The sequence below is a fragment of the Cavia porcellus genome, unplaced genomic scaffold (genome assembly GCF_034190915.1).
Source record: "Cavia porcellus strain 051 isolate PalLab524CR breed Dunkin Hartley unplaced genomic scaffold, mCavPor4.1 scaffold_23, whole genome shotgun sequence".
NCBI lineage: Eukaryota > Metazoa > Chordata > Mammalia > Rodentia > Caviidae > Cavia > Cavia porcellus.
Window position 1 is genome coordinate 14,004,246 of NW_026947506.1, and position 131,330 is coordinate 14,135,575.

General features: G+C 37.4%; 1 protein-coding gene and 1 long non-coding RNA gene across 2 annotated transcripts; one reads left to right on the forward strand and one right to left on the reverse strand.

Moving 5' to 3' along the window:
* Positions 1-40,707: 40,707 nt before the first annotated feature.
* Positions 40,708-82,933, reverse strand: LOC100725614 (zinc finger protein 709-like). The gene is made up of 4 exons (XM_063233829.1): positions 82,790-82,933; positions 44,118-44,244; positions 43,856-43,916; positions 40,708-43,212 (listed from the first exon to the last, which is right to left on the reverse strand). Exons 1-4 carry the CDS (start codon positions 82,790-82,792, stop codon positions 40,881-40,883), a joined length of 2,523 nt encoding a protein of 840 aa, XP_063089899.1. The 5' UTR covers positions 82,793-82,933; the 3' UTR covers positions 40,708-40,880.
* A 93-nt stretch (positions 82,934-83,026) lies between these two features.
* Positions 83,027-114,847, forward strand: LOC134472444 (uncharacterized). The gene is made up of 3 exons (XR_010042267.1): positions 83,027-83,100; positions 105,954-106,000; positions 107,858-114,847. It is a non-coding gene; the product is annotated as an uncharacterized LOC134472444 (long non-coding RNA).
* Positions 114,848-131,330: the final 16,483 nt, after the last annotated feature.

Sequence of the window (131,330 nt, forward strand, 5' to 3'; positions counted from 1 at the left end):
CTTGAAGGTCTTCAAGGGTCTTTCCTATACAGACTGTAGCTTGTAGAAGTCACAGAAAAGGCCCATCCAGCTGGGGCCCTTGCCACTACATGCTACAGGCAAGTACTTTGGTGCCTAGACACTGGAAGAGCCCTCCCTTTTGGCCTCCTCTGATTGGATAGTTTATACAGTTTTCACCTTTTTCATTGACTGACTTCCACTCTATTGCCCTCCTTCTGAGCCAAGCCAGATAAGAGAAACAAAGTGGGACCCAGGTGCAGGATGTCAGTGCAGAGATTTGTGGACCAGTTCTCTTACAAAATGTTAATCTCATCTCACCTGACCAATAACACATGCATTTAAAGGCTTTACCCTGTGGTCTCCGAGCTGACCCTATTTTCTTATAGGGCTCAGTGGAGACTCTTCTTGAACATGGCTCACAAATGTGTCAAAAACTTCTGATATAGGGGAGTGAAACTTCTGACATACTGTCCATTGAGTATGAGTTAATGTTGCCTAAAATGGAAGAATGAATTTTAGGAACAACAGTGGGTAAGAGTTGAATATGTTTATTGAGAGAAAGAAACTTTTCATCTGAGACATAGAGAAGGTGTTCTGAACAGTTTGCCAAAGACTGTCTTTTCTAGGGAATTTTATGGGGTAAAATCATGAGGTTAAATGGGTCCAAAGTGGGGAAAAATGGAAACTCAGAACGTGGGCATAAGGTGGGACAAAACTGTGGCCAACCAGTAAGATTAATAGCTCAGGTAAAATTGATTAAATTAGGAACAAATGGGGGAGTGAGTCACTTAGTAAGTGGGGGCCTGTAGCAGCAGTGGCTCTTCTTGTAGGGGTTGGGATGCTGACTTCCTCAGGGTGATAGAGCCCTATTTGGACTGTTGATTCTTATGATGTGGTTGTATTTGCTTTGTCTTTTTTTTCTTGATATCTGGCCCACAGCAAGAGGCACTTGCCTTTTCCAAGGCTGCAAGGTATCTGAATTTCTGCTCTGGTTCCTTTGAGGGTTCAGTGCTGTCTGACTGCCTATACTATTTCTATCTAACTCACCTTCCTGTAACAGTTTTAGGCCAATAGTCTAGTAAAAACTCAATCCACTTATGTCAGAAAACAACCTGAGTCCAGACCAGCCCAAGACACAGTACAATAGAGGGAGAAATGGTTGTTTGAGAGGTCAGTATTTGGGAATGACATAAGTGGCTTTATTTGGAAGGTTTTCACAATAATTCTATCTATTAATTTTCAGCTAAGAAAATGAGTATCTGCCATATAAGAGAAAAACAAAACATTAGGATTAAATCACAGCAAAATTCTGCAAAACACCAAAAGTGAAAAAAATTTCACCTCTTCCACAGAAGATTGCTACTCATCTGAGGGTCAAATCCTACACCACTCCCTTCTGAAAATAAGCATATTGGAAACATGAGGGTTAGAAGTGCAGCCCCATTGCTCATCACTGAATCAAGTCCTTGTGCCAAGCAGGAAAGTATAAGTATATTTGACTGTAATTTTCTCATGCCCTGTAATTCTTTCCTCATAAATTGAAATTTTACCTCTTTCATAACATTAATATTCCTAGAAGAAACATATTGCCTGGAGTTATGTGATACTTACGTTAACTCCTTTAGCTTAAGTGATGCATAGGACATTAAAAAAGCACACTTATAGGTGTGTCTGGTGAGTTAATGTGAGTTTGATCTGACACAGTAAATCCAGTCCCTGGATCCTTTCTCTTTGGCTCTTTATATTCTTTGGCTCCTGAGGATCATAAAGTATTTACCAATTTTTTTTTGTCTTTTTATTTTTTATCGGTACGGGGGATTGAACTCAAAACTGCCTGCTTCAAGGCAGGCACTTATGCCGCTGAGCTAAATCCCCAGCCCCCAATTTTTAAAAAAATTCTATTTGCCAAGATATTTCTACATTGCAAACAGCCAAAAGCAAACTACAACCTGAAACAAGGAGACAATATGAACCAATTTTTCTTAAATTCTGTATCTCAGGTAGTTCATCCCTGTAGCTAAGTATCTAAGTACATAAATAAATATAGGAAAATCTAATAAAATTCAGTTAGGTGTCTCTCCTGAATAAACTTCCAAATGCATCAATTACTTTAATCACTTAATTGAGTGACTGATGACTTCTAATATATCATATATATATAAAGGAGGTCACAGGACATATGCTGTAGCACAGTGGTGCCACTCATAACCCTGTGCTTGTCACTACTTCCCATTTGTCATGAGGTGACTAGCTTTCTTCAAGCATGCCGTTCTGTAATTCCAATTTTAGGTAAACCACTTTTAATTTAGTTCAAATACTTTCAGTTACTTCAATCTTTTTTTTCTTAATGCTTTTTGGGTTTTGGGACATGTACTCAGACACCATTAAGTTTCCCTATATCCTACTTTGTAGATTCTTCTACACAATATTCAGGAATAGAAAAAATATTCACAAAACATTCTAATGCACAATAATGCTAGTAAATAGAATTCTAGAAGATGACCTAAATACAGAATGAATAAATACCCTTGAATATGATGAAATATGAAATAATATGAATTCTTCAATATATATATATATATATATATATATATATATATATATATAATTTTTTTTTTTTTTGTCTTTTTGAGACAGGGTCTTGCTATGCAGTTCAGGCTGCCCTTGAGCTCACTTTGTAGCCCAGGCTGGTCTCAAACTCACAACAATTCTTCTGTCTCAACTTCCCGAGTGCTGGAATTACAGCCATGAGCCACCACGCTCAGCAATTTATATCTTCAGTACACACATCTATTTTGAAGAGAATAAGACATTACGGTAGTCATTGTTGATTTTCCTATTGTCTGGTCTTAAAGGCCTGTAGTGCTTTCATTCTTCCATTTTGATCAGTTTTATACTATTTTTTGTTTGAATCCATTGTGTGTGAAGATATAGACAACTATTTTGAAGAAAACAAGAGTCATTATGGTAGCCACTATTGATCACCTGTTGTCTTGCTTTGAAATCTTGTGACACTTTTATTGTTTTCTTCTGACCTTCTTTGTTCTGCTTTATTATGTTCTATTTTCCCTGTTAAGATAAAAATTATATTTTCAGTATAATTGTATTTATAATATCAGTGAAAATTGGGCAAAAATTCTTCTAAGTTCTGAGTGATAAAGGATAATATTACATCAGAGAAATTTTGGCTAAAATAAGTAAAGAGAGGAGACATTCCCTTTGCCTAATTCCTGGGTCACATTAAGCTCAATTATTTAAACTGTAACCTGGAGCAACAGGCACATACATTAAACTTACAAGAAGAGTTGAGAAATACATCTGCTGTATTTAAAACCAAACCTTGATAAGACTGCCAGTGCAGATGCAAAGAAAGAGGCTATTAATTATTTCATTGTGGGTAAAAAGAACTACTTATTTTTAGACCAAGTATATCTCATTTCTATTGAGCACACAAGAAAATGTTCAGTCCAGGCAGATTCAGCACAAAATATGAAATACAAATCTTCTGGCTATACAAAATGTATGGGGGAAAAATGTTGTAATCTAGAATTGAGCAACATTTCAAATATAAGATTGCAAATCTACAAAAGATAAAGTTATTTTAAATATATATATATATATATGCTTTATGCACAACAAACACTATAATGATTAAAATTTGCTTCAATTGGAAAGGTGTCCTGGAGTAAGCATGGAATGTCTGGAGTAGGCCAAAAAAATCAGTTTTATCAAAAATAAAATCTTCACAAAAATGTACAGACGATATGAGCAAATGTTTTTGAAATGTTCATGCAAAATAACAGGCACAAAATTAAGGAAGATAGGCAAATGAATATGAGCAATGGAATTTAGTTTTCTATTTAAAGAGTTCATCAGATGAGAAAATGGCTAGTGTTTGTAGCCTAGAAGTAGATATTATCAGTCTCTACTAGCAGAGGGTATGTGGTGTGAATTAAAAATAGCATGGTAGATGCAGTACCATGCACCTGTAATGTGAGCTGTTTAGAAAGCTGGGGCAAGGGGGTCACATGTTTCAGTCTAGTGTGAGCCTTGTAGTGACACCTTGTTTTGAAAAAAATACATATGTATTTTTCAAGTCCTCAACTGCATATACTCTAAGATGTCTATGAAACTTTGTCAAATCCTCTATGTCACCCAAAACAAGATGTTTGCAGAATTCATCTGAATGAGAAAAATGGAAAGATAACAGGCACAAAATTAAGGAAGATAGGTGAATGAAGATGAGCAATGAAATTTAGTTTTCTATTTAGAGAATAGAAATTCCCATTGCTGGGGAAGATGGATATAAGATGTTGTGAAGACAACATGTAGTGACCGTGGCAGGAGTGAGGTGTACATAGAGTAATGCAAATGCAGAGGGAAATGATTCTATGTGAATTGAAGTGAACTCTTAACTACATCAATTAGGTCAGATTAAAACTTTGAATCTGGATTTCTCAGTAAAACTCATGTATAGTGCTCTGAATTCTCTAGGTTCAGTAGGCAACATGATAAAGATGTACATGAAGCAGTGGCCTACAATCAATAATGATGAGGAGGGATTGAGGGCAGAATGAAGTCTCACATGGAACTGTGTTCCTAGTGACATGGGGGCAAATATTTTCTTTGGAGTGAGGTATCTCATCTGTTGTGCAATACTGAGCATTACACATAAAGCTACCATCACCACAAGATGCTATGTGGAACCATACATAGGGTCCCCAGTGTAAATATTGGAAAGCAGGCCAAGACTCCCAATTGTCAGTCTCAAGAATGCAGTGAGGAAAGTAAAAAACAGAGAAAAGAATAATACTCAAACAGTGGCTGGGAAGTCAGTATCTCTGGATCTGATCTCCTCACTCCCAAAGCAGCCACTCTGTATTTAGTGTATAACTTAGACTCAAGATGGTGTAGATAACCTTATGCTCAGAAGTATCTTGACCATAAGAATAACCCTGAGATGACTCATGAAGTTGTAGATGATCTATGCTGAGAAGAGTCAATGGGAAAACTCAGATGTGTGATACCAATAATCTCAATTGTTCTGTTTATCCCATAGGGAAATATGTAAAATTAGCCATTCTGAATTTGTGATCGCTAACAAGATGCCAGTAAAATTCACTCATAATCTGACATGACAGCAAAAATTATTGAAAATTTCACGTTTTGAAGACTATGACTAGTCACTGAAGTCTACTGATTTAGCATTGTTTTTGGACTCCTACACTGTCTGTATGAATAGATAGTTGAAAGGGGAAAACTAACCCACCTGAGAATTGCCAGCCTGGGAGATGCTTCCATATCTCTAGCTCTGCAACTGAATCACAAGGTGTGGGAGTCTTTCACCTTCTCTTGCAGCCTCTCTTTCCTAGCTGCTCACAATCTGGGCTTCCCTACACTAACAAGGCAAAAGAGGCTTCACTGAGTAATGCTGAGAGTTGAGACAGGCTGAAAGGTGTGCAGAAATTTTCAAGAGATTCCTTAAATTGAAGACTCATCATTTATTCCTACTGTGCCTTTCTGTATAAGCCATTGCCACTGGCCTAACAAGATACCAACAGGGAAGGGTTCTCCTTAGGCTAAGGTAAATCTAGGAGGTATCTAAGGTGATTCCAGATACTACAGTCTCTAAGTCATTATATAACACATTGAAAAGCTTTATACACAACTCTTGACTGTACTATCTTAGATACTATTCTCTCATTGGTGGGACAAAATACATGATGTGCAAAATTGAAGAAGAAAAGGTTTACTTAGCCCAGAATTTGTGGATATTTCAGTCCATAATGTGTTGGCTCTCATGCAGGATGGAATGGCACAGAGGAAAGAGCTCAAGGTGGCAGAAGACAGCAAAAGCAACAAGAGCAAAAAGTGGGTTGAGGGATTCAAACTTCATTTTCTCCCTTATGTGGTAAGCAGGCCAGGCCTTCCCATGGCAACTGTAGCACTCACACAGTGTCCATGCTCTTCTGTTAAACAGGAAAGGATGTTTACATACTAAGGACAACAACTCCCTGAGTGGCTTTGCTAAACTTCTAAACTTATCAAGTTGACACAGTGTATCAAAAATTAAAGCAATTCTCAAGCAGAAAATTTAGACCAGTCCTAATACTTTACACTACTGTAAGTGCTGATGACTGTTCAAAGCATGGGCTGTTGTCATTCATCATGAGTCACCATCCTAATGTTCTCCATGAGTGGTGCACCAAATCCTCCAATTAATAATAATATATGTGCTGCCTCCAAGTAGCTGATGATGAGAAGGAATGGTCTTTCCTGATGCTGAGGAAATTAAGATCATCTGAGAGAATGTTCAAAACCTGAGGGGAAAGAAGTATATTTCAAAAACTATAACCGCAAAATCAATAAGAGCAAACTGTGGGGTGGGGATTCAAAGTTGATTTCCTCTCTTATATGGTAAGCAAACCAGCCCTTCCTATGGTGAGTGCAGCATTCACACAATCTCCATGTGCTCCTGCTGCACACAATCAGAATGCTTACAAAATAAGGACAAGAGCTCCACGCTGAGTGGCTTATTAAATATCTAAACTTCTCAAGTTGACACAGTGTATCAACAATTATAGCAATTATTCAGCAGAAAATTGTAGGCCAGCATTTTAATACATACACATGAGTTATCACAATACTGGACACTTCAGAGCCCTGTCCTAGTACTGTACACTACTGCAGGTGCAGATGACTGTTCAAAGCATGGGCTGTTGTATTTCATCATGAGACACCATCCTAATGTTCTCAAAGGGTGGCACACCAAATCACCCAATTAACAATAGTAAATGTGCTACTTCCAAGTAGTGTATGATGAGTAGGAATTGTCTTTCCTGATACTGAGGAAGTTAAGACCATCTGACAGTCTCTATTCAAAACATAAGGGGAAAGAAATACATTTCAAAAACTGTAACCTACAAATAACTAATTTCAAATTTATAAACACTTAGCTAATACACAAGAATCCAAGTGTGTCTTTCAGGCTTGCCCTCATGCATTCTCAATGGACACAGATTTACAAATTTCTTGACATGTGAGCGGGTGTTGACTTTGTGAACTTTGAGTATAGGGATGGGTATAAATCCCTCACCCTATCTTGGATTGGGGTTCTACAACTTTAGTCCCATCACTCTGAGAGGCAGAGGTAAGAGGCTCTCAATTTCAGTCTTAGAATAGGTAACATAGTGAGACCCAGTGTTAACATTTAAAATAACCAAAGTGAATGTCCCAGTTTCATCCCCAGTACAAGAAATACACAGGATTTCAAAACAAGGGAATATGAAGTCATTAGTGGCTACCATAATGTCTCTTGTTTTCTTCAAAATAGTTGTGCATATCTTTACACACAATGAATTCAAAGAAAACTAAATAATGTAAAATGGATCAAAACAGAAGAATGAAATCATTCCAGGCCTTCAAAACAAGACAATAGGAAAAAACAATGGCAACTGTTATGTCTCTTGTTCTCTTCAAAATAGCAGTTCATATCCTCACAGATATTAAAATCAAATGATAGAAAACAGAATAAAACAAATCACAAGAAAGAATAAAAGCATTATAGGACTTCAAAATAAGATGATAAAAAAATCAGCAATGGCTGCCATAAGGTCTCCTTTTCTTCATAATATTTATTCATACAATCACATATAATACAGTCAGTTCCAGTAAACAGTTTAGGAGAAATTCTAGACATCTATAAACCTATATATGTACATCTATCCTTTATGTATTGGAGGGAATAACAAAACAAAACAAAAATTACAAAGACAACCATGAAACAAAATAGACGAATAAATAACAATAACAAAGAACCCAAAGCAAAAACAATAAAGGCTTTCAAAATAAGGTGGTAGGAACTTAACAAAGGTTGTTATTTTGCATAGTTATCTTCAAATGTGTTACTCATGTCACAAGATATGGACATGAAAAACTGATCTACTCCTATGAATGTTACCTTTTTAGTTCCAAGAATTAATAGAATTACTAGTACTATGATCTTACCCATCTTAAGTGTATATGTTCTACTTAATATCTTTTTTCTTTCCCCTTTGTTCTTTCACCTTTTCCCTGAGTTATTTTTCTCACTTCACCAGTTTCTTACATTTTTGCAATGTTTATTGAGTTTTTTTATTTAGTGAAAAAAAGCAAAACAGAAAAAGTTTATAAATAGTACAAAATTTCACACACACAGAGTAAGAAATCACTAGTTGATAAAGTACATATTGTTATTTTAGAAGTAGTAGTTCAACTTATGAAATCAAAGAATAAAAAGTGAATGAAAAATCAAACAGTGACAGTATAAGCTATTCTGTTTGATGAATGAACAAAACTTAGTAGTATGGTTATCTATCTTTCATACTTAAACATACATATAGTTATATCCTTCAGAATACTTTTTTTTTTTTTGGTCTTTTTCATTTTTATCGGTACCAGGGATCAAACTCACGACTGCCTGCTTGCAAGGCAGGCGCTTATGCCGCTGAGTTAAGTCCCCAGCCCCTAGAACACTTTCTTTTCCTATCATTATTACAGTATCTGTTATACATTTTGGATCTCATTACTCTTTCAACTTTTTAGTATTATTTTTATACTAGACATACAATATATTTACAAATGTGAGTCTGATTTATTTCACTTATATGGATAACCTCAAGTTGCCTCCATTTACCTATAAATGCCTCAAGATCATCCTTTTATAGCTGAGTAATATTGCATTGTATAAAAATACTAAATCTTTGTCATCCATTCTGTGATGATGCCCATTTTTTGAGAGGGTCTTTGAGTTTGAGGGCTTGGTGTTTAATTCTTTGTGTTCTGGATATAAGTCCTTTGTCTGAGGTACTGCTGGCTGAAATTCCTTCCTATTCTATGAGCTTTCTTTTTCATTTTGTTGGTCATTTCTTTTGAAGTGAAAAGACTTTTGAGTAACATTAGATCTGAGTTGTTGATTTTTGAAGTATTTCCTGTGTGGTTTTTCATTTTGTTCATGAATTCTTTGCCTACCACTTTATCTCCAAGATTTTTACCTACCTTGTATTCCAGTAGATTTAATTTTTCTGTTTGAATATTTAGATCTGTGATCCAGCTTGACTTTAGTTTAGTGCATAGTGATGGACATGATTCGAGTTTCAGTCTTCAGCATGGGGAAATCCAGTTTTCCCAACACCATTTATTAAAGGGGTTATCCTTCTTCCAATACACATGTTTAGCCCCTTTGTCAAATATAAGGTGGCTGAGTGTTTTTGTAGTTGTCTTTGGACCCTCTGATCTGTTTCATTGATCTTCAGGTCTATTTCTTTGCCAGTATCATGCTAATTTTATGACTGTAGCTTTATAGTGTACTTCCATTTGCCTTGAGTTTGTTGCCTAAAATTGTCTTTGCTGTTTTATGTTTCTTCTGTTTCCAAATGAATTTTAGGAATGTTTTCCTTATATTTGTAAGGTATGTTGATGGCATTTTGATCGGGATTTCATTAAATCTGTATAACAATTTTGGGAGCATGGCTATTTTCACAGTGTTGGTTCTTCCTAACAAAGAGCAAGCAATATTCTACCATTTTCTAATATCTTCTTTAGTCTCCTAAACCCAGTCAGCCTCAGTGTCCCCACTGCACATTGCAGCACCACTGCTGCAGCTGCTAAGGAAGAGTGCTGGCCTTCCAAACTTCTCATCACCCCTACAGCCAGAACCAGTGCTGCAGTCACTGCAAATAGGATACAGACATCATGACTGGAACTGCCACTGCCACCCCTCCTCCCAGAATCTTTAATGCCACTGTTGCCATCATAAAGTCATGTCTCAGAGCTCACATTAATTTTCACCTGCTCTAAATGTATCTTCTAGAGTTCCCTCAAATTCATCAGTTATCCCTGACTCCACGGGACTCATGACACTTGACCAAGCCTCTGTGCAAAATTTCTCCCATTGTCTGGATGTGGCTGCACCAGTCACCCTTCCAATCTATTGCCCAGACTATGTAACCTGCCACCCACCTGGAGCCTCTGGCTGCTACTCCATACTCCACAATTCCAATGGCTCTAAATACTGCAACACCTTCTAAACCTCAGATTGATTCTTTTCAGAAGCTTTCATTATAAACAAAAGCACTGAGAATCCATTCAATGATTGCCTCCACTCTTCCACTCAGCTCATAACTCCAATTCATCTCCAACTGCCAATTTGTGTCTACTCTGCGGCCAAGGGAGGTGCACTCAACCAACCCCTCCCCTTTATTTATCAACAGTCATTATGTTAAATGAGCCTCATGAATAGGAAACACCTGCCACATCCTTACTGGGCTTGATTGATCTCCTTACATCCATTTTCCTGAGCCACCCGCCAATTTGGAATGATGGTCCGCAAATTCTTTTGACCCTATTTAATACTGAACAACATCTCCACATTCTAGACATGATTGAAGCCTAACTAAAATCAAAAGACTCCTCTAAAATAGTCCCCACCACTATGCTTGATCCTGATACTGGAATGAATATCACCTTCTCCTTGGCATGTCCACATGAGGACTGCAATATAACACCAGATCATGAGGCACTGAACCAAAACAGTAGTGATGTTCTGGTAGGACTCAATGTAGCAGTGAAAAAAATATAAGAAACATGTCAAAACTTATAGTTACTCAACATCCCACTGAGAGCTTTGCAAACTTTAGAAGAGACAGTGTGGCCTACAAGGGTCTATACACTTTTGATCCAGAGGCACCTCAAAATCAGCAAATGGTCAGTGATCCTCATTGCCCTATTTTCCTCTGATATTGGGGGAAAATGCAGAAGGTTGATGACATTTCTGGTATGAGCACCACCTAGTTACTTCAGAATGCTCAGAAGGTTTTCATGCACTGAAAGAAAAGAAAAAGTGGTACAATGGTGTGAGTCAGACTGCAGAACCCAACAGAATGCTATTTTCCTGGCTGCAATGTTAAGAAAGTCTGTTCCTGAAATGGCCAATTCTAACACAGCAACAATATGAAAGAGCACATTTGTATGTGAGGCTCATAGCATAAAACTGGTGGCAGATCTTATATAACCTGGCACCTGGTAGCATGCTCAGAACAAATTGGACACTGGAAAGTAAATCCTTTTACCGTCTGTGGGGCACAAAAGTTCTTATTTTCTGGAATTTCCCTAGCCTGTGCCTCTGCTAAATTTCTTTGATGATAGTGAATAGGACAAAACATGCCATTAGTATGGGACCCCCTCAGCCCATAGGCATTGCTAGAATTAGGTGAAAACCTATGAACTTTATGGTGAACAGTTTGGCTGAACACTCAGATGTAACTCAGTCTGTTGCTCCTTTGTCTTCCATGTGAGTCCAACTTATCACAGCCTCAGGAATTCTCTCAGAAAAGAAATTCTGCCAGAGCAGGTCATGTGAGATTGGGTGACACGTTATCAAACAGGAATTCCTAAGCATGCCGAGTGCTCTATTTCAGTTCTGGGACAGCACCTCCTATCCAAAGTAGGAGTTTTCTCTAAATTCATCATGTTTCCTCATGTTGAAGCCCACTGCTACAAACATGATGTTGATTCTGACTGTATCATGAGAGAAAGAGTGGTGTTTGCATCAACCTGAAGTGCCTACCAATCATGACCCAGATGGTTTTAGACTTGTTTACAGAGGTATTGACCAAGGAGTCACTTCCGGAGATTGCAATCAATCATGACCTGTTGGTGATTGGTCTCTGTTCCACTGCAATCCCTGTTGTTGTTAAACTATACCTAATGTCAAAAGAAGCTTGACTTGGCATCCAGCCCCACTCCTCTCATCTGAAGCAGTTTACAAACTGAGTGGACTGCCAGTCCCCTTGAGACACTCCACTAGTCCTGGTGGAAAAGCCAAAGGAAGAATACAACCAGTGCTCCATCTCTGCATTATCAATGCACCCATCACAAATCTTCACTCAGCACTCTGCAAAGCTTATACCGTCCTGGGCCTTCTTTCCTCTGATGTTGGCACATTTACCTGTCAAGTCTTGAAGAACACTTTCTTCTGTTTATGAGCTGCACCTGTCTGTCAGCCCATATTTGACTTTGAATGGCAGGACCCAGAGATGCAATGAAAATGCCAACCTTTCTGGACTTCTTCACAAGAATTTAGGAACTAGTGCACACTTTTTTGGGGAAGCACTGGCTCAGTTTCAACCTGGGGACTTCAATTATACCATTATACAGTAAATCTCAGTCTGTAGCTGAAGCAAGACAGATTGCTGGAAGGGAACACAGACCATTGCCCATTTCTACTCACCATTGCCTCTAAGATCTCCTGAAAATGGTACAAATATGTGGACAGAAGGTACATTAGTTTTGATTTGACTTAGAGAAATGGTTCAGGCACTGGGGCTCCAGTAGAAAGAAGTCATCTGTTCATTCAAGGGTCTGAAAATAAAAGACAGTTTACAGAATTCCTGAGTGCCACAGGTTTCTGTCCAATTCAGATACCAGAGATTTTAGAAAAGTCTAAGCCTTTTTATGATGTAGTGACAGGAAAAGAAAATGAAAGATAACTATTAAACTTGTATATAGAACAGAACAAGTCCTTCTTGACCATTAAGAGGACACTCTTGGCTGCCCTAGCATTGGATATCCTGGATATGACAAGCACATTCAATTATTAATGAATGGAACCCTGTTGCTTTTTGTATACTTACTCAAAAGTCAGCATTGGTAAAGACCCATCACTTACTTGGCAAAAAGTTTACAGAATGCAACAAAAGCCTGGCCTTCTTGTCCAAAAGCATTGGCAGCTATAATGCTCTTGGCTGGAGAAGCCAACAAACTGACTCTGAGACAAAACTGAACTTTCCACATGCTTTTCACACATGTTGTTCAGGCATGCTGTTAAAGCTGCTAAAGAGGCAGGTACACTGCTGGCTTCAAACAGCTACTTTACCCAGTAATAGGGGTTGCTTGCTGAAAATCCTCAAGATACTTTTTATTTAGTCAAGTGCCTAACTCCAACCACCTTCCAAACCTCTAAGCTTGGTTCTCCAGACTATGACTGTCTCACTTTGCCCAAAGAGCTGTTTACTAGCCACACAGATCTGCAGATGTAAACCTTTTCTGATACTGAGTGCACCATGTTCACAGGGGGAAGTAGCTCCATTAAAAGTGGAAAACGTCATCCTGGATATGCTTTCCATACTACGGAGGAAGTGCTCTTAACCAGGTTTACCCACAAAAACTGGTGTGTTCTGTAGGCTGAACTGTAGGCCCTAGTACAAGTTCTCAGTGGGAAAAGGAATAAAAAGTAGACATATACACTGACTCAAAGTGTGTTTTGACATGAATGAAAGTATTCCATGGACATGAATGGTGTAAAAGTATTCCATTTCTGTGGAATACTTTAAAAGAAGTGTAAACTCACAGCACAAAGAAAGCAAACTAGCAGCAAAGATGAGATTACTCAACAGCTTATGGCCATCTGGAAACTTAAGAAGGTCATTATTATCCATTGTAAAGAGCAAAAATTTTTTTTTGTCTTTTTTGTTTTTATTGGTACCAGGGATCAAACTCATGACTGCCTGCTTGCAAGGCAGGCGCTTTCGCCACTGAGCTAAATCTCCAGCCCATAAGGAGCAAAATTAACTAAAGGGCATGGTCACTCTTGGAAATCACAAATCACATGAAGCTGACAAATTGGCAATAGAAGGCTTCACTTAACAAATGACTTAGTACAAAATAGGAAATACCCCTAAAATACTTAGTCTCTGCAGGGTGCCCTTCATATAATTAAAGGAAAACCCCCAAATGGGGACAAAAGGAAGGTACCTTATGTACCAAAGGTGCTTGGATTTTACTAAAGTATCAGATGGTACTTCCACAGACCATGGGCAATGCTTGGGTAAAGCACTGACATGATATTACACATGGTGGAAAAACAGGTATGAATCAGCTTCGCAGCTGAAGCAATTTTATTTCAAATTTAGTCTCAACCTGTGGCTCTATTAGTCAGAGATGTCAAATATGAGCCAGGACTGGACCCTCATTTGGGGCTAAACCTCCAGGTGGTATCCAACAATCTGGACTTTCCCCTTTTAAAGAATTACAAATACAGTTTACAAAGCTGAAGCCAAATAGAAGCTTCAAATACATCCTGGTACTTGCCGTCCTTAAACTGGCTTGCCAAAGGCAATTTTCTCTAAAAGAGAAACAGCCACAGAAGCTTGTACAGTATTACTAAGAGAGATTATCCCCAGATATGGGCTGCCCTTAATCATGGGCTGTGGCAATGGGCCTGCATTTGTGGAGGAGACAACCCAGAAGCTGACTAAAGAATTAAAAATTGTATGGAATTTACAAACAGCATCCAGGCCACAAAGCTCTGGAAAAGTGCAAAGGATGAATAGGACTGTAAAGTCAGTGTTTACTAAGTACTCTGATCTGTCTTTCTTAAGGTTAAAATGACTGTCCCCTTTATCCTGTGCCTGTTCTTGCTCAGGCTGCTCTGCACTCGTGTTTGCCAAACACTCACAGACCACTTGAGTGCTCCAAACCTGACTTTAAGGCTCTAAGGCCATAATAGTTCTCAACCAGACAAGATGAAACACCTCTCCATTTGAAGTGAATCTTTATTTTGATGCATCCCAATTTAAGCCAACAACCCAGGTCAGGATACTCATGACTATTTTACAGAATGTAGAGCTTTAAATTGAGAAAAACAGTATCGAGGCAATAACAAATATGTCTATCCTGACTGGTGTCCAGAAAAGAGCTACTGCAAGACCAAAACTGCTGTTATGTTCAGCTCTACATGAGACTGTACCATAGACTGTGTGGTGTGTGTGTCTCTGAGTAGCCTTCTGACTCATCTCCTATCAGATCTAAACTGCTCATAAGGAGCCTGTAATCCCATAAAACATATGTTATGTACCCCACTCATCGTAAATGGACATGTCATAGCCAGATGAGTGTCTGGGTAGATGGGAAGAGATTGGATCTATATAATGCCCTGAAACTCACAAAAGTCTGATTTTCCCTACCCTGCTTCCAAATCTCTACCTTGAAATCACCATTTTTATCATTGGTCCTTGAACCTGCAACTCAGGACACAGGCACTCCAACACTTGCCCTTTGTCATCTAGTCAATGGTAACCCTCAAGTCTGGTATGCTATGGTTTTAACAAATTCTCCCATACTAAATAATCAAAGTCCTATATCTTTACTTTATCATCAGGTAACTCCAAACCTATCCAAACTCTACCCACTAGTCATTCTCAAAGACTCCTAAACAATATTTTTAGCTATACTCATAGCAATTATGTCACATCTTTGGAAACAAAATCTTAGTTAGATTTTTGTACTTCCTGAGAAAAAAATACTCAATAATCAATGTTTAAGGGGTAAAGGTTGGGGCTAGGGAGTTAGCTTAGTGGCAAAAGTACCTGCCTGGCATTTGTGAGGTTTTAAGTTTGATCCTTGGTACTAGAAAAAAGATAAGGAATGAGAAATCAAGGTCTTTGCAAATTGCTTAGTGACACTGTGTCTCAAAAAGACAAAAATAAATAAATGGGTAAATTTTATTTATTTCCACTTTGTAGAGGTTTCATTCCATGATTTCCTGGCTCTAAGGAAAGGTAGCTTGGCAGAGGGCAAATTTTATGGTGGCAGAAAATAGCAAAAACAACAAGAAAAGAGGGGGAAACCAGTCTCATTCTGCTCCTTTTATCTTATCCAGACCATAGGGATTAGGGCAATGCCAATCCAAACAGGAAATTGATAGCACAATTACACACACTTAACCCCTTAACACTTAATCTCATCATTGAACCATGAATCAATGACAAAATTCTGAAAACTCCCAATATGCAATGGCATGAGGCTTTGGGGGGACATTAAAACACAAATCATAACACCAAGTTAAAACTAGATTTCATAAAAAGATTCATTTTTCAGCACTTTCTACATTTATCCTGTCATTGATATTAAACACAGCAAGGCCCTGGAAAGGGTTATATATACTACCCTGGCCTAAACAGCTCTCCTGTGAACCATCAAGGGCCATATGTGACTGCACAGGGAGTGCAGCATACATAGGAAGCCATTGAACCAGCAAGGCCCCAGAAGAGGCACACATGATGGACATGCGTGCATCTTGATACTTGAGAGAAGTATCATGGAAAAGTCTGAAACACAGTGAGAATGTGAGTCAGCAGGTAGTTAATTGAATAAATCAGCACTGAACTGTGGCACAGAGACATGTGAATGAATGGGCAGGTGTGATGCAAATTTTTTTAAACAAAGGGCTTGGCGAGTACTTTAGCAACAGAAAAGCACTTCCAGGACCACAGCCAGAAGTCAAGATGAGCCCCTTCCTCAGCACAAATCCCACTGCAAACTTTTTAGGAGTAAAAAACATATTTCTAGTATCTGACTTGGACCTGCCACATTGGATGCTGGCATCCAACTGTGGATGCCAGACGAGCACTACTTCTTCTGTTTTTCTTGGTTGGATTGATTTTCCTTTCTCTTTCTGATTAGAGTATTTTTGTGTTTGTTTTGTCTGGTTTTGGTTTTGTAATTTAATTCTAAAGAGAACAGAACAGAACAATAGAACAAACAGAAACAGTGATAAGACTGTGAAATCTACCACAGTTACTAAATTGCTTATTGTTGTCCTCTAAATAGTTGTTGAGACTACATTTAGTCTTCCAAAGAAAACTGAACAATACACTTCCTCTGAATTGCTGGCTTGCTCAGATAATACAGAGGGCTGTTCTTCTCCCAGCCTGCATGCTGGCTGGCATACAGGTAGGGCCCTGGCTTCTTTCCTGCTTCTGTGCAGGCTGCACTGGCTGGCTTATAGGCAGATGCTTAGTTTTCTTTCTGCTTTTTCCTGGGTTGTGGTCCACCACCTGGCCCATAGGTGGAGGCTTACCTTCCTTCTTGGTTCTCACCATTCCTTGCTCTGACTGTCTCACAGGTGGGGACTTAGTATCTTTCCTGGTTCTGCCCAGTCTGCATTCAAAGTGGCTCAACTAGCTTTTGTGTTTGACATTATATTTTCAGTGTTTGTCTTATTTTCTTTACTTTTTTCAAGACGTATTTCTTACTATTTTTGGTTTCTTACTAATCATCCACTTTATCTCAATCCAAAAAAGGCTAACTTGATTTTATGATTCTTTCATGTGGGTAAACAGTTTCTCTTCTCTTTCTGGTTCACTTGGAAAATTCCTTTGCTTTTGCTTCCATTCTTTCTTTCTAGTATACTCTGTTCAATCTCCCAAAACTTGGTGATGATATTTGGCCTTCCCACCTTGCTCCTACTCTATTTGAAATTATTCATCTTTCTGTCTTGTCCCCTATTAAACCATCCACAACAGAGTAAAATTAATCCACTTAGGAAAAATTCATTGTATATAATTTCCTTGTATATGTTGAATTTTGTTACAAAAGTGTAGTGTTTGCTCCTGTGCTTACTGGTATAAAAGTAATAGCAGAGTTTGTCAGAAGCCAGACATTATCCTGTGCCTCATACATAGTATAGTAAGTTTTTATCTCTTGAATGACAATATTGTGATTGTATAGAGTCAAAACCATCACTGTAGTCCAACACCTAAGGACTAGGTGGTTGCTAGGCTAAATTGGCAACGTGTCATTTTCAGTATGTTGAGAAAGTGGATTATTCGAATAAACACAAAAGCCATGTATCACATAATCTGGAAAATATCTCTGAGGAACAAATGTTTCTTAGAGAAACTTTGATACTAGAAATAAGATTATCTACTATAAGAAACCTACAAGCCACCAAAGCAGGAAACAAAAGAAAATAGAAAATGAGAAAATACAGAAATGCAACCAAACACCACAAGCACATTCATGATAAATTCAGAGCACCATGAAGCAAAGGAAATTTGAAGCAAACAACTGGAAATTTCTAAAATGATAGTCACAGAACTTAAAAACAAATGAAAGATGTTACAGAAAAACTAATCACTAAGGTGACATAAACGACAAAGTGAAAGATGTTAAGTATGGAATGAATAATGAAGCAGAGAACTCAGCAAAATGACTGAGCCACCAATGTCCAACATATGAAAGAAACAAAACCCTTGAGAAAGATCTAAACAAAAATTCAGGAGATCAAAATTTCATTGAAAGTATAGGCAACAGACTGAATTAAGTTGATACCAGATCTAGAATACAGAATTGTGGCTAGAGGCTATGAAATTAAGCACATCTTTTTTAAAAATTTTATTTTAAATGGGTAAAACTAAACATAATGAAACAGAACAAAGCAGAGCAGAAGAAAACAGTATGTGTGACACAGATTTCAAAGCAAGACAACAGGAGCTCACCACTGGTTATCATATTGTCTCTTGTTTTCTTCTAAGTAGCGGTCCATATCTTCACACACAATGATTTCATACAAAAGAAAATAGTACTATACTGATCAGAACAAATTATGAAGGCATGATAAGTTTTTAAAATCAGGTAATAGGGAAATCAACAATGGCTGCCATAATGACTCTTGTTATCTTCAAAATAGCTGTCCATGCCCTCATATCTGTTGAAATTAAACAATTTAAAAACAGACTAAAATCACTCTGAACAATGAATAATAATGTTGCTGAATTTCATAGCATGATGCTGTATGAATCAGCAATGGATATCATGGTGTCTTGTTTTCTTCAAAGTAGCTGCTCATTTCATCATGCATTATATAATTGGTTTCCATAAACTGTTTAGGAGAAGTCCTATGCATGTATGAGTGTCTACATGTATACATATCCTTTCTGTATTAGATGCAAAAAAACAAAAAATTCTTTGAAAACTAGGAAACAAAAAAGACAAATAAATAATAGCAAAGAGCCCAAAATGCTGACACTATACACCTTCAAAACAAGGTGGTATTATCATAAATAGGGTTGCTATTTTACATAATGATCTTCAAAAGTTGCTTAAATCACCATACAATAATATGCAGAATTGTTCCAATCCTATGAATGTTAAGTTTTTGTTTCAAGAACTTAGAGAATTTGTAGCACAATCATTTTAGATATCCTGTGTGTTTATATAATTTTAGATATTTTTTCTTTTCCCTTTCTTTTTCTTTTTCCTAATTTTCCCTGAGATATTATTTTTTCAACTTTGAGAAGACACTTATCCTTTCACAATATGTATTGAGTTTTTTGTACCTTATGTACACTTACCATTTCTTACAGTAGGGAGACTATATGGTATTTACTCATGTGAGTTAGATTTATTTCACTTATGAGTATACTCTCAAGTTGCATCCACTTACTCACAATTAGGTCACTGTGATCATTCTTTATAGCTGAGTAGTTCTCCATTGTATAAAAGTACCACATCTTTTTTACCCACTTCTCAGTTGATGGACACTTAGGTTATTTCCAAGAATGGGCTATTTCAAATTGTGCTGCTATAAACACGGGTGCACATATATCACTGTGGTATGATGCTTTCAGTTCTTCTGGGAATATGCCTAGAAGTGGAATAGCTGGGTCAAATGGGGCTTCCAGTCCCAGCTTTCTGAGAAATCTCCAGACTGACCTCCACAATGGTTGCACTAGTCTACGCTCCCACCAACAGTGCAGGAGAGTTCCTTTTCCCCCACAGCCTCTCAAGCATTTGTTGTAGTTGGTTTTCTTGATCTTGGCCACTGAAGTACTCTTAGGTAAATAAAAAATTTCAGCAATGTAGCTGGATACAAAATCAATTCTCAAAATTGGATAGCATTCCTACACTACTAATAACAAAATCACTGACAGAGAAATAAGAGAAGCCACACCCTTCACACTAGCAACCAAAAAAAAAAAAAAAAAAAAAAAAGAGAAATATTTAGGAATTACTCTCATGAAAGAAGTGAAAGACCTATACATGGAAAATTTAATACACTGAAAAAACAAATTGAAGATGATCTCAGAAAATGGAAAGATATCCCTTGCTCATGGCTAGAAAGAATAAATATTGTGAAAATGGCTATTCTCCTAAAAGTGTTATACAGATTTAATGCAATCCCAATAAAAAATACCATCAACATATCTCATAGTTCTAGGGAAATTATTCCTAAAATTCATCTGGAACCAGAAGAGACCTAGAATAGCAAATACAGTTCTAAGCAGCAAAGGCACGACAGGAGGCATCACATTCCCTGATTGAAGTTATACTACAAAGTACCTGTAGGAAAATCAAAAAGGTACTGGAATCAAAACAGAGCTGAAGATCAATGGAATAGATTAGAAGATACAACCACAACTACAAACACACTCAACCACCTTATCTTTGATAAAAGGCTAAGCAGGTTCACTGTAAGAACACAGTCTCCTTAATAAATGGCATTAGAAGAAATGACCTCCCCTTGCTGAAAACTAAAACTAGAACCATGACTGTCACCATGTAATAAAATAAAATCTAAATGGATCAAGCTTGATGAGTTCATCCTAGTGATTAAGCAGCACAATACAGAGTTTTACATAAAGATAGATAAGAGGGACCACTTATCCTAAAATGATTTTGCTATTAAATCAGCAACAGACATTTGTAACAAAAAAAAAAAAAAAGGAACATATATAGGGATCTCCCATACCTCTAAAAACATTAGGGCTGCCACAGCAGCAGGAACAAGTGTGAATACTAGCCAGCCTAAGACAGTGGGGACAAGCAGGTTGGACAGGAATATGTTGGGGTATAGGCTTAGACCCTGTGACAGAACTTGTCCTGCACATCCTCTGTGTTTGGGTATATGGAGAATGAAGGGTTGAGTATGGTTTGGAAAATGCAAATAAGGGGCTGATTTTAGGGATTTTAGATCTCAAAGGAAAGGTCTCATGACCTAAGGGCTCAGCAGTACATGCCTTCCTAATATAAGGCCTTCATGAGAAGGGTAATTCTGGGAATCCACAAGAAAAAATATTCTATTGTATAGAGAAAGAAGAGAAGCAGTTGTCTCATGTTACAGCTGCAATTTGTAAGAAAATTCAAAAAGTTCAGATGTTTGTTTCGAGTATGTTTGTGGAGAATGATGCACAAATAAGTGACTGACAGGGAAGAGACTTAGGCCTTAGGAAGAGAGATTTGATATCCTTTGGAATTTAGATGCTGCTGTAGTAAGAGGTTGTCCTTACAATATGACTAATAGGAAAGCGTACGGAGAAGGAGCTCATCTACACACTGTAAAAGGTGAGAACAGAGAAGATGAAAGTGAAATAAATCACAGATTGGACCTGACTGAAGCAGTATGAGGCTGTCCCAGAAGCCCTGAGACAAGACAGTCCTGGGTAACTGCTAGGCAGGTGAATGTCTGTATCTGTTCAGGCGAAGGTAAAGAGAAGCTGTGAGAAGGAATGAAAAGGAATATTAAACTATCATGTTTCAAATATGAAGTGGAGTAATAATTGGTAGATCAGGGATATAAAATAACAGGGTATAGGGATTTGGCACATAGCAGGTATAGGAAAGTCAATCTGGTGGTGTGGAGATTTTGTATTAGCCTGTAAGAGCCATGTAACTATCACACTGGGAGAATTGTAGTGTTAAAAGAGAGTTGAGAGGAATTAAAAGACCATGAGGTAGTAAGAAAGAAAAAGCAGTCTGTAGTATCACAGACCTGGGTCAGAAATGTGGTACTGCTTTTGAGCAGGAGACAGCAGCTGGACTTGAGAGAGACACTAAGTGGCCATTGGAATGAACCCAAGGTAGGGAGGGAGTATGTCAGGGTCTGGAGCTGAGATTAGGGGAGATGATGGCAGTCTCAAGGGTGGGAGGGAAGCAGAAATTTGGGTGGTATTGGGGTTGGTTTTGTCCCAGTAATGGCCAGAGTACCTGCCAACTTAGTTAAGATCTTTTACCCTAAAAGCAGAATGGGACCATTAGGCATGAGTAAAAATGAGTGCAGGAAAATGTGTTGACACAAATAACACACATTAAGTGAGTTTTTTATAGGTTATGAATCTTTAACATCAAAATCCACAACAGTAATTGGGGTGTGGGAAGTTAGTCCTCGTAAGGAAGGCAAAGTGAAATGATAAGGACCTGTACTGATTAAGAATGAGATAAAATTACGGTCTTCAATAAGAGTCAACTGCAGTTTGACATTTGAATTGTTCCAGGCAACTCCATAAGTTTGGGGGCTATTTAGTCTTCAGAGGATGTTATAGATTAAAAACTGTTAGTCAATTTAATGCCAGCAGAATTAAATCACCATGGTGCTAAGCATAGATATTTCACCTGAGGATGGTTGCCAGCATAAATAGGGATGTGGAGAAGGGAAACAGTGGCATTGAGATGTTGAAACATTGTGGCTTCTCATACCTGTTGCTGTTTGAGCCTTTGGTTCTCCTAGAGTTCTGGTCCTTATGTCCAACAATGCTTCCTATTTCCAGAGGAGGAAGATGTGTGCTGCCTTATCACTAGGATGAACTCATCAAGCTTGCTTTGTGGCATGTACCCTTCTGTACTTATTGTCAGGGGAGCTCGGGATCTCCATGCTGCTGAGGATTCATTTCAGGACAGCCCTGGTATTTGTTTTGAGTGTGACTTTTCGGCTCCAGCATAGAACCCTCAACCTACCATCACAGCTCTTTCACTCTGCTAGCATGCACTTTGTAGCCTCTACCACTTACCTCTGGGCCTTATCAGCGAGGATCCACAAAAAAGACTGGGTAGAGTCCTTCTTTTTGGCTCTAGCCCTCCAGTTGGACTTCTGGGAGTCATTGTCATGAGTCCTGGGTCTTCCTCTGGACTCATGTAGGATCTTAATGTGGGATTAAGGCCTTGGACAAATATTTTACATCATTAATGTTGTGGATAGATTTCCTGCACTTTCTTGTATTAACTCTGGGTGACCATGATAAAATACTATTATAAATTTCATGTGTTCTCTTCCCAACACTTGACTACAACATGGGCCAAGCCAAGAAGTTCTGGGCACTGGTTGGAGGAAAACAGTCCTGGGGCCATTATCCAGAGACAGCAGGGGAGCTGCCAGCATTTGAAAATCTGACATTCAGAGGGTATACCCACAGAAAGGACACATCTTAGGGGAAATCCTAGACTATAGGCACGTTCTAGCCTAGTCACCATTCTTGCAGAATGTAAAACATGGCTCTGGGGGTCCAAAAGTTCTTAGAAACACTTTTAGCTCTGGGCTGTGGTTCTGGCCCAATCTGAGGGTTTCTTACACTGGAGGCTAACATCAACAGCTCAGAAATGCATACTTTGAGCACTTTCATCTCTATTATTAAAAACTTTGAAAGCCAAATTAATAACTTCCTGTTGGAGAGTCTCATGCCGAGATCTCACTTTCTGTATCATTGTATTTTTTTTTGTTACAAATGTCTGTTGCTGATTTAATAGCAAAATCATTTTAGGATAAGTGGTCCCTCTTATCTATCTTTATGTAAAACTCTGTATTGTGCTGCTTAATCACTAGGATGAACTCATCAAGCTTGCTTCTTGGCATGTGTCTAGGGGCAGTGACCAATCCAGTTTTAAGCTGAGCTGTGTAGTTGTCTTTGTTTTAAGTGGTTTTGTTTAGTTTATTAAAATTACCTTCCTGATCAATCACCTTGTGAAGTCCTTCTTCTAAGGAAAAAACCATGTGACTTTGGATGGATATGACATGAGGTTCTAACTCATAGTTTGACTCAAGGTTTTACAATGTACAACTATAGGAAGATGGGCCTGAAGAAGGTCATTGATCCAAATGGGACTGAACCATGATCACTCATTTCTACTCTTCTAAAGAGTATAAACAAGAATGTGATTTAAATCACTCCAGATTAGATTATATGATTGAGTTAGGTATTTACACTCTTGAATCTATTACATGGAATCTGAGGAGAAGAAGTTCATATGCTTTTTCTAATCCTAAGGCCAAAAAGGGGATAGATGTCTGAATTTGTCAGTGTGGTGGATACTGGGAGCTCCTTGTAGCACCAGAGCAATGTCTGGAATCAAGATCACCACATGGGGTCATGGGAAAACGTTCTAGACAGGGTGTAGTACCCTCACCAGAGGGACGCTATATCTCATGTTTGCATCTAAAGTTAATTAATGGCATGTGAAGAAACACTCTGACTGAGATTATGGTAAACACTGAATTGAATTCTGAGTGCAGACGACTGAAATCAGAGTGATATTAGCGAGTATTATATGGAGGCTGCATATCGTAGCATTTGTGTTTGGGGTGATACTCCCAAAGAATATGGGTGGAATGTTTGAGACCAAACCTGACAGGATGATTAGCATAGGTTTGTGTATAACCCTGGATCATTCATCATTAGGAAGACTGCAGGTCCACTCCTAAATTTCTTCATGGTCACCAATTCTTATTTGTGGATGGAAGCCTGGTTTCCATTTGCTTGTAGAAGGCACTATGAAGGTCTTTGTCCTGTCAGGGCTAACAAAAACAGCAAAAGCAAGCAAGTGAAGACTGAAACTCTTCTTATCCCTTACATCTCATTAGCCTACATACTACAGGTAATACTGCCTTAGTCCTAGTATCCTTGTGACTAGCATGAATCAATCCCAGATGCAATCAATCTAAAGCCACCCACCTCCAAAAAGGCTTCACTTATGGCCAATTGAGGCTCTGAGAGAACATTTAGACACAAACCATAACATGATGCATGAAATGGTTTTCAACTTTTAATTTTTAGTCTATGAATATGTCTTTGAATTGGGTGAGGTTCTGAATGCAACACATTTCTTTATTCTGTTTTTTCTTTCAGTTCAGTCTGTCATTTTCAGTAGGGTTCAGGGTTCAGATATTTTTGTTTTTTACTATCATTGAATTCTTTATCTGTTAGTTTGTGTTTTGGAAAGTTTTTTTCGTGATTTTTTGTTGCTGTATATCTATTTACTTACTAGTATCCTGTGTGTGTTTTAGTTAGTTTAGTTCTGATTTACTCTTTCTCTAAACACTATGCTTATTTTATCTACAGCTGGTTTAGCACTCACATATCTTGTGAGCTGAACTTTTTCATGAAAATACCTTATTCCTCTATTTGTTTTAAAAGTTAGCTTTTATTGAAAAGCTAACCTGGGTGGGTTTGGGAAAAAATGGTGGCTTGATAGGAGGCTGGATAGAGAACCTCTGTAGGGAAAACAGCTCAGATGCTAGAATTTGACAACATGGAGAGGATCAGATGATTGGAGAATGATTTTTATTAAGCCAGGAGGAAACCGAAGGGAAAAATAAAATTAAGAAGAGGAAGGAAAAGCACGGGTGGAGGGCTGAACCTGGACACACTCACTGAGACCCATTCCACGCTGTGCTGGGCATGCCATGGAGTCAGATGATCCAAAGTCACACTGAAACCATAGCTGCCAATAAATTAATGTTGATGAGTCATGGTTCCTTGACTGGAAGACATGGCACAGTCTATAGTGGAGCCAAGGAGAAGTGCTTTATTGGCTCTTGGTGAGTACTGGAAATTGGGTCCCAGGGCCCCACGCCAGAGAAGGCCACAGAGAGGATCATGTACCTGAGTGCCAAAGCCAGGCACTGCATAGTTTTCTGAAGAAGCAGGGTGCTGATCTAGATTTGGAAAAACCACATCAAGCTAGAATCTACTGCTGCAGAGGAAGGAAAAATGCAAATGGAGGACTGGAGCCCTGCACGCAAATTGAGACCGGTCCTTGCTGTACTAGAAGCATGATGGAGTCAGGCAATTCAAGGTCGAGCTAAAGCCACAACTGCAGATAACAGGAATTGTTGAGTCCTGAGCTCTTTGCAGGAGGACATGGCACAGAGTGGAGTGGATCCAAGAGGAAAAACTGCATTGATTCCCAGTGAATGCTAGGGATTGTATCCTGTGGCCGCTGTCACTGGCTGGAGGACATCTTGGGGTTGGGCACAGCCCAGAACCACTGCAGTATCAGTCAGCCACCAGTTTCACAGAGAGGACTGGTGGGCTCTGCTGGGGCTGAGCTACGCCTCTGGTTGAGACCCAATAGCCAGGGACAAAAAGGTCACGACTCTGTGATGTCCACAAGGTACAGCCTAAGTTGCTGAAGGAAAACCCAGAAATATAATAATCAAGATTTCAGAAATCCACCAGAAGAACAAAACATTAAAAGTTGCCATAGAAAAGAAGCAGATCACCTACAAAGGACAAATCATCAAAACAATGACAGACTTATCAACACAAACTCTCAAATTGAGAAGAGACTGGGGGAAAATATTCCAAGCCCTGAAGGAAAATAACCTGCAGCCAAAACTGATGTACCCAGAAAAACTCTCTCAAATTTAATGGAGAAACAAGATATTTCCAAGACAAGGAGGAACTATGGGAATTCATAGTCATCCACCCAACCCTACAAAAAATACTGAAGGACATTCCAGAGAGAGAGAGAGGAAAAAATACCAGGATTCCAGCAATAGTGGCAGAGGGGCCTCAATGAATGGGGCAGACAGTGGAATGAAGGAGTAAAGTGGACAAATAATAGCAGAAGAATAGAATAGCCTTGATGAGGCAGATACGGTAAGCTATAATCTTTAATATAGATAGCTTAGATACACTAACAAAAAAGAAACACAGACAAAGTAGATTAGGAGGTAGGATCCATTGAGATGCTCTGAATAGTAAGTACTCTCAACTTGAAAAAGGGTTAACAAACTTTGAGTCAAAGATGAGAAAACAATGCTACATGTGACAGAAAACCAGAGAGAAACAGAGAAAACTTGTCTGGCAGCTGCAGATAGGTTGGAAAGTTATGACACTTCTGTAAAGTGTGGATGTACACAGCGGGAAGGAAGGAAAACCTTTGTGGCTTTAGTAAGAAAATGAGTACAGCTCAAGATTAAGCTCAGGGGTAAAAAGGTTCAGCAACACTCAGATAGATAACAGGTTGACCCCCCAGTCTAAAAACTAAAGGAGCTAATGGGAGCCAAGTTATATAAAGCATCCAAAGTAGGGGAAAGGTGAAGAATTGCCTAAAAAAGGAAGGCAGAGGACATTGTTAAAAGTGTATCAGGATTAAAAAGCCACAGTAGTCTTATTGCTCTGTTTAGTTTGATTATATTTTATTCCAGTCTATCTACTCATATGAGATTTGAGGGCACAGACAGCTAACTCAAAAATAACAGGTTATACCACAGTAACTATCCTTATTAACTTAAACTGAAACCCTGCATTACTTACATTATGTTACTATGACTGATCTTATTTGAAGCTGGATTATTAGACTGGTATTTTGCCTTGAGTGATTTTATTCAAATTTGTTATGCTTGATAGTATCAAGTCTAAGATTAGAGGCAACTACTGTGATAATGACAAGATGTAAAAGATATCCATTCTGGTTTTGATTATTAACTGCTTTCAAGTCCTACAAATATATTCTAAGTTGTGTTTTTATAAAAATAAATATGTGATGCTATTCTTCATTTTATAATGCATTATGATGTGGACAGTTCTATTGAAAATAACAAGAGAAAGCATAGTAACTACTGTAGATTACCTAATATTGTGGTTTTATATGTCTTTGTCATTTCATGTTTTTCTAGGAATATGTTTTGTTGTCTTGTTGTGATCTGTTTTTCCTAAAATACAGAAAGGAGAGATACACATGTAGAGGTTCACACATGGGAAGAATTTCTAAACTATTTATGGGAACAGATTATATAATACACGATGTAATGAACAGATCCTCTGAAGAAGAAGAGACACTAAGAAACCCAATGCTAATTCTGTAGCATTATGATATAAAATCTAGCAATACTATTATTCATTGTTCAGAGTGATATTAGTCTAGTTTCTTCTGTTCAATTTCATCATGCATAAAGATAAATAGAGCTACTATGATGAGAATGAGAGACATTATGGTAGTCATTATTGACTTCCCCAAAATCCGGTCTTGAAGACCGAACAAGCCTTCATCATCCTGTACTGATTTGATTAGTTCTATAATGTTCAGTATATATCCAATGTGTGTGAAGACGGGCACAACTATTTGGAAGAAATCTAGAGACAATAAGATAGACAGTGAAGATCCCCAGTGGACTTGCTTTGAAATCCGTGTTTCTTTATATTGTTTCCCTCTGAACTGTTTTGACATGTTTAATCTTACCCTCTTTAAGATAAAAAACAAGTGTGTATTTTGTTGGATATTTGAGCAGATCGGTTTGCAGTGTCATTATTTGAATGTCACTTTGTATGTTTTAATTTTGTAACTTGAACTATTTCTAAGATGACAATATGTAACTTTTCAACTAGTGATTTCTTACTGTTTGTTTTTCTGAAATTCTGTATAATTTCTACTCTTTTTTATTTAAAGAGAAAAAAAAGAAGAAAAGCCCACCAGAACTGGAAGTTTTTTGGTATTTTGCCTTGAAATAACTCACACTAGGTTCTTCTCAATTTTATGGTTTGTGGTACACATTCTGCTGTACTTCTATTTAGTTGACATTTATAGATAAGTTTTTGTTTTTCCCTGACTGCTTTTCAAATTCTGTCTTTTGTCTAAATATCTGATTATCTAAAAATCATATGCCTTGGTGAGATGCTTTTCCCATCATAATTTGTTAGTGTCCTTCTAGATTTGCTTCATTGGATATTAAACTCATTTCTTGTTTTGAAATATTCCTTTTAGGATTACTATAAGCATGTTAGTGGATTGAACTGTGCTACCTTCTAATGTTTCATGTGCCTGCAATTTCTGTAAAATTTGTATTCCTTTCATCTAGTAGCTACTGAGTAGTGTTATCATCTTTGCTTATTCAAGCATCTAAGAATAACCTGATACATGTTTTCAAACCAGAAAATCTGCTTTCACATTGGTTTTTCTGCAATGTATAAATTTTGTATAACTTTTATTTTCAGGTATTTCTCTTAGTAAAGTAAGATTGTTGGTAAAATTTAGTGACATGGAGTGATCACATTCTTAAATGGCTTCATAAGGAATATCAGAATTCAAGCAGCCAAGTTGATGTTAGATATTTAATTAGCTGAGATCACTGACCATCCACATGGACCCATTTCTAAGCATCATCAAATGGCCCTGAAGTGGAAAATTACAAAGCTCTTAAACAGAGAAACAAAAAATAAACATCCTGTTGGAAACAATTTAGCTAGAACCTCACATTAACATTTGGCTGACACCTGTATCCTGCTTCTTTTGCTGAGCAGGTTAATTGTTTTCTTATGGGGACAACTCATTTTCCTTTTCTCATGGGACTTACAGCCTGAGTAATTGTCCATTTTCCTGGTTCAAAAACAGGCACTAGATAAATGCAAGGCTCAAAATGGCATCAGTTATGCCAAGATACAACAATTCATCATAGGCAATGTCTACCTGCATATTATATATTTGAGTTCCTCTTTTTTCCTTTTTCTTTCTCTTTTCTTCAACACTTCTCATTATGTACACAGATGTTTCCATTTTCTCATTTTCTCATTTATTCTTTTGCTTCCATAATCCTCCAATTTAATTCGCACATTTTTACCTATTTCACAATATCTATAATGTATTTTGGTTTTTATTGACATTTTCAATTTCTCATAGCATAAAAAGTTTGAAGTTAACACATAAGTGTCTGATTTGTTTAATTAAGAATATGGTTTGAAAGTGCATCCATTTACCTGGAAATGTCTCAAGATTTTCCTTCTTTATGGCCAAGTAATACTGCATCATGAAAGAAACCTTTTTTATTCATGTCTTAATGGACATTTGGGTTGTTTTCAATATTTCACTATTACAAAATGTGCTGATATATTTTATGTGGTATGTAGTTTTTAATTCTCCACACTAGGGACTCAGAAAGGAAAGAGCTTTGTTAAAAAAGACCTTTAATCCTAGACCTTTGAGGAATCTTCATGCAGATTTCCAAAATTGCTGCCCTAGTCTACACTTCCACCAGCATTGGAGAAGGGTTCAATTTTCCTCACAGTGCCAAAAGCTCTTATTATTGGTTGATAGGTGATAATAGCTTTGTTTTTGTAGATGAAATGTCAGTGTTTTAATGTGCATCTGTTTAATGATCAGGGAGTGAACATTTTTTCACATCTTAGTTTGTATTTGTGTTTGTTTTCAGAAGTGTGTACTCATTGCAGATGCCCATTTCTTTGTTGAGTCTTTAAATTTGAGAGCATCTGATTTTTATTGATTCTTTATGTGTGCTATGTATTACTCCTTCAGCTGCGTCTCAACTGGCTATGACTTTTTCCCACTCCGGAGCATGTTCTCACCCTGTTGATGACTTCTTTTCTGTACAGAAGCTTTTAATTAAGGCAAGATCCCACCTGTTCTTTGTATTTTCCATGTAGTCAGGGTAGTTTTCTTGAAGTGTTTGTCTACAAATATATCTTCAAAGATTCTACCTATTCTTTCTCCCAGCAGATTAGGTGTTTGTGCCTTAACATAACATTTAGATCATTTAACATTTAGATCATTGACCTACTATAAATTTGTTTCAGTCCATCGTGATCAACTTGGGTTTGGGTTTAGCCTTTGATATGTGGAAAGGTGAGTTTTACTGATCTATTTATTAAAGAGGATTTCTTTCCTCCAGTAAGTATTATTAGTTTCTTTGTCAAAGAAAAAAAAGCTGAATGCATTTGAAATAGCTTTTGCTTCTTTTTATTATCCTCATGTTTGCTGCTTTATGGCACTTTCCTGCTTTTATCTGTAGTATACTTTTAAATGTGGTAATTTGATGCCCTTCTCTTTACTTTTGTTGCCTAGAACTGTTTTTGGTATTCTAAGGTCTCTTCTGATTCCCAAAGAATTTAAGGAATGTTTTTATTGTCTGATTCTGTGAGGTATTCTAATGGTCTTGGCTTTGGGATTCACTTAACAGTGTACAACAACTTTTGGACTATACCAATTTTTACCAAGTTAGTCCTTCCTATAAAAATGCAAAAGTTATCTTTGCATTTCCCCATATCTTGTTCAAACTTCTTTTTCAGAGTACTGTAGTTCAAATGGAGAGATCATTTACTTTCCTTGTTAGATTGAGCCCCAAGTACTTCATTTTTGGGGAGAGCTATAGTGAGGGTGTGCTTTCCCCAATTTCTGTCCTTGGGAGTTGTAGTTAGTTTTATACTGGTATGATATTGATGTCTGAGTATTGGCCAGGTATCCAGGCATTCAGTTGAATCTGGTTATGAAATGTAGAATCTTTTCATAAAGGTCTTGTGATCATCTATGTATATTACCACTTGCAAATAATTTAATTTTCTGTTTTTCTAGTTTATTCATTTTACTTTTATCTAATTTCTCTAGCTACTGTTTTCAGATCTGTATTGAATAGGAATTTTGATAGTGAATATCCTTGTCTTGTTCTTGGTGTAAAGAGAAAGCTTTCAATCTTCCACCATTTAATATTGGCTATTGGTTTTGCATAGATGGTATTTTGGGTAATTTTGGTTTTTGGTCATTTTGGGGAAAAAACACATGGAACTGAAAATGAAGGAGTTTATTTAGCTCACGGTTTGTAGAGGTTTCAGCCCATAATCAACTGGCTTGAAGGCAGTGTGGCATGTCACAGGAATACTTTAAGGCAGCTGCCAGAACAAAAGCATAGCTGGAGCAGAAAGTGAGGAAAAGAAAGGCTCTTTTCCTCTCTTAGATTGTATATACACCACACTTCCTCTCCATGAGCAGGCATAGGTACTCACAAAATCTCTATGCCCTCCTCTTGCACAGGAAGAGAATATTTACAAAGAGAACCCTGGTTCCCTGCTGAATGCTCAGTTAGACTTCTCAGCTTCTCAATTTGACAGAACAAAGGTTTCATCTCACTCCAGAAAGAATGGCCAGGATTATGAAAACTACCAACAACAAATGCTGGAGGGGCTGCACGGAGAAAGGAAGTCTTCTCCACTGTCGGTGGGAGTGTAGACTGGTGCAACTACTGTGGAGGTCAGTCTGGAGATTCTTCAAAAAGCTGGGATTGGAAGTCCCATTTGTTCCAGCTATCCTACTTCTGGGCATATTCCCAGAACAGCTGACAACATCATACCACAGTGGTATATGTGCATCCATGTTTATAGCAGCACAGTTTGTAATAGCCAGGTCTTGGAAACAATCTAAATGGCCATCAACTGAGGAATGGATAAAAGTTTTGGTATTTTTATATAATGGAGTACTACTCTGCTATAAAGAATGATCTCACTGAGATATTTACAAGTAAATGGGTGCAACTAGAAACCATATGCATAAGTGAAATAAATCAAACACACATGTGTAAATACCATATACCTTCCCTACTGTAAGAAATGGTAAGAGTACATAAGATACAAAAATGCAATGATTACAGTGAATGGATAATAATCTGCTTAAAAGGGGAAAATAATATTTCAGGGAAAAGCAGGAAAAAGAAAAAGGAAGGGAAAAGAAACAATGTCTAAAATTATATAAACACACTTAGGATAGCTAAGATGATTTCACTACAAAGTATTGGAACAAAATAGTTAGGTTCTTGGAACAAAATAGTTAACATTCATAGGATTGGAACAGTTAAGCATATTATTGTATAGTGATCTGAGGAACTCTTGAAGATCATTATGTAAAATAAAAACCCTAGTTGTGCCCATACCACCTTGTTTTTAAGGCCTAAACTGTCAGTGTTTTGGACTCTTTGTTACTGTTGTTTACATGTCTTTGTTTCGTATTTGTCTAGGAATTTGTTTTGTTGTGTTTTGGTTTGTTTTTTTCTTCCCTCTAATACAGAAAGGATAGGTATACATGTATACCTATGCATCCCTAGAACTTCTGAAAAGTTTATGAGAAGTGATAATACAGTGCACGATGAAATGAACAGCTACTTTGAAGAAAAGAGACACTAAGGTACCCAGTGCAGATTCCATAGTGTCATAATGTGAAATCAAGCAATACTATTATCCTGTGTTTAGTGATTTTAGTCTGTTTTATGTTGTTTAATTTCAACATACATGAAGGTTTGTACAGCCATTTTAAAAAGAATGAGAGACATGAGGGCAGCTATCGTTGAATTCTTTATTATCTGGTCTTGAAGACCTAAAATGCCTTCATCATCCAGTTCTGATCAGGTCTATACTATTTTGTTTTGCATGAATTCATTATATGTGATGATATGGACACTATTTTGGAAGAAAACAAGAGACAGTGATAGACAGTGAAGATCTCCAGTTTTCTTGCTTTAAAATCTGTGTCTTTTACATTGTTGTCTTATGATCTGCTTTGTTATGTTTAATTTTACCCTCTTTAAAAAAAAACAAAAAAACCACTACAGGATTGACCTTACAATCAATTAAAAATACTGTCATAGAAATGTATCTAAAAATTGGCAACACAGTATAAATAACAATTTTAGGTATTTCTGTTTTCAATGAGTTGATTGACATATGTGAGGACTTTAGTTTTCCTTCATGTCAATATTATAGCTTCCTTGTAACAACAATTATTACCAAAGATATTGTGGCATCAAAGCATCATGGAATAGAACAAAGGCATTATCTCATAACATTCAGTATCAAACATGCTCCAGAGAAAAGTTCCAAGAAGATGAACATTCCATTGAAAGTGTTGTTATGGATGTTATACCATAATTTATATATTCTAGACAGATTACTGTAAATAATGATTTCCTGTAAAGACAAGTTATAGTCATGTGTTGAAGTGGGATTTAGAGATAAATCTCCCCCAAAGTTGCCCCTCTTCCAGTTATCTATATGTTGTTTTTCTGTTAGAGGCAAGATTGAAAGCTATGTACTGTGAAGAGTTTATGTCATCTTGCTCTTACTGGGTTCCTAAGTTCTGTCTTTTTTCAACACTGTTATAATTTGCCTATTGTTTCCATGCCCTTGATTGCCCCCAGCCAGGTTCTGAAGTACAATCTCTGAGGTCTGATATCTTGAATTCTACAATAGTGGGATTCTGGCAATGAAAAACACTGAGCAATATAGTCTATGTTCAGTATCTGTGTTTAAAAATGCAAATTAAGGCATTGCAATGTAAACATAAAAAATTTATGAGAAAAAATAAAACTATGGAAATGAATGTATTGAAAGAAAAGGATGCAACATATGTACATGACACAATATACACTTCTGTTGGTGTAAAAGCAGGAATCTTGTCATGTCATATGAAAAACAAAATTTGCTAATCTACAAGTTGTGTAACACAATTGTCAAAAACTCATGTTGACATGTCTTTGAAAATAGGTATCAGTAGAAAATATAGCATCAAATTAAAAATATTCCTTGTTACACAGAATATAGAAAACCAAAACACACACACACAAAAACAAAATAGTGCAAAATTCTAATAACAAAAATTACAAAAGTAAGATTTTTAAAGGCCTATTTTTCCCAATATTAAGGATAAAATAAAAACAGCATGAAACATAAATGATACTTGAAAGTAAAAAATATATTTGGGTCAGCCATGCTTCATTAAGATATTATGGACTTATTACTGAACTTTTGTTGGATCATTGATCAGCACTGTCTGCAAATCTCATTGTATGAATGTTCACTTTACATGCTTTAATTTTATAATTTGGACAACTATTTCAAAGATGACAACATGTAACCTATTAACTAGTGATATCTTACTGTATTTTTTCCTTGAAATTCTGTATTATTTGTACCCTTTTACTGCTTTGTTTTTTTAAATTTTATTTCTTCTTTTTTTCTCTTTAAATAAAAAAATAAAGATTTTAAAAATAGAAAGACATTATGGACTAAGCTCAGACACTCAGATAAAAACACCTCATTTTGGGAACTCAATATTTTTAAACGCTGCACATAGATAATCTATATATGTGATGTATTAAAAACCACACAATGTATATTCTCATATCTTCATCTCGGATTTGTTTTCTTTGGGATATCTGTGAGGGAACACTGACATAAAATGCTTTATCTTATTTCTGCAGAATTTCACTAAATGAAACATCTTTATGGAGTTTTCCAAATTGGCTTAAATAAATATTTTCTTCTCATGATGCTTTGTGATTTGATATAAAATATTTATAGTCATGTACTTAACTTGTGTGCACTGAACCTTCTTCCACATTGTTTATGGACATAGGGCTTCTCTTCAATTAGCTTCATAACGTGCATGTAATTAAGACTTAGAAAATCTCTTTCTACATTGCTTGTATATATAGGGTTTGTTTTTAATTTTTATTTAAAAAAGATTAAGATAAAAGAGGACATAACAACACAGGTCAGAACAGAACAATTTAAGCAACATAGTGCTTCATCACAAGACAACCCAACATAACAGTGGCTACCATAGTGTCTGTTTCCTTGAAATATTTGAGTATACCTTCATATACTATAGTATCAAATATACAAAGACAGTGTAAAATCACTCAAGAGAATGAAAATATTACAGGGTATTAAGAACCAACAGAAAATGAACAATGGTTTCCATATTATCTCCTTGTCTATAAAAATTTTGTTTATACTATCACATATAATGAAATCCAGTAAGATACAACATGATAAAACTGATGGAGTCAGAAGAACAAAAGCTTGGAGAGACTTCAAAACTAGATGATATTAAATCATCACTAGCTATTGTAATGTGTTGTTTTCTTCAAAATAACTGTTCATACAATCACAGGCAATAAAATCAAACAACCCAGAATGAAACCATTCCAATTAATGAATGAAAACATTATAAAGCTACAAAGCAATATAATGGGGAAGCATCATTACCACATACATTTGTGTATTCTTACCATTTCTTACACTAGGGAAACTATTTGGTATTTATACATGTGAATTTGACTTACTTTGCTTATGAAAATAGTCTCAAGCTGTGTCATTTATAAATATCTAAATGTGGAACATGGCGGATAGATAGCAGATACTATGGAGGCTCTCTGAAAGGCTTGGTTCAGAAGTCAGGAATGGTGTGGACTAAGGAGACATAAGTCGGTGGAGATATGCTCTGCTGACTCAGGAATGAACTGGGCTGAGAGAAACCAACTTGGAATGCAGTCCTGGCGCTAAAACAGGAACAGAAAAGCCTTGGTGTGGAGGCTGGACCCCGTGCCATTGGAAGCCGCAATTTGGGTTTCTCGCCGCGCGGCGGCTGGCTGCCTCTACATCAGCTCAGCAAGGAGAGAGACGTACGGGAGCTCTGAGAATGGGAGTCTGCGAACGGAGTCGAAAACAGGACGGGCAGGGAGGCGTACACTGACTTGTGGTGAGGTGAGTGAGAGAAACTGACACTCTACCACAGTGTGACTCCAGCGGAGGACTTTCTGGGCCGGGGCAGTCCTGCGGGAGCAGGGCGCGGTGGCGACTCCAGCCACACATCCCCCTCTCAGATGGGATTGGTGAAAAGTGCCTGGCCTGCGTGAGGCTGCTGGCGGACCCGGTAGGCTGGCCCAACCCAGATCCCAGAGCCTGAGGGTGGCTGGGAGGGGCGGGCCCCACGTAGGCTGCCTGATCTGCAACTTCCTGGTGTGCTGAGGTGGGTGGGAACACCTAACCAGAGCAATTCGATCAGGCTGTGGCTGACAGGGAGAGAAGCTGGGTCTCCTATGTAAGCTTGCATATATAAGGAACGGAGAATATGGGAAGAGGCAGCAACAAGAAGGGCTCCTCGGCCCCCAATTCTGAGAATCAGGCAATAGCGGACACCGCACCAATAGACATAAAGCGCCATATAGAGAGCCTCATAGACCAATTCAGGAATGAAGCTAGAACGACCTGAAGCTAGAAGTATGCAGAATAGTTAGAGAAATGCTAAGCACCACCCAGGAAAAAATAGATAGTGGAATGGAAGAACAGAAAAAGAGGGGAGAATTGTTTGATGGAGAAAACAGAGAAAGCATAGAGTACGTGAAGCAGGTTCAAAGGGACTACCAAGAAACTAAGAAGTCTATCCAAGACTGGCATAACAGCTTGAAAGAAACTAAGGACAGACTATCTGAACTGGAGGGCAGACTTGTAATATGGGAGAATGAAATGAAAAACTTCTTAAAAATAACAAAGAAACAAACAGCAATAATACAAAGACAAGAAGATGATAAGAGGAGCCATAATTTAAGGATTAAGAACATAAAAGAAGTAGGGACACAAACAAGTGAACTACAAAAGCTACTCACAGAAATAATCCAGGAGAATTTTCCTAATTTAGCAAAAGGTAAAGATACTCAGATGTATGAGGCATACAGGACCCCAGCTACCTACAACCCAAACAGAGCAACACCCAGGCATATAATAATAAAAATTCCAGAAATTTAATACAAGAACAGAATATTAAAAGCTGTCAGAGACAAGAAACAGACCACTTACAAGGGAACACCCATCAGAATTACAGCAGATTTCTCTGCACAAACCATCAAATCACGAAGAGCGTGGGGGGAAATAATTCAAGCTTTGAAAGATAATAATCTCCAGCCAAGATTGAGATATACTGCACAACTGTCCCTGGAAATTGATGGAAAAACAAGGTGCTTCCAGATAAAGAGGAACTGGGGGAATTTGCAACCACCAATTCAACTCTACAGAAAGTATTGCAGGATATTCTAAAAAAAGAAAAATACAAAGAACCCAGAAATAGTGGCGGGGAGGCCACAATGAATGGAGCAGAGAACAAAATGAAGAAGACAAACTGACAGCTACTGACAGAAAAAGAGCTCAACAGAAATGAGACAGAGGAGATTGGATGATGGGAACAGCTATTTTGGAGAAAATGACATCTTAATAGGTAATACTGATTTAGTATCATCTTGTTTTGAAGTCTCATCTAGCTTTTGTTCTTCTGTCTCCAATGGTCTAAATAGGTTGTATCTTATTGGATCTTATTATGTATGATAGTATAAGCAAAAACCTTTTAAAGACAAGGAGATTATACAGAAACCATTGTTCATTTTCTGTTAGTCGATTCTAAACACTCTGTAATGCTGTCATTCTCTTAAATAGTTTTACATTGTTTTGATATACTCAATGCTACAGTATTCGAAGTTGTACTCAAGGATTTCAAGGAAAGAGTCAATATGGTAATTACTTTTGGGTCGGGATTATCTGGTGGTGGAACACTATTCTGCTTAAATGGTTATGTTTTGATCTGCGCTGTTTTGCTGTTATGCCCTCTTTTATCTCAATCTCCACTCCATTATTTACTTTTTTATTTTTATCCGTTTAATTAAAGGGAAAAAATAGCAGGATATATTATAGTAACCCACTTTGACTTTCTATTATCTCGATTTGAAGCCCTGTATTACTCTCACCATCTTGTTCTTGACTGATGTTTTGCTGGATAGTATCAGGTTCGAAAGTTTAGGCATCAGCTGTGAAGATAATGAGATTCATTATAACGCCCATTCTCATTGACTTTTATCTACTTCTGAAGACCTACAATGTCTCCAATGTTTTGGTTTTGTCGGTTTTGTTCAATTGTATTATAACTAATGATATAGGCAATTCTATTAGAGATAGCGGGAGGCATTATGGTAACCATTGTTGACCACCTTGTATTATGTTTTTACATTATTATTTCTACCCTTTTGACTTGACCGATTCTGTTGTTATGTCACATTTGGTTTTAATCTCTTCCAAAAAAGCAATAAGAACCGTGGGAGCAATGAAACCCAAACTGTGTAATAGTCATTGTACAAAAGAGAGGGAAAGAAAGTGCTCAAACTATATAACTGCATGTATATTTAAGTGTATAAGATAGAAAATGATATCACAGAGTTTTATTGGATCATTGAACAGAACTGTTTGCAGTATCATTGTTGGAATGTCCACTCTACAAGCTTTAATTTTGTGACTTGAACAATTATTTTTAAGATGGCAATATGTAATCCATTAACTAGTGATTTCCTACTGTTCATTTTTTTCTGTAAATCTGTATAACTTGTACCCTTTCACTGTTTTTTTTCTTTTCTCCTTAAATAAAATTTAAAAAAAATCTAAATGTAATCGTTCTTTATAGCTGAGTAGTACTCCATTTGTCATGGTTTATGTCTGTGTCCCCCAGGCCTCACAAGTTTGCATTGTGCATTCTTGATTGGTTCATTGTCTATCTGGATTGATAGTGTCAGTGCTACACCCACATAGGGGTGGAGCAGGATGTGATGCAATGGTAGAAAGAAAGGGTGTCTGGCTCTTTTGCCAGTTTCAGCCTTGCTGTTTGCAGCCACCAGGAACTGTGGCCCAGCTATGCCCATCTGCCTTGGAGCCAACTGAGTATGGATTGAAATCTCCCAAAACTGTAAGAAATAAACCTTTCCTTTCCCAACTTTGGGCTTCAGGTATTGTCTCAGTGATGAGTAAAAAGTAACTAAGACAAAATTGTAAAAAATACCACAATTTTTTTATCCATTCTCAGTTGATGGACATTTATGTTGTGTCCAAGATCTGGCTATTACAAATTATACTGCTATAAACATGGGTGCACAAATGTCACTATGGTATGATGTTTTCAGTTCTTCTGGGAATATGCCTAAAAGTGGAATAGCTGGAACAAATGGGACTTCCAATCCTAGTTTTCTGAGAAATCTCCAGACTGACCTCCACAATGTTTGCACCAGTCTACACTCCCACCAACAGTGCAGGAGAATTCCTTTTACACCACAGCCTCTCCAGCATTTGTTGTTGTAGTTTTCTTGATCCTGGCCATTCTTTCTGGAGTGAGATGAAATCTCAGTGTGGTATGAATTTGCATTTCTTTAATGAGTAATGATGATAAACATTTTTTCATGTATTTATTTGCCATTTGTATTTCTTCATCTGAGAATTGTGTATTCATATCAGATGCCCATTTTTGGATTGGAGCTTTGAATTTTGGGGGTCTGACTTTTTTTAGTTCTTTATATGTTTTAGACAGAAGTCCTTTGTCTGAGGAGCAGTTCACTAAGATTGTTTCCCAGTTTGAACACTTTCTCTTCACTATTCTAGAGATTTCTTTTGATATGCAGAAACTTTTTAATAAGACATGATCCCAGTTGTTGACTATGGGAAATATTTCCCGTGCAGTTTGATTCCTGTTCTTGAATTCTCTATCTACCCCTATGTCTTCAAATTTTTACCCAATTTGTCTTCCAATAGATTTAGTGTTTCTGTTTTTTTATATTCAGATCTTTGATCCATTTAGCTTTTAATTTAGTACATGGTGATAGGCATGGGTCTAGTTTTAGTTTTCAGTATATGGAGAGCCAGTTTTCCCAACACCATTTATTAAAGAGACTGTTGTTTTTCAAGTTGACATGTTTGGCCCCTTTATCAAAGATAAGGTGGTTGAGTGTGTTATTTTAATCTATTCCATTGATCTTTTGCTCTGTTTTGATTCCAGTACCATGTTGGTTTTACTACAGTTGCTTTGTAGTATAACTTCAAGTCAGGGATTGTGATGCCTTCTGCCTTGTCTTTGCTGCTTAGAATTGTCTTTGTTATTCTAGGTCTCTTCTGGTTCTAGATGAATTTTAGGAGTGATTTCTCTAGATGTATGATGTATGTTCATTGTATTTTTACTGAGATCACATTGAATCTGTATAACAGTTTTGGGAGATTGGCCACTTTCACACTATTTATTCTTCCTATCTATAAACAAGGGATGTCTTTCCATTTTCTGAGATTCTCTTCGATTTCTCTTTTTAGTTTATTATAATTTTCCCTATATAGATGTTTCACTGTTTTCATGAGAACAATTCTTAATATTTCATTTTTTGGTTGTTTGTGTGAAGGGTGTGGCTTATCTTATCTCTCTCTCTGTGGTTTTGTTGTTAGTGTACAGAAATGCTATCCATTTTTGAGTACTGATTTTATATCCAAATACATTGCTGAATTTGTTTATTATACATAAGGTTTTTACAGTGTGGATTCTTTCACGTATTTAACAATAACTTTGTGTACTAAAAGCTTTACCAACTTACACACATGTATAGTTTCCCTCCATTATGAGACTTTTCATGTCTTTGACAATTACTGTTACTGCTGAAAGCTGTCTCAATATTCCTTACATTCACAGGGTTTCTCTCCAGTGTGATTTCTTTCATGTATTTCACAATCCTGGCTTGTGTTAAACCCTTTCCCACATTGCTTACATTTATAAGACTTCTCATGAGTATGAGATTTTTCATGGAGTTTACAATAGTCCTGTGTACTGAAATTTTTCCCACAATGCTTACATACATAAGGTTTCTCACCAGTGTGAGAACTTTCATGTACTTTAAAATAACTCTGTGTGCTGAAAACTTTCCCACAATGCTTACACACATAAGGCTTCTCACCAGTGTGAGATCTTTCATGTACTTTACAATAATTCTTTGTGGTGAAAGCTTTCCCACACTGCTTACATACATAAGGTTTCTCACCAGTGTGAGATCTTTCATGTACATTACAGTAACTCTGTGTCGTGAAAGCTTTCCCACACTGCTTACATACATAAGGTTTCTCACCAGTGTGAGATGTTTCATGTACTTTACAATTCTTCTTTGTAATGAAAGCTTTTCCACATTGCTTACATACAAAAGGTTTTTCACCAGTGTGAATTCTTTCATGTCTTTTACAATTCCTCTGTATACTGAAAGCCTTCCCACATTGCTTACATGCATAAGGTTTCTCACCAGTGTGAGATCTTTCATGTCTTTTATAACATACCTGTGTACTAAAAGCTTTCCCACACTGCTTACATACATAAGGTTTCTCACCGGTGTGAGCTCTTTCATGTCTTTTACAACACACCTGTGTACTAAAAGCTTTCCCACACTGCTTACATACATAAGGTTTCTCACCAGTGTGAGATCTTTCATGTACTTTACAATAACTCTGTGTGGTGAAAGCTTTCCCACATTGCTTACATACATAAGGTTTCTCACCAGTGTGAGACCTTTCATGTACTTTACAATATCTCTGTTCGATGAAAGCTTTCCCACAATGCTTACACACATAAGGTTTCTCACCAGTGTGAGACCTTTCATGTACTTTACAATATCTCTGTTCAATGAAAGCTTTCCCACACTGCTTACATGCATATGTTTTCTCACCAGTGTGAGATTTTTCATGTAGTTTACAATAACTCTGTGTGCTGAAAGCTTTCCCACATTGCTTACATACATAAGGTTTCTCAACACTGTGAGACCTTTCATGTAGTTTACAATAACTCTGTGTGCTGAAAGCTTTCCCACAATGCTTACATACATAACGATTCTCACCAGTGTGAGAACTTTCATGTCGTTTACCATAACTCTGTGTGCTGAAAGCTTTTCCACATTGCTTACATACATAAGGTTTCCCACCAGTGTGTGATCTTTCATGTAGTTTACCATAACTCTGTGTGCTGAAAGCTTTCCCACACTGCTTACATACATAAGGTTTCTCACCAGTGTGAGATCTTTCATGTAATTTACAAGAACTTTGTGTGGTGAAAGCTTTCCCACATTGCCTACATACATAAGGTTTTTCACCAGTGTGAGATCTTTCATGTATTTTACAATAACTCTGTGTGGTGAAAGCTTTTCCACATTGTTTACATACATAAGGTTTCTCGCCAGTGTGAGTTCTTTCATGTCTTTTACAATGGTCCTGTTTACTAAAAGCTTTTCCACATTGCTTACATACATAAGGTTTCTCACCAGTGTGAGCTCTTTCATGTCTTTTACAATTCCTCTGTATACTAAAAGTTTTCCCACATTGCTTACATACATAAGGTTTCTCACCAATGTGAGTTCTTTCATGTCTCTTACAATGCTCCTGTGTACTGAAACCTTTCCCACATTCCTTACTTACATACTTTTTCTCCTCCATGTGAACTGTTTCATCTTGTTGAGAAATACTATTTGTGCTAAAAGCTTTCCCACATTGCTTACATGCAGAGGGTATATCCTCACTGCGGTTTGTCTGATAGATCTGAACATCACTGGGTTTGCTGGAGACATTAAAGTTTTTTGGACATACAAACATGTTGTCTCTAAGATGAGTTCTTTCACTAAGACCAGAGCAGGATTTCTCACACTGATCATGTTCACATGGTTTCTTGCCAGCCTCTGTCCTTGCATGATTCTGAAAGCATTGCAAATCATCACAGTTTTTTCTATTTTCATTACATTTAAACAGCTTCCCTTTAAGTTCAAAATATTCATCTGGCTTTACCCCACTGTGAGCTCTGATTGGCATGTTTATTGAAAAAGGCCCAATCTGAAGCTTTCTAAAAGAAAGACTTTCAATTGGTTTTAAACCACATGATTTCTTATAGACATTAGCATCTAGATTGCAGAGGAAGCATTCTTTATGCTGATTCCAACCTTTATATTGATGGCATTTCTCAATGTTTTCATTTCTGTAAAAGATAAAGAGGACAATATAAAATGGCTCTCCATATCAATGATTTAATAGAGCACAAGCTTTTTAAATACATGCTAAGAAATTTGATAATAAGTTAAAAGAATACAAAATGGGATCTTTGGAGAAAGCTTTTCCTTAAAAAGTGGTATGTTTTTCAGATATTTTCAGTTGGTACATTTTATAATACGCTAATTGTAGTTTTATTTTGAGTAACTTATGTATAATAAATATTGATTAATTTTAATACCATTTCGTATTCAACCTTCATGTTCTTCTCTTATGCCATTTATCTTCCCCATCTCTAAAATATCACTTTCCTTTATCTATTACCTCTCAACTACAGATATACAAAATACCTAAAGGCAATGTCATACATATTTATGACGTTGACGATAAAGGAACATTTTTTATATTACAAATCTGATAGTGTCATTTGTATGATTTTACTTGTATTTGCATTTGTTATGTTGGAATATTTTTGTGTTTGGTTTTCAGACTGTACAACTCAAGTTGCATATAGTTTTGGAGAGTATTGGTGAAATTAATTAAATTTAAAGATGTATTGGTTTTTTGATTTTTGTGTGTCTCCTACTGTGTTGTGTTAAGGAGTATATATTTTTCTAGAAAGTGCAAATTACCTTATATTTCTGCAATAGTTATTGCAGTCTTCTTCCACTTTCCGGTTTTCCCAGAGTCTCTCTGGATTATAGACACAGAAGTAAAAGTAGTCACTACATTATTACATAAAAATTAACACATGCCAATTGGATTCTTGATATAATATAAGCAGGCCAGATTAATTTTTATAATTGTTTGCACATTCTATTTAATGAAACTGCACTGAAGAGCACAAAACAATCTCTTCTGAATGTATCAATAAGAAAGAGATTTTATTCTTACCTATAATCACAATGTTCTGAAAGGTTTCCTCCATCACATCTCTGTAAAGCTTCTTTTGCAATGCATTTAGCAAAGTCCATTCCTCACTGGTGAAGCTCACAGTCACATCCTCAAAGGTCACTGACTCCTAGAGGATCATACATATATTTCTTAAAAGAAAATCGAGACTAACAACCTGGACTATGTGAACCCATCTCACAAAAAATTGTAACTGAAAGCAAAGTGTGGAGGTGCATGTCTGTAATCCCAGTACTCAGGAGGCTGAGACAAGAAGATCATCATGACTTCAGGACCATTGTGAGCTACAGAGTGAGTTCAAGGTCAGCGTGATCTACATCATGAGATTCTGGCTAAAAAAATGAAACAGAACAACAAAAAAACCTGCTTCATGGTGGCTTATTTCAAAAAGCAATGGACATACCTGCAGCTTGAAAAATTATCAGCGTTAGATTCTGCAGTCCAATAAAAGTTATACAACACACAACTAATCTCTAATTCAGAAACTTACGGAGAGAAAGAAGCCACCAAGAATGCTTTTCAAAATGGTCACTGCAACTACCACCACTGGGGACTGGAAGGTGCTCATCCAGCCGAGCGGAGGCCGGCCCTGCTGCCGCCTCTCCTACCTGGGGCCCATACTATCACCTCTGGGGACCAGAAGGTGCGTGTCCAGCTGAGTGGAGGCGATTCTGGTCCAGCCCTGCTGCCGCCTTTCTCACCCGGGGCCCATACTACCACTGCTGGGGACCGGAAGGTGAGCGTCCATCCGAGCGGAGGCCGGCCCTGCTGCCGCCTGTCCCACCTGGGGCCCATACTACCAGCTACAGACCAGAAGGTGTGTGTCCAGCTGAGCGGAGGCGACTCTGGTCCAGCCCTGCTGCCGCCTCTCCCACCCGGGGCCTATACTACCACTGCTGGGGACCGGAAGGTGAGCGCCCAGCCCAGCGGCGGGGACTCAGGTCTGCCTGCAGCCTCCTCTGGCCAAGGAGCACACCACAGCTGCTGGCCGGAAGGAGGGAGCTGGGCTGAGCTGCTGAAAACTGCTCTGACCTCGCCTGTGACCTTCTTATGATCCGGAGAAAACCAGCACTACAGCCACTGCCTGGAGGAAGGAGCAGTCCCGCTGAGGAGGGGAGCTTTGCTACCAGAAGGGGAAACTGCAAATTGAGGAAGCTTTAGGTTTACCTGAGAGGAGCCTGGCAAGCCTCTTTTAATCCAGGGGCTCCACTGCCCAAGGAGGGAGTTACTACAAGAGGAGTCCTAAGAGTCCAGGACATAATTTACAACACGACCAGGGGAAACTCTGGAATAACACTTGAAACACAGTAATATAGGAAAATGACAAAACGAAAGACCAAAATGCAATCTCAAACATCCAACCCATCCCAAGAAAGCCTAGGAGCCATATACATAGAAGAAAATACATGCCATATACTTGAAACACCTCAAACAATAGTAACAGAAATAAAGAAGCAGCTCCAGGAAGCTTTGAAGGAATTCAAACTAGAAATAATCTATCAGATTAAAAGAAGAAATAATGAAAGAAATGAAGGAGATGCTGAACATATCTAAAGAAGACACAGCTAAAAAATTGGAGGAACTAAACAAAAGGATAGAATCTCTGGATGAACAATATAAGAAACAAACAGAATATATAAAACAGATGCAAAGAGATATACAGAAAATCAAAAGCAACATTGAAAGTTGTAATAACTGCCTGAATGAATACGAAGATAGAATTTCAGACCTCAAAGACAAGATTGCAGCCAGTGAACAGGAAAGGAAAGATCTTTTAAAAATAACAAGAAATCAAGAAATAACAATACAACACCTGCAAGATGACGCAAAGAAAAACAACATATGGTTGATAGGGATAAATGAAAAAGAAGAAGACAATGCAAAGGATGTCAAGGATATGTAGAGAATTAATTGCTGAAAACTTCCCAAACATGAAATTGGAAACTGATATCAGGATCAATGAGGCATATAGAACTCCAAATAGTCATAACCAAAATAAAACTACACCCAGACATATAATAATCACCATTCCAGAAATTGAACAAATACAATATTAAAAGCTGTCAAAGAGAAAATAGAATATTAAAAGCTGTCAAAGAGAAAAGACAGATCACCTATAAAGGAAAACCTATCAGAATCACAGCAGACTTCTCAACACAAACAATAAAGGCAAGAAGAGCATGGAGTGAAGTATTTCAGACCCTAAAGGAAAATGATTTCCAACCTAGACTGATGTACCCTGCAAAACTGTCCTTCAAAATTGGTGGAGAAATAAGATACGTCCTTGACAAAGAACAGCTGAAGAAATTCATGATCACCAAGCCAATCCTGCAAAGAATACTGAAAGACAGTCTAGATACACTTAAGAAAAAATCACTTAACAAAGACAATTAAATATAACAGAAAGATAAAGATGCAACAGCAGAAATATAACATGTCACTAATAAACCAATAGATAACAGTTATAGCCATTAATGTAAATGGTCTCAATGCACTAATTAAAAGAAATAGACTGGCAGAATGGATCAAGAAACAAAATCCAACCATATGCTGTTTACAATAAACCCATCTAACCCAAAAGGATACTCACAGACTGAAAGTCAAAGGATGGAAAACAATACTTCATAAAATAGGAACCCCCCAAAAAGCAGGGGTAGCTATTCTGTTTGCAGACAATGTGAACTTCAAACCAATAATGATCAGAAGAGACAAAGCAGGTCACTACATACTGGTTACGGGAAAACTTCAAGAGGAGGAGATAACTATCTTAAATATATATGCACCAAATTCCAAAGCAACCAGTTATATAAAACAAGTAATATCAGAAATGAAAACACACCATTGACATCAATGGACAGATCAACAGGACAGAAAATCAGCAAAGAGACAAAAGAACTGAATCACACCTGTGAACAAATGGAATTCATAGACATACACAGAGTATTCCACCCAACAACAACAGAATCCACATTTTTCTCAGCAGTACATGGGTCATTCTCTAAAATAGACCATATATTAACTCACAGAACATATTTAAAGAAATGCAAAAGTGTTGAAATCATCCCCTGCATGTTATCAGATCATAGCACTATGAAATTAGTAATTAATGATAAAAGATACTGCAAAAATCCCATAAACACATGGAAAGTGAATAACACACTCTTGAGTAATCAGTGGGTCACAGAGGAAATTAAAGAAGAAATTAAACAATACCTACAAACAAATGAAAACACAAATACAACTTACTGGAATCTGTGGGATGCAATGAAAGCTGTCCTCACAGGGAAATTTATTGCACTGAGTTCCCACATCAGGAAAACAGAACAAATACAAACAAGTAACTTGATGCTACACCTCAAACAGCTAGAAAAAGAAGAGCAAGTCAAGCCCAAAGCCAAAAGAAGAGAGGAAATAATAAAAATCAGAGCAGAAATCAATGCAATAGAGACTAAGAAAACAATACAAAGAATCAATGAATCAAAGAGTTGGTTCTTTAAAAGAATAAATAAAATTCATAAGCCCCTAGCCAACCTTATTAAAAAAAGGGAAGAAAAAGCTCAAATTCATGCAATAAGGAATGAAAAAGGTGAAATCACTACAGACCCAATAGAAATACAGAAGATCATCAACACATATCAAAAACCTCTACTCTCAAAGGTTTGATAACACAGAAGAAATAGACAGATTTCTAGAAGCATATGAAGTACCAAAGCTAGGTCAAGAAGAAGTAAAACTGCTGAATAATCCAATTTCTATTCATGAAATCGAAAATGTAATTAAGTCATTACCTACAAAGAAGAGCCCAGGCCCAGATGGATTCACTGCAGAATTCTACAAGAAATACAAAGAGGACCTAATGCCAACACTCCTCAAACTCTTCAATGAAATTGAAAGGGAAGCAATCCTTCCTAAGTAATTCCTGGAAGCAAATATTACTCTAGTACCAAAACCTGAGAAAGACCCAACTGAAAAAGAGAACTACAGACCAATCTCCCTAATGAACACAGATGCAAAGATCCTCAATAAAATATTGGCAAATAGGATGCAGCAAGTTATCAAGAAGATTATACACCATGACCAAGTGGGATTCATCCCAGGTATGCAGGGATGGGTCAATATACGTAAATCCATAAATGTAATCCACTATATCAATAGAGTCAAAGGTAAGAATCACATGATCATTTCTATAGATGCAGAAAAAGCTTTTGATAAGGTACAACATTCATTTATGATAAGAACCTTACAGAAAATTGGAATAGATGGTCTTTACCTCAACATAATAAAGGCCATTTAGGACAAACCAACAGCCAGTATTATACTAAACGGCCAAAAATTGAAAGCCTTTACTTTAAAATCAGGCACAAGACAAGGATGTCTCCTGTCACTGCTCCTATTTAATATAGTACTGGATATACTAGCCAGAGCAATTAGACATGAAAAGAAAAATAAAAGGCGTAAAGATAGGAAAAGAAGTTAAATTATCACTATTTGCAGATGATATGATACTGTACATAGAAGACCCCCAAAACTCCATTGAAAGACTCCTAGATATAATAAATAAATTCAGCAATGTGGCTGGATACAAAATCAATACTCAAAAATCAATAGCATTCTTATAACAACAAAATCACAGAGAGAGAAATAAGAGAAGCCACACCCTTCACACTAGCAACCAAGAAAATGAAATATTTAGGAATTACTCTCACGAAAGAAGTGAAAGACCTATACAGGGAAAATTATAATACATTGAAAAATGAAATTGAAGATGATCTCAGGAAATGGAAAGACATCCCTTGCTCATGGATAGGAAGAATAAATATTGTGAAAATGGCCATTCTCCCAAAACTTTTATACAGATTCAATGCAATCCCGATAAAAATACCATCAACATACCTCATAGATCTCAAGAAATCAATCCTAAAATTCATCTGGAACCAGAAGAGACCTAGAATAGCAAGGACAGTTCTAAGCAGCAGAGGCAAGGCAGGAGGCATCACAATCCCTGACTTGAAGTTATACTACAAAGCAACTGTAGTAAAATCAACATGGTACTGGAATCAAAACAGAGCCGAAGACCAATGGAATAGATTAGAAGATACAACTACAACTACAAACACACTCAACCACCTCATCTTTGAGAAAGGGGCCAAACAGGTTCACTGGAAGAATGACAGTCTCTTTAATAAATGGTGTTGGAAAAACTGGCTCTCTACATGCCGAAAACTAAAACTAGACCCATGCCTGTCACCATATACTAAAATAAAATCTAAATGGATCAAAGATCTAAATATTAAAACAGAAACACTAAATCTATTGGAAGACAAATTGGGTAAAAACCTTGAAGACATACATAGGGGTAGGTAGAGAATTCATGAACAAGACTCAAACTGCACAGGAAATACTTCCCAGAGTCAAAAACTGGGATCACATCTTTATTAAAAAGTTTCTGCACATCAAAAGAAATCTCTAGCATAGTGAAAAGAAAACCCACAAACTGGGAAAAAATCCTAGTGAACAGTCCCTCAGACAAAGGACTTCTGTGTAAAATATACAAAGAATCAAAAAAAAAATCAGACCCCCAAAATCCAAAGACCCCATCCAAAAATGGGCATCGGAGATGAATAAACAATTTTCAGATGAAAAAATACAAATGGAAAATAAATATATGAAAAAATGTTTAGCATCACTAGTCATTAGAGAAATGCAAATTAAAACCACACTGAGATTTCATCTCACTCCTTAAAGAATGGCCAAGATCAAGAAAACCATCAACAACAAATGCTTTAGAGGCTGTGGGGAAAAAGGAACTCTCCTGCACTGTTGGTGGGAGTGTAGACTGGTGCAACCATTGTGGAGGTCAGTCTGGAGATTTCTCAGAAAGCTGGGACTGGAAGCCCCATTTGACCCAGCTATTCCACTCCTAGGTATATTCCCAGAAGAACTGAAAGCATCATACCACAGTGATATATGTGCACCCAAGTTTATAGCAGCACAATTTGTAATAGCCAGATCTTGGAAACAACCTAAGGGTCCATCAACTGAGGAATGGATAAAAAAGTTGTGGTATTTTTATACAATGGAGTACTACTCAGCTATAAAGAATGATCACATTGAGACATTTATAAATAAATGGACGCAGCTCGAGACCATACTTATAAGTGAAATCAATCAAAGTCACCTGTATAAATACCAAATAGTTTCCCTAGTGTAAGAAATGAGAAGAATACATGAAAGTATGTGGTAATCATGATTCCCAGTCACACTGGTTTGAAGCCATATAATGTTTTCACTCATTACTTGGAATGGTTTTAATTTGGGTGGTTTTATTTTACTGTTTGTGATACTACAAATAACAATTTTGAAGAGAATAAGAGCGTAATAGCTAGCACTGATTTAATATCATCCTGTTTTGAAGCCCCATCAAGTTGTTGTTCATTTGTTTCCATTGGTTCTAACATGTAGTACCTTATTATATCTTAATGTATGTGATAGTATAAGCAAGTTTTTTATAGACAAAGAGATAATATAGAAATTGATGTTTGGTTTCTGCTAGCTGGTTCTAAATACCCTGCAATAATTTCATTCTCTTGAATGGTCTCACACTATCTTGATAAATTTGATGCTATAGTATACGAAGTTAGACTCAAATATTTCAAGGAAAGAGTGACTATGGTAACTACTAGTAATGTCAAGCTATCTGGGGGTGAAACACAATGATGGTTAAATTTTTCGATTCTGACCGGTGTTGTTATATTTATATGTTCTTTTTTTTTTTTTATCTCAGTCTCCCCCCTTTTTCTTTTCCTTTTTTTAAAAAATTAATTTATTTCTTAGTATCTTTTAACTAAGGGAAAACTAAATTAAAAATAGTGTGATAGATTATAGTAATTGTTTTTGTTGCCCTATTAACCTGATTTGAACCCCTGTAGTGTTCCCCGTATCTTGTTCTGACTGATTTTATTATATTCTGTTTCGCTTAATAATATCAAGTTTGAGGGTATAGGCAACCATTTGGAAGGCAACCAGATATTCTATGATGCCCGTTATTATTTGACTATTATCTTCTTTGGAATCCTGTAAGCTCTTCAATGTGGTTTTATTGGTCTTATGTACAGTTTTGTTCAATTCTTTTATACTAGCTAATATAGGCTACTCTTTTTAGGATAACAAGAGGCATAATGGTAACCATTGTTGATCACCTAGTAATCCACCCCCCCTTTTTTTTCATTTTATGCTATGTCCATCCTCCTGATCTAAATGACTCTGTTTTGCTTTGTCACATTGGGTTTTTCTTTGGTCCATCTTGTTTTGCTTTTTGGCCTTTTTTTTTTTCAATCTTTTTTCTTTTCCTCTTCAAAGAAAAAGTTAAAAAAAACTGTGGAAGTAATGGAAACTAAAATGCGTGATTGTTAGTGTAAAAAAAGAAAGGAAGGAAAGTGATCTAAAGGATATAACTGCAAGTTTATTTAAATGTGTAGGATAGAGAACCATATTGCTGAGTTTTTGTTGGATCACTGAACAGAATTGACTGCAATCTCACTGTATTAATCTCCACTTTGTATGCTTTAATTTTGTAATCTGAACAGCTGTTTATAAGATGACAATGTGTGATCTATTAATCGGTGAACTCTTACTGTATGCTTTTTCTCTTGAAATTCTGTGTTGCTTCTAGCCTTTTACTGTCTTGCTTCGTTTAGTTTTGTTTTTCTCTTTAAATAAAACAAAACAAAACAACAACAACAAAAAACAAAATGGTCACTGCGTATTCCCAACAACAAAACTTACATTTTGCACTAAAATTATAATATATTATGCTGATTTTAACTGAGCACTATTATAATGATATATTTTTATTCACAATTGTGATCATTTTATCCTGCGAGGCTGTGACAGGAGTAGGCCTTCAAGCTCAGATTGGGCCATATACTGAGAATAAGTGATAAAATTCCAAATAATGACAAGTCAAAATGTAAAAGGTCAAATGATTCCCTAGAAGAAATTCCTGAGCTCAATTCCTACCAACACAACAAATACCTTTTAATTTTTCCTGTTTTTGTGAAAAACTATCCCCATTACACAGAGATAATGTTGCCCAAGGAATTTTAAGCTAACAAAAGAAAACAATTTACTAGTAACATAAAATTGATTAGGTGAATGTAGTAATAAGGTAATTATGTATATAATGATTTAAAGTTATAACTTTCTTTTAGCCTATATGTCTGAATCACTTTCCAAGTTCACTAGCATAGAACTCATAGTTCAGTTCCACACTAGGCAGTTTTCAGAGGGAAATTCCTTGTTCAGGAGCTGATTTTGCCTGCCTCCATCATTCACTGCTTTCCCATGTTGTATGTCCTCTCCTGTGCTCTTCTATAGACAGAACATCATTCTCCACTTAATTACGGACATGTCTGCAGACCTACACTTAGCACTTTTCATCTGCTGTAAGACTGCTTCTACACTTTGTCCTACTTCCTGCAGTATGTCAGGTTTTGGTTTCAAGACAGGTTATTTCTTTGTGGGTAAGACTGGTTTTGAATTTATTGTATAGCTGAGGGTGAAATTGAACACCCAAGAATCCTCCCACATCAGCCTCCTGAATACTAACATGGCAATCATGTGGCACCACACCCAGCTAAATTTTCATTTTTGAAATAATATCTACAACCTATCCATGCACCATAGCAATTATGTGAGACAACTTGTTTTTGCTACTTTTTCAAGGCATATACAAAGCATATGTAGATGCCCTACCTCAAGGGGATTCAGTTTGTGTTTATTATTCAAGCCCCTACGAAAGTTGTTCTTTAGACATTATTTTCATCCTTCATTTTTCCAGTGAAAATTTGTTGTTGAAATTGATGTTAGATTCCAGGGTGAAAATATGAGATAACATCTCAGATGATCTATGAGACTCAAAAAGAATTATACCTTTGGGGCAGTAAAAGTGCCAGTGTTTCCCAAGAGATCAAGTTATCTCTTGCACCACTAATTGAGGAGCCTCTGTGTTTGGTAAAGGTTTCCTTCCATGCACTCTGCCATAACCCATGTCTACCTCCCCAATTAGTACTCATAAAACTCTTGGACACTCTGATTCATGGTCCCCTTTCCAGTAAGAACAACTGACAATCCCAGATCCCTGGGAACTACTGATTTTTCCTTCTTTTTTTTTTTTTTTTTTTTTTAATATCTGGGCCGCGTTGCTGAATGGGGGAGAGAACGCTATTCACAGTATTCATTTGGAACCGCTATCTAAACTTTTAACAAATTCAGCATATTGTAATTAGGTGTCATAGTTCCTATCCTTTTACTGAGACAAAGTATAAAATACACTCAAAGGAATTTATTTTGCTCTACAAGTTCAAAAACTTGTCTATTGGATCCAAAGCCCAAAGTAGCTGAAAAAATAGGAAGGTGAAGGAAGGATGTTTAAGTCACAGCAGTATGGATGGAGGGAAAGTTGGTAGGATCTGCAAACAAGAATACACTTTTCCAGGTCCTGTCCTTAGTGATATGCCTCCCCAAATTCCCCACCTCCTAATCCCACATTCTGACACTGAAATTAACTGTGAATGAATACACTGAAGAGGAGAGGGCTCATTGAAACCCACCAACTTGCAAGGTCGTGTGACATTTAGAAGACACTGTAGATATAAAATAAAATAGCTGATCTGCTGCTGGGAGAGAAATAAGCACACAACACAGCAGTCTCACCCTCATTGAAACTTCACACACCTGTCATGAGTCTCTCATCAACCCTCCCACTCACTGCATGGTGAGGAATGGAATTTTACATGCACATCTCATGTTTATTGTGTCCCATTTGCTTGCATTATCTGTCCCTTGTAAAACTCTCACATGCATTTACAGTGTGTTTGAGACCTAAATGAGCTTTTTTGCTCTGCAGAAACAAAGGCTAAGAGCCTGACTGGCCTGGAATTGTACCAGCCAGCAAATGTTATATTTTTTAAACTAGATTACCCAAATGACTATATCAGAAACCAATTTGGCCATGAGACAAACATCCTTTGTCTTACAGTCTAGCCTGTAGCTAAGACAGCATTTGCCATACAATAAAGAAACCTTGACACTCATAACTTCAACCCTAACTTTCTGATTTTCTTCCAGATACATTGGTTTTGAGACAAGGGCAGTGCTTTTGCCTCATTTCCTCATTTCTTAACTGTAAAGAGAACAAAAGATCCAGAGAAAGTCATGAGAAACAACAATAGTACAGCAAGATGAACTAGATTCTGTGTCCCTTGGATTTCTACCTGAGTTAGAAGGAAAAATTGAATGGCCCTGATTCATGCAGCATTACTCTTCCCTGTCTTATCAGACTATTGGTGCTGCATAGCCTGTATTTCAACACTCCAAGTTAATTATAGCCTTTTCATCAGAGAAGGCTTCATAACTGTTCTGCACTTGGCCATTTAATTCGTTCTTAACCTTCTTAACAAGAAAGTACACCAGGAACATTTTTATTATCAGCAGTGGTTTAAGCAGGTTTTTCAGATACACACGAAAGTGTGTATTACCATGGCCACTAATGGGCAACAGTTTAGCATCTATGCCTAAGCCTGTTTACTGGTTCCAATGGTAGAGCTTTTATGGTAAAGATCTCTCAGTTCAGGGGATAGGGGACATATCATATCATGGATGCTTTACCTTCTATTTATAAATTGCTGATCTTGAAAATCTTCATTTTTGTGTCTGGGGATTATCTATTAATTTCTGAATTTGGTACTGTTTATTAGCTTCTCTTGTTATTTACTCCCATGACATTCACTAACATATTTATGGGATTCTCAGGACATTCCTTAGAACACTTCTGTAAACATATGGCCTATTTTTTGTGTTGAAGTACATTTCAGCCACACATTTCTTAGAATTCCTGAGACCCCCCACTGTACTTCTGTGGAGACAATTCTTGTGCAAGCCATGGTTAACTCTTGTTCTCACTAGGACAGATGCTATCTAATGTTTCTCTTGCTAGGATACTGAATGGTCCCTTCCATGTGGAGAGACAATGGGAACAGGACTGTCATTCGTATCTGGATTTATGGAAAGATCCTTCCTAATTGTTATCATCAAGAGCTTCAGGTGGCCTAAAAAATGTTTCCCAGTGACCTGTAATAGTGAGGCCTCTTAGAGAAAAAATCAGCTTTTATTAAAATCATATTATTGGGGTAAAAAAAGGTCCAAACCTAAGGAGATAGATACAAGACCTCCATCTCATTAATGTAATGTTATACCTTATTCACCCTAATCCCAGCTTCATGCAAATGTTTTTCTGTCATAGATATTAAAGATGTCTTCTTTATATCCCTTTGGAACCAAGGACACAAAATTTATTTGTCTGAGAAAATTTCCTTACTAACTTTGGACAACAAATTTCAGCAGTCCTTCTCCTGTTTTCATAAGAGCTCACACCAGTTTGGGTTGAGGTACAAGAAATATCAATGACCCAAAGTGGTTTTAAATTCAGGGAAAGTAAATTGTATTCTTGGAGGATATCTGCTGTCCTTCAGCAGTTCACTCTTCAGACGGGGCCAATAAAGACACAGGAAAACACAAGGACAATTAAAGAGTGAGGAAATCTGATACACAGTGTGAAATATTTCTTTTCATTGCAATTCAACCTTAATTTCAAAATGTGGCAGAGACACAATTTTCAGCTGCATGTAAACTCACGTAAGTCCAGAAGGACAACTACTAGTGTCATCAAGATGCTATAACTGAAAAAATGGTCTTAGTAGCAGTTGGTAGCCAGAAGTGTAGCTGGTTTCATTCAGCTACTCCTAACTCTGAGAGGACTGGTAGAAATTGCTTGGAAGAGTCCTGCTCCTGTACACAACTGGCACCAAGCAACTGGTAGACAATTCACAATACCCACAATTCAAAAGGCATTAATGTGTTTTTGCTTCAAATTTTGTAGAATTTTCAGTCCAGAGGGTTTGGGAAGATCGAGGAACAGTAAGCAGCAGAGTACACAGCCTCTCTGAGAAAAACAGTCCATATGCCTGAATACAGCATTGTTGCGGAAGACAAGAAAGAAGGAAGTGGATCCCCACAGCCCTGGATGACTGTAAAGTTAAAACTGAAGCTCACAGAGAGAATAAAAACAGAAAAACTTGAAGAGAAGTGGGCCACAGATGGTAGCACACTCACCTGGAGCCAGAACATTGTGTTAGAAAAGCTGTTAAAACCAGGAGATACACAGTGACAGTGAATGTGATGGCTGGCAAGCCCAAATGCCTCTACAGGGAAATGTGACTGCAGATGGGAGCAGCAGCCTGCAGAACTGCACTGGCTGGCTCTGAGTATGGGGGACTCAGTCCTCCTGCAGGAGTGGACAATTGGCCAGGGACCATTTTGGACTTGGGCAGGGAAAGCCTGGAGCCAGAACTGCAGCTGGCTTCATTCAGCCACTCCCAGCTCTGAGCAGACTGGAAGAAATTGCTTAGAATGAGTCTTGCTCCTGTACACATTCCAACAGCCATCACCGAGGTTTCCCTAAAGCTATCCCCAACCAGCTTCTGTCCCCTATGTGTACTACATGTAGTGAGTGCTTCCTGTTTGTTAACCAGCTTGGGAGGGAGGCAGGAGCCTGCCCCACCTTGTTTGTACTTCAGCAGCCACAGGTAAGCCACAGCACTCTGGGAAAATCAGCAAACAGATCTATACCAGCACAACCAATGCTCACCATGAAATATCCCTTAGCAAGCATGGGCTTCAAAAAGCAAATTACCTTGCTTCAGAGAAATGGTAGCCAATACAGGAAGAGCTGAGGACCTTACTATCTAGTTGTCTAGAAGAAACCAGGTACATGAGAAAAGGAAGAAGCAAAAGGCAGTCTCTGGCCTCCAACCCAAGCAGTACTGGTCAAGGAGATGTAAACACATCTCCTGAGAGAGTCAGCACACTTCAGACAAACTGAAACCAACAAAGAAAGAAATTGGCCCTCTTATGTACATCTATATGGAAAAAACAAAAAGTATGAGAAGAGCAGGCAATAAGAAAGGGTGCTCAATTCCCAATACTGAGAACACTGATCAAGGAAAGGTAAATGTAAAGGAGAATGAGGGCAGAAAACATGCAATATCATGCATGGCACCAATAGACATAAAACGTTATCTTCAGAACCTCCTATGAGTTCAAAAGTGAAGTATTTAACCAAGTAAAGCAAGATATAAGTAGAATAGTAAAACAAATGCTAAGCACTTCCCAGGAAAAAACAGATGGTAGAATGGAAGAACAAAGAAAAGGGGGGGGGTTGTTTGATGGAGAAAATAGAGAAAACATAGAATACATGAAGCAGGTTCAATGAGATTAACAGGAAGCAGGTTCAAAGAGATTACCAGGAAACTAAAAACTCTATTGAAAGCTGGCATAACAGCTTGAAAGAAACTAAGAATAGATTATTTACAATGGAGAACAGGTTTGTAATGTGGGAACATGAAAGGAAAAACTTATTAAAAATAACAAGGAAACAAGCAGTAACAATACAAAGGCTAGAAGATAACAAGAGGATCTATAACTTAAGAATAAAGAATGTAAATGAAGAAGCAGGGGTACAAACAAAGGAACTGCAAAGAAATATTCACATAAATAACCAAGGAAAACTTCCCAAACATAGGAAAAGGTAAAGCTGCTCAGATGAATGAGGCATACAGAACTTCAGCCACCTACAATCAAAACATAATGACACCCAGGCATATAATAATCAAGATTCCAGAAATCCAATATAAGAACAGAATATTAAAAGCTGTCAGAGGCAAGAAACAGATCACTTACATGGGAACACCCATCAGAATTACAGCAGTCTTGGCACAAACCATCAAATCTCGAAGAGCGTGGGGTGAAATAATCCAAGCTTTGAAAGACAATAACCTCCAGCCAAAATTGATTTTTCCTGCACAACTCTCCCTAGAAATTAATGGAGAAACAAGGAGCTTCCAAGATAAAGAGGAACTGGGGGAATTCACAACCACCACTCCAACTCTACAGACAATACTGCAGGACATTCTAAAGAGAGGATTCCAGAAACAGTGACAGAGAGGCCACAATGAATGGAGTAGAAAGTGAAATGAAGAAGACAAATAGACAACTAATTACAGAAAAAGAGCTGAACAGAAATGAGGCAAAGAAAATTGGATATAATTTCTAATATACATGGCCTAGATATACTAACTTAAGTGAAAAAACAGAATCACAGGTGAGTAGATCAAGAGGTAGGGTCCACCGAGAGGCTCTTTATATAGGAAATATAATTAGCCTGAAGAAGGTTATACGGACCAAAATCAAACATGAGAAAATGAACTCAATGTGATAGGGAACCAGAAAGTAATAGGGGTAACAAGACCAGTATTTATGGATAGGTTGAACAGACAGGCTTTAATAAATGAAGAAATATAACTAGAACTCCAGCCCAGGAGTGAGAAAGTTTGGAAACACTTAGGCAAATAGCAGGTTGCTCCCCCAATACAAAACAATAAGTGTTGGGGATAGTCAAAAATACACAGTTCATTCTGGGGAAGGAAAGGGGAAGAATAGTCTAAAAAAAAAAAAAAAAAACAGGGGCTGGGGATTTAGCTCAGCGGCATAAGCACCTGCCTTGAAAGCAGGCAGTCGTGAGTTCAATCCCTGGTACCGATAAAAAGGAAAAAGACCAAAAAAAAAAAAAAAAAAAAAAACAAAAAAAAAAACACACACACACACACACACAAAACAAAAAACCAAAAAACCAGCAGAAGGTATAACTAGTAAGTGTATCAGTAATTAAAACCCCTATTACTCGCACCATTCTGCTCGGTTGGAACTTGTTCCGTCCTAGTTCATATACAAGCACTGGATCTGAGGACATAGACAGCTGTCCCAAAGATAGCAGGCCATAGCACAGTGGACATCTTTAATTTCTGATTAACTCAATGAGGATCTCTGTATGACTTATACTGTTGTATCATGACTGATCTTAGTTAAATCTGACTTGTTTGATTGCTGCTTATTATTGACAGATTTTATTCAAAAATGTTATGCTGCTGGTATCAAGTTGAGGAGTATAGACAACTATACTGAAAATGACAATGATTTACCATGATATCCATTCTGATTTGATTACTACCTGTTTTGTAGTTCTATACTATCTACAAAGTTGCATTTCTGTCAATCCTGTTATGTATTGATATGTTCAATTATACTTTATCTGATGATATAGCCAATTCTGTTGATGATAACAAGAAACAGCAGAGTGACCATGGTAGAACTCCTTATACAGCAGATTTATGTTTTTTTAGTTTTATGTGTCTGTAGGAAAAAGTTCAGCTCTGTCCTGCTTTGTTCTGTTTCTCCCTCTAATATAGAAAGGATAGAAATACACGTTAAGAATCATAGCTGTGTAAAACCTATAAACAGTTTATGAGAACTGATCTTATGACACATGATGAAATAAACAAATACTTTGAAGGAAAGAAAGGGGCTCTGCAGTACCCAGTGCTGATTCCAAAGTGTTATGAAGTGAAATCCAGAAATATTATTAATCTTTGTTCAGAAGGATTTTAATCTAATAAGTTTTGTTAGGTCTCAACATAAATAAAGATATGGATAAATGCGTACATGTCTAATTGTATAGGATTGATAGCCATAAAACTTAGTTTTTGTTGGATAGTTGAACAGAACTGTTTGCATTCTCCCTGGTTGAATTTCCCTTTATATGTTCCACTTATATATCTTGAACAACTATGTGTGGGGAGACAACATGTATACATCAACTAGTGATTTATGACTGTTTATTTCTTTTCTTTGAAAGTATGTATTATTTCTGCCCATTTTCTATTTTGTTTTGTCTTTCTTTAAATAAAAAAATGAGAAACATAATGAAAGAAATGCTAAGCATCCCTAAAAAAGAAACAGATGCAAGAGTAAAGGAACACAGGAAAATGAGGAAAACTTTCAATGACAAATATAAATAACACTTAGACTACATGAAACAGATTTGAAGAGATTAGCAGGAAATTAAAAGCTGGCAAAACTGCTTGAAAGAAACTAAAAACAGACTATTGAACCTTGAAGACAGGTTTACAGCTTGCAATCATGAAAGGAAATATTTCTTAAGAATAACAAAGAACCAGGAAATAACAATACAAAGGCTACAAGACGACAGGAAGATATATGATTTAAGAATAAAAATAAGAGGACAAAAACAGGGATAAATACAAATGAAATACAAAGCCTATTTACAGAAATAATTAAAGAAATCTCCCCAAGCACAGGAAAAGAAAATGATATTTACATAAACGAGACATACAACACTCCAGCCAGCTATAACCAAATTAATCTTCACCCAGATATGTAATAATCAAGATCCCAGAAACTCACCACAAGAACAGAACACTAAAAGCTGTCAGAGGAAAAACAGATTATCTATAAAGAAAACCCATCAAAATCATTACAGAGTTCTCGACAAAAACTATCAAATCAAGAAAACCTGGGAGTGAAGTATTCCAAATCCTGAAAGAAAATAACCTCCAACCAGATTGATGCACCCTGAAAAACAATCTTTTAAAATTAATGGAGAAACAGGATACTCCCATGACAAGGAACAACTGATGGAATTCATGACCATATAACCAACCCTACTAAAAACACTGAAGGACATTTGTTCTAGAGAGAGAAAACAAAAACCAGGGATTCAGGAACAGGAAAGCAGGTGTTCACTGAATGGGGCAGACTGTGGAATGAATGGGAAAATAGACAAACAATGGCATAAAAATAGCAGGCAAGAGATGAGGCAGAGGAGGTTGGTCATAATTACTAATACAGTTGGCCTCACTTCACCAATAAAAAGAAACACAGGCAGAGTGGATGAGGAGACAGGGCCCATCAGTATGCTTTATATAAGAAATACATTGAAGTAAAAAATGGAGTTTATAGACTGAAAGTCTAAGATGAACAAACAATCTCTCTATGTGATTGGGAACCAGAAAAAGGTGATTTTTCCATCAGCCACAGAAAGGCTAGAAAGCCATGACACTTTTATACAATAGTAAACTACTCAGCTATAAAGAAAGATAACCTTCAGGCTCTTGTAGGTAAATGGATAGAACTTGAGATCATGCTCAGGAGTAAAAGGGTTTGTAGTCACTTAGGTCAATAGTGGCTTTCCTCCTTAATATCAAAACTAAAGGAGATAGTGGGATCCAAACTGTATAATACATCCTGTGAAGGTGGAAGGGGAGAAATTGTCTAAAAATGGAAGGTAGTGCCCATAGTTAATCTATTATTATGATATTCAACATATTGTTTCCATTGCTCAGTTTAGTTTGGTTTTATTCTGTTTCAGTTTGTCTACTTCTATTAGATTTGATGGCATGGACAGCAGTTCCAAAGAGACCAGAATATACTATGATAACCATTTTTGATTTCCTGTTAGATTCATTTGAAAACCTGATTGTTTCACTTTGACTGATCTTATTCTATTCTACTTTGTTTCATAGTACCAAGTCCGATGGTATAGGCAACTATTTTGAAGACAATGAGATGCACTATGATACCCATTTTCATTTGACTCTTATCTTCTGTGGAAATCCTCCATTGTTTTGTTTTCATTGGTTTTGTTCTGAATTGTTTTGTTTGATTTATTATGCCTGATGATACAGGCAATTCTTTTGAAGATAACAAGAGGCATTACACTAGCCATTATAGATCACCTTGTATTTTGTTTTTAAGTCATTTACTATGTTCATTCTTTTGACTCTAGTTTGTTTTGTCTCATTTGGTTTTATTCTCTTCAAAATGAAAACAAAGAATTTTCAAAGTCCATGTCTTGCTGAATCCAAGGCAGGGTAGCTTGGTAGAAGGGAATGGAAAACAGGATACTTATGCATGGCATGGCACAGGGAAGCAGAAAACATCATAGGAGGGAGGAGACATACACATAAACTCATACAGATCATATCCACAGTGACTCACTGCTTTCACTAGTTGTTACCTCCGCACATCATACACAGCTATGGCATAATCAAACATCACCATGTATCCATGATATCCAAGATTTGGTCATCTCCCAAAATCCCCATCTGTGAGTGCATGATGCTTTGATAGAACAACTACATTCCATATAAAGCCACGATAAAATTATGATTGCAAGGGCTAGACCACAGATTTTAACACAGGAAATGCAAACGTAAACACAATGGGCTGACTCCATAACCACAGACAAGGGTTGATTGTATGAAAATGTGGAGAACATGTACTTAGTTTATGCCACTTATGTGACACAGTTGTAAGGGTACAGCAGGTTGAAAGTGTCTCCTTATGACACTGAACATAATTTCAAAGGTACAGAAACTATAATGTAGGTACATAATGTGTGTAGCATATATTTACCCCACAGCAATGCGCTCATTAGCAGTGTGAAGATGAACTTCAGCAAGAGTAGCACAAGGAGCACGGCTGGAGATGCCACAGGAAAGATAAAATGCCAATGAAAATCAACTGAGATTGTGTACAATAATTCTAATGTGGCTGTGGTGGTTGCTGGGATCTCAAATGGAATAAAGATGCACAAGTGAGAACTTAGACTGGTGAGACAGCTTGACTGGCAACCTAAATGTATGTAACTGCACAAGGTGCTACAATTTATGTGTTTTCAAAACATCTATTTACAAATAAATTTCTTAACATTTCCCATGGAGATAGAGGATATCAAAACCTGAAGCCAATATTTAGCAACTAGTTGTTTTTTATTAATACAGATCATAGGGCAGTGCAGTTTGGGAGTCATTGGCAATAGGAATGGATAAACAGGGATGGTAAAATTCAGTGTACATCTTCTAGTTTTTTTGTTTTTGTTTTTTTTATCGGTACAGGAAATGAACTCACAACTGCATGCTTGCAAGGCAGGCACTTATACTGCTGAGCTAAATCCACAGCCCTAGTACACATACTCTAGGAATGATATTTGAATATATTTATAAAATGTATTCATAAGAGTCTGTCTTATCTTGGGAATTTAGAATGCATTGATTTATATTTTTAATATCTGAATTTTTGTTACTGATTCAAAACTTTGGTTCCTATTGTGTAGGAAATGTAAACATCTAGGAAAGATACTACACATTTGCAAATGCTGGTCATCAAATATAAGCATGTCTCAGCAATAGAAACTTATCTTAATATTAATTACAAGAAATGACAAAGAAAAACCTCATCTGATTATTTGAAACAGTATAAGTGTTATTTTCTAAAAATCAATTTCTATTCATTATGTCTCAAAGATTTCTACAGAAGAGTATGAACCAGATACAGTATGGGATCACATAACAAATACATGGGCTCCTGAATGCAGACACTGTCAGGTTACACTTTTAAAATCAGAAAGGTATGTATTCTCTGTCTCAAATGTTGTGTCACATTAGACCAGAAGTAATATGACTGATTGAAAAGAAATAAATAGAAATTAATGATATGAATATTGAGGGGAAGAGGTGCCTTCCTCCAGAATACAACCTAAACTCCAATAAAGATGTAGGCTTGCTGTAATCTGACATAAAGTATTCTGGTGGGTTGTTTGTATAAATCAACACAGATCTTGACTCTGTCTCCACACATTACCTGATAGTAACAGCACAGGCAAATGTGGGAGTGGATTTTTACTTTTTCCAATCCATTGATTGATTTTATTTTTGTGAGTGTGAAAGTGGTTTTTTGTCTTTCTGTGGATCTTGTTCTGTTTCTTTTCGTTCCTTTCTTTTCTCTCCCCTTTCTGTCTTCTGCCCCAGTTTCCAAAATTTAGCAAGATATTCCTTAGTCCTCTACTTCTAATCACTTCCTTATAGTGTACTTCTGTTTCTCTAACTCCTATTAAATTATAATCCCTTAGGATAAAATTGACATATTAAGGATGTACACACTGCATAATATTTTCTACTTTGTTTTAGATTTTGTTGTGTAACAACACATCATTTTCATGGAGGTAAAGGTGCTAGAGTGGTGGTTACTTCAGTTTGTCAATTTCTAGGATGTGCTTAGATGGTAATGTTGTGGCTGGCAGTTCTCTTTAGCCTGGGGTGGCATAGCTGTTTTAAGTGGCTATTATTCCTACTTTTCTAAGACAGACTGACTAGGATTCTTGGAAGGCTCTTGGAACAGTGCCAAAGAAATGTGGTATAATATGAACAGGTAGCAACTTCTCACTATTCCAAAATTGAAGAGGGAGAATGTTGCCATGGACTTAAAGCCTCCAAACCAGCTACACATGGAAGACATATTCTCTTTGTATAAGTGGTTTCAATACTAGCAACAAAAATAACTCACTATAGACAATTTACAAGCATCAACTCAGGAAATAAACTTTAAAAAAGAAAAACAAAAATGAGATGAAATCATTGGCATTGAACTCACCAAAGGCAAATTTATGGGTCAAAGACCTGAGACAATCTGAATGCCACCCACATTGCCTCTTTGAAGTGGTATGTTACAAAGCAATTGAAAGAGGCTTTAAAAAATCAGAAATAATTTCTCAGATAGATGAAGAAATGGTAGGAGAAATGAAAACCATGTTTAGTGATTCTGGGGCAGAAACAAAGTTAATAAATGAGTAACTTAAGAAAATGATACAACTTATGAGTGCCCAAGAAAGGAAAGAGGACAAATTGATAAACAGATTCAGGTACAAAACAAGGATGTCCACTGTCTTCACTCTTAATTCAACACAGTTTTGGAAACCTTAGCTAGACAAATTAGGCAAGAGAAGCAAATGAAAAGAATAATATTAGGAAATGGCAAAGGTAAAATATCACTATTTGTGTATCACAGGATCTTTTATACAAAGACCCAAAAATGCCACTAAAGGACTGTTGCAATTAATCAGAAAGTTTGGCAGTGTAGCTGGATATAAAATCAACACTTAAAGGTCAACAGCCTTTCTGTACATGAATAAAAACCCAACTGAGAATTTAAACATATAATAATTTTCATTATATTACTTAAATAATTAATCAAATTGACATCACAGGGTTGTAAAAGATCTCTACATTGAAAACTATTGTACTTTGAAAAAGGAAGTTGAAAAGGATATCAGAAAATGGAAAGATATCCCTTGATCTTAGATAGGAAGATCCAATATAGTGAAAGTGGCCAGAGTTCCAAAACTGTTAAACAGATGTAATGCAATTTTCATCAATATTTCAGCCACATACATCAAAGAATTAGACAAAAGTATTCTTAAATTTAATTGGAGCCAAAAGAGACATGGAAAAGCACGTGCATTTCTGGGTAGCAAAGGCAAAGGAGTGGGCATCAAATTGAAATTATATTATAAAGGTACTGTGCTTAACAGCATGTTGCTGACAAACAAAAGACACCTGAGGATTAATGGAGCAGATGACAAGATGCTTGACAACTGCCAGCATCCTTAGTCCCCTTAGCTTTGACAAAGTTTCCAAATACATTCCCTGGAAAGAAAGCCTCTTCAGTAAATGGTGCTGCAAAACCTGGCTTGCCACATGCCAATGACAAAAATTGGATTCATATCTCACATAACACACTAAGCTAAATTTGAGATGGATTACAGTTCCACTAAAACAGAAATACTGAATCTGCCAGAATATACAAATAGTAAAATTCTTGAAGACAATGGTGCAGGCAAACTTTAAAACTGATTGCACAAGAAGTATCATAAAGAATCAACAACTGGGATTTTATTTTACTAACAAGATTTTTCACAGTAAAAGAAACAATCATCTAGGTTGTCAAAAGAAAACTTAGAATCTGGGAAAAATGTTTCCTCGCTGCTCCTTAGACAATGATTACTAGTGAGAATATACAAAGAACTCACAAGTCAGGCCTCTCAAATTTAGCAATCCAAATCATAAGAGAGCATCTGACATGAATACACACTTCTCAGAAGAAGAAATACAAAGAGCAAACAATTACAGTTGGTAAAGAATCTCTAGTCTTTCAATAGACGTGAATTGAAACAACACTGAGATTCCATCTCAGCTCAGAAAGATTAGTTAATATAAAGAAGTGAGTTAACTATAAAAGTTGGAAGGGCTGTGGGTAAAAGGGACCCTTCTTAATTGTTGGTAGTACTGCAGACTAGTGCAACCATTGTGGAAATCAGAGTGGAGGATTTTCAAGAAACTAGTATTAATGGTCCTATTTAACCCAGTTATTCCTCTTCTGGGCATTTTCCCAGAAGAATTAATAACATCATACATAGTGAAATAATGTGCACCCATATTTGCAGCAGTACAATTTGCAATAGTAGAATTTGGAAACAAGCCAAATGCCTATCAACTAAGAAGGGGATGAATAATATTGTTTTTAACAATGGAGTATTATTAACAATGGGATATTTAACAATGGAGTATCATTACAAAACTGTAAACTGAAATTTTTTTTTTTTGTCTTTTTCCTTTTTATCAGTACTGGGGATCAAACTCACGACCGCTTGCTTGCAAGGCAAGTGCTTATGCTGCTGAGCTAAATCCCCAGCCCCCTAAACTGCAAATTTTTATAAATATGTGCATCAAACCCTAGTCCACAGTTATAAGTGGATGAGTAATATTGTTTTTAACAATGGAGTATTATTAATAATGGAGGTTTTAACAATGAAGTATTATTACAAAACAGTAAACTGCAAATTTTTATAAAAAGCATTCCCATATCTCTTTTACTGATATTTCCTGAATGTTTTTTTTCAGTGATGGGAGTCTGTTTGAAGGTATGTTTTGAGTTTTATCTTTCAGCCTTAGAGACTTATAGATTCAGCCCATTACATATTTCTTGGTGAGCCATCAGAGGAACATAAAAAGGACACATCATTTGAAGTTCAAAGGGGAGTTCTTCAAGGTGTGAAGTGCATCTTTCTGGAGCATGGATGGCTTGGAGACTGCCTTTCACATTTTCTGTCTGTCTTTCTTTTTTTATCAGTACCAGGGATCGAACTCAAGACCGCCTGCTTGCAAGGCAGGCCCTTATGCTGCTGAGCTAAATCACCAGCCCCGGGGACTGCCTTTCAAACATAAAATTTAGGATGAGTTATGGACAACTGGGACCATTTTAAGGGCAAGGATTTAAGAGTCAGAAATGGAGGACTGTTCTTTGTAGTTCACAGACGGAGAAGTATGAGTTAGAAGGCGGAAAGACAAGGGATGTAAATGGCAACATGACTTTGGTGCACTATTACAGCTTAATCCGTTTTGTAAGATGAAGGAAGAGTGGACAAAAATACCATTTGTTCAGCATTTGTGGTCCTATGTGAAGACACAGTATTACATGGATCTTGCACAATAAGTTGTGTCCACATACCAATGGTGTCACATAGAACAACCAGACCTTAATGGATTTGTGGGTCACTTTCAGGTTTTGGTAAGAACATGTCTTCTAGCTTGAAAACATTTTCATGTACCATTTTCTAATTGGTGCAGCATTAAAAAGGTGGTCCACCCATGAAGCACAGCACATTCTATGATCTCAAACTGCATGTGTGAAGTAATATCAGGGACATGGGTAAAGTTGCAGTACCTGATAGGAACCCTGAGTGACAATGTCTGACTAGAGATGATGGCCAAACAAAAACACAAGGCAATGATTATTCATTTAATTGATGCAAGCAGAAGGCGTATGAGTAGGTCAGTCAGCAATGAAAAGCTAAGAGAAATTACCCAGGAAAAGTAAGAAATTCATGCTTTAATCATTCATCTGGGGTGCTTAACTGAGGCCCTCCACAGATAAATGAATGTGAAGCTCCACTCACAGCTGAAACATGACTTATTAAGGAGAAATTATATTGGCCAGTATGCCTCAGATATTCACAGCCAGCTTCAAGGTTTGGTCACCTCTCAGGGTCCTCAATGAGCAATACTCTATACTTTAAGGCCATTCATCAGTCAGCTGTTCTGTCAACATGGGTGGCAGTGGTTTATTTTAAAGGATTGCAAGGAATTTCAGATCCCATAGGCATTAGAAATGGCTTTGCCAATAAAACCACCAAGGAGGCAGCTAATCTCTCCTACCACAAGACAAAAGTAAACACTTTGCCCTTCCCTGCTTCACTCTAGCCTACCCACATTCTCGTCATCAATAATACCAAAACAACCCCACACAGGACAGGTGGTTCCTAGCTCAAGGAAGACCCTTCTTCCCTGCCTTCATCTCTCCATGATAATTTTCATTATCACAAAAACAGGTTACAAACCTAGAGTCTGTCTACTTGAGCCAATTATTTCCTTCCCTCCTGGAAGACAACCTTTATGACTATTACAGCTCAATGCTTTGTCTGCCAGGTAACTCTGACTCAGATTCCCTGAGGCCACCTCCTTTTCCCACACATAAATCCAATATTTCTCACTAACTGATGACTGACATCCACATGCCCCATTGCAAAAGCTGAGATAACGTTTGCTCTGCCTTGACATATTCACTGGGTGTGTAGAGGCATTTCTATGAGTTCAAAAAGTTTCAGAACTGAATGATTATCTCCTAACTGATATACTTGCCTGACTTGCTCTCTTCATCTTTATTCAATCAGATATTGGTCTTGCTTGCATTAGTCAGGTTACACAGAAATAGTCCAGGTCACTTAGTATACAAAAGAAACTTCACACTTGATATCTGTCCTAATCATCTGGAAAGTTACAAAGAACTTACACCCTCCTTAAGGCTTCACAAGGACTGGTCCCCTCTCCCCAGTAGCCATCCTTGGAACTCAAGTCACTCCTACAAGATCTACTGGGTGCAACCATTTGAGTTGACATACTTTGCACCTTTCTGATTCTAGAAGTCTAGGTTATTGGAGATTATCTCCCAGATTTACAATAGGTCCAAAAAGAAATGCAATATACTGTTAACCTTCTCCTGCCTTCTGACACTTGTCTTAACATGAAAACCGGGCTAATGCACTGATTTTGATTAAACTCCTAATCCCTACAGGCAAACTGGAAGGGACCTTTCAGAGTCCTCTATAGCACTCCAATGGTGATCCATGTGCAACACTCCTTGTAGTCGATTCACAATTCCACAATAAAACTGTGTTCAGCTGAAAATTCACCTGAACTCACCCCTTCAAAGAAGTTGCAAGCAATCTCCTCAACGTCATTCAGGTTGACCAAAATTCCAGAAAGCACCTAAGTGCATTGTCCTGGTACATCATGCCTTTCTATCTCTTTTTATTTTATCAGTTTATGTGGATTTGATCTTGTTTCTCCATCAATCTACTCTCCAGACTTGGTATACCTAGATAGTTTCTTGTCTTCCAGGTTACAATGTGTGATTTTTTTCCTCACAGGAAGTCACATTATTTTTCTCTTTTCTTTCCTTTCTCCTGTTTGATACTCTATGTGGAGGCCCATGACAAATTAGACAGAGCCCAGACACCCTCTGTTCTTACTAGGCTTCTTACTGAGGGTTCTCCTTCCCATTATGTTAGTACTGTAACTCAGTTGCTTGTTGCCTTCAGGATGGAATCACTTCCTATGTACACAACCACATTCAACAGTATAATACCCTTATTCCCCACAGATGGTCTCAGGTCTGCCTCCCTGCTGATGTCCCACAGTTTGTACACCACAGAACAGTTTACCCACCCCTTACTCTACTCTTCTAATCAGATTCTGACTAAGGATTGTTGGCTCTGGGTCTCCACATGTGCAATCACTTGTGGGACCACATCTATTTTGTACCACGTATGAGCTAGCAGAAATTTCACCATCACCACATACAAGTAGAGTCTGCATTTACACATACCAGCCTTTGGGAAATGTGGGTCTCTTTTCGTCCTTGTGATTTTCACTTACTGATGCTGTTCAAACACATAATGCACTAGCCTGAAAAGTCTAGTTTTGTACATACTTATCATGTTTCACTCCTTATAAGGACTCAAAAAAAACTACAGATACTCAAGAGCCAACAATGTGGATCTAACTTTTCAAGTCCCCTTTTTCTTCGTTGCAGTGTCTTCCAGTTCTTTGTTTAGATATCTTCCCTCTACCAGTGTAATTTTTTTTCCCAGTACCGGGGATCAAACTCATGACCGCCTACCGCAAGACAGGTGCTTATGCTGCTGAGCTAAATCCCCAGCCCTAGCAGTGTAATTTTATACTAATCTTGTTAGTCTCCACCAGTCATGTTAATCACTGAACAACTTCAAAACCCTCATTCATTCAACTCCCTTGCTTCTCAGCCCCTACCCAGATGGTCACTGGTTCATTGCTTAACAAACACTCTGGTTTAGGCAATGGCTGTCATTGCCCATATGCAGATATGCACAAAGAAGTTCTGCATTCAGACACCTACCAATTCTCACTGTCTCCTTCTGCTAACTTTTGATCATTACTCTGAGTAGCTGGTAAGAATCAAGAGATTTTTTTCCCCCACTGGAAAAATCAAACCACAGCTGCTCCTCAGATTACTCTAACCAGAACTGGATATGAAGCCCTGTATTGTTCTCATCATCTTGTTTTGACTGATTTTACTCTATTCTGTTTAATAGTATCAAGTTTGAGGGTACAGGCAACTACTTTGAAGGCAGTAAAGATTCACTATGATGCCGACTCTGGTTTGACTATTATTTTCTTTTGAAGTCCAGTGTTTAGGTTTTATTGGTTTTGTTCTGTACTGTTTTGTTCAATTTGATTATACCTGATGATATAGGCAATTCTTTTTAAGGTAGCAAGAGGCATTATTGAAACCATTGTTGATTACCTTGCATTCTGTTTTTACATCATGTACTATGTCTATCCTTTGTTTTGACTGACTGTTTTGCTTTGTCACATTTGGTTTTATTCTCTTCCAAAAAAAAAAAGTAATAAGAACTGTGGGAGTAACAAAACCCATAATGTGTAAATGTTATTGTAAAAAAGAGCGGAAAAGACTCTAAAGGATACAACTGTAAGTGTGTTTAGGTGTGTAAGATACATGACCAGACTACTAAGTTTTTGTTGGATCACTGAACACAACTGTTTGCAGTCTCACTGTTTGAATGTCCACTTTGTATGCTTTTATCTTGTAACTTGAACAACTATTTCTAAGATGAAAATATGTAATCTATTAACTAGTCATTAAGTTCTTACTGTTTATTTTTTTATTATGTATTACTTATACTGCTTTACTGCTTTTTTTCTTTTCTTTTAATAAAATTTTTAAAAAAGGAATTTTCAACAATGTACAGGTGCTGTACTATCAGGCAAATTAAACAATTGGAATAACTAATAAAGGAGATGTAAGTATATTTCTGCAATTCCTTATCATCATTGTCCACACAGTCAAGGCATCTCCCACTTTAGGACCTCTACCTCTCTGTCCCTTCCCACCAATTGCACTTGGACATATAAATCACATATAGGCATAGGCCTGGGAAACCAGAGCTTGCCTGTTAAACTGAAAGCCAAAGTTCAACAGGGCAATGTGATTTAATTAATCTATTTTTTTCATGACCTGAAAATAACTTTGGCAATGAGAACAGGAATAGTTGGACTGGTAAACTGTCTCTTAAGTATCATTCCTTATGTGAAGATCTCTCTCAGCAACTTAAAGAGCTACCCCAAACCACTGTGAATGTACAATCATAAATTGCTTCCTTAGAATCAGTGACTGTCCAAAACAAAAAAGGCTTAGACCTCTTAATAATGGAAAAAGTTGGCTTATTATCATTCAAGAAAAGGATGTTGTTTTCACATAAACCAATTAGGCATAGTACATGATGCAACCCTAAAGCTTAGGGGAAAGGTCTCAGAAATTTGACAATATGTGCTTGACTCCTGAACTAATGTCTGGGGATGAACCTCATGGCTCCTTCCTCAGAAGGACTACTGGTCTGTATAATCCTCCTTTTCTTCTTTAACTGCTGTGTTTCCAGAGACCTGTCACAATTCATACACCATCACAACAGACAATGACTAGCTAGCCACTGTTTCTCTTCTCCATCCAATATGAAATGATTCTCCAATGCTCTCCTTGCCACTGGGATTCCCACTCAGCCCATGTGCCTTCAGGAAGTGACCATGAGAATCAGCATTCATCTCTCCTTTACTTCTTTTTCCTTTTTGTTTATAATAAAAAAGTCAGGAATATGGGCCTCCATTTGGAAGTGACTGTCTTAGTAGCCAACCTATCTGCCAGCAGAGGCACAGTTCGCATCTCAGAACCTGCATTATTGGCAAACACAGGATGACGAAAACCATGAGATGGAATGCAAGCATCTTGATATCTGAAGACACACAAGCACTCATACAAGGTGACTCAAGGACTATTCCCACTGAGGAATGAAACATCCAAAAAGGTTGGCCTACTGACATTTACTAAGCTCTTTCCACCTAGTGGCCCTTACCTTTTTTCAACATCCATAATAAAGATCCATTTATCTTTGTTCCCTGCAGTTGACATTTTTTACCCTTTGTCTGCCTGTGCCCAAGTGTCAAGCCATATGCTTCCTTTCTTTCACCCACCTTGTTGAGTGGTCACTGCTTAGTGCTGATTCTTACACTCTGAATATTATCTGGTAAAAAAAAAATGGAATTAAATGCCTGAGTTCTAAATGTTCATTTTAAATACACTAAGTCACTTGGGGTAGATGACATTAAACTCATTCATGATGGTTTCATGGAATTAGGGAGCAGTATTCTTCTTTTCTCTAATAAAAACTTTCCTATGATTCTTCTTTGTTTTGTGATCTAAACTCACATAGTGAAAACACAGTCTCTGTTTTCATTACTGTCAGTAGAAGTAGGACACAAATCATTATGGTGACAATGTTTTGGGTTGCTGAGTATGGAATGCAGGAGGACTTAACTGCTCACTTGGAAGAAGGACCCCACTGAAGTCCGATCACCTGTGATGCTAAAACTTTCTTTGAATACTCTCGTCCTTTTTATATAGATAACAATGTGAGGAAATACTGAAAATTAAGAATTCAACATGAGTATAAAAAGACAGAGGTCTGACATGAGTTATGGATGGGAGACCCTGCACTGCAGACATTTATGAATGTCAGAACCTTCAGGCTTGCTGCTGCTGAAAGGAAATTGACCAGGGATATGCCTTGAGATCTGCTGCCCAAAGAAAGGCCACAGATAAAATATAACACAAATACACCAAGTTCCTCCCAATACCTTAGTTAGAGTCAGTATAGCAACTCTCATTACAGTGATATATAAATGGCTATGCCTGGCACCAACCAAGACAGCATAGTGGATTGGTAGTGACACTGCTTGGGACAGGATGCAGGAAACTCTGAACTAACACTGAATCAGAAATAAGAAAGTGAACAGAAGCATGAAAGACAAGGAGAACCTCAGAGTCTGAACCTAGGAAGGGAGGCTGTACTTCCCTGAGGCTACTTCTGCGTGCTTCCTACTAGACCTCATCTGAATTCCATACAATCCTCTGCTTATGTCACACAACATCACCTCTACATGACCATGTGTCATAGAGTCCTCTCCAAGCAGGCAACAGTCAGCAGAAGTCACAGAAAGCTGTAGGTGGGCATGCAGGTTGACTCTTAGCAATGTGCTAAAGCTGCGATCTTTTATGCCAAGATAGCAGGAAGAAACTTCCTACTTTGGTCCACAGGATTGGACAGTTAATGCAGTCTGATTATTGTTGATGTTTGCTCCATTGCTCTCTCTCAGACAGAAGTGACAGGAGATACAAACCCCTACCTGAAAGACTGAGGCCCAAATACATGATTGTAGCCAAAAGACTTCTGATCCAGGTTCTTTTCCATGATGTACGCCTTGTCTCCCCTGGAATGTACCTATGTGCTTTGATCCTGACTTTTCAGATCTGCCCCTGTTTTCTTAATGGACTCTGTGGGTTTTTTGTGCAAACGAGTTGCACAAAGCTCAGAAAATTCCATGGTCAATGTCCCAGCAAATATTCAATCTTCTAATGTTAGAGACCATGCTGAGTCCAGGCCAGGCCAAAACACAGTGGAATACAGGGAGAGCAGGCAGATTGAAAAGTCAGTGATGGCAATTAAGCAAGTTCTACCCCCAGATTTTCACAATATCTCAAACTCTTCATTTTAAACCAGGAAGATGAATTCGTGCCATCCAAAAGAAACACAATTTCATAAAGAATAATTCAAAGTATACTAATATTCTGCCAAAGTGTAAAGAGGAAAGAAAGCCACACATTGCAACTCACTTAAGACAAGTTGCTTACATCATTCAGAGTCATAAAGAGCCCTGAAATTGGAAGCTAAACACATGGGGGCAGACTAGCTGCTACAATGGAACCCCAAGCTTCATCAAGTTGGTCACTATCCAGCGATACAACAGGGACACATAAAAACTTGAGACTGTGAGCTCTGAATTCTAGTAGTTTCCTCCTCACAGGCTGACTTTCTCCACTATTCAACACAAATGTTCCTAAAGGAGAGTTGGGTGATACTCTCAACTACGACTGATTGAGTCAAAAAATGTAGAGGATATTTGTAAAGCCCACTTCTAAATGTCTGATTGAGTCATGCCAGCGTGACTTCAAAAACCAAACCTGTCCCCTTCCTTTGAAGCTCCTCCTCTACACTCTCCAATTCCTGCTTCTCATAATGTAGATATTCTTCTTGTATTTATCAACACTGATGGCAGAGAAATCAGTTTGAAACCAAGGAATGTGGGAATCCTGCACGTGGAGAGAACCCTTCATTAAATACTATCTGAATGTTGATCATGATGGGGCAGAAAGCCTCTGAGAAATTTAATCCATTTTTGCCTATAGGAGCCCTGTATAAGGTTTTAGCACCATTTAGAGGTTGATGGGAGAGTCTAGATGGAATAATCAGTGATTTTACTCCAACTCTTGTAAATTTCAGATACTTCTATTCTTCTCTGCTAGTAAATTTTGGTGAAACAAACAGTGTCTCATGTATATATCCTCACAGAAGCAAAAGTTTGTCAAAGACTCAAGAGTGAGTTGAAAACTGTTTGTTAATAAAAACCAAGATTGCCTCTATGAGCTCACATTTTATTGATAATCCAGGTGCAGAGGCCGGACCTGCAAAAGCATCAGTATTTCAGGCTCTGGTATGGATTTCAGGTGGTATTAGGCCCTATCATTATGGCTCCCAGTATAACAAGATTTCCTGTATGAAAACCAGAGCATAATGATTTGTTATTATTGGAGAATTTCAACAATCTTGTGAATCAACTTCTTTTTGCTTTTCATAGGCTTCACCATGTGAAAAGTAAGTGATAACATTAGGCTGCAGAAAAAACCTGATCAGGTCTCAAGAGAGACACAACATTTCTTTTCCCAACAAAATATGTTTGGTTCTTTGGAAACATTGATCCAAAGAAAGACCTAATATCACCTTATATCTAACAGTAGTTATTTGGCCAACCTCACACAAGTGTAGAAAAACCTGAGGCTCATTAACAGGAAATGATTGACACAAGAGACAATACAGTTTTCACATTCTCCTGGAGAGCACCTCTGACTGGAAAGATCTATGTGATCTTTTTTTTCATCTGCATGCCACAGTGTCCTCATCTACAGGCATTAACATCAATCATGAGACACTTTGGTGCATTTGGATAGCCACATATACGCTATGCATCTCTTTTGACATGGGAAAATACTCAGAAGTTGAACACATTAAGGAGGGTTACATACAGGCCAAAGTATCTGTCAAGAAAAAACATTTTTGTGCAGAGAAACCATGACTGTGCATTTCCCCTAACTTGGATACAACACTCAAACATTTATTTTACAACATTTACTGTGATACTACCTCAGAAAGCTTTCAGAAATAAGCTAGTTCTCTTACTTTTAACAATTCAGTGCAAAGACACAAGGATATAGTCAAAGGCACTGCATAATGGCTGCCAAAACAAAGGTATAAACAGCCTGTAAATATAATAAAATCAAAATATACATACAATTAGATCATAATTATAGGACATAATATGAAAACAATGATCTCAATTAAATATAAAAGTATAAAAATGTAATTAAGAAGACATTTTATAAAAAGAACTCAAGAATTAATAAAATAAATCAGTGTATTAGAAAAGTTAAAGACAGTAACAACATGAAAGAGGTAACAGGAAAACATTAAAAAAGAGGAATAATTATGAAAGTATAGATATATTAATATTAGAGAAATGGGCTTACTATGTCATACAAGCTGCTGTCAGTATTTGATCCTCAGGACCCAGTGAAACAGCTCAGTGCACAGTGCCTACTAGCAAGCTCAGGGTACTGAGTTTCATTCCAGATACAAAAACAAAAACAGAAAAAAATATTTGATTCTCTTGGATCAGCTACCTGAATTGTGGATTACAGATTTCTAACACTGTGCCTGGATAATCAAGGTTATTTTAAAGGAAACATGAATTATAACAGCATTATCATCTCATAATTTTAGAAAGTAGATAAATACAAACATACAAAATTAAAAATATGGAAATAAAATAGGCAGAGAGAGGGGAAAATATAAACTATCAAATAACTCAAGTGACAGTCAAAAATTTTTCTTATAAATAGATCTCTCAGTAGGTTTTCAAATGACTCACTGAAACTTTTGGGACACTCATAAAGATGCCACGTGTGCATGTACTGGTTCCGCAGGATGAACATTTTATTATGTGTAGCAAAAATATACAAATAAAACATTGCAATGAAAAATTAGACTCATCGGGCCATCATCTGAAATACAGTCTTGGTAATATAAAATTGGGTAAGAAATTTCTGCAGTTTATACCACCAGGTGGATGCAATGTTTACCTAAATCCAGACAACATGTTTATAACCACAGTCACATATCTGAGCATAGAAAGTTTCACAGCCAGGATAAAACATTACTTAGCAAAATCTCATCTTTGCATGTACCTGACTGGTAGCCTGGTTCCCCAGCCTGAAATCCCTGAGCTCTACCTAAGCATCACACACAACAAAAATGTGATGATATTATAATTAAGCTGTTTATTCATGTTTTTAATTTATCAAAACACATTTTTTTCAATTTTTTAATTTATCAAAGCATAGATAATACCATTTTTGTGTTCTAACATAAAAGAAAAATGCGTATGTCATTAAAAACCAAGACAAACAAAAAGGGGAAAGAGAATGAAAATGAAAAGTGATAAAATTTCAGTGCACAAAGAATAAGAAACAAAGATAGAAAAAGTGAGAAAAGAGACAGGGGCATATATGTTGCCAAAGACAACATTAACTGGAAAATAGGGTTTCTCATAGTTTTCTTGCTCATTAAAACTAAGTCAATTTAATAAAGGTACATTATATCAAACAAGAATAGAAACTGTACATAGCTCTCAAGGTCAGCACACACAAAATGTACAGGGAAAGCTGAATATGTATACTATAAAACAATTTGCAGAGGAAATGGCAAAAATAAATCCCTAAACCTGGAAACATAGAGAAAAACTATAAAGAAGCAATTAAATTTCATTATGAATACATGAAACTCATCAAATTAGAAAAGATCCCGTGTTGACTGTTTTAAGAAACAAACTAAAGACTACTGGCTGAGGTAGTATGAATAGTGCATAGTAAGATTTTAAACAATACAAACTCTGCATCAGCAAGGAGGCTTCTGAGCATTCAAGGCATTTTCTCAAATCTTGCCTCCAGGGAAGCAAGTCAGAGCATGTTCTTTGTGGCACCTCTAACAATGACAGTAGTGGAGAAGCCTCCTCTGCCCTAACTGTGCAAAGGCAGGTAAAAAGCTATGGAGACAAACAGTGGAGTCTCTGTGATGAATTACACCCACACACAGCAGTGAAAAAAGTTTAAAAAGTAATATTGAAACAATTACAATATAGGATGAACAATCTAAAACATTCCCATTTGAGCAGTAAAATATATACATGAGATTGGAGTGCAGCTCAGTGGTAGAGCACATGTAGAGGGTTTATTCATATCCATGGTATACAGCCAGTGCAAAAATGTACATGAAGCCATGGGGTATACTCTAATCATGATAGTAAGTTGTACAACATGGAAAGGAAATTCTTCTGCAGCAGGTTCCTCAAACACAGCACTAGTGATATTCATGCATAAGATTTGTTTCTAAAAAAGTCTGTTTCATTTCTTCTGTGACATTGTTCAACATCTTTGACTGCCACTCCTAAGATGCATCTAAATCTTCTTCATGACCTATGTCATGATTACAAGAAAAAAGTTGAGACATATTTATAGCTTTTCTCATGTGCAGAATTAACACTGGTGGAAATGACTGACAGCAGATGCAGTGGACACAGCTCCTGAAGGACCAGGTATAAGAATGAGCAAAGACCCAAGAGCTGCCACATTTTAACCTCTGCACCTCAAACATAGGCTCAGTGAGTCTGTTCAAAGTACTCTCTGCTTGTTCTTGCACACCCTCCTTATGTCTTTATCCACCTGCACTACATTTCAGATGTCACTAGTGTGAAAATCTACAACAGCCTCCACTGTTGGATTCTTTATGATGACACCCACAAGAAGCTTCAGACAGACTAAACTCTGCGTGAACTGAAGCAGGAGCTGTATCTCAGCTGTGTCACATCCATTCCCATAGCCACTTGCAGTAAACTCACATAGAGTGAGCAAGCCCAAAGAACTCAGGGGAATTTCAGAGACTGCAGTCTCTTTTGACTTACGGAACATGTAACTATGATTCATGGTCATCTCTTTTCCCAGAGACATATATGTCACTGCTCAGGTGAAAGAGCCTTGGATGTCATGGGACTGGACAGACATGCCTTCAGCCTATTAATGTTATAGAAATGAAAGTGGGCTTACATGAGCAGGCAAACTGGCATGGCAAGGCAGGTTACCCAAAGTTAAAGCAATTAGAAAGATTTCCAGAACCAGCATGAAGTAGAACTACAAATGAAAGTGCTTTATCTTCAGCCAGGTGCAGGATTGGTGGTTTGTGTTCAAACTGCTCAGCCTCATGTCTGAGTATTGAAAATCTCTGCTCTATTGACTTGTTAGGGTCATGGAAGCCACACAATGTGAACAGAGTGGGGCATCTCATAAGGATCATCATCATGAAAACAACTCAAAGCAAAGAAAACAATCCTAAATTCAGTGTTCTTTTTTCCAAATACTACTCATGTTATTCTTCTGATTCAGTTGTTTTTGGAGAGTCCAATTAATATAGCACTCAAAACAAGAAGCCATAAGTTAAGTATCATGTTCTATAGAGGACTTTAAGAAGGTGTGAATCTAGTGACACTACTGGAGTTAGAAATATGATGATCAAAAAAAAAAAAAAATGAAATAGGGTGACCAACCCAAACCACGTTGAAAATGAAAAGTGTTGAATGTGCAAGAATATACCCAATTGGGCAAACATTACTTCTACACATTGGATCCTTTAAGCCTGCTCAACACATTTGCTTAATCTGTGTTTGGGGATATATAGATAACATAATCCAAATTTTATAACGAAACACTAAAATCTCTCCAATTTAAAATCTCAATTCACTGAATTGAGTCCACTGCAATCACTAGTTGTTCAGCATCAGTGTCCTGTTGCTCAAGAGCAGTTATTCATCATTGCTGTCCTCCATCATGGACAAGCAGTATACTATACACCACTAGTGCACAAAAACAATAAAATTGAAATATAAAGTAAAATTTCCATTAAATAATTTTCCTGTATTTATCAGAAATTTTACTGGTCCTAGAGAATATTAAACAAGTTATTATCTATTGGAGATAAATTCCAGAATTCATATTTTGTATCAAAAGAGGGTCACACTGAATTCTTCAGGCAGGTTGTTGTAACACTTGTCACAGTCCCCAAGTGGCTGAGAGTAAAGGTGTGAACTATCACACTATCACACATCAGTAAACTGATGTTTATTTTACCCAAGCATTCAAATCTTAGTACATCATGGTGTATAAAAACATCCCAACCTTAAACTGATACAGTGATACACATGTATTATTATGTATGCATTAAATGAGTTACAAACACTATCAAAAACTCACACCACTTAGGGCAACTTAGTAAGATCAGTTCACAAAAATTTTTAAAAAATTTAAAAACTTAGCTCAGACCAAACTTTCAGAGTTCAGTCCCTACAATAAAAAACAAACAAACAAACAAACAAACAACCAAGCATGCTGAGCAGGGTGGTGTACACCTGTAGTCCCAGCTGGAATGAGGCTGAGGCAAAAAGTTTTTAATGAATTTGAAGCCAGCCTGCTCTACAAAGTGAGATTCTGTCTCAAAAAATAAATTAATAAATTAATCATCAAGATCATCTGGAAATATTTGAAACACTGGAGATACCCCCGCAATTCTACTTCTGCTAAGGTGTCCACAATAACTTTAAAGCAAAACAAGGCCATGCAGTTGCCTCTTTAAAGATTTTGCCTCAGAAAAGATTCCATGAACTGATCAGTAGCAGCAGAAGACACAGTTACCTATAATTAAATTCCCTTCCTTTCTTCAAGCCTGTGACCTTTGCCCACCTCACAAATCAAGCAAGCACACAAGTCAGCCTACCTAACCATGGATATGCTGCACTACTTCTATTTTAGGTTTCTCCCCTACTCCAGTACTAATTTGAAAGTCTATCACAAGCAGCATTTTTAATTTTATAGAAGTAACAATTAGGCCAAGAACTATATTTTCTGTATTAAACAAAATATTTTCTGTATTAAAGAAAAACAATTAGGCCAAGATCATAATTTCTGTATTAAACAGAAATTGTGCCCTGGTTTCTTTCCACTCCCACACATAATCACACATATATGTCCATGTAAATGCCCCAATTCAAGGTGTCTCTCAATGTGAGTTTAATAGGTACCACTTCTGAAAGTTGTCTCTGGCAGGTACACCTTTCTCCTTTCTTTCCTAGGATTTTGATTCCACAAGATTTTGATCTTCCTCAGTATTCTAACTGTGGCAGAACTCACTTAAACTAATTGTGAATGGAATTGTCAGCTAAATAATTAAAAGTTTAAACTTCTTTAGCATGCTCTGTATAGAGCAATTCACCAGGTGTAAGGCAGGTGCTCTTCCCTGGAGCACATCCCACATTTTTGAATTCTCAGGACATTTCTTAGTATATAATATGAGTTTAGAAATGAAAGGAGGTGGTGGAAATTTACAAGATCACCACAAAGGTTAAAAAGCAAGTTTGATGTGGGATTGTGGAAATGAGAACCTACATCAGAGATACTAATAACCTTCATATCCTCTAGCAGTGCTGCTAACTGGAATAAAACCAGAGATCTAGCTCACCATCACTGCATCCAACTCCAATTTTCAATTTAGCCTGGATCTCTCCAAGACTCCTTCGCTTTCCATAATGCTGCAGATGCAAGATAGCAATGGTTTTCTCAAGAAGACTGGCAGTTTAACATTGGGCAAAAGGTCCTGAGAACTCCAAACTGGTCTTGTTCTAGCCATGTTATAATCAGCTGAATTAAATAGTAATATTATAGGGAGTCACAGAGGACTAGGCCCTCAATGGAGCCAGTGCAGAAGACCCGATATCTTGCAACTATGGAAGTAACAAACACTTTTTCTGCTGTAAGCCAGATCTCAAAGCAAACAGAACTGCACGCTAGTATAAAAACAGGGATTGATATTCTCAATAGGTACCCATCACCTTGAGGTAGACAGAAGCCACTATTCCAACTCCCTACAGCCAAGGCCTTCCTCCCCCTTGCAACCTTCCCTATTGGATCTTAATTTCCTCAATTTTACCTGAGCAATTAACTCATAATCTTATTGATTGACTGTAATTCTCTCTGACCCATCTCAGGCTTCTCTGCATTGCAAGTTCCCACCCCCACCCCCCCCTTATGGTTTTGCTGTTCTAAAATCCCTACAAAAATCGCAGTTCTCAGCTGGGCATGGTGGCTCATGCCTGTGATCCCAGCACTAGGGAAGTTGAGGCAGGAGGATCTTTGTGAGTTTCAGACTACCCTGGGCTACAAAGTAAACCCAAGCGCAGCCTGAACTGCACAGAGACCCTGTCTAAAAAAAAAAAGAAAAGAAAAAAAAAAAAAAAAAAGACCAGAAAATGTCGCAGTTCTTGGAATCCGGACAGCTAGTAAGTCGTGATTTTTTCCCCCTTCTATCAGCAATGGGAAAAAGGAACAAAAACGGACTCAGTATCCATCTCACATTACATGAGGATCTAGAGCTTGAAAAGATTTTGCTCTGAATGAGATGCTGCAGTGGTGGGAGACTGGGAGACGGAACCAAGGGGCTCTATCTTGGGGTCATCTTCCCTGGCCCTAGGCAATTTACATGTGTTGCGAATTGAATTCCAATGGGCTACTTGTGAATCGGTAATGCCCCTTAGGCACCACCCCAAATGTAAGCTATATGTATGCCCCCCACAAAAGTGCCTGGCAGAGAGAAAAGCCAAACCTCAGTGGTCCTGGGGTTCTCTTTCCGCGATCTTAAAATAATGGCCACTTTTATTTCATATTTCTATCTTTTTAGCCACGCTGAAAATTCTATCAGAGCTAACATGGGGGAAACCCAGGCACCACAGTTCGGGATTTTTTTCCTTTGGTACCAGAGTTTGAACTCAGGATGTCACACTTTTCAGAAAGGCACTGTGCCACTGAGCTACATCACAGGCTCTAAGCCATCGCAGTTAAGTTTGGTCAATTCTGACTGGACCTCTTCTAGATTCCGCCCCACCTGTCTTTCCGACCCAAAACGTTACCATTGCGCAGCTTGAGGGTCTCCTAGGGTATTTCCAATACAGACTATAGCTTGTAGAGTTCACAGAAAGCAGCGTATCCAGCCAGGGTACAATGTGCAATGTGCGAGGGGAAAGTTCTTCGGCGCCATGACACAGGAAGAGCCCTCCTCCTTTGTCACCTCTGATTGGACAGTTTATAGAGTTTTCTCCTTTTTCATTGACTGACTTACGTTCTACTACCCGCCTTCTGAGTCCAGCGGGGAAAAGAGAAATCTTTACCTGCAAGAGGGGGGCTCAGTTCCAAGACTTTAATGCTGAGACTTCTGAATCAGGTACTCTTATAAAATATTAAACTCATCTCGCCTTACTAATAACACTTGCATTTGAAGGCTGTACTCTGAAGTCTCAGAGTTGACGGTATTTTCTTATAAGAATCCGTGGAGACTATACTTAAACATGGGTCACAATTGTGTTTATAAGGTTCTGATATAGGGGAATGAAACTCCCAACCTTCTGTATGTCAAGTATGAGTTTGTGTTCTCTAAAATTAAGTTCAGGCACAACAGAGGTTAATAGTGAAATATATTCATTGAGAGAAAGATTCTGTCTACAAGATAGAGAAAGAATCTTGAGTGGATTGCTAAATACTCTTTCTTTTTTAGGGGCGTATATACAGTAAAATCATGAGGTTAAATGGGTACTAGTTGGGGGAAATGGGAACTGGCCAGTGGAACAAAACTGTGGTCAACTAGTAAGACTCAGGTACAATTGATTAAATTTCGCACAAATGGAGTGACTCTCCTAGTAAGTGGGCACACTTAGGAGCAATGGCTGTTCTTGTAGCTGTTGGGATACTGACTCCTGACTTCCTCAGGGTGACAGAGAACTATTTGAACTGTTGATGCTTACGAAGTGGTTGTATTTGCTCTGGCTTTTGTCTTGAGATCTGGCCCATAACTAGAGGAGCTTGTCTCTTGCAAGGCTGCAAGATGTCTGAACTTCTGCTCTGGCTCCTTGGAGGGCTCAGCCCTATCTGACTGTCTGTATTACGTCTAACTGACTCAGCTGCCTTTAACAGTTCCAGGGCCAATAGTCTAGTAAAGAAGCAATCTCCCTATGTCAGAAAACAACCTGAATCTAGGCCACCGCAAGACACAGTACAACAGAGGAACAACTGGTTCTTTGAAAGATCAATATTTGGGAATGACATAACTGGTTTCATTCTGAAAATTTTGCACTATCTCTTTCCATCTGTTAATTTTCAGGTAAAAAATGAATATTTGCCTTATAAAAGGAAAACAAAACATTAGGATTAAATCATAGCAATATTCTCTACAAGACAAAAAGATGAAAAAAAAATATAAAAAGCAAACATTTCTCCTCTTCCACACAAGATTGCTGCTCATCCAGGGTCAAAGCCCACCTCATTCATTTCTGAAAAGAAGCATATTGGACACTTGAAGGAGAGGTGCAGCCCCACTGCTCATCCACTGAACCATTTGCTTGTGATGAGCAGGAAATCATGAGAACATCAGACTATAATTTTCTCATGCCCTGAAGTGCTCTCCTCACAAGTTAAAGTTTGCTTCTTTCAGGAACTTCATATTCTTAGAAGAAACATGTTGCCTGGAGTTGTGTGATACTTTCGTTAACTCATTTAACTTAAGATATGCATTGGATATTAAAAGAGCGTGTGTCTAAATGTGTCTTGTGAGTTACTCATGAGTTTGGTATGATCCACTAAATCTTGTCCCTGGATCCTTTCTCTTTGGCTCCTTCTATGCTTAGGTTCCTGAGGCTCATAAAGTAAGTTACCGATTTTTTAAAATTTCTATTTGCCAAGGTGTTTCTATATTGGAAACAGCCTAAAGCAATTTGCATCCTGAAACAAGGAGACAAAATGAACCTATTTGTCTTAAATTCTGTGTCTCAAGTAGTTCATCCCTGTAAGTAACTACGTATATACATACATACATAAAAAACCAAATGAAATTCAGTTAGGTGTCTCTCTTATATAACCTTCCAAATGCATCAATTACTTTCATCATTTAGTTGAGGGGCTGATGCCTTGGAACATATCATCAATATGAAAAGGAGGTCATGGAAGGTATGCAATAGCACTGTGGGTAACATTTATAACTCTGTGCTTGTCACTGCTTCAAATTTGTCATGAGGTGACCAGCTTGCTCCTAGCACACCATTCTGTAATTTAAATTTTAGGTAACTCAGTTATAACTCAGGTGAAAAAGTTTTAATTATTTTAATCTTTCCTTTTTTTCTTACTTCTTTTTCTGGTTTTGGAACATGGACTCAGACATCATTAGGTTTTCCTGTATCCTACTTGGTAGATTCTTCTACACAATATGCAGGAATAGAAGAAAACTTTGCAAAACATTGAAATGTACAATAATACTACCAAATAGTTTTGTAGATGATCTAAACCCAGATTGAATAATTACCCTTGCATGTGATAATATATGAAATAATACAAATTTTTCAATTTAGATCTTCAGAATGCACAGCTCTTTTGAAGAGACAAGACATTATGGAAGCCATTGTTTATTTTCCTATTGTCTGGTTTTGAAGGCTTGTAATGCTTTCATTCTTCTGATTTGGTCACATTTATACTATTTGGTTTTGTTTGAATTCATTGTGTGTGAAGATATAGACAACTATTCAAAGTAAAAAAGAGACATTATGGTAGCCACTGTTGAGCACCTGTTGTTTGGTTTGAAATTCTCTGTCACTTGCATTGTTTTCTTTGGATCAGCTTTGTTCTGTTTTATTATGTTTTGTTTTACTCTCTTTACAAAATTTTATCATCAATATAATTTTATTTCTAATAACAGTAAATCCATTGAAAATTGAACAAAAATTCTTCTAAGAGGATAATACTATATTACAGAAATTTTGAATAAAAGAAGGAAAGAGAGGAGACATTCCCTGTGTCTAATTCCTAGGTTCCATTAAGAATCAGTTATTTAGGGCTTAGGATTTAGCTCAGCGGCATAAGCCCCTGCCTTGCAAGCATGTGGTCATGAGTTTGATCCTTGTTACCGATAAAAAATGAAAACACACACACACACACACACACACACACACACAAACAATAAGTTATTTAGATTGTAACCTTGGAGCAACAGGCACATACATTAAACTTACAAGAAGAATTGAGAAATACTTCTGCTGTATTTAAAACCAAACCTTGACAAGACTGCCAGTACAAATGCAAACAAAGAGGCTATTAATTATTTCATTATGAGTAACAAGCACTACTTATTTTTAGGCCAAGTACATTTCAGTGTTACTGAACAAACAAGGAAATAGTCAATGCAGGCAAATTCTGGACAAAATATGAAATGCAAATCTGCTAACTATATAAAATGCATCAGGGAAACAACTTTCTAATCTACAATTGATCAAAATTTCAAATATAATGTTGCAAACCTACAAAACATAATTATTTTAAATATATATGCATATAGGCTTTATACACTCCAAACACTATAATATTTGAAATTTACTTCAATTGCAAAAATGTCCTGGAATAAGGGTGACATATATAAAGCAGGTCAAAAATCAGTTTTATAAAAAAATAAAAATCTTCACCCCAAAAATGAACAGATGATATGAGCAAATTTTTTAGAATTTTTTTTTTGTCTTTTTGAGACAGGGTCTCTATGAAGTTCAGGCAGGCCTCAAGCTCACTTTGTAGCCCAGGATGGTCTCAAACTCACAACAGTACTCTGGCCTCCTGATGCTGTGATTACAGCCATGAACGACCATGCCCAGCTTATGTTTTAGGAATGTTGATGCATGAAAATAACAGGCACACAAGGAAGATAGGCAAATGAAAATGAGCAATGGAATTTAACTTTCTGTTTAGAGAGTCCATGATATTACAAAATGGCCAGGATATGTAGCCTAGAAGTAGATATTATCCCTCACTACTAGCAGAGGAAAGAAAGTGTGAATTAAAAATACCATGGTGGGTATTTTTACCATGCACCTGCAATGTGAGCTGTTTAGAAATCTGGGGCATGAGGGTCACATGTTCCAGTTGAGTCTCAGTTATGTAGTGACACCTTGTTTTGAAAAACATACACACATATTTTCAAGTCTTTAATTGCATAGACTCCATAGGCCTGTACACATAATCCAAAATGTCTGTGAAATGTTCTCAAATTATCCAGGTTGCCACAAACAAGATGTCTGCAGTATTTATATGAGTGGGAGACCTGGAAAAGGCTGCTTTCTCATTGCTGGGGAAAATACATATAAGATATGAAGATAACAAGTAGTGACCCTGGCAAGAGTGATATTTACATACAGTAATGCAAATAAAGAGGAAAATGTGATGAATTGAGAAAAGGCTTCACTACTTCAATTTTGGCAGATTAAAGATTAGAAAATGGATTTCTCACTAAAACTTATGTATATTGCACTGAATTTTCTAGATTCAGTAGGCAACATGATAAAATTGTACATGAAACAACAGCCTATAAACTGATAATGATGAGGAGGGATTGACAGTAGAATGAAGACTCACATGCAACAATATTCCTAGTGACATGGGGGCCAATATTTTCCTAAGGTATCGCATATGTTGTGCAATACTGAACATCATACATAACCCCACCACCACCTGAAAATGCTATGGTGAACCAGGCCAAGAGTCCCTATTGTCAATATCTGAAACCAGTCAAAGAGTCCTAATTGTCAATCTCAAGAATGTGGTGAGGAAACAAAAATAAAGTACAGAGAAAAGCCTAATGTTCCAACAATGGCTGGGAAGTCAGTATCTCTGGATCCACCTTCCTGAGTCCCAAAGAAACCTCACTTTATTTGGTGTACACAGTTATATGTGTGGCTCATAAAGGATCACAATTCACCCTAAAAGTCAGACTCAAAAATGTGTAGATAATCTTATGCTCAGAAATATCTTGGCCATAAGTTTAAACCTGAGATGACTTGTGAAGGTTTAGATGATCTTTTGCTCAGAAGAATCAATGGGAAATCTGAGACAGGTGATACCAATAATCCCAATGCTTCTGTTTATCACATAGCAAAATAGGTAATATTTGCCATTCTGAATTTGTGATCCCCAACAAATGCTGTTGGGGATGATTATGAAGCAGATCTGAGCAGGATTTAAATTTTGCTAATTGGCTTTCTATGTTTATCTGTAAGTCTGTCCTAGGCCTAGGCCCTTTGCCTGGTGACAGGAGCTGATTCATAGTAAGTGAACCTCTATGAATCACTGGTCCTGATTGAGGTCTGTAGCAGCCTGTGAGGCCAAAGATACCTTAAAGGGCAAGAGAAGGCCACGGCTACAGACACTTGGCTCCAACCCCAAATAACAGAGTAGAGAGTGCAGCTGCAAATATTACTTCTATAGTCTAACTGTTACCATGTCTTCATGATAAGACAGTCTACTAAATTGACTTGATTCATGACATGGAGATGTCCATGAAGTGATTCCCAAGGTCCTGCTCTTTGCTTGTGCTTTCTTCGGTCTTTCTGACCTTTGTCATTGGTCCTAATGTAAGTGGACTGATCCAGCGAAGCTTTTGTCTTAACACTCAGAGTCTCAAGCTTAATTAAGGAGTTTTCATGCTCCTGGGACCCTAAAAATCATACAATTTGTCTCTCCCTCTCTCTTTTTCTTTCTTACCTCTGCCATACACTCATTTGGAAATCAGGGATCAATGTGAGGACCTGATAAGATCCCGGTAACATTCACTTATAATCTTACATGAGAGTAAAAAAATTTGAGACAATTAACATATTTTGTAAGACTATGACTAGTCTTATAAAGTTTAAAGTCATATAAAACTATGACTAGTTTTATAAGACTATGACTTGTAGTTGGGGGTTGTTCAGAGAAAAATTAGAATCAGGACATTGAGCTTATAATATTGTTTTATGATGATCAACTACAGTTAACACAATGCAATGCTGGAAATCTATCCACATCACCAAAGACATAGAATATTTAGCCAAGGGCCTGAATCCCACAGCAATGTCCCACATGAGCCGAGATGAAGAGCCAGAGTTCATTACAGTGCCTCCCATGAGTCCAACTAGAGGTCTAGATCCCACAAGAAGGACTTATGCAAGTCTCTTTTATGGATCCATGCTGGGAAGGCCAAAAAGTCAGTGGTGGAAGCTAGAAAGTCTATGTCAGGAGGGTGAGGAGCTGTGCTGGTAGGTTGAGGGAGCTGAGAAGTCACACAACAAAGACCAGGGCTGTCCTGAAAAGCACCATAGCCATCCTCAGCAACATGCAAGCCCTGAGCTCCTCCAATGACAAGCATAGTCATGTACCTACCAGGAAGCCAGCATGATGAGTTCATCCTAGAGACCAAGTGCCACATGTCTTCCCTTCTAGAGAGAGGAAGCAATGCTTGATGTGAGGATCATCGCCTCTCCAGGAGAACCTAATGGCTCAAATAACAACACATAGAAGAACCCAGAATGCCTCAATGCCTCAACGCACTTCAATGCAACAGCTTCTTCTTCATGTATCTATTTATGCTGGAAACTTTCCTCAGGTGGAACATCTATGCTCAACACCATGGTAATGTAATTCAGCTGTTGTTAAATGGATCACCAGTTTTGAATCCATAATATCACTCAAGTTTACGCACCAATAATTTTGGAAACCTAAACTGTCTATTGACAAAGTATTTGAAACATGACTGAGTTCTGGCTACCTGGGCATAGCTTTGCAACTGAATCACAAGGTGTAGGAGTCTGTCACCTTGTCTTATACCCTGTCTTTCCTAGCTCCTCATCGCCTGGGCTGCTCTACATTAGCAAACTAAAAGAGGCTTCACTGAGTAATGCTGAGAGTTGAGACACGTTGCAAGTTGTCTTCCTTCAACTGAAGACTCATCACTTATTCCTGATGTCCCTTTCTGTATAAACCATTGTCACTGACTCTACCAAGATGCCAACAGGGCAGGGTTTTCCTCAGGCTATGGTAAATACAGGAGGTATATAAGGAGATTCCAGGTACTACAGTCTCTATGTCATTCATTATACAACACATTGAAAAGCTTTATGCATATCTCCTTCTTGTAATGACTTAGATTCTGTTCTCTCATTGATGCAACAAAACACATAATGAGCAAAATTAAAGAAGGAAAGGTTTATTTAGATCGGTTTGTGGAGATTCCAGTCCATAATTAGTTGGCTTTAATGCAGGATGGAATGCACAGGGAACCAGATCAAGTTGCCAGAAGTCAGCAAAAGCAACAAGAGCAAAATGTTGGATGGGGGATTCAAGCTTCATTTCTTTCCTTATATGGTAAGCAGGCCAGCCCTCCCTATGGTGAATGTAGCATCCACACACTGTCCATGCCCTCCTGTTGAACAGGATGAGGATGCTTATGTACTAACAACCCCAGCTCCCAGCTGAGTGAGTTAGCTAAACTTCTCAAGTTGACAAAAAGTATCAATTATTTCAACAGTTATCCAGATGAAAATTTAGACAAGAATTTAATTCATACACATGAATTAAACAGTGCTAACAAGTTCCAAGTCCTGTCCTAGTACTATACACTACTGCAGGTGCAGATGACTGAGTCCCAGGCTGTGGTCTTTCATCATGAGTCCCCGTCCTAAAGTTCTCAAGGGGAGTTGCACCAAATCACCCAATTATCAATAATAAATGTGCTGCCTCCAAGTAGCTGTTGGTGAGAAGGAATGGTCTTTTCTGCTGCTGAGGAAATTAAGATCATCTGAGAAAATGTTCAAAGCCCAAGAGGAAAGAAGTACATTTCAAAAACTGTAACCTACAAATAACTAATCTCAAATTTATAAATACTTACCTAATGCAGAAGAATACAAGGATATCTTTTAGGCTTGCCATCATGCATTCTTAAAAGACACAAATTTTAAAATTTCTCGACATGTAAACCAATACTGACATTGAATTTGTGAACTTTGAGTACATGAGTGAGATAAAACCTTCATACTATCTAGGCTTGGTGATCCACAACTTTGGTCTCATCACTATGACAGACTGAGGCAAGAGGCTGTCAATTTCCCTGAGACCCAGTGTTAACATTTAAAATAACAAAAGTGAGTATCACTGTTCCTGTTCCCAGTACAAGTAATACACAGGATTTCAAAATAGGAGAAGAAAAATCAATAGTGGCTACCACAATTTCTCATATTTCTTTGAATCAGTTGTTCATATCTTTACACACAGTGAATTCAAATAAAATAAATAGTATAAAACAGATCAAAACAGAACAATGAAAGCATTAGAGGCCTTCAAACCGGACAATAGAAAAAATCAATAATGGCTACTGTAATGTCTCTTGTGGTCTTCAAAATAGCTGTCCATATCCTGACATATATTAAAATCGAATAGTAGAAAATGTAGTAAAACAAATCTCAAATAAGAATAAAAGCATTATAGGACTTCAAAACAACACGGTATCTTCTTTAAAGACCTGTAATGTCTCCAGTGTTTTGGTTTTATTCTTTATTGTTTTGTTCAATTTTATTATAACTGATGATATAGGCAATTATTTTTAAGATAGGAAGAGGCAGTATGGTAAGCATTGTTGATCACCTAGTATTTTCTTTTTACATTATCTATTATGTCCATCCTTTTCATTTGATTGACTCTGTTCTGTTATGTCACATTTGGTTTTACTCTCTTCAAAAAAAAGTAATAAGAATGATGGAAGCAATAAAACCCAAAATGTGTAATTGTCATTGTACAAAAGAAAGGAAAAGAAAGTGCTCTAAATAATATAACTGCAAATATATTTAACTGTATAAGATAGAAAACCATATTACTAAGTTTTGTTGGATCATTGAACAAAACTGTTTCCAGTCTCACTGTTTGAAAGTCCACTTTATATGCTTTAATTTTGTAATTTGAACAACTATTTCTAAGATAACAATATGTAATCTATTAACTAGTGATTTCCTATTGTTTATTTTTTTTGAAATTCTGTATAACTTGTACCTTTTTTGTGTTTTTTTTTTCCCTCTTTTTCTCCTTAAATAAATAAAAAAGAAATCAGTGATGGCTACCATAAGGTCTCATTTTCTTCAAAATGGCTATTCATTCCATCACAAAGAATAAAATTAGTTCTTTCAAACACTTGAAAAATTATAGGCATCCATAAACCTATACATGTACATCTATCCTTTCTGTATTAGACCAAGAAACAAAACAAAACAAACTCTACAAAGGAAAACATGACATAAAAGTGATAAATAAAGAACAATAGCAAAGAACCCAAAGCAATATCATTATAGGTTTTCCATACAAAGTTGTAGGACCTTAACAAAAGTTTTTATTTTGCAAAGTTATTTTGAAATTTGTTACACAGATTGGCAGATATAGACAAGAAAAATTGATCTTTGCCTCTGAATGTTATCTGTTTTGTTCCAAGGACTAATAGAACTACTCATAGAGTCATCTAAGCCATCTTAAGTGTATATATTCAAAATTTTCTTTTTTCTTTCCCTTTCACTGTTTTCTTTTTTCTCTGAGTTATTTCCCCCTTTGAGCATTTTCTTACCATTTCACACTATTTACTGAAGATTTATTTATTTAGAGAACAAAAGCAAAGCAGAAAAAGAGTAGAAATAATAGTTTCCCAAACACACCCAAAGTAAAACAGTAAAAAACACTAACTAGTTGATGAATTAAATATTGTCATCATAGAAGTAGTTGTTCAAATAGTGAAATTAAAGCATAAAAATTAACAATCAATGGCTTTACAAGCTATTCTGTTTGACAAACAAACAAAAACTTAGCAGTATCGTTATCTATCTTGCACACTTAAATATGCATACATGGATACAGTTACATCCTTTAGAACACTTTTTCCTTTCATTATTACAGTATCTATTATATAGTTTTTATTAGTATTTTTATACTAGAGAGATAATACACTTACAAATGTGAGTTTGATTTATTTCACTTAGGAGGGTAGTCTCATGTTGCCTCCATTTACCTATAAAAGTCTCAAATCATCCTTTTTATACTGGAGTAATATTCCATTGTATGAAAATAACACATTTTGTCTTCCATTTGGTGGTTGAAGGACATTTTGGTCTTTTCCATGATTTAGCTCGTACAAATTGCTATAAACATGGGTGCACATATATTTCTGTAACATAACATTTTCAGTTTTGCTGAGAAAATACCCATTAGGGGAATAGCAGGATTGAGTTGAACTTCCAATCCTGATTTTTCAGGCATATCGATACTATTGTCCACAGTGGCTGCACCAGCTGCATTCCCACCAACAGTGGAGACTTGTTCCTTTTCCCCCATAGTATCATCAACATTAGTTATCAGTTGATGTCTTGATGGCAGCCATTCTTTCTGCAGTGAGATGAAATCTCAATAATGTTTTCATTTGCATTTCATTATTGCTGTTTGATGCCAGTTCCATTGCTCTCCCTCAGAGATAAGAGTGATAAGAGAAACAAATCTCTAACTGGAAGAGTGAAGCACAAAGAAAAGACTGTAACCAAAAGGCTTCTGGGCCAGGGTCTCCTCCATGATGTTGACCTTGTTTCCCTGGGAAGCATTTATGGACTTTGATTCAGGCTTTTCAGATCTGCCCCTGTTTTCTTAAAGGATTCAGCGGGCACTTCCTGCCAAAGTGTTGCAAATGTATTGAGAAGGTTTCAGGGTCAGAATCCTAGCAAGCAATCAATCTTCTATTGTTAGAAAACACCCTGCATTCAGGCCAGGCCAGGACACCATGGAATAGAGAGTGGTCTGCAGTGTGAAAAGATAATAATATGGGAATGAGGCAAGCTTCTCTGTAGAGATTTTCACACTGTGTCAAACACTTCATTTAAGTCAGGAAGATGAATATGTGCCCTTCCAAAAGAAACAGAATTATTTCATAAAGAATATGTTAAATATAGTAATATTCTGAGAAAAGATTAAAAATGAAAGAAAGCCATACATTTTACTCCCTTAAGTCAAAGTTCATACTTCATTCAGAGTCATAAAACATCCTGAAATCTGAAGCTAAACATATAGCCAGACTTGAGCAGCAGACTATATGCTACAATGGAGCCCCATGCTTGATCCACTTAGTCACTATCTAGTGATGCAACAGACACATAAGGACTTGAGACTGTAAGTTCTGTATTCCTAGAAGATTGTTCCTCACTCATTGAAATTCTCTGCTATTCAACACAAATATTCCTGAAGGAAAAATAATGTGGGGTTATGTGATATTCTCTTTTACAATGGATAAGGTCAGAAATCATACAGGGTATTTGTAAAGCCCACTTACAAATGTGTGGTTGAGTCATGTTAGTGTGTCCTCAAAGACTAAATCTGGTCTACTTCATTTGAAGCTCCTGGTCTAAACTTTCCAATTCCTACTTCTTATATATTAGATACTCTTTTCCTTGGATTTACCATGTTTCTGCATTAGAAAAAAAATGTATGTCAATGCTTTCCCAGAAAAAAAAATTCCTGGTATTACTGAATGTGTCAACATGACACAACATCATAACAGATTTCTCTGCATGTACATAAAATTTCATATGCTGACTCTTGTACCTAGCTATTATTTTTCTGGGTCATTTCATCACCTGCCTCATAAACATATGTTTCAGGTATCATTTAAACATTACCACTTCCACACAAATATAACTGAACATCTAAGGACACCTGGCTTACATTATCACACTTTAACCTGTCATGTTCAATGTAAGAGAATTTCTCTGAGTAACTGATGGCAGAGAACTTTGTTCATAGTCACAGAGAGCTAGGAAGAAACAATATTTCCTTTCAACTGAACACAAAACACACAGTGGTCAAAAAAATGATGAACTAGAAAAGGAAAAGTTGTTGCAGGTACGTTAAAGAAAGAAGAAAATAACCACTTAAATGAATGGGTAGCACTGTGTACAGAAGTGCTTGAGATACATAAGAATTTCCTAGGCAAAGTCAAAACCAACACCATTGGTAGAGAAATCAGTTAGAAACAAAGGCATATGGGAATCCTGAGCATGGAGAGAAGCCATCATTAAATTCTGTGTGACTATAGACCATGAAGGGGCAGAAAGTCTCTGAGAAATTCAATCCTTTTGTGCCTATAGGAGCCCTGTAAAAGTTCTCAACACCATTTAGTTGGATTGGAGATTACAGGTGGAATAAGGAGAATTTTAGTTAAATTCTTATAAATTTGAAATACTGTGCTGCTAATGAATGTTTGTTGAAACAAAATGTGTCTCATATATGTTTCCAAACAGATGCAAAAATGCGCTAAAGAGCCTAGAGTCAGTTGCAAACAGGTGGTCAATAATAACAAGTATTGGCTCTGTATGAGCTCACATTTTATTGATAATCAAGGTGCAGAAGCCAGATTGCAAAACCATCAGTGTGTCAGGCTCTTCAATGCAGTTCAGATAGTATTAGTCCATATCATGAAGGCTCCCAGGATACCTGATTCTCTTCCTCTGTGAAAACCAGAGTGTAATGATTTTCTACTGATGAAGAATCTTAAAAAATCTTCAAAATCAACCTTTTTTGTTTTTCTTAGGCTTCACTCTCTGTGAAGAATAATTGGTAGCATTAGGCTGGATATAAAACTTGGTCACATCTTAACAGACAAAGCTTAATTTTTCCTTGCAAAACATTCAGAACATGAATACAACAAGCAGGGTTGTATATAGGTCAAGTAGCATGTATCATATCACTGCACTTTCAAGAGAAACCATTCTCCTCAGTACTGTGCATTCCTATTAACTTTGATACAACACTCAAGCATTCATCCTACATCTACTATGACCCTACCTCAGAATGCTTTCATAGGTTACAGAAATATGATGGATTTTTACTCTTAATTTTTCAGTGCCAAGACAGAAGAATATAGACAATTATACTTCATAGTAGAGCTCAAAGTGAAGGTTTGAGTAGACTGTCAAAATAATGAAACCAAAGGATACAGAGAAAAGTCAAACCACAAAGGAATGATTCAAGTCATGGAATGCCAGCCTGAGAAAGGTTAAAAAGGGGCCAAAGAGGGCAGAATTACAGGCAAATGCTTCAGTAAAAAGAATATTGAGAGATATATTAAGGCATACATCTGAATACAATTTACACTATACTTTATGAAATATTATTCTAAAAAATATTTTATCCTACCAAAGGCTTAAGAAGGATGCAACAAAGAACAGAATTGATAAAATTGTAGTCTATTCATGTTCCATGAGAGTGCACCTCATAGTGTTTAAAGCTCTTTGGAGTCACTCATTAAAGAAGACCCTTTGATAATGTGTAAAGAACAGTTACCTGTGTATTCTGGCTCCTTCATTCAAGCATTCCTAGGAGAAATTCTCAGTAGTGATCTACTCTTACTCTATCACTTTATGGGTGACCTGCATCTTTTCCCAGTTTTTCTCCTGAACACAAACCTTTGCTGTTTGCTGAGCATTAAACATTTTTCAAATGGGAAATCATGGGTGTAAAATTCCATTTTTACACCACACAGAATTACCACAATTAGGTCAAATTCAGTGGCAAGTGCAAATAAACTAACCAAAGTGTAGCTTGCAGTTGAAACCATGTGTTGTTGTGTTTGTTGTGAGTCATCCTCTTGAAGGAATCAAGGATATCACACTGACTCACACTATTAACCAAAATGAAGATACATCCCTAAGCAGACTCATGATAAGAGAATTGACATTGTTAGTATTTAGAAAATTACAACAGTCTTAAATCACTGTTGCAGTATTTGCAGAAAAGAGGAATGTTTCAAAAATAAATTACTTTGGGGCTGGGGATTTAGCTCAGCAGCATAAGCACCTGCCTTGCAAGCAGGCAATTGTGAGTTCAATCCCTGGTACCGATAAAAAGGAAAAAGGCAAAAATAAATAAATAAATTACTTTGATACACAATAAGTTTCAAATGTACATAATCATATCTATAGCAGAAAGATTCCAAGGACAGCTTTCAGAAAGGCCCTATCATAAGCAATAGAAATAAATTAAAATTTTCTTGATATGAAAGCTAACAGTTGATTTTTAATTTAGTTAAAATATCCCCATTCCATCAGATTTGGTGACCAATACCTGTTATAACACCATTCTGAGTGGCTGAGGCAAGCAGATTCTTAAGATCTGTACAAGTCTGGGCATCAGGGTGAAACCAAATCTCAACATGCAATAAAATCATAATCATTTTGTAAAGGCCTCATAAAACTCCAGAAGGATATCATGATTTCAGTAACCAATAGAATACACAGACACAAACATACACCTGGGATCTTTCTTGCCTTTTTATCAAACTGTTAAATCCTGTGTTCCAATCAGATCATAAGGTCAGAAACCTCAATAATGATTGCAATTGCAATAAATAAAAGCACTTCCTGCCTTGAGAGGACATAATGAGTACACACCAAGTCTAAACCATGTCTTCCAGCACAACAAAGCTCTGTGTGCCTTGACCTTCAATTTACAAGTCTTCACAAATGCCAAAACTCATTGCTTGTAATAAGCGAAAAAAACACTGATATTCTATCAAGGACACCAGAAATGCACAGAAAGAGTGTCCATAATTATTTGCTTACTTAGTCCATGACATACTGACACATTCGACACAGCCAGAGAGTTAAAATAGAAGTTCCACTTCCTCTTCCAACCTGAGTAATGTAAGTAGCCAGATGAAGATGTTTTTCAACTTTCTCTCCTTCAATAAATCATATAATTCCTGGCAGGGGTAACCAATTAAATTTCAATGAATGGTTATTTCTCTACACCAGGGTCAAAATATTTAGATGAAGGCTGTTACAAAAATAAATCTAAACAGGCAATTCAAAACTAAAGTACCAAGAGACACACAGGTACCTCTATATAATGTGAAAACTTCTATATGAAAATCTCCAGTAAATTCAAAAGAGCTTGCAATACTTCCCAAAATGAAAATACTTAAAACTCAACATTTGTTGAAAGTTTTCTATGCTGACTGTCATGGATGGAAAGCACTGATGACATGTCAGGTATTTCCATGATTATATCCTGCAAGCAATTCTTTTATATTTCTAATAAATGAATTATAAATTTTAGTACTATATCCTAATATTTGTCAGAAACTAAAGAAGGGCAGAAATAGCCTCTCTGCAGTAAGTAGTTGAATTAGACATATCATGTGGCCATGGTCATTTTAACTTTAACAGATAACTTTTATTTCACTTGATTGAAAGATGATAAATAAAACTGCATAGATTTCAAAAGCACAATTAGATGTTTCAATATATGTCTGCATGGGCAGTGATTCACATAATCTCTCTAGTGTGTATATCTTTCATGTAACACAATTAATTACTTTTGAAGATGTGAAAACTACCTATCATCTTATCAATTTCAACCCTATTTGTGGTGGGGTAACATTTAGCAGAGTCATCAGGGTATTTCTACATTTTGTTTGCACTGTATAGAGAAAAATCAACAGTTTTCTTTAACATCTCCCTATTGACAATTCCAATATCAACTATCATTAAACTTCCTACTTTTATCACAATACTGCAGATGCTAAGTATGGATGTGCTCATGATATATTTTTTTCCGACAGAATATTCCACTTTATGATCTTCAGATTAGTTCAAGCTGCAATGAATGGCAGGCAAGGTATCCATTTTTGAGACTGTACACTATTCCAGTATATAATAAATGATCATCTTCTTGGGCACTTAAACACTGTTATGGTGGAAAAGATTCTCTAAATGACATATTCTGTATATTTTCTTGCCAGTTGTCTTGTTCCCCGAAGATCATCATGCAGATTCTCTTAAGGAGATCAACATTGAGGTTTAGAAGGTTACTAGGGCATACTCTTGAATGATTCATTCCATTCTTCTTTCTCCTTTGTTTTCTCTATCTCTCTGTGTCTCTCTCTATTTAATGGGTGAATGAGAGTGACAAGAGTTCTTCATGATAAGCACATGTAATATTTCTTCCTTGCAGCAGGATGACCTCTGAAACTGATCTATATTAAGTTTTTCCTTTTACATTCTGTCAGCTATTTTGTACTTCAATGAAAATCTCACTAACAGAGTTACTACAGGTGATTTATATTGTTTCCACAAAATGCTTATCAAAATTAGTTCTTCAGTGCAAATGGAATTACAGATATCTATCCTAGATTCTTAATTTATCCCAATATAGTTTTTTTCTATTTTATTTGCAAGTCATTTGGGGTAATGAGGTTCAACTCGGATTACTATAATGCTAGGCAAGTCCTCTCATTACCTTTCATGCCCTCAGTTCATCTTTTTGCATGTAATCCTATTGATATTAAAAAGATGACACTTTTTTGGGGTCTTTTTCATTTTTATCGGTACCAAGAATCGAACTCACGACCACCTCCTTGCAAGGTAGGTGCTTATGGCACTGAGCTAAACCTCCAGCCCCAAAGATGACACTTTCTAAATTGAGGCACTTGCTGACAAATGTGGATGTATTATTATATTTCTTTTCCTTAGTACAAGTGTTCAGACTCAGGAAATGATAAAGAAAATCATTTGTTTTTGCTCAGAGAATTATGGCAGCCAACCTCACTGGGACACTTAATCATTTCACACTGGCATCTGCCTCACATACTTTAAAAGAAACTATTCACAGTGCAGATTTAGGGCAGTCATGCTCACCAAAATTTAATCTTGTTTATATTCATGACTTCTAACAGTTCAGAAAATGCAGCCTTTTTGAATCTGTCATCTGCAGGAAACTATATTTCTTTTTCTCATTTTACATATTCTTTTCACTCATTTTACATATCATAACAGATTATGTGCTCATTTTTTTTCATTATAACTAAAAAAGAAATAAAAGACCAAAAAGTAAATGTCACATCTTATCAATGATTATTCTTGAAAATGGAACATAGTTTTCCATTTTCCTCTGAATGAACTGATTCATGCGTTTGTATTAAAACCAAACTTGTCGATAAGTATATGGAAAATATTTTTATATCAAAATACATTGCCTCTAAGTAGATTCTAATCAGAAAACTACACATCAACAACTGTTGATGAAGATATGAAGAAAACTCCCAAGTGGTTATTGAGGGTGTCAAATGGGCAGTCATGTTGGAACACAACCTGATAGTTTCTGAAATTATGAGAGTTACCCATACTTTCTCAGTCCTTTTCTTAGTTTTTCCAAATGAAATTATTGGCACTAACTAGACAGTAAAGAAGATTTATTTTGACTTACTGATTTGGGCAAAGGAGGGAAATTTACATCTATCTGATAATGGTCTTCTACCACAGAGAACTAAAGTCCTACAGCATCACCAAGGCAGTCTTAAAAATTCAGGCATGTCCTCCTCTCAGATTCTATCTCCCTCTCTCCAGTACTCTTTTCTAATATTGAATAATGACACCAAATGTAAAATCTTTTTACTTTAATTTGGGCCCCTATTGCAAGTGTTACCAGAGACAGTGCTGAATTACTTTTTTACAGAACTGCCTTAAAGAAACAGAAGTTTCCACTGTACACAGCATATTAGCAATGCATAGGACTTGAGTAGGAAGAGTTTCTTTAGAATATAAAGAAAATGTTCTAAATGGACTAGGATGTTCAATATGTTTATTTTACGTGAAAGAATAAAATGGTAAGTGAGTATATTTTAGCAAAACTGGGAGAAAAGTCAACACCCTGCTGATGATAAATTCTCAAATGATTTAGAGAGATATTTTGAGTTCAGTTAACAATAAAGAATGAAAGGGAAGCAGCAGAGATGAGGGACAGCTTTGAGAGAAAGAAAAATAATTTAAAAACTAACCCTTTAGTATACTGACTTAGAAAGTTAAGTCAATATAATGAAGCTATATTATACTCAACTAACATGGAAACTGTAAATATGTCTCAAGCCTTTTTAATCCAGTGTCAGCACACACAAAATATACAGAGAAAGCCAAGTATTTATTAAACAGTAGTTTGCAGGGGAAATGGAAAAAATGAATGCTTAAAACTGGAGGTATAGGGGCTGGGGATTTAGCTCAGTGGCAAAAGCGCCTGACTTGCAAGCAGGCAGCCATGAGTTCGATCCCCGGTACCAATAAAAAGAGAAAAAAAAAAAAAAAAACCTGGTGGCATAAAATAGAGAAAAACCAAACAGAAGTAATTAAATTTCATTATGGGTTCATGAAACTTGTCAAATTAGAAAAGGTATAGTGTTGACTGTGATATGAAAAAGAAACTAGAGTCCACTGGTCGTGGTACTGTGGATAGTGCATAGCAACATTTTAAACAATACACTCTATGCACCAGCAAAGAAGCTCCTGAGAATTCATGGCATGTTCTTAAATCTTGTTTCCAGAGAAACAAGTAGGAGCACATTTTTGTGGCACCTATAACAGTGATAGCAGTGGGAAAGCCTGCACTCCCATAATTGCAAAGGCAAGTAAAATGCTATGGAGACAAACAGTGGAGTCCCTGTCAGGAATAACACCTACATGCAGCAGTGCAAAGAATTCTAGAAAATAATATTGAAAGAATTAAAATACAGGATGAACAAGTACAAAATTCTCATTTAAGCACTAAGATAGCCCTATATGAGGTTGGAGTGTAGCTCAGAGGTAGAGCATATGCTGAGTGCTTACTCATATCTACAGTCTACAGCCAGCAAACAAATGTACCTGAAGCCATGGCATATAATCTAATCATGCTGATAAGTGGTACAATTTAGAAAGAAAATGCTTCTGTCACAGGATCCTCAAGCACAAAACTGCTGACATTTAGGTCAAGATTTCCTTCTAAAAAGCTCTGTCCCATTTGTTGTGTGACTGCACAACATCTTTGACCTCCACTCCCAAGATCCCTTGCCATGCCATTTATAGGTTTTCTCATGTGGAGAATGAGCATTGATGGAAATGACTGACAGCAGATGAGTGGACACAGCTCCTGAATGACTATGTACAAGAATGGACACAGACTCCAAGAGTTGCCAAAATTATCCTCTGCATGTTAAACACAGGCTCAATGAGTCTGTCCAAATTGCTCTCTTTTTGTCCTTGCACATCCTCTCCTTGTCCTTACCAGCAATGATACTTTTAGATTCATTAGTTTGAAAAGCTAGAACAACCTTCACTGTTTCATGCTATATAATGACACCCACAGGAAGCTACAGACAGACTAAAATGTGCCTTGAACCAAAGCTGGGGCTGATTCTCAGTTGTGCCAAAGGTTATTCCCATGGCAACCTGTAGTATACCCACATAGAATGGGGAGGCCTAGAGAACTCATGAGAATTTTAGGGATTACAGTCTCTTTTGACTTATGGAAAATGTGGGTTTCTGGTCATCTCTTTTCCAGGGATATATATGTCACTGTCAAGGGGAAAGAGCTTTGGAAGTCAAAGAATAGGACAGCTATGCCTTCAGCCCATCAGTGTTATAAAGTGGGCTTACATGAGCAGTTAAACTGGCATGGCAAGGCAGTTTACTCAAAGTTGAAATGGTTGGAAAGGTTTCCAAGACCAGCATGAATTAGGAATACAAATGGGAATGCTTTATCTTCAGCCAGGTGCAAGGTTGGTTGTTTGTGTTCAAACTGCTCATGATCATGTCTGATCATTGAAAATCTCTGCCCTATCCCCTTGTTGCAATCATGCAAGCCATACAGTGTGAACAGAGTGGGGCATCTCATAAGGATCATCATCATGGAAGCAACTCAAAGCAAAAACCCAGCCCAAAATTTATAGTATTCATTTTCCAAGACTACTCATTTATTCTCCTGATTCAGGTGTTTTTGGAGAAACTGATTAATACCACACTTAAAACAAGAATCTATACCATGAGTATCATCTTCAATAGAGACTTTAAGAGGGTATTTGTTTACCTTGTTTTGATCTGTTTTTTCCCTAAAATAAAGAAAGTATATATATACATGTAGAGATTCACACACAGGAAGCATTTCTAAATTATTAATGGGAACAGATTATATAATACACGATGTCATGAACAGATACTCTGAAGAAAAAGAGACACTAAGAAACCCAATGTAGCACTATGATATAATGTATCATGATATAAAATCTAGCAAAACTATTATTCACTCTTCAGAGTAATACTAGTCTAGTCTCTTGTGTTCAATTTCAGCATACATAAAGATAAAGACTGCTACTTCGAAGAGAATGACAGACATTATGGTATTCATTATTGACTCCCCCAAAATCAGATTTTGGAGACCTAAAAAGCCTTCATCATCCTGTAATGATTTGATTAGTTCTATAATGTTCAGTATATATCCAATGTGTGTCAAGATGGGGACAACTATTTGAAAGAAAACTAGAAAAAATAAGACAGACAGTGAAGATCTCCACTGGACTTGCTTAGAAATCTGTGTTTTTGAAAATTGTTTCCTTGTGAACTGTTTTGTTCTGTTTTGACATGTTTAATCTTACCGTCTTTAAGATAAAAACACAAGTGTGAAGGACTGATCACCATATTACTAAGTTTTAGTTGGATTATTGAGCAGAACTGTTTGCAGTGTCATTGTTTGAATATCACTTTGTATGCTTTAATTTTGTAACTTGAACTATTTCTAAGATGACAATATGTAACTTATCAACTAGTGATTTCTTACTGTTTATTTTTCTGAAATTCTGTATTATTTCTATCCTTTTTTCTGTTTTTTTTCTCTTCAAATTAAAAAGCAGCTGTTTGTATTTAAAAACATTAACAATTAGGCTAAGAACTATAGCTCTTACTACAGAGATCATGCCCTGGCTCCTTTCCACTCCTACACGTATCACACATATATGTCCATGTAAATGTCCCCAATTCAAGATGTCTCTCAATGTCAGGTTAATAAGTAGCCACATCTGGAAATTGTCTCTGGCAGGTACAATTTCCTCTTCACGTGCCAAGATTTTAATACCTAATACCTTTTCCTCTGCATTCTAACTGTGGCAGAACTTACTTAAACTGTCCAAATGTGAGTGGACCTACCATCTAAATAAATTTTTAAATTTCTTTGGCATTGCTCAATGTTTAACTCAGGAGTTCCCTGGGTGTTTGGCAGGTGCTCCTCAACTGGGACACAACAACACATTGTTTTGAATTCTCAGGATGTTTCTTAATACCTAGTATGTATTTATAAATGTAGTGGGGAGTGGAAGTTTAGATTACTACAAATGTTGAAAAGCAAAAGTTTGAGGGGGAGGATTGTGGGTATGAGAACCTGTGTCATAGATACTTATAACCTTCAGATCCTTATAACCTTCAGATCCTTATAACCTTCAGATCCTCTAGCTATGCTGTTTAGTGGAATGAAACGAGGGACTGAGCTTACCACCACTGCATCTACCTCCGGTTTGTATGTGAGCCTGGATCTCCCCAGGCTCCTACTCTGCCCAGAATGGTGCACATGCAAAAGTAGCAGTGAGTTTCTCAAGAAGTCATTTATGCTTGTTGTGTCACAGTGGGAAAAAGGACCTGAGATTTCAGAGCTGGTCTTGCTCCAACAATGTTATAGGCAGCTGAGTTAAATATAAATATAGATAGTTAGAGAGGGCTAGGCTTTCAAAGGTGCCAGTGCAGAAGACCAGACAGCTTACAACTATGTGGGTAACAAACACTTCCCTCAGTGAGCTAGGTCCCAAGACAAAAGAGAAAACAAACAGAACATTACCTTAAGTATAAACATCTGGGATGGATATTCTAAATAGATATCTATCACTTTGAAGAAGTCAAAAGGAGCCACTAATTCAACTCCTTACAACAAAGCCATGCTCCTCCTCTGTACCTTCCCTACTGGATCCCAATTTAATCAATTTTACCTGAGCATTTAGGTAATTTTATTGATGGACCATAATTCTGTCCAACCTCATGCCTCACTGAATTGCGAGTTCCCATTTTCACCCACCTTAGAATGGTTTCACTTTGTGGTTATGCACTGTAAAAATCCCTACAAAAAACAAGGTCTTCAGAACCCCATTGGACACCTCTTCTGTCTGCTTTTCTCTGGACCTCTCTCCCTCCCCCCTTCACTCTCTTTCTCTCTCTGACATGGTGTATTCAGCTAGCCTAGGGCTTAGTTGTGTCTAATATCACATTCACCCAACTTGGTACTGGGCATAGGGAAGCATCTTAAATCTCCAAGAGTATCTAGTGTGCTTCTTTATCTCTATCATGCTACAATCTTATCAGGACACAAGCTTTCTATCTCTCTTAACATCCAGTGTTCCTAAAATTCATTCTTTGATTTTAGAGAACACATACTTATAATGTTCATCCAGTAAGTTGAGTTTCCTTCCCTTATATCCGCAAAGGGAAAAAGAAAAAGAGAATGAATCAATGCCAATCAGACACTACATCAGGATCTGGCACTAATGTGGGGGACCCCAGGCAACACAGTTAGACATTTTTCCTCTTTGGTACAGGGATTCAAACTCATGACCTCATGCTTCTCAGGCAGGTGCTGTGCCTCTGAGCTATATCCCTGAACCTAAGGCATTACAGTTACTTTTGACTATTCTAATCAGACCTCTTTCAGATTCCACCCCATTTCAGAGCTCCCATCCCACAACATTACCATTGTGTAGTTTGAGGGTCTCCCAGGGCTTTTGCTATGCAGATTGTAAAAACCACAGAAAACATCCCATCCAGCTGGGGTCCTGTCAGTAATGTACTCCTGACAAGCACTTTGATGCCATGACACCAGAAGAGCCCTTGCCCTTGGCCTCCTCTGATTTGACAGATTATACAGTCTGCACCCTTTTCATTGATCAATTTCCACTCTATTGCCCTCTCTATGAGCCAAGGACAAAAAGAGAAACAAATATTTATCTCCAGAGTGTAACCCAAGTGGAAGATTGTAATGCAGAGATTTTTGGACCAGGTTCTCTTACAAAATGTTAATCTCATCTCACCTGAATAATAGTACTTGCATGTAAAGGCTTTAACCTGAGGTCTCAGAGATGAACCATATTCTAATAGGACTCTGGACTCTTCCTGAAAATGGACCATGAATGTCTTCAGAAGGTTCCAGGGTCAGCATTCTAGTAAAGACTCACTACTCTCATGTCAGAAAACAACCTGACTACAGGCCAGGCCAGGACAAAATAGAATAGGAGAGAATTGGTTGCTTGAGATATCAATATTGGGGAATGATCACCTAGCTTTGCTTTGAAGATTTTCACACTAGGTCTTTCCACTTATTAATTTTCAGCTATGGAAATGAATGTGTACCCGTGAAAGGAACATGGAACATTAGAGGTAACATTAAACTTTACTGCAGATTTTCATGTTTTTTTAAGAAATGCAATGTAGTGCATTTGGGAATATGGAGAGATATTTCAAAAGTTAACACTTTACTGTTATTTGAGTAAATCTCATGGATTTTCAGAAAACTTGTGGGTTTGAGTTGATGTACTCTACATAGTTATGAGAGTTTTAGTTGTCATTCAGTTTTACATCAATGGGACAAAATATACAAAACCTAAAACTTAAACAATGAGAAGTTTACCTTGTTGCACAGTATCAGTACATGATCTGCTAGTTGCAAGGCAGAAATAGAATTACAGAGTCTCATGGTGAAGAAAAATACTCTCAAACCATGCCATCTAGGAACCAGAGAAAGTTAGGGAAGCTGAACACAGAGGACATGTTTCCAGAACATGCCCCCGCCCCCAAGTGGCTCAGCTGTAACACAGCCCATCCTTTTCACAGGTTTTTCATATACTGAAATTATAAATAGATTAATCCACTGATGAGTACTGATTCCACACAATGAAATCAAATTTCAAACATTTAAAATATTTGAGACAGACACTTAACACTAAGTCTGCTGTTAGGAGCAAAACAAGACACCCAATAACAGAGTCATCCACAAAGAGACCTGAAACAGGAGGAAGGGCTCTCCCCTTGACTATCAGTATGCACTGCATAGGTTGGTGAGGAGGAGATTTAGGTTTAGGGTTAGGCTTAAGCACTGAGCTGCCAAAGATAGGATTGTGGCCCTGGTAGGTACCTCACTGGTGCTTAACAGGTTACTTAGGTCCCAGAAGCAATCTCAGTCTGAAGTAAAGGGCCACAAGAAACAAATGTGTATCAGTTCAGTGGCATGTAGGATGCAGTATTCCAACTGATGCTAAAAGGCCTGGTTATTGACAAGGCTGTTTCTGTTAACTTTCAGCTATGAATCTTGTCTTAACCACAAGCCTCACTCTTGTCATGGATCCCTTGGTAGTGCACAAGCATCCTTCTGGATTAAGACCCTCCCAGTACTTTTCCCATGCAGACACTGACATTGGAGCCCTCAAACAAGTCAGGATCAGCCCAGTCAGAAGGCACTCAGCACACAATGGCCATGGGTGCCTTACAAAGGAGGACCCACATCTCTGGCCAGTGTACCTGACCAGAGGGTTCACATAATACAAACTTCTTCATTGATGCCAGGCTGCTAAATTTCTTGTACAATGCGACAACAGGCACAATGGTCAGTGTTTTACCTGCATGTATGAAATTGAAATATTAGACTCTAATAAATCCTTGCCTATCTAGTCTTCTTCTATTAGACTCTAATCAACCCATCCCTGTCTAGTCTAGCTCTACCTTTGATAACCTCTTCCCTTGATGTTGCCTTGACCAACCTGAAGGATCATTGCCCTGAAGGAAATATTTTACAGTCCTTTACAGATGTTTGTGTCTTTTTACTGTTCCCATGGTGCTCTTCCTATATTTTTTCCTGAAAATTTGATCACAACAGAACTCCTGCAGTTCTCAACCTAAAGCCACTTGTAAAAAATCTCGAAACACCAATAATAAGGCTCAAGGCAAGAGTAGGACAATATGTAAAAGAAGGGAAGCACTAGTCCCTTTTGAAAGAACTGAGGTATTTTTAAATTAAAATCTATCAGATAAAATTCCAAACATTTCATAGGAAAGAATTGAACCATGTGTATACAAAATTAAAAAAAATGTATGGGGTTTTAAAATGCTTTTTCAGGGGCTGGGGATTTAGTTCAGTGTCTTAAGTGCTTGCCTGGCAGGTACAAGGTCATGAATTCATCCATAGCAACAAAACAAGAATGCTTTTTTAATGCTTAACTCTCTCAACAATTTTTATTTTAGAAAGATAATAGTGAAACAGTTGAAAACCTGGCACTGTCTGTTGGGTGCTGCTACAAGGAGGCCCTTTCCTCATGCACCCAGTGTGGGCAGAGTGATCTAGGAGAAGACCTGCCTCTGCCTACTGTGCACTGCCACTGGAGGGCCCTTTCTTCTGGAAGCCCAGCACAGGCAGAGAGAATGAGGAGAAGACCCACCTCTGCTTGCCAGGCAGTGCCACTGGAAGGCCCTTTCCTCTGTATCCCCAGCACAGGCAGAGATATCCAGGAGAAGACCCAAACCTGCCTGCTGGGTGTTGCCACTGAAAGGCCCTTTCCTCCACATGCCCAGTGGTGGCTGAAGGACACAGACAGATCCAGATCTGCCTGCTGTGTACTGCCACCAAAAGGCCACATTCTACAGGTGGCCAGTGGGCAGAGAGAACCAGCAGATCCATCTTCACCTTCAGGGAGCTGCCACCAGAAGGCTTCTTCCTGCAGGCAGCCAGCAGGAGCAGTGACATACAGAAAGGTAAGCTTTGTGCATCCATAGGCCACCATTTGAGCCCTGTGGTTTTCTCAGAGAGCCGTCATCCACTAGCAGAATCAGATAAACACACATGTGTGTCTACCATCGTGAGTAACCCTGTGTAGACACTCAGGGTGAGAGAAGTAGCCCCACTTACATGCACCACTGATCATCAGCAAAGCCCTAGTATACTAAAAGCTCTGGAGAATCCCACTATACAACCTACTAACTTCCTGCAAATCTGGAATTAAAGGAACCCAGGTGCCGTCCCCATCCACCTACACTACATGGGGCAGCTAATGTGCGAAGTTCCTGGAATCCCACAACCGGGAGGGTCAGAATGAGAGGCACAGTGTAGTTCCTTCTTTGATCACAACACTGATATGAAGCAAAACCTATCAACTGTAGAGTAAACCCTCAGTAGTATACTGCTCCTTCCTTATAGGTTGAAAAATTTTCTCTTCCAATTTATTATTTTACCACAGTAAGGTTATCACTGGAATCATTACATTTAGCCTTATTGTCAAATGCACTGGCTTGACAGATGCCTAGGAAAGTAGTGTAGGATGTCTGAGTGTAGGATGTCTGACTGAGGCAGAGAGGCATGAACTTACAAGTTACCTCCAGTCTCCAGTCCCTTCATTTCAGTTGCATTTCATCCTGAAGAATCCCCATTGGAATTTTGAAGACTGGCTATGGGAATCCACAAGTAACTGAAGACCAATAACCAAAGGCCATGACAAAAACCACTGCTTCTCTACCAGGAAAACATATCTCTCCACTGATTTTTATTCTATCTAGAATACAAGTTTATTGGATGATGCTAACCACAAACAGCATGAATCTTCTCTCCTTAGGTTGTGGCCTATATTCCACAAATATCAAGAGCTTTGCTAATCTGTTAAGTGGTTCCTACTCTAGTCAAGTGGACATAGGACAATTAATAATCCCAAATCACTAATGATTATATTTCTAGGCTCGCCCTACAAAGATTGTCTTCAGTCATCCAAATTACATTTTACCAGAAAAATGGTATGGAAAAGCCAATCATTTCCCAGTAGAAGCTCCATGGCCGTCCTTAGACTTGAGAAAAAACAACCCCCCCAAATCATCTGCTCATAAATCATCTGCTTTCCAAAACTCTCCACCTTTTCATGTCCAACAGTCATTTAAACTATGTGTGAATTAAAGTCTAATCATAATTTTACCTTATATAAAATGAGGGTGGTAAAAGCTCATCTTCCTATGACACAATTTGTAAAAAAGATGACCCAATGTGAATTGCCCATGTCTTCCTTTGCATTTGTGATTCCTTCAACATTCCACTTGAGAGTTGATGCAAAATTCCTGGTGCCTGAGTATTTTCATTTTGTCTTTAAGAAATACATGCTTTGCTTCCACATATCTACTGACTCATCCAGTCATTGCTATAATATATCATGAATATCTTATGTGTTCTTCTATTTTTCAAAAAGTGAAACTGCCCTAGTGTTGAATCTTCTTGAAGCTGAACCACATCATTAAATTTAAATCATCTGATTGAAGTGTGTTATTACAGGAACTGCAATGACATTTTAAGTGTTTATAGGCACATATTTATTACATGTATTATCAGTGCTCTATGAAACCACAAGAAATACAACACACATAGAGTACTACATTATTTGTTCATCGTCTAAGATTTGATCTTTGTATCTTTTGAGCAGGAGGGTTGAGATAGGGTCTTGCTATGAAGTGAAGGTTGACCTTGAACTCACTTATGTAATCTAGGCTGACCTTGAACTCACAACAACACTCCTGGCTCTGCTCCCAAGTGCTGGAATTAAAGAATGCAACACTGCACCTGGTTTTCCATGTACTTTTTATTTGTGCTATTAATCTTTTTGGTACCAGGAATCAAACACACAAGCTCACATTTTCCAGGTAAGTACATTACTGCTGTGCTATGTCCTTGGAAGTTTGCATACTTTAACGTTCCTGACATCTCTGAATTTAAAAAGGAATGAGAAAATGGCAAAAAGAAGAAGCAAAAGGATAGCTGTTATGCAGAACCAGAGGAGAGAATATAAGGATAATGAGAAAGAAGAGTGACAGAGAGGAAGTGCTCCTATGAAGTATAGATTTGACATCAAATATCTGAGGTAAGACATGTTGGGTGAGGCCTTTTTCATGATGTCCTTCTGGTCCTTGCTTTTGAGGATGAATGTAATGAGATATACTGGGCCCTTTAAAGAGATTATGATATTTCAAAACATTGAATGGAAGTAAACAACATAGAAAGAGCCAGAGTGCTTGGTGAGCACAGTGAGGTACACTATATGCATAAAGAAGGCCACCTGCTCTCCCTCAGTAGAGAGGATCTTTAACAGAGACCACAGTGATGACACTAGAAAACAAATGAACACTAAATAGCAATAACATCTCACACAGTATTGATCTCTCTTCAGTTTTACTTCATGTGGAAGAGAAATTCTTGGGCTATAATACATTCATACAATACAAGGTGGCATTATTATTTTTAACATACTTAATAATATTCAGACACTACATAAGATCATTTCAAATGTTTATAATGTCCAAGAGATATTATTTTATAAAACAAACAAGCAACTATTAAAAATCATTTTGTTAGGACATATAGGTCATATAAAACTTTCCTGCAATTTCAAATTTAAATATAATATTGTTTATAGTAAAGAGAAGTCACATACTGTAGGGGAGGAGAAGGTTTACAAATCTCATGTGTTTTCCTTTTTAAGAGCACATGGAAAGATGCAAGTATGGTCACATGAATTAGATGTGACATTGCAAATGGATGGCATTCTGTAGAGAGGCCACACTGACTCCATTTTGCCCCAGACACATCCAGCTGACAATGTTTTGAGAAAAAGCACAGGCCTTGAAACACTGCCCCATTTAAAGTTAAAAACATGAGGTCCTATAAAGAGAAGAAGCAAACAAGTTATACAACCTAAGTACATGCAACTTGAGTTTCTTCATTCTCTATCTCAATAAAAGCTGCTTACTTATACAGACTGGGTGGAAGATATTAGCTAAACACAATTTTAGAAATATGTAAAATTTCAAAACAATATTAGGAATGGGATGCTGGAAAATTAAAAGTTGGCAAGAAATTTATATGATAATTTTAAAATCCCAGTATAAATTTGTCTCCCAGTGCATTTACAAGTGATTGCTTGAAACTTTTAAGCTATTGGTGAAGCTATGCTGTGCCTGGTGACCCATTCAGGAACACTTCTGTTTCTCTGTGTCAGGTAGAAGCTTTCTTTCCTCAATAAATATAATCTGTTGTTAACCCCCAATGTTCCTAAAATTCATTCTTTGATTTAGAGAACACAAATTAACACCAGACATCTAGAAGTTTTAGGATTTCTTTTAGCTGTATCATTAGAAGGCTTTCCACAGAGGTCATTGGATGATGATATGTGGGAATCAAAGTCAAAATCTTGTACTCATTTATAATGCATTCTCAAGCACTGAAAGATGCTTGACACTTACATGCCTGAAAATGTGCAATTTGATGTTTTTCTGCACATGCACATGCCCTGCCTACCATCTAGAGACAGAATGGAATGCACAGGGAAGTGTTAATTATGATGTTCTTTTCAACTAAAATTACACTGTTAAAGGGATGAAAAATGTTCAGAAGCACCATATGTTCAAACTTTTTACATGATGAAAAAACTCATATTTGTGCTCTAAGGATAATTACAATTCATGGGAAACTACTCCTGTTCATATGACTTTTTCTCTCAATGACTTAAAGCAGATCAAGATAGGGGCTGGGGATTTAGCTCAGCGGCATAAGCACCTGCCTTGCAAGCAGGCGGTTGTGAGTTCGATCCCTGGTACCGATAAAAATGAAAAAGACAAAAAAAAAAAAAAAAAAAAAAAAAAAGCAGATCAAGATAGAAGTAGAAAAATTGGCAAATGACCCTGATAAATACATTGATGTCTTTACAGGATTTACCCAGACCTATAAGGTAGATTGGAAAGGTATAAAGTTAATCTTAAATCAATCACTGACTTCTAATGAGAGACTAAAAACATTACAAGCTGCAATTACATTTGGTAATAAACACCATAGTGTTATTTTTAAACATCCAGAAGACAGGCATCCAGGGGAACAACCAGTTTTCCCTGGAGTTTGAGCAGTCCTTACTCAAGACCCCTGCAGGACAAACAGCCACAAAACAGATTGGAGCCGAAAATGTTTTCAAGTATGTATTCTTGAAAGACTAGGAAGGACAAAAACCAAGCCTTCTAGTTATTTTACCTTGACATCTATTTATCAGGAGAAAGATGAAAACACCTCTGCCTTCTTGTATCCCTTACAAAAGGCACTGGTAAACATGTGTTCATGCTCTGAATTCAATAAAATGGGTTTTGTTTAAAGGCATGGTTATTGTCCAGACAGTACAGGCATTACAAAAGTTACAGGGCTGAGGCTTAGCTCAGTGGCATAAGTGCCTGTTTGGCAAAGATGAGGTCATGAGTTCGACCCCCAGTAGCCCCAAAAAGTTACAAAAGATAGACATTGCTATAATTAGTTCACTTGATAATTTAAGGAAACACTGCCTCCTTAGTATTTTATAATCAAGACTGGGAAAAAGGCAAGGAAAGAAAACAAAGATACTGAAAAGTTGCCTGCCTTTGTTGAGCCCTTAAGAATAACAAAATCTAAACCCAATTCTTAGCGTTCCAAGAAGAGCTCAATAGGTAGACTCAACTGGTAATTCTGAGGAAAGCCAGGCCATCTTTAGAGGGATGGTCTTAAGAGCATCCCTATCTTATTACCTGAATGAAAATGCATCCACTGAAATTGATATTGAACTCTGAGATGGAGGCCCCAGAGCTCAGACTCATCTTCCCAGAAGGTCTAACAAGACTAACAGACACAAGGCACTCTGCCTCTTCTTTCTGGCTGAGCTGTCATATTTACTTGTCTTCTCCTGGAGGAGCCCTAGATAATGATGACCTGAGAGAGAAAAAAGACCCAGCGTATTTCTGGACTTTGGCACTGGTCTCTTTGTCTTTCTGCAGCTCTGGCCATCTTCCCAGACATCTTATCTGAATAAAAAGAGTCACCAGAAGATGAATAACTCATTTAAGCTGTAAATGGGATGGCTTTCTTATTATATGTTTCTTTTTTAATTTGCCTAAAACTCTAAATTCCATCCTAGGGAGATATTATACCCAGTTTAAGTATGGCAATATATATACACAGGTTGCCAACTAATCAAATGTTTTATGGCTTACCAGATCTAATTCATTTCTTCTTCTTCATGGGTTCCTCCCAGCCTTAGCACATCTTCTGATGATTCACAGAAGGCCCTTACTACAAACGCAATAGATATTGTCGTTCATGAAAAATAAATTACAGTTTTTCATTGGCTAAAATAATGCAACAATTGTTATAATCTGGTTCTCACAAGTCATTAAAATTTTCAAAATAATATAACTAAAGCTATAGGGACATTGACAAAATAATAGATTCCATCAGGAAAGGGTTCTAAGAATCAGTGGTTTTGAATTGCTACTCTATTCCCTTAAAAACAAGTATGAGACTTACCTGTCACCTCTTTTTGTCACAGTTTCATTACACAAGCTCTAATTTCCCTAAATGTTTATTTATTTTTGCCTACATGGTGCAAAACCCCAAGGAATCATATAAATAAAACCAATGGCAATGTGCTAGATTACATTTACCAGAATCTGAAAAGTAAAAACTGTACAAGGAAAATTATTTTTGAACACCTGTGTTAGGGCTGGAAATTTAGCTCCGTGGCATAAGTACACCCTACAAGCATATTTGTGAGTTTGATCCCTGAAATAAAACAAAAACAAAGAATGAAATAAAAATAAAACCTGTGTTTTGTCTGAAACTACCTAGCTCTGTAAATACTTCATGCTCTGTAATTATATTCTTAAACACTGTAATGAAGAAGAATAATCAAACATGCAGTAGGTCACTTTGTAACTGATTATCATTAACCTAGTCTTGTATCTGATGATCTCTCTCTGCTAGCTAATCAGAAGAATTTCCACACTGTTTTGATTCACCTTTGTACCTCCTACTTATGCATCATATAAAAGCTCTAGACCATCAGAGATAGAGGCCTGATATTTTGGGAATGATCTCAATCAGTGCCCATCAATATTAAAGAAATCTGCCTCCAAATCCTGGGTGTAGTTTTGAAGGACAATTGAAATTTCAAGTAAAGCCCACTAAGAATACATGCCAAATCCCAGTGGGTGTGTTTGGGGCAACCCTGGTAAGAGAACAATCCTTTCTTTAGCTCCTGTTTTTATAGCCTTTGTGTGATCTCTGGCCTTGTAATGCTACTTGAGGTGACCTTACTGCCTTTTTATAACTGATAGTCTTATAATGTAACAACTTGAGCTTTCCAAACTCTTTCAGTAATCCAAGATGTATACCCAACTCTCCAATCACGTGTACTAAATCTAGCTATGTACATCTCCATTTGCTTTCCCTTTAAATTCCCTAAAACCCTCCTGGGCAAGGCTCTGGATTTTTAGGAATGATCCTACTCAGAGGCCCACCTAAGTAATAAACTGCCTCCTATAGATCCTCAGGACTATTTCTTGTGATATGTCATCTGTTTTCCATAACATTTCTTGGTTCCCTGACCAGGAACAAACTGTTAAAAAATAAGTCACAGGCTGAGGTCTGATGGCTGAAGCAGGAACCTCTCCTGGCTTCTTACTGGGATGGTGCACCCTCCAGTCTTTTTGGGTAGTGTCCTCTGAAACACAGACTGGAGGCCCATGCTTGGCACTATTGGCCTTCCTAGACCCACAAGAGGGGGAAAGGATACAGCTGGGTTATAATACAAGATAAAAGCACCCATGGTGTCCCAGTCAGTTTATTACTCAGTCTGCCTAGTGGTAGGCAGAAAGCAAACCTGATCATCTCATTATTTTAGGTCACCTGCTGGGGATGGCAGTTGGAATGTTTATTGTCTGAATACCTATAAAATGACTGTGTGAGTGTTTGTAATGATGGCAAAAGTAGAAAAGGCTTTTCTACCTATTCTCCATGGTGAAATATATCTTCAGAGATATGGAGCTTGGGGCCAACCAGTGACTCCATGGATGCATCTAATACGGACTGAACAGAGAACCTATTGAAAATTTTCCATAGTCTGGATGTTCACAACATTGATGAGAGGCAAGTGAGGAAGCAGGAACTGAATGGCTCTCTCTGAAGGGCAACTTCACTTTGTTGCACCACCATTCAATGATACACCACACACCTTGTGGGAGATAGAATGGGTGCCAGGTGGAGTAAACCCAAGATCTTACATTGTACAGGGAAAAACTTCAAAGGAAAATAACTGGATGACAAAACACTAAAAATTGAACCCCAGAAGTTCCAAAACTCGTGTGAGTCTGACTGGTTAAACCTGTGCATTGGTTTGCCACTTGAAGGAAGTCTCAATGTTGCAAACATTGGGTGAACCTGGGATGATGTAACAGACCCCAAGACTTGCTGACCTGACTCCTTCTCTTATATAAATTCTTGGCTTAACCTGTACCAAAACCTGCCATCATATCTACATTCTATGTGATAAATGAAAGATGCTGATCATCAAAACAAATCCCCAAGACTGCTTGCAAGTCTCTTAGGTCTACCTTAAAACAGAGAAGCTTTATCTGATCCTTCTGAAGATCCAGAACCTGAAGTGCCACCTCCTTACAAACTGGGGATCCAAAAACCAGCCAGCCTCAGTGGCCCCAGTATTCTTCCCAGGACCAAAAAAGAGCTGCAAGTTCCAAAAAAGAGCTCTTCTCTTCCAGACTCCTCATAACCCCAACAAACACAACCACAACCACTGCTGCAGCCACTGTAATATGGCACAGACATCATGACTTGAAATGTCACTGCCAGCACTCCTCCAAGAATCTGTAGTGCCACTGTTGTCCCCACCATGAATCATGTCTCGGGGCTCAAATTTATTTTCCTGTCCTCCAACTGTATCTTCTAGAGTTCCCTTGGAATAATCAGTTATCCCTAATTCTACAGGATTCATGCCACCTGCCAAAGCCTATGCTGAAATATTTCTCCCATTGTCTGAATGGCTGAATCTGTCATCTTTCCCATTCATTGCCCAGTCTATGCTCCCTGCAGCCCACATGGTGCCTCTGGCTACTATCCCATACTACACTATTTCAATGCCTATAAATACTGCAACACCTAAACCTCACAATGATTCTTTATCACATGCCTTCAATTTGGAGAAAAGACTGATGACCTTATCAACCATTGCCTCCACTCTTCCACTCAGCTTAGACTTTCAATTCATCTCCAATGGCCAATTTGTGTCTACCCTGGAGCCAAAAGAGGTGCATTTAACCAAGCCCTCCTTGGTTTATCATCAGCCATTATGTTAAATGGGTTCCATGAATTGGAAACACCATGACACATCCTACTTGGACATGACTGAACTTTCATCCATCTTCCAGTGTCATCTGCCCATATGGAATGACTGGGAAACCTCTTTTGACCCAGTTCAATACTGGATAATATCTCCACATTTTAGGCATGATCCAAGCATGTGTGAACTCAAGAGTCCCTCCTCATCATAAGTATCCACCACTGTGCTTGACCTTGTTGCTTGAGTGAATAATATCTTCCCCTGATAATGTCCACGTGGGGACTGCAATATAACAGGTCATGAGACCCTGGACCAAAACTGTACTCCTCTTCAGGTAGGCTCAAAATAGGGAGTGAAAAATCCAAAATCATTTCTAAAGATATAGAAGTTATTCAAGAGCCCACTGAAATTCTGGCAATTTTATTTTTAAGAGAATTTATGGCCTACAATGGGCTAAAACTTTTGATCCAGAGGCACCTCAAAATCCTCAAATTTACACAATTTCTGAGTGCCATAGGCTTTGGTCAAGTTTGGATACCAGGGATTACCAAAAAGTCTAAGCCTCTATAAGATGATGACAGGAAACAAAAATGAAAGACAATAAATATGCTGTCTATAGAACAGAGAGGGACCTTCTAGACCACTAAGAGATCACTGTTGGCTGCCCTGGCATTGGGCATTCCATATGTGTCAAGACCATTCAATTATTGCTGAATGAAGCCATGTTGCTTTAGGTGTCCTCACTCACAAAGTCAATTGTGGGAAACATCCATCACTGATTTGTGTAAATTCTGGACTCTATGGCACAAGGTTGGCCCCCTTGGCTAAAAACCTTGGCAGCTACCATGATCCTGGCCAAAGCAGCCAACAAACTTACTCTGGGACAAAACCTTAAATTCCAGGTTACACATGTTGTTATAGAGCCACTAAATAGGTAGGAACACTGCGGGATTTAAACAACTGAATTGCCAAATACCAGGGGTTGCTTTCTGAAAATCATTAAGTTGCTGTTTATCCGGTCAAGTCTCTACCCTCTGAGCTTGGTTTCCTAGACCATGACTCTTTCACCTTGATCAAAGAACTCTTTGCGAGCTGACCAGATCTCCAGGTGGTAACCTTTACTGATCTGAGTACACCATGTCCTCAGGGGGAATGCCAGATGGAAATGCCAGATGGAAAATGCCAGCCTGGATGTGCTCTACACCTGTCCTTAGACACTTACTCCAGACCCACCCAATGAAGGTATAGGGCAATGCCACCTGCATCCTGGGTTCCTCTGTGAAACCAAACATCTATGCTGTATAGATGTCCTCATTTCTACTTCAGGTGCCCTTTATGGAACTTTTAAAATTTGTTCTGGAGGGTGTCATTGGGTGTTTTCAAGTGCAGAAATGAGTCTCTGTGCCTTGGCCTATATCATGCCTGATTTCTTTGTTTACTCAGGCCTCACATAAGTTCACCAGCCCAGCCAAGTGTGATGTGGTGGTGTTGTCACACAATTATAATTTAAAAACATATTTATAAAATAGCAAATTTATACATATTTTATGGTCATTAAGAGGACTCTGATCCAGTTCTTATTATGCTGTTTCTCCTGAATCCAATTGACCTTCCAGTGTTTCGAGCTCAGCTGCATACCTCTGATGAGCACCTAATCAGAGAAATTATCTATACCTGAAGCCATCCAGACCTAGTCAAGAATGCTTTAGCTACACTAAATCTGTGACGGTCCCCTCCCCAAATGATTCTGTATTATTGTAATGACTTTCCCTATACTCACTTTGTAAGGACCCCTGTACTTCTTCCCAGAATGTTTCTATATTATGAGAAACTATTCCTTCATTCCAGCAAATCTGTTCGAGGGTAGCCTGCCTGTCAGTATACAGCTAAGATCATGTAACCAGTTATGTAACATCTTGTCATTTGCTTTGTAATACCCACTTCTAAAATCTATACAAACTAACCCATCTGTAAGCTTAGTGCTGCCATATTTGAGGAATTATCCACAACAGTCCACTGGCATGAAGGTTCATCAGTCTGCTGGTGTAAAAATGAAATCTTGCCTTATCTCCTCAGTGCAGACTCCTACCTTTGGTTTGTTTTGGTTTGGCTTGGCATGGGACTTTTCACATAACAGTGGTCTTGACAATCTCGGCTGGGATAGCAACAGTAGAGAATCTAATTCTTAGTGCCACTGCCATGGGCATGGACCAAAAATAGTCTTTGAAATTGGACTCCTAAATACAGGATGCTTTACAAGTGCAACAATCACTTGACGCACTCCAAGACAAAACTGATTCTTTGGCTGCAGTGGTCCTAAAAACCAGAGCTTAAATCTCACTGCTCAACAAGGAGACATTTACTTGTTCTTAGAGCAAGAATGCTGCTGTTATGCTAGTAAGTTGGGCATTGTTAGAGAAACTGCTCTGCAGTTGCAAGAGATAATAAAGAAGTGGGCTCCAGGAAGGCAGACAAACTCCTGTTGGTGGAGTTCAATTGGAAATTGGAGCTACATAGGGAGTTGGAGTTCTCGTAGTACCACTAAGAGACCTCCTCCTCATACTCTTAACAGGACTTTCCTCATGAAATTGGCTCACCTCTTTTATTACAAAATGAATTGATAATATTAGTTTGCAATTGATCATGAAGTCTGGTATGTCTCATACAGCCTTAAATGCCAATATCACTGAAATTCATATTTCTGATTAACTAAAAGTGGGGAAATGAATGCGAATTAAAACTTCAAATTAAAGTACACCAAGAGAACCTTCCAAATCACAGTGGTCATATCTGCGTGATCCTGATAACAGAAGATTCCTTTCCTTGTGTAACTCCTGTTTTTACTTCCTTGTGTGGCTGATGGGCTTATAGTATGACTTCAGGTGTCCTTACTGCCTTTGTGGATAGCCTTACAATGTAAATTGAGCTGTTCAGATGTCCACAGTAACCTATGATAGACACCTAGCCCCCCAGTAATACTTGCAAAATCTGCCTATGTACCTCCCTGCTTCCTTCACATTTAAAAGCTTCAAAACAGAGGCTCACAGGTATAATAAATTTCCTTCTAAATGTTGTTTCTGTTTCTTACCACACTTAGTGTGCTTTCCATAACAATTTTGTTATTTCTGTTTGACATAGCAGATTCACCAGAACAACTTTGTCAAAAATGGAGTATATGACATATATTGAGACTATAACTTTACTCAGTGGGCCTTAAGTAACACCACAGCTTGTCTCTCTTTCCTAAATGAAGAAGTAAAAATCATTTTACTGGGGTTTTGACCTAAATGAAGAAGCAAAAATCATTTTACTGGGGTTTTGACTTTAATTTCATACACAAACCTGAGTGTAATCCCCCAACAGTGGTCATATAACTGCCTCATCACTAGACTACCAGCTGGTTTCATGTCAGTTTCAGGCAGTCTCTGAACATCAGCAAAACACAAACAAATATTCTGCCCCTCAAAAACACATTTTTTTCTGGTGTCAAACACCCTCAATAGCCAATGAAGTCCTTCTTCCCAGCAGAAACTTCTCAAGGCTCATCTTTGCCAGCAGGATTTCTATCAGCATTCTGGTATGCTAAGTTTCAGCCAGATTCTCCCATAATAACCAAAGAAATGGTGTCCTTTATCATCTGGTAACTCTAAACCTATCCAAGCTCCACCCACAAGTCATTCTCAAAGACTCCTAAACCACATGCTTAGTTACAGTCACAGCAACAACCTCGCTTCCTTGAAAGCAAAATCTATCTTACTTACATTTCTGTAATTGTTGAGAAAAACACTCAATGGTAAAAGTTAATGGGGTAAAGTTTGGGGCTAGGCACTTAGCTTGGTGGCACTAGCCACTGCTTGTCATGTGCAAAGTTATACGTTTGATCCTCAGTACTGAAGAAAGATAAGGAGTGAGAAATCAAACCCATCATAAATTGGTTATTGATGCTGTCTCACAAAGTCAAAAATAAATAAACAAATAAACAAATGGGCAAACTTTCATTTAGCTCACATTTTGTAGTGGTTTCAGTCCATGATTTCCTGGCTCTTATGGAAGGTAGCTTGGCATAGGACTAACTTTTAGAGTAGCAGAACATATGAAAAACAAGAAAGGAGGAGGAAACCACTCTCATTCTGGTCCTTTTTTTAAGCCAGATAGTTGGGATTAGGGCAATGCCAATCCAATCAGGGAAATCACAGAAGAAATTTGCACATTTCATGTCATAACACTCAATCGCATCATTGAACCATGAATCAATGACAGAATTCTGAAAAATACCAATATGAAACTGCATGACGGGGCTGGAGGTTTAGCTCAGTGGCATAAGTGCCTGCCTTGCAAGCAGGCAGTCGTGAGTTCGATCCCCGGTACCAATAAAAAGGAAAAAGACAAAAAAAAAAAAAAAGAAACTGCATGAGTCTTTGGGAGGATGTTGAAACACAAACCATAACACAGTAAAATCTCGATTTTATAAAATGATTCATTTTCAGCTTCTTCTAAATTTACCCACCCATTAATATTAAATACAGCAAGGCCCTGGAACAGTTATACATAGTATCTTGGCTTAAAAAGCTACCCTGTGACCCAGCAAGATCCATGTGTTACTGCACATGGATAGCAGTACACATGGGAAGCCATTGAATCAGCAAGACCTGAGAAGGGGCACACATGATGGACAGCTGAGAGAAGTATAGCACAAAAGTCTAAAGCAACAGTGAGAATGTGAGCCAGCAGTTAGTTAACTGGATGAATCAGCACTAAATTTTGGCACAGAGATATGTGAAATACAATGGGCAGGTGGGGGTGCCTTTTTTTAAACAAAGGGCTTGGAGAGAACTCTAGCAACAGAAAGAACTTCCAGGACCTTTATCCAGAGGCCAAGATTTGCCCCTTTCCCAGCAGAAACCCTACTGCAAACTGTATAGGAGTAAACAACATATTTCTAGGATCTTTTTTGGACCTGCCACAAAACTACTAAAGGAATAGTTTTATTTTTCTCAGTTGGATTGATTTTCCTTTTTGATTATTTTTGTTTTTTGTTTTGTCTGATTTTGATTTTTTCATTTAAGTTTAAAGGGAATAAAACAGAACAATAGAACAAACTGAAGCAATGATAAGATAGTAGGCAATCTACAATAGTTATTAAATTGCTTATTGTTTTTCTCTAAATAATTGCTCAGATTACCAGCTTTAGACTATCAAAGACAAACAATGAGTTCCTCTGAATTGCTGGTTTGCTCTCAGAGCAGGGAGGCTGTACTTTTCTCTGCAGCCTGAATGCTGGCTTGCTCACAGTTGGGTTTTTAGCTTCTCTCAAGTCTGTGGTTAGGCTGGCTCATTGGCAAGGGCTTAGGTCCCTTTCTGCCTCTCCGTGTGCTATGCTCCACCTGGCTCACAGCTTGAGGCTTGTCTTCCTTCTTGGTTCTCACCATTCCTTGCTCTGGCTGTCTCACAGGTGGGGACTTAGTATCTTTCTTGGTTCTGCCCAGTCTTAACTCAAAGTGGCTCAACTAGCTTTGTTTTTTTTTTTTTTTTTTCTTTTTTGTGATTATTTTTTCAGTTCTTGTCTTGCTTCCTTGACTTGCTTCATGAATTAGATTTCTTACATTTTTCTTTCTTAATAATCATCCAAATTCGCTTTTTCTAGAAAAGCCTACCTTGATTTTATGATACTTTCATGTGAGTAAATGTTTTCTCTTTCCTCTCTGTCTCACTTCAAAGCCCCTCTGCTTTTGCTTTTATTCTTTTTTTCTAGTGTGCTCTTCGAGTTTCCCAAAACTTGGGTGAGGATATTTGACACTCCAGCCTTGCTCCTACATGATTTGCAAATATCCATCTCTCTATCTTGTCCCATATACCTTTCTAACTGCCCACAACAGGGAAAACTTAATCTATTAAAGAGAAATTTACTGTATACAATTTCCTTGTATATGTTGCACTTTGTTACAAAAATGTAGAACTTGCTCCAATGCTTAGTGGTATCAAGTTGACTGTTGGCAGAGTTTGTCAGGAGCTAGACATTATCCAGAACATCATACATGCTATAGTAAGTTTTTATCTCTTGGATTACAATACTGTGGTTGTATAGACTCATAACCGTCACTGTAGTCCAACACCTAAGGGCTGGGTGCTCAGTCAAATTAATAGCAACATATCATTTTCAGTGTGTTGAGAAGGTTGATTCTTAGAATAAACAGAAAGACACATATTACATAACCTGAAAGATATTTCTGAGGATCAGATATTTCCTATAGAAGTCTTGAAAATGGTAAAAAGGCTATGTTCCATAAGACAACTACAAGCATTAAAGCAGGAAACAAAAGAACATAGAAAATGAGAAAACACAGAAGCAAAATGTAACCTCAGAGCTTAAGCCCACTAATGCTAAATTGAGAGCACTATGAAGGAAAGAAAATTTGGAGCAAACCACTGGAATTTTCAGAAATGATAGTCACAGAATGAAAATAAATGGAAGAAGTTACAGAAAAAATCATCACTAACATGACAAAAAATGGCAACCAAAGTGAAAGACATTAAGGAAGACATACACAATTCAGTAGAAGAGCTCAGAAATGTGACAGAAACCACCAGTGCCCAACATGGAACCCATGACAAAAATCCAAACAAAAATCCAGGAGATCAATATTTCATTGAAAGTATATGGAACAGACAGAATCAAGTTGAGGGCAGAATATCAGATCTAGAAGACAGAGCTGTGGTTAGAGGCTTTGAAAAGAAAGAAGTCTTAAAAACAGCAACAGACCATAAAAAGGTCACCCAACAACTGCAAGATTAACTAAAGGAGGACATAAGATTGATTGAAGTCAGGGAGATTGCTGGACACAGAGAAAAAACCATAAAATATTTCTTCACAGAAGTATTCAACATGGCTTAATAAAGTAGGACTCCCACTGAAGAGTCTCAGAGGAAATCAACTAAAAATATAAACAATTAGAAGAAATGGTGAGATATGTACCCTTACACAAAAATTAATCTGAAATTAGAGATATGTAGTTAAACAAGATGTTATAAAGAAATAGAGCAAACCACAGATCTCCCTGTAGCCCTGCAGCTGGCTAGATTTGATCAGACCAGAAGCTGCCATTGCCAGGAACAGCCTCCCCCCAAATACTGTAAAGATAATAAGGATGTGTCACACTCAATCCAAACAGGATACACCTAGAATATAAGGTGCATCAGCCCTTTTAATTTCCTGGAAATAAAGGACACAGAAACCTAAAAAGCAATTTCACTGGCAAATACAGAATGAGTTTCACCTTCCTCCACAATGGGCTGCCATTTTTTCTTTTCTTTCCTCTTCTTTTTCTTTTTCATTCTCTGTCAAGCACCATAACCACTAATGGGAGTTCCTGATGTCATAGTGAGGAACCAGACATGATATTAAGGATTGGTAGTGAAACAAAACAACTACTCCTGCACTAACACTGGTATGAGAAAGAATCTCCCCATGTCAGCTGGGACAAGTCCTTCACTTCTCTGTCACCAGTGATCCAAAACACAAGCACCCATGTGCTGGGAAGTCAGGAACTCCCTCCAACTTGTGACCTGCAGCATGAGCATAAGGAATGGGAACCAAGAAATTCTCCATCCCATGGCAAACATCACAAAACCTCTTGGGCCAAGAAGCCAACACTCCCTCTGACTTTTGACAACCAGCATCTGAAAAAGAAGGCAGATTGTGAGAGGAGGCAGACATGTGGAATGGAGCAGGCTGTGTAAGTTTTTGAGGTGTCAGATTTACCCAGGACTGGGAGCAGTTTTGGGCTGAATCTGTTTGAGGATTTCACAGCAAAGAGAAGATTAATGCAGAGACAAACAGGGTAAGGAGTGGTGAGCCGATTTAATAGAATGTTTTATACAATAGACTGGTCAGATCACTGATATATGGAGGCCAACATCAAACCCACATGTAATCTTGCATGAATATATAACAAAATCGATAGAACACTGATTAGAACAATACCTCAGAGCAGTGGGCACACAGGAATTTTATTTTATCCCAAGTGAGTATATATTTAGAATATATTCTTGTCCCATTTACTTTTCTGCAAAAGAGAATATTGCAGCCTGATAACAAATTTTGTTTGCAAACAGAGGGGAGAGTGTTTATTTTCAAGTTGGGTTTTGTTTGGTTGGTGTTTTGTTTGCTTGTTTATTAAGATTCTTATTTGCTTATTTAGGTTCATGTATATATATTTTTTCTTTCCTTTTTGTCTATTTTTCACTCCCTCATCAAATATCATTGTGGTTCTCAGAACATTTTCATGTGAGTAAACATTGTACACTAACCTTTCTGATTCACTTCCAATAATCTTTTGCTTTCTGCATTGTTTGTCTCTGGCCCTCTTCTCCCACTTCTCAAGGCTTGCATAATAATCCTATCATCCAGCTTTGTTACAATATTTCGTTTCATCTCTCTTTATGTTTTGTCAACTTTATCTCTGAAATCTTACTACAAAGAATAATCACTCTACTTAAAGGAAATTCACTGCATACAAGTTCCCATTTTGTGTTGTGGTTTCTTCAATTTGTGTTGGGATCTGTGTTGCATATCTTTACCTCATGGCTCATAATACCAAGTGAAGATTTATCACAATTTGTAAGTATATAGAATGTGCATGATGGCATTGTTATTGCTGATTCTATTGCTTTAGCCAGTATACCATAATTGTAATCAGTAATTGTACCTTCTATAACAATATGGTGATTATCTGTGCTCATAAACATCACCATTATCCAAACAAAGAAACTGAGGGCTCAGTCACATTGATGGAAGGATCCCATCCTTAAGAAATTGGAAAGGTAGGATCTTGGGATAGGCACAAAAGTGACAATCTTCCTATGTAGAGAACACATCTGCAAAAATACACATTTCCTAGGTAGGCTTCAACATTAGTAAGGAAACTATCATCTGTAAGAAATATATAGGCATCCACACAGAAATGAAATAAAATAAAATAGAAAATAGAAAATAATATGCAGAAGCAAAACCCAACCTGAGAGTTACAGCCCACCTAGGAAATGTTCAAGTGGTAATGATGTAGAGAAAAACAGAAGTCACCACTTGCAAATTTCTTAAATGTTTGCAGTGGAAGCTCCAAACACATGCAGATTCCTACAAAGACCAGATCAGGTGAACTAAAAAATGATTACCATGATGAAAGACTTACTCACCAGGGGTAGAGTACACATATGTAAAAAAACTGACCAGCACAGAAAAATAATGGAAATTAATAATACATAACATAGCAATAAATGAAATCCATCAGGCAATAAAGAGATATTCAGGAAATAAAAATCTCCATTCAAGGTTGGCAAAATCTCTCAATTAAAGGGAAATCATAGTTGAAGTTCTAGAAGACAAACTTACAGCTAGCGATCATGTAGAGCAAGATCTTTTGAAAATAAGTAGGGATCATGAAAAATTTCCAAAAGCTGAAAAAATAATAACAGATTGACTGGAGACAATTAAAAAGCAGATGGCAGCACAAATGACATTAAAAATTTGTTCATGGAAGTAATGGCAGAAATAGTCCCAAATATGGAAAAACCATTCCACATAGATATAAATGGGGCATAAAGATCTCTAATTAATCATTGTAAAAATAAGAATACATGAAGGCATATAATAATTAAGATGGAGAAAATCTAGAACAATAACTGAAAATTAAAAATTAGAGAAAAGAAACAAATCATCTATAAATGAAAGCCCATCAGAACTATAGCACACTTCTCATCATAAAACCTTAAGTTATGGGAAATGTGAATTGCCATATTCCAAGATATGAAAGAAAATAACTTCCAACCCACATTGAATTTACCTGCAAAACAGTCTTTCTGGTTTAATGTAGATGTAACACACATTCATCGCAAAGAAGTCAACTGAAGAAATTCATGTGCAAAAACCAGGAGGGCTACGATGTGTTCTGAAAGGTATACAGAGACTTATGAATGTGCACAAATCCAAAACCACCAATAGAAAGAAGCCACCAGAGAGGATAAGTGGTAAAACACAGGGAAAACACAAGGAACAAGCAGCATATAATAATATGACAATTATGAGTCAATCCATGTTAGTTATATCCATCTATGTAAATGGTTTCAACTCACCAGTCAAAAGTAGTAGACTGGCAGCATGCATCAAGAAATAAGATACAAACATATTCTGTACAAAAACAAACACAAGTAACTCAAAAAGAAACACATACACTGAAATTAAAAGATGAAAAACAATATTCTATGAGGGAGAAATGCAGAAAAGTGCAGTGGTAGGGGTTCTAATTTCAGAGAATCTTAATGTCAAGCTAATATAGATCAAAAGAGATTTCTTTTAAAAGGCCGTTACATATTTAAAGGAAAAATTCAAGAAGAGACAATAATTATAGGTGTAAAAGCACCAAATATAGGGGATTGAAAGTCCACTCCTAAGTTCTTTTATGGTCATCAATTATGTTTTGTTAATGACATTCTGAATGCCTATTTTTTTGTAGAGGCGAGCATTGTGCAATTAGACTTGATATTTTATTGTTTGGTTGTTATATACAGAGAGAAAACTAGACAGTTTCTTTGGCTAATATGAAACTGACAAATGGAAAATATGGGCACCCTCTTTGGGAGAAAAATTTTGAGGAAACAGGGCTGTATTAGGAAATTGGTGTAGGAAAGGGAGTGGCCTCAGAAAATCCTGAAGTGTGCTCACATGGCAGAGAAAACATTAAGGCCTGATACTTTGAAGAAGAGATTTTGAGGAGGGAAAGCAAATAAGAGGCTCAAGAATGGTTGTCAGGTGTCTGTAATCTCTGTGTAAATTTTCATTAAAGCATGAGAGAGTGGAGTGGACTCAGGCTCTGGTAGGGCCCTGCCCAGTGAATACAAGCAGCTTAACAGCTTTATTGTACCACCTGTGATGAAGGCAAGCCCTGCATAATATACTCAACCTAGCTATGTAGCACTGGTGCACTACTCCGGACCTGGTAAGACACCATCCATCATCCTCAAACAGCTGAGAAATACTACTGAGGTGAGCTGAAGGCTTGTTAGGCATATTTGACTTATCTGTACAGCCCTGGTTTACATCTCATGACATTCTAGGGTTCCACCAAGTGACCCAAAGCAGCCAAAGAGCAGTGGTATGACATGTGGCATGAGTTGAAGGTCTATACAGCATACTGTACTTAGCAATGTAGCCTTGGTGGCCCCTCTGGGCTTGATAGAGACCAACCAACTGACCCCAATCAGCCAGTGAAACTCAGCGTGCTTTGTGGGGCATGCAGAATGTCCATCCAGTGTGAAAAAGAACTCAAACTGAGATTGACATGACCTGCAAAGCCACCCAATGCAGAAGTAAGAGAGTTCCATCACAGAGAACAGTAGAAAGACGTTGTGCAAACAAAACCAACTCTGCAAAGAATAATGAAAGATGTTCTTGATAGACATAAAAGGAACTATTAATTCAAGAACACAAACAGAAAAAACATAATCAGGTAATGAAATAAACAGAGGAGAAAGTTAAAGAAACAAAGCAGAAACTTAACATAACAAAAATAAGACCAATATCACTATTGCCCATTAACATAAATGGACTCAATTCAATAATTAAAAGAAACAAAGGGCAGACTGGATCAAGAAAAAACATCCACCTCTATGCTAAATACAAGAAATCCATCTAATGCAAAAGGAAATTCATAGACTGAAAGTCAAAAGATAGAAAACAATGCCTTTTGCATCAGAAACTCCAAAAAATCAGAGGGAGCTAATCTGTTTTCACACAATATGAACTTCACACCAAGGATGATCAAAAAGATACACAAGGGAGAAAGTGGTTAGGGGGACATTTCAAGAGGAAGAGATAACCAACTGAATTATATATGCACCAAAGGTGGGAGCACCCAGCTATATGAAACATATATTAATAGAAAATCAAAATTAAATAAACATAACTCAATGATAACGAGAACTTATGACCCCACTGACACAAAGAGACAGATCAACTGGACAAAAATCAGCAAATAAACAATGGAACTATACCAAACGGTGAAAAATGGACTTAGAAAATGTGTACAGTGTGTTCCACCCAACAACATCAAGGTATACATACTTTTCAACTTCTTACAGGACATTCTGTAAAATAGATCATGTATTAGCTCATGTAGTACACTTAAGAAAATGGTTAAGAATTATAATTATCCTATGCATATTAAATGGTCATAGTGTCATAAAACTGGAAATTAATGACAAAAGAAACTGCAAACACTCCATCAACACATGGAAATTGAATAATACACTACTGAGTATTCAGTGGGTAACAGACAAAATTAAAGGAGACATTAAGCAACATCGACAAGCAAATTAAAATACGAATAGAACATAACTGAACCTGTGGGGTGCAATGAAAACAATCCACAGAGGGCTATTTATTGTAGTGAACTCTCACCTCAGGAAAACAGAACAAACACAAATAAATAAACTGATGCTACATCTCAAACATCTAGAAAAAGAAGAGCAAGTGAAGCTTAAAGTCAGTAGAAGGGAGGAAACTCTAAAGATCAAAGCAGAAGTTAATACAATTAAGACTAATAAAACAGTATAAGAATGAATGAATCAAAGTGTTGGTTCTTTGAAAGAATAAATGAAATTTATAAACACCTAGACAAACTTTTAAGAAAAAGGAAAGAAAAACCTCGTGTTTATGCAACAAGGGATGAAAAGGTTGAAACCACTACACAGGTTGTGGAAATGCAGATCATCATTACCTATTTCAAAACGATTTACTCACAGCATTGGTAATGCAGAAGACATGGACAGATGCCTAGGAACATGTGAGTTATCAAATCTGTATCAAGAAGATGCAAAACTGCTAAATAGGCCAATTTCAGTTAATGAAATTGATAATATAATTAAAACCTTACTAACAAAGAAAAGGCAAGATCGTGAAGGATTCACAGCTGAAGTCTACAAAAATTCATACCAACACTCTTAAAACTCTTCCATGAAATGGAAAGGGAAGTAATTCTCCCTAACTCATTCCAGGAAGCAAGTATTACCCTGATACCAAAACCCAAGAAAGACTCAGTCAGAAAAGAGAACTACAGGTCATTTGCACTAATGAACATAGATATAAAATCCTCAATAAAATACTGTCAAACAGAATGCAACAAGTTATCACACAACAAAGTCATATTCTTCCTGGGAATGCAGTGATGATTCAATATACATAATTCAATAAACATAATATACCTTATCAATAGAGCCAAAGATAAAGGAGACAGGATCATCTCAATAGATGCAAAAAATGCTTTTGATAAAGCCCAACACTCATTCACCATAAAAACTGTATGACAATCAGAATAGAAAGTCTTTACCTCAATGTGATAAAAGCCATCTGTGACAAACCAACACCCACCATCATATTAAATGGTCAAAAACAGAAAGCTTTCACTCTGAAATCAGGAAAAAGACAAAGCTCTCAATTATCAATGCTCCTATTCACAATGGTGCCGGAAACACTAGCCAGCATGATTAGAAAAGAGAGAGAAACAAAGGGAATAAGGATACTAAAGGAAGAGGCTAGGTTATCTTTATTTGCAGGTGGTCATGATACTGTACAAAAAAGAGCCCTAAATCTCCACCGAATGGTGTCTAGATGTAATAAATAAATTCAGTATTATACCTGGATATGAGTTCAACACTCAAAAATCAATAGCATACCTGTAAGAAGAAACCCACTGAAACATACACTTCAAAATATCATCCAAAAAACGAAATACATAGGAATCAGTCTAACAAAGGAAGTAAAATATCTATACAGTAAAAATTACAGTACTTTGAAAAAAGAAATAGAACATGACATCAGAAAATGTAAAAGGCATTTCTTGTTCATGGAGAAGAACAACAAAACTTGTGAAAAATCACCATTCTTTCCAAATTTTTATACAAATATAATGCAATTCCAAACAGAATACCATTAGCATACCTCACAGACCTAAAGAAATCATTCCGAAAATTCATCTGGATCCAGAAGAGACCTACAATAGCAAAGGCCATTCTGGGTAACAAACACAAGGCAGGAGGAATGACAATCCCTGACTTGAAGATATACTACAAAGGCACTGTGATAAGTTCAGCACAGTATTGGAACAAAAATACAGTTAAATATCAATGGAATACTTAGATGAAACAAGCACAAACACATTCAGCCCACTTATATTTGAAAAATGTTCCAATCACTTTCATTTGAAAAAGATTCAATACGTGGTGCTGGAAAAACTGGCTTTCCGTATGCCACACTTGAAACCTAGACCCATGCCTATCACCATGCACTCAAGTCAAAATGGATCAGATACCTAAATATTTATGCAGAGAATTTCAATCTGCTGGAGGACAAATTAGTTAGAAACATGAAAACATAGGGGTAGGCAGAGAATTCATGTGCAATATCAAACTACACAGGAAAAAATTCCTAGAATCAGCAACTGTGCTCTCATCATATGAAAAATGTTTTGCATGTCAAAAGAAACCTCAACTGAGTGAAA

Coding starts and splice junctions, on each gene's coding strand:
- LOC100725614 (XM_063233829.1), bottom strand. Junction 43,917..44,117: donor TCAGAACATTGTGATTATAG/GTAAGAATAAAA, acceptor TCTATAATCCAG/AGAGACTCTGGGAAAACCGG. Junction 43,213..43,855: donor AACTATTGCAGAAATATAAG/GTAATTTGCACT, acceptor TATCTTTTACAG/AAATGAAAACATTGAGAAAT.